We start from the raw sequence: 144,179 nt of genomic DNA, 5'->3' as shown, positions 1-144,179 counted from the left end.
CACGAGATCATGCGAGAATAGCATGATCACATCTCACATGGTAATCCATCCTATAGCACACTACATGGTCAAAAGTTTTTGGACACTCGATGGGCATTAATCTGCTGCTGTAACAGCCTCAACTCTTCTGCTTTCAGGTTTTCCAGAAGACTTTGGAAGCTGGATGCAGGAATTTCAATTTTTCAAGAACATAGTAACACATTTATGTCTTCATCAACAGTAGGACAAACCAAGCTATCATGATATTCATTACCTTGTTCACCTGTCAAATATAAAGTACAAGGTCTCTGAACATAATCACGTACAAATCTAAGAAAATAAGATGAACAAACTATGAGAAACAATTTTTGAAATGATGCGGCCAAAAACAACACCAACACAATGTAGAGGCTCAAAATGTAAGACAGAAATTTGTCAACACAGGAAGTATTAGTCTCAAAAAGAATTGGACATTTTTAAGGCCGCAACTAACGATTATTTTCATTATCGATTAATCTGTCGATTATTTTCTCAATTAATCGACTAGTTATTTGGTCTAAAAAATGCCAGAAAATAGTAAAAAAATGTCGATCAGTGTTTCCCAAAGCCCAAGATGATGTCTTCAAATGTCTTGTTTCGTCCTCAACTCAAAGATTTTCAGTTTTCTGTCATAGAAGAGTAAAGAAACCAGAAAATATTCACATCTAAGAAAGCTGGAATCAGAGAATTTTGACTTTAAAAAAAAAAAAAATACTCTAATTAATTGTTGGCCATTAATCTAATAGTTGACAACTAATCGATAAATTGTTGCAGCTCTAAACATTTTTAAAGGAACCGTTCAACATTTTGACACATATTCTCTTTCTTGCCAAGAATTAGATGAGAATGCCGATATCACTCTAATGACTGTCCATTAAACAAGAAAGCTGGAGCCAGGAGATGGTTAGTTTAGCTTAGCCTTAAGATTGACAGATGGCAGCAACAGAATATTTTCACTTTGGGTTTTTTGGGGGTATGGAATATACAAAAAGACTCATGTTATATTTAATGGATACATATAAGAGTGGGATCAAACTTGTCTTCTTAATCTCTTATTACTATTTTGAAGGGCTGGTGCCTTAAAATACATTGCCAGGGGCCAGTTGTATAAATGATATGTACCGATACATGCATATGCCATTCCCCACACAAACTGGTATCTGTGAAAGGAGAATGTGTGATGAGAATGTGCGCACCTCACACATACTTCAGTTATACACACTATGTCTTCTCGAAATAGCTGCAGGTGATATGATAAGGAGGAGATCAAATTAAAGGTGAACATTGTTTTTAGGTTGTTTGCAAATTTCATTGATTGTGTTTTATTTTTGGAGGCCACACTGCGCTCTGAAAAATGTCAATCAAAGGCGCATTTATAAACTTGATTTTGAATTATTTACGAGTGATGAATTTCATCAGTTTTATTAACATTCAAGCCATCATTTCATCTCCCTGAGTTAATGATCAATTAACTTGATCCCGACTTGTGAAGCACTTTGTAAAGTTTTAATATGAACTCTATAAATATTTTATAAATATAAAATATATATATAAGCTGTTCTGGTGCTGTTGGAGATCATGCTCTTCTAATTTGTCGTTCTTCTCAACAACATATTTAATGAGCGTTGGAGTGGGTATAAGTAACGATATGCAAACAGGTGTTCAAGAGCAGTTCTACATCTATTTCTGGCTATCAGTGGGAGTTGAAATAAGACTTGTGCATGTGACCCAGCCTTGTCCTAGAAGTTTAGTCGTAAATCCAAGTTGTGAGTTTCATGCATCTGCAACAAATGTGCTTCTATTTTTCTGGTTACTCTGTGTGTGGGTAGTGTGCCTCAAGGTTCATTTTCAAGGTTGAATTTGGCTTTAATAATTTCATTATTCATTTTATTCCTGTGGTGTCTGTTCATCTTTTTATAGTGTTTGATGGCATTTGGTTTCATTGTTAACAAGTTGCCTTTTTTTAAGATAATTTTTTTGGCATTTCTGTTTTATTTGGTAGAGAGAGAGAGACAGACAGGAAAGGCAGGAGAGAGAGAGAGAGAGACAGGAAAGGCAGAAGAGAGAGAGGGGATGATATGCAGCAGAGGACCCTGGGCCAGACTCGAACCCGGGCCGTCTTGATGGTATGTGCTCTAGCTGGTGAGCTATCAGGGCGCCCCAACAAGCTGCTTTTTAAAGTTTAACTTCACCTCAGGTCTGAGCCTAAAGGCCCCGACACACCAGGCCAACATCAAAGAACTAGCGGCGACGAAGGTCACCAGCTGCGTCGCCTCACGTCGCCTTTGTCTTGTCCAAAAAGTTGCACTCGAACACACTGCAAAGACTACAGCCAACTACCACGTACGTATACCAGCAGGCGGTGATAGTCTGTATTCGTCATTCAAAAAGATGAACCGGAAGACCGAGGACTGCGGATTTACAAGTCGTTGTTATGATACGTATATGAAACAAAGCGGCGTTTGCCGACCATTTTCACACCATGATTGCTTTCCTCACTTCGGTGCACTGATTCGTTTAAGCTGAACAGCCAATCAGATTGATTTCTCTCTCTGACGGGCACCAACGCCAATTCAATATGCTGAATCGGCTTGAGCCGACGGTGCGGGACACACTGAAAAAATTAGGCAGACGGCTGTTTGGTGTGTCAGGGCCTTAAGTACACCCACTGCATCATTTTGAAAAATGTTGAAAAAAAAAGTGGGCAAGGGGCTGAAAAATGAAACCACGCCTTCTTCCGTATGACGAAAGCTTCAGCGCAGCGTAGACAATGACACAGCTAACTACAAAAGCTTAGAAAATAGCGACTCCCTCTGCCTCTCCGCCGCTGGGAAACCACTTCGCCGGGCGGAGAATGCTCAGACTAGGCGCCAGCTCTGGATACAGAGCGTTGCGGAGCATAGCAGCAACTAGCTGACTAGCCAGCTGCTAAAAGAGTAAATGCTTCATACACACACACTCTGGTCACAGCGTAGGAAAGCACATTGTTATCGGCAGATAATCAGACATTAACACTGATTCGTAATTGATTTTGTAATGTGCTGATGGCTTCATTTCCAATCCACAGAAAGGAGAGAACAGGCTTGTGCTGTGATTAATGCTCCACAGTGGTTACGGAAAAAGTGAAAACAACAGATGCTATGGTGAGAGGCGAGAAGGGGAATCTGATGAGAGGACCGTAACATTCTTTTTTATATCGAAATTTCATGACGTAGATTAGTCCCAAACGGTCGACTCTGTCTCAGAATTGGCCTTGCAAGATTAGGGCTGATTTAAACCAGTACATTTTCAACCATGAAATGCGGATTTGTATAAATTTGGTAAGAAATGTCAATATTAACACCAGCATTGGTGTGTTTCATCACAGTTCAGTCATATCATTTAGCAATTACACTGTAATATTATTTTTGATAACCAATGACAGTCATTTCTTAACCATTTAATGTGTCTTTCACAAATTAAATTGCTGGTCACAACATATAAGTTGGGAACACACACACACACACACACACACACACACACTAAGCGTTCACTCCAAGAAGACCAAATCTTAAGTGCTTCTTCAGACAAAAATAGGCTACACACAGACAAGTACACAAACATATGGCTTCAATAATTAAGTGGTTGATCACAGAAAATTGAAAGAATAATCTCTCTGCTATTTACTGTTGACATCGTTGTGAACAGAAGAGCCAGGGCTGACGCACACACACACACACACACACACACACACACACAGAGGGAGAGAGAGAGAGAGAGAGAGAGAGAATAATGTTTTCTTGTTTTTCTTCATTTTCTTGCTGTTTTATTCTGACTCATGAAGAATTCTGTCAGAAGTTGTCTTTGAAGAGTTTGGCTCAGTACCATGCTCTCTTGTCCTGTTTTTGTTGGTATTTTTCTTTCTAAATGTTAATTTGATGCTTATGTGTGCGAGTGTACATTTGAATGTGTGTTTGTGGTTTGTGGAGTCCTCAGGCTGGTGTTTACAAATAAAGCCTGAAGCTGCCTGACAACAGTCATCACGATGTTCCAGCACTAATTAACTCATTAAAACATAAACAGGGAGAAACACGAGTGTGGTGAGTAGACGCACTGACAGAAAGACGGACAGCGGGCCGACGTCTGTAGCAAACTGAATGTACGCAGAGTAAACTCAAAGACAGACGGACTGCTTCTCTACAAGATAAAATAAAAGATAGCGTTCTCATTTTCACGATTGTGCTTCCCATCTCTCACTACTGGAAATCTTACATGATGTGTCCTTGTCCATCTGTATTTTTCTAACAAAATCTCTCTCTCGCTGTAAAATGTCAAAGTATTTGTGATGACTCATTTGAACGGTTACATAAACCTCGGCCATCATAATAAACCACACTTGACCATAGTGGGTAGCTAGCAGAACAATGTCATTGTAGGAGGTATGTGTTCATATTTAAGCTGGCAAATACTTTGTTTACATTTCCAACGAATGTGGTTGAGGTCTAATTTATTAATTCAACCCTTGTCCTCCTCCTCCTCCTTATCTAACAATGCGGGTGAGGGAGGTATGTGTTAAGATGAAGAGTTGCCTACAGCTAAGTGGCATGAAAAGAAAAGATTCAACTTCAAGTATCTCAAATGATCGTTTCATTCGTAAATACGTCACATGACTGAAGCTAAAGATGCTCCAACTTCAGTTTCACTGTAACTTTAAACTTGTAGCGTGCTCCCCAACACTGTATGCACAATATACAGTTAATCCGCCATCCGTCACCACCAGTCTCAAGGCTGCTTAGAAGGCTTTAATCAACAGGGTTGATGCCAAAGTCTTTATCAAACAAAGCAACTCCATTCTTCACTTGAGTTGTCTTTCCAGATTTTTAGGTGCTGTTTTTGATGGCACTGACTAACCGACGTCAGCCTACTTTGAACGCCCTCGTCTTCCCACATACAAAAGGAGAAACAGGACATTTTCATTCGTTCTCCATTGTCCCTTTTTGAGTATGTAATGTTTTTAATGAATAACATTTTTCCTCTGATAAAAGAAAAGTTGAATTAATCAGCAATAAAACACAATGTTGATCAGTTGCATAAATTCATGGGACTTGCTGCTACAGAGTTACTTGGTCTGGTATGTCCAGTAGCTTATGGTGACTAATAGTGATGCAGGGTTGACCTGCGTGTCGGGTGGGTTCGGGTGAGCTTTGTGGAAAATTCCAAGTAAGTTATTAATAACTTACAGAAACATTGCATGCAATAGTCCACCTTCTCTTCCCCCTCTCTCTCTCTCTGTCAAACACACACACACACACACACACACACACAGACACACACACACACACACACACACACACACCAGGCGTGGTGGCGGCACGTCATTTTAACACATTTCGTGCCACCTCCACATAATCTGCTGTCAAGAGGCCTCGGTCATTTCATGTATCTCTGTGAGGTCACGTTGCACACACACACACACAAACACACACCGCGAGCTAAGACGCTCGAGCTCGCTTGTTTCTGTCCTTGTCTCAGACCTCAGTCCTGACATTTATTGTCCACTATAATGCATAAAGTTGCGGTTTGCGGGTCGGGTCAGGTTCGGTTGGTTGATTAACGCATATTTTTGCGGGTCAAGCATTGCGGATTGGCTCTCATAACGGGTCAGGTGGGTGCGGGTAATAAAAAACCCTGACCCGTGCATCGTTAGTAGCTAATGTTAGTTGACATTATAGCTAACTTTAGATAGAAATGTCTTTTATAAGCAATATGGTGGTTCTTTATACCAGTTTTCCTAAAAACAATATATCACCTTGCTTAGAGTATCGCAATATATTGAATCGTTACCCCTGTATCGTGATACGTATTGTATCGCAAGATTCTTACCAGTACACAGCCCTAGAGGACAGTGGAAACTAAATCAGAACTTTTGTTGACTATTGTCTTTGCCATCGTTTCAGACACACAAAAACACATCAAGGTTTTAGGATGTTCAGGAGGCACAGAGATAACTGCCTCAACTTTCTGTGGTAACACAGGTGGATAACAGATAGTTTGTATAGCAAAGTAACTCTTACAGTCACGGTTTCATAGCCTCCAGTCTTTCACAATTCCAATCAGCAAACTACCAGCAGCAAGGCAATACCAATGTTATTATAAGTATTTTACCCCTTAAGGTTTGCCATTAAAAATGCATCCTGGGAGTAAATTATAATATAGTGCCTGTATACAAATACATGTGTAAATACATCCAATTTGCACGTAATATCATAGTTTGCAGCTTCAGCATGCGGAGGGGGTTAAGGAACAACAAAATGTGAATGCAATGTTTATCACTAATTTACATAAAGTAAAAAGAAAATAAAACAATTTAAGTGGGCAGTGGTCATAATAAAGAGTGCTTATAGGAACTGTATGGAACAATCAGTATAAAGAAAGTAGTTGGGTAAATTCGGCTGCATGTAGATACAATCCTACATCAGCCGTATTTGATCTATTCACAGGTAAGAACACATTATTCCTCCTGTCACACACTAGCAGACTCTGTAAATCATAACTTATGTCAAGAAAGTGACACATAATGTCAGTCAAAACCTGTTTTTGTCTCCCAGTCATTTAAATGGTAAATGGTAAATAGCGCCTTTTTAGTCTTCCGAGCACTCAAAGCGCTTTACACTACATGTCAGCATTCACCCATTCACACACACACATTCAAACACCGATGGCAGAGGCTGCCATGCAAGGTGTCAACTTTGCCCTCTAATCTAAATACTCATTCACACACCGATGGCACAGCCTTCAGGAGCAATTTGAGGTTAAGTGTCTTGCTCAAGGACACATCAACATGTGACCGGACCTTCTAATTGGTGGACGACCTGCTCTACCCTCTGAGCCACAGCCGCCCCATTTAAGTCATACTCAAGCATACATTAGCGAAACAGAACATCACACATTAAGTGATAACAGCTGTGATCATCTTATAACTTGTGAGGTCTTGCCTCGAGTCACTTTCTATTGATCTTTTAAGAATTAATTTTCTAATTCTAATTCAAAATTTCTAATTAATTTTAAGGGGTGACCTGAGTGCAAATTCTATCTGCATAATCGCAAATGTTAAACAGACTGTGAAACAACTGTATCTTAGAAGCTTTCAATTCTTCCTGTTGGCCTGTTATTAATATGTGACAATAGATTGATTTGGCCTAAACATAACACAAAAAAAAGATTTAGTATTTACTAATATGTGTTTTAAAGCAGGGGTCTCAAACTCGCGGCCCGCGGGCCAATTGCGGCCCGCAAGGCGATATTTTGTGGCCCCCACCTTGATATGAAAGTTTAATGTTAGTGCGGCCCGCAAATTTTTTTTTATTTTTTTTTTTTATAAAGTTTTTTTTTGGGGGCATTTTTTCATTTTTATTGAGGACAGTGGATAGAGTCTTGGAAAGGGGGGAGAGAGAGAGTGGATGCGGAAAGGGCCACAGGCCGGATTCGAACCCGGGCCGCCGCGGTCAGGACCAAGTCTCGTTACATGGGCGCCCGCTCTACCAACTGAGCTAACCAGGCGCCCTCGGCCCACGAGTTTTATGTGAATGGCAGTTTGCCGTGGAAGGTCCCTTTGTTGCGCGAGCCCGAGCTGAACGAACCTACCAATCACAGTGGGGTATCTGGCTCCCGGGGACGGGCAATCGGCCGGGCTTGATGCAAGCAGAGAAACATTTCACAACAACTGTGGCGGCGCCCGTGTAACATCGCATAAACTCGATTAAAGCTTGATTTATACTTCTGCGTTGAATCGACGCCGTAGCCTGACGTGCACCTCTCCAGAAATGTAACTACACGTCGCGGCGACGCAGACCGCAACAGCTGTGATTGGTCCAGTCTCTCAGCGATGCTGAGCGGCCAGGACCAAGTTCTACTTCTCTCTGCCTCCATCTTTTCAATGTTTGTTCACACAAATCCACTCAGATATATTTTCTCTTTTCGGCGTTGCAGTAATGTAAAAGTTCTGTGGTTCAACAGTTATTAGCTCCAACTCCGCTCAGTTTCTGTTTGTAGTACAAGAAGAAGGAAACTCATAGAGACGCCGCCGCCAACTAGCGGTTTGGTGGTGTAATTGCAGAGCAACACAAACACAGCAGGCACAACTTTATTGCGGAGTGACACCAAGTGGAATGAATATATATCTTGTCACACAGCCCCAATCATGTCTTTTTCAAAGCCTGCAGTGAAGAGAAAGGTTGGTGACGAGCACAGACAATTTCAGGAAAAGTGGGAGACGCAATAGAGGCCATGTTCAGAAGAACCGTTCATGTTCTTCAATGTTCCATTCATGTTCAGGACAGTTCATGTTCAGAAGAACCCATTCAAGTTAAAGAACTGTTAATAATGACGTTTGAGAAGATTGTTTTTTTTTAACAAAGCTTTTTTTGTGGAATACCTGATGCGGCCCAGCCTCACCCGGACTCTGCCTCCAGCGGCCCCCAGGTAAATTGAGTTTGAGACCACTGTTTTAAAGGTATCCTGTAAAGTTTGTGACCAATAGTAGCGCAATGGAGAGAGGTTTTTACGAGTGTTTTTTTTTCTGTATTGTGCACACGTGTGAGCATGCTGGCAATGTGATACACATTCCTGCCACCGGTTGCCAGCAGTATCACAAAAGGAAACGTATAATGTGCCGACAAAGGCAAGGAAGGAAAAGACTGCTAGCAAGCAAACATGGATGTACACAATGCATGATTTATGATATTCCAAAAAATGTCGTAAATGTTTGATGAGGAAAGAAATGTGCTCAACATGTGTGTTGGACTTCAAGGATATACGTAATGCACCTTGGTGAAAGACACTGAATGTAAGCAATTTTTTTTTTTCTTTATAAAAAAAAAACCTCCACAGGGCACCTTAAAAGTGCTATCATAGCAACGTTTTCTGCCGTGGCAGCACGCAGCTGTTTTGGGTGGAAAAGCTCTAAAAACCCCCAGCTTACTACCTGCTCAGCACCAGACAGCAGACACAGTTAGTCAATAGCTGTTGAACAGAATGAATATTGTGGCCAGAGACACGATTCAAATGAATACCGTTGCTCCACAACTGCTGGATGTGTAAATAAGCAACTGTTTGCTAAAAAGCTCACTGCATCAGCTTAAAAGGTGCTGATCACAGATTGTATATAGAAGTGGACGACATCACAGCTCCCCAAAAGTGAATCCAAAACATCTTAATCGCCCCCTGGTGGCCAGTTGCAGTACAGGTCATAAAGCCTGTCCCCCCACCCCCCCCAGGTTAGCGGATGGGACATGGACCAATCTAATAAGTTAAAGTACACTTCAAATACATTTTTCCAAAAAACAGTTTCTGTTATTTTCGGTAGTTCTTATCACGCTGATTTATGTTCAATAGTTCATGTTTCTTATTTGATGGTATGAAAAGGGGGTGAGACGTCATGATTGGCAGCTGCTCTGAGTGAAGTAGTCACAGCCGGAGGCTCGGGAATTGTATGAGAGAGATGTAACTTTAACTTTCCATAACCGTCACCAGTCTGTGTAATAGAACAAGTGTCGATTTGATCATAAATATGGTTACAGAGATATTATGGTTAGTTGTTGTTTTTTTCCTTCCTGTCGTTTTATCTCTAGCGTTTCTTGTTAGGAATAGTATTCTCTTCTTTCTTTTAGATACTTTAAAAATATTTAGTCAGTTTGGAAATTTTAACACAGCTGTTTTTAATTTCAATGTGGGTTCCTTTTACAAGCCCTCAGGGTTATTTTCAAACCACCTGTGCATTTATTTATGTTATTGTATATGTCGTTTGTTTTATTTTATTATATGCACAAAAGAAAGAACTTAAATTGTTGTGTCTTTCTCGCTAAACAGCTACCGTGGTGCTAAGGTAGCAGCTAGGTGGCTTACGCTTGCAAGCTGCCGCCGTGCTCGGCTCATGATTGGCTCAAGCGGGTGTGTGGGCGGGACCTCAATACCACGGCTCCAGCCCCCCCGATCACTACTGCGCGGACTCTGGTTCCAAATAACGTTAAAATCTCAAGATGGCAGCTCCCGTATTCTGGGTATTTTGGCTTCATTTTTGTACAGTAAGAGGAAGTAGAGACATGTCATCCATCCATCCATACAGACAATGGTGCTGATGTGTCAATGTCATTTTTACAACTTGCTTCTGCCGCTCCTGAGTTGCCTTAAAAGTGGCCATTAAAACAAAATCTGTTATTGCAGGCTTAAGTAAATTTGATGGGATATTTACATGGGTGAAGACTGGGCATACATTCCTTATAATTTATAATATACATGTAATTAACAAATGACAGTACAAGTTGAGAAAACAATCTCACAACAGGGTCTATTTAGTAACTCTTGGTCATAACACATAATCTTTAACAGGTGTAATCTGAACAAAAATGGAAATTTGAACATCTACAATTCCATGACGACTGGACATCTGCTGATGAAGATGATGTGATATGAAGAAACCTTGTTTGTTAACAACAACGCACACATTGATCTGCATGTCCCTTTGGGGAAACACTATCAGTCTTTCACACATAACATCAAGGATTCATTTCATGTGAGACAGCTGGTGTTACTCTCATAGCACAAGTTGTAAATATTCTGCTTAATAAGTACAATTTGAATTGTGGGTGGTCACGATTGGCCTGCATGCACGTCTGCAGAGTTGAGATTATCGGACAAGATAATCATTTAAGACCGGCCTGAAACTGGGTCGCTTGTGTGATTATCGGGAGGCAAATTGGGTTCAAGATCAACCTGATGATCCTAAAGCGTGTGACAGGCAATAAAGATGTGTGTAAAGAGGTTCTTTGTTTGCAGTTTTAGTCATTTTACTCCGGAACACACTGTTTCATGGTCATTTCATTTCTTGAATATAATGTATTTTACTCACAAATGAATACATTTTTGATGTTGGTTAAAAAAATGCAATACTTTCTCTCTCGGTTCTCACATGTTTGAAGTTCCCATCACTGACATCTCTGTCTTAAGTGCACATGCATGTATGCGAGTGTGTGTGTGTGTGTTTAGTCCGTTTGGCGACAGACACCAATAACAGACATGTGGGTCACGGACGGGTGTGTTTTGGTTGTCGCGGGTCACCCGGACAGCTACATTGTGTCTGTTCAGTCATGCAGGAAAGCTGAAGCCTGTGCGGAGCAGACACTGGAAAGAGGTCATACATGTGTTTATATGTGGCACACAGTTCCACACAAACATGGGCACACACATACACTGAATACCTCAACTATGCACACAATGAACACTCTTAAAAGTGTTGTTAAAGTGGAATATTGGGCTGTCAGAGAGGAAAAGTGAAAAGTGATATGTTCAGCTTTCTCAAAAATGAAAATGTCAGAGCTGTTAATGAAAACAAATACCGTCACATTGCATCCATACAAATATACTGCCACATTACAGAGTATTTAGAGAGTAACACACACACACACATCACATGCATGCAAACAGACCAGCTGTATCAGTCAGCTACATTTGTTCGTCATTGTTCTTTCTGTGCTGAGTGTGAGAGCAACTTTCATGGCTAACGGTGGGCTCCAAATTAAAATTTGCATAAATCCTGTTACTTATGCAAAATGTCATTTGGAATAACAGACTAGTAAGTATGAAAAACTAGTATACGTTGGTTTATGCTATTGGTATAATACATGTCAGGTACTGTGGTTGAGAACTGTAGAGCTTCTTATGTCTGGAAAATGCTAAAATAAACTAACTAAAATTCACTGAAACAAAAACAGATTCATGTTGTTATTATTTTGACCAGTAATAATTGATTAAAAAAAAGCATCCATAAAATGAGAAACATCTTCAGATGTTATGTTTGTCTTATTTTAGGGATGTATGATCGATTATTAATGGTGTGTTGTAACTGACTTGAATGACTGTTAGTTGGTTGCTGCAGCCTGAGGCTTTAGTATAAAGATAGCTTGAGTGCCTGATGCCTGACGGATGTCTATTACAGAAACATTTTCAATACTGCTGACAACTTCTAGGAATTCAAACTTTCTTCTGCATGAGTTCACTTTCCTACTCACCTGTCTGGGTTTGCAGTAGACAGCCCATAAAAAGGTACCCTGTGGTTTTTGACCAGTAGTAACACTACGAAGGAATCTTTTCATGACTGGTTCTCCGTTTAGTTTGTATCACACACGTGCAGAGGCAACGCTGATTTCATGTTATTTTGTTAATCGTCAGTTGGTAGCAGTAATGTGCAAAGAAGTGCAGCAATACACCAACAGAGGAAAGGAGGAGGCAGACTGCTAGCAAGTAAACATGAATGTAAACAAGGCAGGATTAAAAATATTCAATAACAAACACATTGTGTGTTTAGGTTTGTTTTCAGTTTATATTTGTATCATTTTAATTTCTTTAATTTCATAATCTTTCTGAAAATCCTTATTCCTCAAGACTAAATAGGTTGTGAATTGGTTCGATTACAAAAACAACAAGCATCTTTGGCGGCATTTAGCATTGAGGTTGCAGATTGCAACAAACTGAAACTTCTCCCATGTGCCAAGCGTGTAGGAAAACTACGGTGGCCGACGCAAAAATGGGAATGGCCCTACCTAGAGCCAGTGTTTGGTTTGTCCGTTCTGGGCTACTGTAGAACGTTGGCGATCGGCTCCGTGAAGAGGACCCGCTCCGTATGAAGATATAAACGGCTCATTCTAAGGTAACGAAACCACAAAGATTCTTATTTTCAGGTGATTATACACTAATGAAAATCGTGAATAATCACAAATTAATCACACGTTTTTTATCCATTCAAAATGTACCTTAAAGAGAAATTTGTCAAGTATTTAATACTCTTATCAACATGGGAGTGGGCAAATATGTTTGCTTTATGTAAATGTATGTATATACAGTATTTATTATTGGAAATCAATTAACAACACAAAACAATCACAAATGTCCAGAAACCAGTATCTTCACTCTAGCTTTAAAAGCAAATGTGTTAAAGAAGTTAGTGGTGTTAAAACAAATTTGCACTAATATGTTATTATCAAGTTAACTTTGACAGCCCTAGAAAACATACTTATAAATATTATATTTCATTTCTGCCAATATATCTCCCTAAATGCTTCAAACTGTCCCTTTAAAGTTTGGTCAAATTTAGGCAAGTAACAATGTATTTGATTTAAAATGTATATTGTATTGTATATTTGTATTATTTGATGTGGAAGATTAACTACTTTGTGAAAGCTAATGAGGATCCAACTAAGAAATAACGAATAAAAAGAGAGACTTGTGCACAGATCCACTCACTCGCTCATTCTAATATCAGACAAACAGCACATACAGCGTCTGATAGCCGAGTTGTAATCCAGGATTAGTCAGATTAAGATCTATACCTCTGCCTATGTGTGTTAAACGATTAAATCCAGACAGGCCTATTTACCGAGAAGAAAAGATGATCAAATCAACAGGCTCGTCCTGGAGTGACAGCTGTAAGAGATAGAGTGTGGAGAAGAGCAAATTATTTGTTCACGCGTTAAAAGTCTTTTGTTATTTGACGCAAAACCGGTGTTTGCTCTTCTCGTGAGAGGGGGGAGGAGGAGGAGGAGTGGAGACAGAAACGTAATGGAAATAAAGAAAACGACGGTAGAGAAGAGGGAAGAGTATTCTGTGTGGAGACTGATAGAACCTGGATGAATGACAAAGAGTTGTAATTAATAAACTCAAAGGATAATCAGGAGCCAGCATGCACACGTACTTGGACACTTTGCTCGCTCCGTCTCTCCCTGTCACACACACACACACACACACACACACACTGAGGCGGAGTATATCGCTCCACGCAGCTGAGGACCGGAGGCTGCCGCAGCGTGATGGAGGAGCTGAGAACAAATATAAAGTGAGGGAGCGCCTAATGAAGATTTTAAATGAGGAAATTCCTGTGAAAATATGATAACCCTCCCTCCTCACCCACTGTGTCCCTCCCCTCTCCCTCCCTTGCTCTAATGCCAATACTTCTTCATCCCCTGCTCTCCCTCCTCTTCGCTCTCTGTGTGTCCTGCACACCATAAACACTGCGTTATTTTAATTAGGATTTGTACACTCCAACACTTTAATTTTCTCTTCCTTATTTCCCCCAGAAATCTCTGTTTTATTAGTTATCACACCATTCCAGGCCAAACTCATAATTACACTCAGTCCCAGGGGGAAATGTGTGCAAATGAGCATGCGTTGGGGTTTATCTAAACTTGTGGGGACTTATGAGGAACAGCACACAATCTTTGCTGATCCTCATGGAGGAAAAAAAGCTGATTTAAGAGATAAAGACATATGACTTGAGGTTAATTTTACAAGGTAAAATTTAAGATTGTGGGAAGGGAAATGAATGAATTTGAGGCAATGCAATGTGTGTGTGTGTGTGTGTGTGTGTGTGTGTGTGTGTGTGTGTGTGTGTGTGTGTGTGTGTAAGAGGAGGATTTTCCTCTTTATAAATTCATTGTTTGGCTAAATCTCAGAGCGAAGGGTTATGTTATTTACCTGTGGTAATTGGTTTTCCCAAATGGCAGTTTCCCTCATTACACACACAGACAAAACGCACACAGACACACACGTCGATGCACATACACACATACACGCGCTCAAAGTAATGAAGGGTAAGAAAACGAAGATGCCATTTCAGATAGAGGAGGCGCAAAGTCAACACACTTACCAAACACATTTACAGAAACACACACTCACATAGACAAAGTGTGTGAGTGTGTGTGGGTGTGTAGCGAGCAGTGTTTTAGTGACACAGTGATGATCTCGGGGTAGAAGAGCATAGTGAGAACTAATCAAACACACAGGCTCACCCACAGTGTCACAAATACACCCATTAGGCAAAAAACATCCTGATCTCTTTGCTTTGTGCTCAACATGATCTCAACGGAATAACTGATGGAAAAATGGAAGAAATGTGTTTTTTGTGAGTCAGAGGAACCAGCTGTTCCATCTCTCACTCTCTGAGGTGAAAATAAAATATGTCATTTGTCCATCTCACCTTCCGTTTCTCCCTCATGTGCCTTTTCCACATCTTTATCTCCTTTTTACTCACCTCTCTGTGATCCGCGTTCTCCTCTCCTTGCGTCTCCACACCTCGCTCCATGTTAGCTCATGCTGCAGCGACCTGAAGGTTACAAAAATAATCTTCTCAATTTTCGGTTTTAGCCAAGAAATTCTGAGAGACATAGGCCGGGGCTGTACGTTAACTTGTTTTCCACATAGCACTGGTGCTACGGGGGTTGAACGTTTTGTAGCACTATTCAAATTCTGTGTTGGGGTGGCGGGGTGGCAAAAATACAGTTTAAAAAGTGAGAAAAAATGTGGAGGCTGCACTGCTGAGAGTTCAATTGTGTGTAAATTTACCAAAGTTTGTCACGTCAGCCATGGTTTTTGTTTAAGGTTGGCGTCACGCACTTTGGGGTCGGAAGTTGGAAATTTCAACTGGGAAAATTGTGACCTCGTACACCTGAGAGTGTTGACGTGAAATGTCCAAAATCTCATTTCATTGCGCCCTACAGAGTTAAGGACTGAGAATCTATTATATGAGGAGTGATTTATGACACAACTAGTATACTAGTATAATGTTAACAGGTCCTAACAGGTGCCGAAACACTACAACATATTGGGGAGATGACAATCAAGCAGAGGCAGAGGTCTCATCAGTCAAAACAACAGACACCTACCTTTTAAATAGGATTCTTTTGAGTATACTGATCTTCAGCATATCTTTAAGCAACACAGAGGCATAATGAAGTTATCCAGGAGATAGTCTCACTGATAAAATAAGAGAAAAAATCCCTTAAAAATCCCATAATGTAAGATTGAAATGTGGATGGCGTAGAATCAACAATGATTCAATCAAATATGGACATAACTCAGTTTAGCCTACTTGTTTTTCATTTCACAAATTTGTAATTAATGTAATTCTACTGTAGTTGATTGAAAATCTTACCTTTAAGACCAGTTTAAAATCAAAAAGCCCTACACACTCACGCAGATGTTCCCACTTTTTCTGGCTGATGAGACCTCTGGGAAATATTTGATGTCACCAAACTACATGTACTAACAAGACTTTTTTCACGGCGCATGTTTGACTACTCACAACAGGAATTCCCTTTCAATGTGTAGCACTGTTCTGCTGTACCAGGCTTTGTTAACAGCACCCTAAATGTGTTTACTATATACTCAATAGTAATGTTGTCTTCCTATGTACTTTTGGGGGTATTATTGAGTTGGGGATTACTTACAGGAAAAATAAAGAGCGAGTGTGTGCATGGCCTCAATTTTGTTTAGATGGATATCGGATATCAGTATGTAGTGTCCGTCGTCTGACTATCGATTGATAGCACGCCGCTGATACGCCAAAATGAACAAAATGGGTAAATTCTTTTTATTTATTACTTAAAGGCTACATGCCTCTGTTTTCTGTGATGTTCAAATGTTTTTAATAAAAAACTGAATTTATTAAAAGTTGAATTACATGGGATTTATTGTTGTTGTTTTTGTTTTTTTACCGTGGTATCGAATTGGTATCGAGAATCGTGGAAATTCACTGGTATTGGTATCGACTACTAGATTTCTGTAACCGTGACATCCCTACTCCTAACTGATCAGTACCGAAATATTGATAAGCTCCTGAGCAAACTGGGCCGCTATCGGTATTTGATCATTTTAATTCATTTTAACATGGCTGGTATGGTACGAAGCTACCAGCACCAGGCGATTACATTTGACGTTTCATAACTGCGTGTTTGCTCTCCAGTTATAACTGACAAGGCAAAACGTTCAAAAGTGTGGGCTCACATGCATCTAAATGCAAAATATGTAAAAAGGTAAAAGGTTGTGTATAAAAGGAGTAACCAGCAACCTGGATTTCATTACTCATAGAGAACTAGTAGATATTAATGAATAGTCTGAGCAAACATAATAATGTATGACTTCAAAAATGAGTTCATGTCAGCATGAGGAAAATTCATGTCATTATTAAAAACAAATAATGTTGCAACTTAATGTACAATATATACATTATAATATTTTAATGATTTCATCTCAGACTTGAAAAGGTCACAGACGATGACTTCAGGAAGGCTGAAGAGATCATCATTCTGTTCACATCCAGCCGGTGCGTGTCAAGCGACCGACCTGCTGCATGTGGCCAGATTCTGCCTCTCCTTCAAAGGCTGGAGGAGCACTTCAGGATTCAAGAGGAAGATTCACAGCTTGTGGACACCATTAAAGAAAATGTCTGGGGTGACCTATCTAAACGTTATCAGGTGCAAAACAAACAAAACAAACAAACAAAATACACTTCCTAGTCCCAATTCATATAAAGAAGTGACCCTTACTGTGAGGTTATTGTTTAATTATTGTCTTGTGTACAGGACGATGTTATGATGGCATTTCTCCAGGAGGCCACTATGAGCCTAGACTCAAAGGAAATGTGAAAAATCATGAAGTCTGGCTACGACCAGCAGTGAGTAAAGTAATAGTCATTAAAATGTGAGTTATATTAAATGGTGTATTTTCATTTTGAATGTAATAATGTACATAGCAACAATAATAAGGTACTCTCCCTCTCAGCTGTCAGAGAAGGCTGGTGAGGTGATGAGGCTCAGGATGGGGAAGAGGATGAAGAGGAAGATGTATTAGACATACTTTTATGATACCTTTGCTATGTGTTCTAACTAGGGTTGCACAGTTATGGCCAAAATGATAATCAGGATTATCTTGATATTGAGATCGCAATTATTTATCATGATTATTCATTGATTTTAGGGACAGAATATTTGTAATGCACTTTCACATTTAATAAACAGAGCACTGCTTTACTCCCATATTGTGCTACATGCCTGCTAATGTACAAATCTTTGCATCAAAATGAGACTTAAAATAATGTTCTTCTTCACCTGAATTCAGTAACAGAGAGCTCGACTCCTGTCGCTCCTCCAGGGGGCAGAGTCAGATCATGGCTGCGCTCTTCCTGCCTTTGTCGAGTGGTGATCTCAACGTTTCAAAAACGAAGGAACTTGTGATTGACTTTAGGAAAAACAAAGTTAATCCCACTCCTTGTATAATTCATGGCGAAGATGTTGAAATCGTGGACACTTATAAGTACCTGGGCACAGTGTTTGACTCTCATCGCAAGTTTGATGTAAACACTGAGTCAATTGTTAAGCGAAGTCAATAGAGAATCCATTTACTGCGGAAAATCAACTCCTTTGGTGTGTGTAGATCTATCCTGCGTACTGTCTACTTGTCCTATATTGAGAGCCTGTCAACTTTTTCATTAATTTGCTGGTTTAACGGTTTGTCTATGAAGGACAGGAATTGTCTAAATTGCCTGAAAGCCTGCTCCAAAATCATCGGAGCCCAGCAGAGCGACTTAAACTCTCTCTGGGAGAAACGTGTTCTCCAGAAGGCCAAAAATATTTTCAATCACGACCACATCCTGTCCAGTGAGTTTACACTAATGCCTTCAGGACGGCGCTACCTGCCGCCTCCCAGAAAGACAAACCGCTACTCCAAGTTGTTCATTCCTTCCGCCATTAAACTGCTGAACGCAGAGTAACTATCTTGAATGAACGAAAAAAAATGTTTTATTTACTTTGAATGTAAAGTTATCTTGCACTAACCATATAATGGTTGTCCGTGTTTGCAATTAGGTACATTCGTGGAATGTAATTTGTAATGTGCAATACTCTTGGCACGTTATTCTATTTATCCCTTTATTCTTTTATCTCGTCTTGTTTTTATTCTTGTATTTATTGTTTTTATTTCAAATATTTTCATTCCTGTACTTTTATTGATCTTGCACCTCCCCATATGCCACTTACTGTGTTTCCTCTGTCATAGATGATTGTGCAGTATGAATGTGTATATGTCTCAGTGGACTGCAGAAACTGAATTGCTCTTCGGGGATAAATAAAGCTATCTGTATCTGTATCTGCATCTAGAATATATTACTCTTCTACTCTGGACCGCAGCGGCAACATTCAGGAAAGTTTTTAACAGGCTTTTGCTCTAGGGTGGACGAGCAGCGGCATGAGGCTCCCCAATAATGAAGCCAAACATCTTGATCGCCCCCTGGTGGCTGGCTGTTGAACGCTTAATTTAATATGCAGCAAAGTTTTCTATGAGCAAAGCATTTTAAACATCAATATCGCAGTCGATCATGTTCATTTAATTGTTCGAAGCCAAAATTGTGATCGCGATTAATATTAGATTAATTGCGCGAGCCCTAGGTCAAACTACAAAGAAATAAGCCTGGATATACAATAATATGGTACATTTTATATTTTATCTTCCCGTTTCCAAGGAACCAGGAGTCTCTGCATTTGAAAAACTCTTCGCAAAAGAACACCGAGAGCTGAGGAGGAGCCTCAAGATGCTTTCACACCTGAAGTTCGGTTCATTTGGTCCGGACCAAGGGAAAAAAAATATATATTGTTGCATTTTAGTTCTCGTCCGTTTTCTGTTCACACTGACTTTTTACGAACAGACCAGAGGATTAAACATGAATCCCACACATCCCGGGTGATTTATATGTGTAAGAAGTTACAAACAGTCCCTTTAAATAGGTACTAGCTTCACATTACCACCTTTAAATGTCAAATGTCTTAAAACAATTCACATTTGTCAAATACCTTACTTATACTCAAGTGACACAAATATTCCAACAGCTGAATATATAAGGGTAAAGCTACTGTAACCCTGCATACAATGCACTTTAATCATATACCCATTCACTTATCTAAATAAATAAATATTAAGTACACTAAATAATCTGAGGGACCACATTTAATTAGCTAGTAAACAAAACCAAAAAGGAGGCAATTCAAATAATACAAGTTATAAATTGGACCAGAGATATAAAGGCTACTAACCAGTCAACAGAACTGAGAAACTTACCCACCAACAGTTCAATTTAAGATAGCGGCAACTGCAGCTCATAGTATCCACAACTATTATAACTCTTTTCCAAACTAGTTAAATTGTTAACCCTCATAGCTGTCATCTTCCTCGCACTGAAGGACGTCGGAGCGAGTAGCGCCCCGCCCCCAGAGCGCCCTCAGCCAATCAGTGACTAAAGAACTTGACATTCCATCTTGACTGACCAATCAGGAGTAATTACAAGAGAATGTAAACAAACAGCATGTCAGTATGCATGACCGTAGAGCCTGACTAAAATTAGCATGTTACTTCACACCATACAACTAAATCCACATTACATCTGGAACAATATAGAGACATATTATATAAACACACATATTTATTTACTTGGAAAACTGGTTTGTTCATGGACTGTATCTGGTTAACCAACATCTCAGTTATAGTGGTACCTTAATGTCTTACTTAAAGGTCCCATATCGTGCTCATTTTCAGGTTCATACTTGTATTTTGTGTTTCTACTAGAACATGTTTACATGCTGTAATGTTAAAAATATATATATATTTTCCTCATACTGTCAGCCTGAATATGCCTGTATTTATCCTCTGTCTGAAATGCTCCGTTTTAGCGCATTTTGACAGAATTGCAACGGAATTGCGTTGCTAGGCAACAGTTTGGGTCCATGTTTACTTCCTGTCAGCTGATGTTATTTACATACACTGCAACAGGAAATAAACTGGGACACATTTAGAATGTTTACGTTTAAAATTGTGTAATGGTCTAAATATTGTATATTTGTGACATCACAAATGGACAGAAATCCTGACAGCTTGTTTCAAACGCACAATTTCTGAATACGGGCTGTATGTATTTCTCCGTATGTTGAGCGTTCTGATAGTTTAACATTATTTATACAGCACTTAAACCTCCTTTATAATATAAAAGACATGAAAATCTCACTTTTTACAATATGGGACCTTTAAGTATGGTTTCCCTACACCACCAAGAGAATATGCTTTACTTTTTGATGCAATCCCTTCTGGTGTTGTTATGCTTTTTATTAAACTCAGTATCTGAATTGACTTTACTACCACTGGAACTTGTTGTTACTGGTGCTGGCTGGATCTGTTTCTCCTCTAAAAAGAACAATAATAATTGTGATATACAGTATGTGCTTTATTTTAAAAAGAAATGGTCTCTGTTCCAAATGCTGTTTCCAACTAGAAAAACCTTACATCAGACTTGGACTGGAAGAAAATATGGTGCCTACCTTCTAAATATCTGATTACGGAAGTGACTTTTAAGATGATTCATCACTTCTATCCCTCCAAGGTATTTTCTACACAGGACGTTGTTGTGGACTGCTCATTTTGTCAACTGGTTTCAAAAGATTTATGTCACCTATTTTGGTCTTGTCCCCACTCTTGTATTTTTGTCAACACATTTGCACTTTTGTTTCCCAATATATTGATTCAGAATTTTCCCTCTCGTATGAAAAGGTATTATTTGGCTTCTTTTCTTACCTTTCTACCAAAGCAAATCAATATTGTATTATTATTTTGATCTTGCAAAATCTCATATTCATAAATAAAAAATTTCCAATCATAAACATCTTTGAAAATTCACTCGAACAATGCATGGCTTCAATCTTATATTCTAAAAATAGAAAAGCTATCAAAACCATAAATATATGTGCCCTGTATAACATTTGTATGAATTGATTTATGTTTTCTGGCAGTGCTCTAATGGCCCGGCATTATCTGTTTTTGTATTTGTTCTATGTTCACTTTGCTATTTGTCAATAAAAGGTTTATAAAAGAAAATACAAATAAATCCACCGTTCATACAAACTATTTAATCTGCACTCAGTGCCATCAGTAAATTACAATACACCCATTGTAAACACTTGCATCCCTTCATTACAGCTCAAATAACTATAAGCATGGTAAATAAAGAAAATATCCTTTGGATATTACTGAAATAGCCCAAGGCGGTTACAAGACATTTTGACTTGTCACAGCAGGTAAAGCAAACAAATTTTATTATTGATGGCTGTATCCAGGCACCAAGTACCCCAGTAAGCAAAACCAGTATGCACACTACCAGAGGCTCACCTAAAAGGATTTTAGCTGTTTTGATTTTCATCAATTACTGGAGCTACAGCTGCGCTTTTCCTGCTATGACATGCCAAAATGTTTGCTGTGAAAAATGTCTATTCCAGGCTTTGGAATGAAGTGCAGACAACATTATTGGTACTGGTTACACCTGTGTTTGACCAGTTTTAAAGGACCAGTGTGTAACAATTAGGGGAATCTATTGGCAGAAATAGAATATGATATTAATAAATATGTTTTCTTTAGTGTATAATCACCTGATAATAAGAATCGTGTTTTCGTTACCTTAGAATGAGCCGTTTATATCTACATAGGGAGTGGGTCCCCTCTCCATGGAGTCCGCCATGTTGCACCACCATGTTTCTACAGTAGCACAGAACGGACAAACCAAACACTGTTAACTTGTCCTGCTTGGGCCGGAGTCGATAACGTTATTCGTTCCTGTCGCCGCCACTCTCTCTCTCTTGTTTCACCACTCATTTCCCATGTACACACACATACACACTCTACGCACTGGCTCTGCTCCAACTGGCTCTAGAGAGGGCCATTTGCGTTTTTGCGTCGGCCACCGACACACGTGACAGGCTTCAGTTGGTTGCAATCTCTTCACCTCACGGCTAGATACCGCCAGACCCTTGGAGCTTTAAATGTCTGAAGTGAAATAGGTCTATATATAGGCCGCAGTCTGCGTCAAACAAATTGATTGTTTGGTCGTCTAACTTTCTGAAACCCCCTTTTCATTTGTGGAATCAGGGGGCATCAGTTTTTGAAACTTTTTGAAGCAGACAATAGCCACTGTACGCAGTGATCGGTAGGTGTTCACACAACTTTTTTCTGTCGCTTTGTGTCTGTACAATTGATTGTAACACCATGAATGTCTTCGGAAAAAGAGAGGGCCTGACTGAAAAGTGTGTGCCGGTATCCCCATCTGTACATCACATGCAGACTATAAAACACATTATTCACCATCCAGTATGGCCATTCAGAACAGGTATAAACTCTTTGTATGACCTAGTTTATTTGGCCGCATACTGAGGACTTCAGAATGACGAAAGTGGACATTTTCATACCTTAACAGGTGCAACTATACTAACAAGAGAGGGATGGAGATTTCAAACATGTCTAAAGTCCTGAAAAGGACAAATTCAGTGAAAAACACCTGTGTGAGTGTACCATGCGGTGTTTTTAGGGGCTTTTTAGTATCTAGCTCTATGGGAGGCTTTGCTTTCACTTTTTGTCCCCTATCTCACACTGCTGTGTGCCATCTTAAGCAGTGAGGAAAATTAGGTTTTTCTGCTTTCCTAAGCTCCTTTTTCGAGTTCCAGCCTGTTAATCAATCCACTCCATCCAGTCTTTTCTTTCACTGACTCCCTAATAGAGGAAGAACTATCTTCTCTCACCAGTCAGATCTGCAAAGTGACTTTCTAATTCCATTAAATGCAATTTCCTAACAAACACTTGACATCACCATCTCCCCACCGAATCACATTTTCTTTGTTCTCCTCTTTCATTGACTTTCTTTAGCAAATCCCCTGTGTTTTTTTCTCTGAGCACTTTACCCTTTACACGACTGCAGTAGAGCCGCAAAGAAAATGTCATGGTAACAGTGCAAGGCTCTGACCTTGCATTCCTGATTTTAACTTGCTTATTATTTCAGTCATACAAGAACTGAAGCTCAGTCTACTGTTCCATCCAGGCCAATTCACTCTGAATAAGAGTGGCAGCTAAATGCTTCAAGTGTAAAATGGGAAGTGCTGGCCCGCAGACAGGGAAAAACTGGTGCGTGGCGAGGTGTTGAAATGCAGCGTTCACATGTATTAATGCGAGGAGCCAGCCAGAGCCTTGGATCCACTGTGGGCAATCAATGGACCCACACCTGGAAAAGTATTCATCATTTACTTTGGATGTTTGGCTCATTACATATTATATCAACTAACACACATCATCAGTGCAGTGATCAACAAAGGGCGTGAATGAGTGAGATTTTACCGTCTAAAATGAAGCCATGTATCTGCAATTTTTATTTGCAGATTCATCAATTAATAATTAAATTAAGAAAAATGACCGTCGCGTCTTCAGATTGCTTGATTTGTCCAACCAACAGTCCAAAACTCAAAGACGTTCAGTTTACAGCTAAATAAAACAGAGAAATGCAGGAAATCCTCACATTTGCAAAGCTTGAACTAATGAATGTTTAGATTTAGAAAAATTGTCAGAATTAATTCATTTTCTGTCGACTGACTAACCAATTAATGGAGTAATCATTTCAGCACTGAATCAAACCTCTACCCTCAGTCAGACATCATTTCATTACACATTACGTTTTTTTCCTAATGGGTATGGGAGACAGGATTAACTCAGTTTTATTACAATTTCGATCTTATTTTTGTAAGTTTGCTCGCTATTTTTATCAGATATGATCAAACTTGACACTCCAAACTAATCGCTGACATCTGGGAACATAGTAACATTGCACAATCAAGTCTTCCAAATTAAATGACCAAATAAGTTCTATGTCATCCCCTTTAAAAGTGAGCATTTTCTGATATGATGCTCCTAATAGCGAAACAACATCGTTTCTCGTTGCCTTCCAAAACTGATATGCTACTTTTATGCCTTTATTGATAGTGATAGAGATAGAGATATTATTGAAAGGGGGAGAGAGAGAGAGAGGGGATGACATGCAGCAAAGGGCCACAGGTTGGATTTGAAACCCAGGCCGCTGTGATAAGGATTCAGCCTTCGTGCATGGGGCGCCTGCTCTACCAGGTGACTTACAGCAGCGCCCCACTACCCGTACTTTCAATGTTATCTTAAGGCACAAAAACTACTTGGTTAAGGTGAGGAAATGATTGTGGTAATGGTTAAAAGACTTAAAGGTCACCTATTATGCAAAATGCACTTTTCCATGTCTTTTAAACATTAATATCTGTCCCCAGTGTGTCTACAGGCCACCATAGTATCATAAAAGACCATCCTCTCTCTTTTTCTCCTCCTCCGTTTGTCCGGAAATGGGTGCAGAAAAAAAAATCGCTTTTTTCCTTGTATTCTGACGTCATTAGAGAATGCAAGCCACGTGAGGGTTTCCTGGTCGAACCAGAGCAGAACCTTCAGTAGCTGACCCCGCCCCACAGCGCGTCACTGTCTCTCCTCCTCAACCTAACTTGAGCAAAGTAGCTCCTACAGTTAGTCTGCAAGAACCAGCAGAACAGGCTTCATGTACTCCCATCATCTAAATATAACATGTTCATTCACAAAGGCTTTATGTAATTACACTGTTTAAACAGATGATATTTATATATTATATATATTTGATGTCATGCATGTAGAAGAGTACAGGTAGTAAATAGTGACTTGTAAGCAACACAACACATTTCTGTTTCACAGTCAAACTTTATTTGAGTTGACAGATGACAATATTAATTATTCACAGCATTTGTAATCATCCCACCTGCAGTTATGTTAACATGGTACAGGAGAAAGTCTTCAGCTCTGGTAAACTATGGTAAGCTAAGCTCCGGTGGTCTGTAGTCATGGTAACACAGAGACAGCTACTACTGTAAATAATATACCATTACTCTGATCTTCCATACATTTATCTTTTAGCAGAAATAATGAACTGACTACTGTTTCACATCTTCTATTTTCCACCCTGATGGTCGCTGTGTTTACACACCGTGTCATAGCGGTAGCATGTAGCTAACCCGTTAGCATGTAGCTACATGCTAACGGGTTAGCTACATGCTAACGGGTTAGCTCTGTATCTCCATGTAAACAGAGCTAACCCGTTAGCATGTAGCTACATGCTAACGGGTTAGCTACATGCTAACGGGTTAGCTCTGTATCTCCCATCTGCCCACAGCTGTCTGCTTTCAGCTATCTGCTCTCCTCTGGGATGATTCTGTCGGTCATTTCTCACAGATGGATCTGTAAAGACAGACGTAAAACAGAGTGTATGTTTACGGTTTACAGAGTTGATGCATGAGGTAAACACTGAGCTAACCAACAGAGATATAAATAGTATTATTTACCTGAGAGAAACCGTCAGGAAAACCTGGAATCTGGACCGCAGATGTTGATCATGTGTCGCCGATTTCTGATCAGATTCCTCCGGTAACGTGCGCTGGGTGAAGTTTCTGGTTTATAAACTTTAAAGTGGTTTATAAGCTCTATTCTAGCTCCTCTCTCTCCCTGCTCTCAGGCCGCGAGGGGGGCGGGGAGGGTGACGCTGTGTTGTTGAGGACGTTTGATTGACAGAAAACGCTGACCAATCAGAGCAGAGTGGGAGGAGACAGAGGCTACAGACACAGAAATCAGCACTTTTGGAAATGGGCTGAAACAGAGGTTATAGAGACATGCTGGAATGCATGATCTGATTGTTTTTTTGAAAAAAAAAACTTCAGAGACATGGTTTGGAGGTGTCTGAGACCTATAATAACTAGTTTAAATGGAGTATAATATGTGACCTTTAAAAGCCACACTTCGCTGAGCCAACCCTCCATCCTGAACTCTTTCCTTTAAGATTTTGTGGCGCTATAACATCACGTTACTTCTGCCTTTGTTCCTCACAGACATGAGTCATAATTCCCACGGCTGCTAGAGGTCCATGTCAGGTCAACTTACACACTGGTTCCTTTTCTTGTGAGGACAGTCTCATCAGACAGGTTGTAAAACATGTCAGCAGTTTAGCAAGTTTTAAAGGAACAGTGTGTAACATTTCCTGAGATTCTTATTATCAGGTAAAGAAAACAATATTATATTAAATTTCTGCCAATAGATCCCCTTAATTGTTAGACAGTGGTCCTTTAAAGATGATCAATATTCTTATTAAAACAACCAATCAAATGACAATGTGAAAACAGTGAAAATGTGAAAGGAGATGCTTGTAGTCATGAACTTACAGAGAATCTGCAGCTCCTCTGTTTGCTTTAAAGCGATTTTCAGCTCATTGTTGTCTGGCCCTCAACTTCACTGTTTTGGTTCACTCACAACTCTCTCAGCAGCAGGCAGCTGTTTTGGGGAAAAATCTCTAAAGAAGCATTAAAAACCCACTGTACACTGCCTGCTCAGCACTAAACAGACAGACAGACAGCGTTTGCAACTATCTGGTGAACATAGTGGAGCGTTTAGCAGCTGAGGAGCCAGCTATTTCCATCAGGAGTTGGTAGAGACAAACAGAGCTTAAAGAGAGTGAATATTGAACTTACATTTGCCTGGTGGACAGAAAAATGACTCCAAATAAATGATAATGTTGCTCTGTAACTGCTGGATGTGTCAATAAGCATCTCAGTTTGTTTCTATCCACCATGAAAGGTAGTGTAACTAATGACAGCTAGTCTACTTCCATTGATATTGGTGTTGTATCCGATTCTGTTTTCCGCTGTTTCACTGTTTGCTCCCAGTAAAGACTTCAAAGGCCAATCCCTTCTCTTTTATTGGAAATGTGTTTCGCTGCATAGCTCTACACCTTCGTGTGTAGTGAGGGCAGAAGAGTAAGTGCACCGGAAATATTGGTAATAGTGTTTCCTCACTGCTCGGGAGTCAGTAATAGTATACAGCCGCCTGCTGCAGTCAGAAACAAGGCATTTCCACCAGATCCAGTGAAAGAGGGCATCTCAACGTTTTTCATTCACGAGTTGGAGAGGGTCTGCATTTGCATAAAGTTGAAAAATCTCAACTTTATGCTAATGAGCCCGTCTATCACGTCACGCCTGGCTCACAAAACTTGGACCAAGCCGGTATAGTTCTATAATGAAACAAGATTCAGCAGTGGCATAGCCTATTCCTCGCCTAAAATGTTTTCAGAAGTAGATTTTGGTGGATTGTTTAGACAGAATAACAGAAAATTTAAGAGCAGATGATGATGTTTCCTGTTCGAAACGGCGAGCAGAGGACTTGGGACCAATCAGGTGCATTCAACGATAGGGTGCGTCACCGCTTGAACGGCCAGTTGAGTGGAGCAGTGCGTCCCTTAGCGTCCTCATCGGATGTGGTGGACATGTAGCGTAAACCTAAACAGTTGTGGGCGGTAAAACCAAAACAATGAGCTGAAAGTCTTTAAAATGAGGGCACTACACTATGAGTGACCCATTTCACACTACACATAGTAATTTGATCTTGAACTTGATTTATTTTATTATCATAAAATGATGATTACAGCCGCTTTAACTTGGTGTGTACAGTGTTATTATTACCGATGGGAATGATGGCTACTACGACAATAAGAGCCAGGTTGTTATAAACCTGAATTGTCCTTTATCATTGCAAAAGCAGCCAAATTCACACACACAACAAAAGTTGCAAATCCTCTAAACCGACTGCCACTCAGCCCACTGGGTCTCATCTCTCTGACACAGAGCAGCGCAAGCAGCTCTGCCATTAGAGACGGAAGAAGAGAAGCATGTTGCGCTGACTGGAGTGTGGGCCTGTCAATCACCGCTAACAGCTGCATTTGGCATTTCAGTCAGGTACAAAAGGTGTGTTTGGTGCCAAAGTACCTCAAGTCAGACAGGCATCCAGACAGTGTGTGCCTGAATAACAGTATTTCATCAGAGTAAAGTGGGAATAACAGGGAAGAGGATGAGGGGGGGTAAACATAGTTCAGGATGGAGCTGCATCCATGTTGTTACGACTTTTAACAGCAAGGCAACATACGTACATCTTCAAGGTTCTCCTCCACCATCTGCCTCCTTTTTTCACACACACACACACACACACACACACACACACACACACACACACACACACACACACACACACACACACACACACACACACCGCTCAACATGCCCTTCCAGGTTCATTAGCATATAAATAACTCATACCAACACGTAAACACACACCAAGGCAACGGTGCCATCACGCAGACGCCTCTTCCAGTGGTGTTAAGAGGTGAATGTAGAATTTCTGTGGGTATAAGCATACTCTGGTGGTGTCCATTAGTGCGTGTGTGTGTGTGTGTGTGTGTGTGTGTGTACGCGTGTTGTTCCAAGCCTGATGAAAAGGCTTTTAGGCTAATTACATGAGAGGAGTGTGTTGCCATCCAGATGAATTTTAATCTTGCATCTCTCTCTTCCTCATACACATACACTGCACTGGTTCAATAGACTGATGCTGCTGCTGCTGTTTTAAATATTGGCTGGTCATTTTAATGGAATAACTTATGTGTGTATGAGTGTGTGTGTGTGTGCTGTCACTTCTTCCACAACACTGTGATGGAGTCAATGAAGTACATGATGTTCTGAGCGTGACTCACACAGCCTCCTCTTGGTTAGCTGCTGATACCTCGCATGCTGACCGTGCATTTCATTCAGCATCTCGCTTCCTTTTCGTTATAAAAAGAGATTTTATTAGGAGAGGCAGCAGCTTGTTTTTGTTTTTAAATCTGATCTAACAGCGCCCTCTGTCCAGAGAAACTTAGAACTGCAACAGAACATACATTTTGATTTGACATTAAAAAAAACTGTTCTGATCTCTGAATTCAAAGGTACAAAGTCAAATCAGGTCTATTTAATTTCATATGTCTCAGAGGGCTTTACAATTTGTATATAATAGACCCTCAAAAAAACTCACAAAAAAACCTTTAACAAGAAAAAAAAAAAGAAGCCCTAAAAATAATTGGTATTTTTGAAGATAATAAACAGAAGAGAGTTTTCTCCTCCAGGACAGACAATATAAATAGCAGGCTATAACACTAGACATTTCAAGCAAAATGTGTTTGGAGTGAAGATAGTGATGATCTCTACCACAAATACCTCAAGAACTGGCAAAACACTCAATTCTTTACTTTATGTGATCGACGGAAATTGCCTTTTGATGACACATTTTTTCTTTTCTGTGTGGATTTATTTGAGCCTGGACTCATTTGGTCACATAAAATGGGGAAACTGGTCTGTAAATTCATTCCACATTCAATTTAAAGGACCAATATGTGATATATTTACTGTAATAAATCATAAAATGACCATGATATGTCATCAGAGATTAAGGAAACATGTTAAATTGACAACAATGCTACAGCCAGTATGTTCTCCTTTGACATTTCAATTCTGGTCCGGAACGTCTGTTTTTGTTTTGTGATCACGTCCACTGCCCATTTCAACACCCCGTTGCCAACTTGGTACGCAAACACAGCCTTTTGCAGTCATGGAAGCAAGGATAACATTAACGTTAGATTCTACTCGACCTGAAAAGCCTCGTCACATCTGTCTGTGGTCCGTGTGGCGCTGGGTTATCAAGGCAGCGAGTATTTGAGACACACAGCAGACGGGCCACGGCTCCAGTGTTTTGAATTTGGACTGCTGTTACCCATTTTAAATCGCTAGCTGTCAGTATACATATTGTTCCTTTAGTAATTCTGTGCTTCAGGTTTGATGATTTTGTTTTTTTTAGCATTCAAAGGATACATGCATTCAACAAATTCTTGTTTTTTCCAGCTTCTCTTTCCTTGCAATTTACCAGTCTAAGCACACATCCTTGAGTCTTTTGTTGCTATTGAAATAATTCAGTTATTTCCAAAATGTTTTCCTCCCTGTGCTTTTAGTAAACACTCAGCATTCTTGGTGCTCCGATCAAGTGTGACCCATAGATGTTATTCTTTACAAACATGATGTCTGAATTCAATTTAGCTGCTTTAGCTGGATGAAAGGATGAAAACTGATATGTGCGCACCATTTTGTTTGACAAAAGTGTTCATTTTCTAAAGAAGAAAATGTTGTACACATTGCCTCAAAGTAGATGATATGATGAGATGATATCAGAGACAGTTTTTTGCAGAATTGTATCCTCCAATGTAATTCTGTCATCTTTAATTACAGCTGGCTTGATTAGATTGGACCTAAAATCTATTAATGTGCCCGTAGTTTGGGGAATTAAAAAAAACGTTTTCATACTTTGTCATCAATGGCTGCATTAATCATACATTTACTGGTTTAATAACCTTCAATTCATCACACTTCTTTTTGCTGTTGTGAGTGTAATAGTACAATCTCTAATCAAGAAAAGAAAGCAGTTATAAAGAAGAGAGGACCAGGTGGAATATTCAACAAATTTAGTGCAATATTACACTAAAAACCCATCTAAGTATATTTACTTTTGATAGCTGAATAATTGATATTCAGAGATTGTGTTCCCTCTAACTTCGATGACATCTGCTTTCCTGGCTTTAGCATCTTTTTGGATGTAAATTATTCCTTCACATCTCTGCAAAAATGTAAAGGATTTAATAAAATAAAATAAAATGACTGAATTGAGATGAAGTCTTCTAGAAGAAAATATCGTATGGGCCTATAGCGTTTAGATGAGACGATGCTAATTCAAATTCAAATGTCAGAAATGAAGTAAAGACTGAAAAAACAGATGTACAGATTTTCCTTTGATGTTAGAGGAGCTGAAATGCTGATTAGTTAGCATTGCTCAGCATCAACTCGTCCAAATGGATTCACTACCTCCATGTCTGCTGCTTCATCCAGCTGGCCGGTGTCTGCTGGGTCCACTTCCTTTGGCTCACATGGTAACAGCAGACAGTTGGTGGGCAGAGAGGAGTCTGCTGGAGTACTCGAGGTCTGCGGACCCAACTGGCGTTTGTGAGGCAGATTATTCTTGTAGTGAAACTGGCCCTGAGAACAGCCTGGATCCTGTGGCTGATTAGTTTCTCTGGCAGCGAGGCTGTCAGGCAGAGGGTCTCCTGTTGCTTTGGCTGAGTGGGAAGCTTAAGTTTCCCAGGGACACGGACTGGATGCTTTGGCTTGTCTGGCTGTTTGACAGAGAGAAAGTGTGGAGACATTGTAATGATGAAAAGACACACTTGTTGGAGAGAAACCCACTTTCAGTTTAAGCCGACCTTGGGACTATATATTGTATCTTTCACTGACAGTGATGTGCTCTTTTTCTGCAATGCCTTGATCAGGCACACAGATCACACATTCACAACAGTACAACACCTGTTGGCCAGTATTGAATGTCCTCTTGATTACTTGTACTGTTGTATAGTATTGTAATATATTTATATACATTGAATAGATTGTATACATCCATATCTATTAAGTGCATTCTTCTCTGAGTCATAACTGAGTGATTTAATGGACAGATGAACAGAGAGAAGTTTAACAGGACAGTTTACAGCTACCAAAGTAGCCTCCAACAAACTGCAGACCATGGCTGACGTAAAAGCTAATGAAACATTTGATCACACTTCAAGATGAGCTTCAGAGGTTCAGAGCTCAGAAATATAATGAGGTGCCACTTCAAACAAAATACTTTTAAAGATGCTCGATTTGAAATTCGGAGCATATCTATAGCCTCCACACGCAGCGACAGTGCTGACAGACCTAATAGTGTTTACCTGGAGGGGAACTGGAGGGTGGGAGCTATGCTTTTGCAGCGATGCCGTTGGTCGGGACCAAGCCTCCAGGAAGAACGCCGGGCTTTGAATCAAATTTTCGTGTCTGTCACGTGATGCCATTGGGCCACAAAAATACTTTTTCTCATAGACTTTCATTGGGAAAGAGACGTCTGTATATCAGCGGATCATTTTTTTTTTTAGGTGAATCAACTTCCCAGTATGAACACTGTAATAGCCCTTATTTAAATCATTAGGTCTTAAAAGCTGTAAAATGCACTAATAGTCAAATCCAGAGTTATTTCCCTTCCTCTGTTCATGTGAATGAGACAGTGACCAAAGCCTGACCGCCTGACTGAGGCGGGGTTAAAGGAAACGTTACTGCACCTAGAACGCCGGATGACCGGGTACTTTATCACTCTGCCGTCGAGCCATTTTGGCTCCATGCGCCACTGAGCAACTCTCATTAGAATGAACGGGAGCCCACCACCAACGCTGTATCCAGCTCTCTTTATACATCCACGGTTGGGACGGTGTTAACAGCTGTAACCGCCGTATGAGAGCAGTGCAGAGCAGCCGCTGTGAGCTAGAACAGTGGGGTACGCTCACATGCACTAAAAGGCACGCGTGGTCTTCCCGGCGATGTCAACAAAGCACAGAGAAGCTCAGATTACAACACACACACAGAGAGAAAGAGAGAGCACTTCATTCTCTGCTCAGGTAGATATTACTCCTCTATATCTTTACCAACCCGATATCACGCCAAAGCGTGTAACAGACCCGCCTGTCCACCATAGAATAGCCTGTCAGTGTCACATTTGCCTCACAGAGATGTGAATATTACACGCCTTTATAAACATGCTGCACCAACAGGGGGGAAACAAAACCAATTCAATTTATTTTTATATAGCGTCAAATCATAACGGAAGATATCTCAAGATGCTTTTCATATAGAGCAAGTCTAGACCGTACTCTGTACATTACCACTCACCTAGGATTAGGCAACAAAACCACATAGTAAGGTTAAGGAAAACGTCATGGTCGGGCTTAAAATAAGTACGTAAACTAAGTAAAACACGTACGAAAACAATGTAACATCAGTATGGAAAACAAGTGAAAAACGTCACGTGACAACAAAACACTGCACCTTCATGCAGGCGTGTAATATTCACGTCTCGGCAACACAAAATGTGACACTGACACTCTTTCTTCCGGTGAACCAAAATGTTGTTATTTGTTCTCAAAACATTATTAGCTATGTAATCAATTTCATCTGAAGAAAAAAATATAATTTTATGAAAGTTACAGTTAATTTGAATATTGTGTAAAATGAAAATAGACATAAACATTTGAACTATCCATTCTATTTTAAAGGTCCCATATCGTGCTCATTTTCAGGTTCATACTTGTATTTTGTGTTTTTACAAGAACATGTTTACATGCTGTAATGTTAAAAAAACAACTTTATTTTCCTCATACTGTCTGCCTGAATATGCCTGTATTCATGCTCTGTCTGAAACGCTCCGTGTTAGTGCATTTCAACAGAATTGCGTTGCTAGGCAACAGTTTGGGTCCATTTGGGTTTACTTCCTGTCAGTTGATGTTATTCACATACACTGCAACAGGAAATAAACTGGGACACATTTAGATTGTTTACGTTTAAAACTGTGTAATGATCTATATATTGTGTATTTGTTACATCACAAATGGGCAGAAATCCTAACGGCTTGTTTCAAATGCACAATTTCTGCATACGGGCTGTGTGCATTTCTCCATAGATTGAGTGTTTTAATAGTTTAACAGTATTTATACAGCACTTAAACCTGCTTTATAATATAAAAGACATGAAAATTTCACTTTTTACAATATGGGACCTTTAAATATTTTAACTGTATATGCTGCAATTGGAGGCCTTTGACTGGGGTCCCCTAGGACTCATCCAATCCAATCCAATCCAATCCAAATTTATTTATAAAGCACATTTAAAAACAACAAAAGTTGACCAAAGTGCTGTACAATTATACATAAAAACATAAAAACAACACAATAAAACACTAAGACCAACTTAAAACCAACGGCACATTAAAACAATAAGAGCGTTAAGACCAACAGGAAAGGAAAAAGGATTAAAATAGTCAACTCTCATGCCGAGCCAAAAGCCAAGGAATATAAGTGCGTTTTGAGGTTTGATTTAAAAACATATACATTGGTCTTTTTAAAAAGCACTAATTAAAACAGAAAACAATGATATGAAATCACTAAGAACAAATTGATGACCCCAGTTGGTACAGTAGGTGAGTGTCTCTCCCTCTAACGGTGATCCCCGGTAGAGCAGATCCTCCTCTTCCTCCTCTTCCTCCTCCTCCTCCTCCTCCTCCTCAGTCTGACCGTCCCACCGATGCCCAAGTTCACAACCCTGCTGGCTGTGATAGAGAGAGAGAGGCTGTCTCTGTGTGTGTGTGTGTGTGTCTGCTATTGTTTTGGATGAATAGACAGACTTCTGATCAACTTTTATTCTTTTCTCACACCAGGACAAACTCAAACATTTAAACTTTTTTGTGTTTTAATGTTTAGTGGTCTTTGTTTCCTCTCCATCCGGACTGATGTGAGTTGATGTCGCGGTGTAACCAAGATGGACTCGTGTTGTCTGGCTGGAGACTAGATAGATAACAATCACCCTTCAACTCTAATGTAGACTTTATTGAGTTATTATATTATTCATCAGGTGGATGTAGCCGGACTGGGTCGTTTCACATCCTATGATAATAATGAACATTTTGCCTCTGAAGTTTCGGTGAACTTGTTTGTCCATGTCGGGAGTGGTCCGCACGCTGAGCCGCTGCCTGCTGCCGGCCGAGGCGAGCCGGGACGCGGGCAGCAGCAAGGAGGGCAGCCGGGAGAGGGACCGGGAGCGGGACGCGGTGCTGAAGGAGCGGGAGGCGAGGCGCCGGAGCCGGGAGATAGACGCCATGCTCGCCCGGGAGAGGAGAGCTGTCCGCCGGCTGGTGAAGATCCTGCTGCTCGGAGCCGGAGAGAGCGGAAAGTCCACTTTCCTCAAACAGATGCGCATCATTAACGGACAGGAGTTTGATAAGAAAGCACTGCTGGACTTCCGGGACACTATCTATGAGAATATACTGAAGGTAAGAATAAAGTTTATGGGTTATAATAGATAGCCTGCATGGGGCCTTCAGGCAAACTCTACAGCCATATGAGTCCAAAGTTGAAACCACCTGATCTATAATCTGTGTTATCAACTTTTGCTTTTATTTTAAATTGATATTTTGTACTATCTTGAATGTATAAAACCTGTTAATTAGTAAAGTTAAACCCAAGGATGTGTTAGAAACTGACATTTATAGGAGACCAGAGCTGAAAGATAAGTCGATGAATTGACATAACATTAACATAACCTAAACATCACTCCTTCCATCCTCTCAAATATGGAGAATTGGTGCTTTTCTTTATCTTTAATGATGGGAAAGTGAATTTATTTGATTTTTGGACTCTAACAGATGTCAACTTTCAATTCTTTTAAATTTGAATGGACATTTCTTTTACTTTCTGACATTTTATAGACCAACCAATTGTTGATTAACCAAGAAAATAATCAGTAATAGAAAATAATCATTACTTGCAGTCTTACTATTGACATTTCCATCCCACAGTTGAGGCTCACACTCACACACACACAGAGAGGTTTGTTGACATAGTACATATTTTTATCCTGAAGTGTGTGTGTGCTGTCCCTTTGTTTGCTGTCATGGCTGGGCCTCCTTCACCAGCTAACAATACCAGACTATTCCTGAGGGATGAGCACATCCGCCCTGAGTGCCACACAGCCCAGACAAGGATGATAAGAGCCTGCACTTCTACACAATACCCTCCCTGAATACCAGCATACAGTGGCGGTGCTGTCTCGGGCCACGCCATCAACAGGCCCCCCCACACCCACACCCACATACACCTCCTGAAAAACACACAATGCATGATGTGTAAGAGGGCATAGGAGAGGCAAAAATTGCAAGAAATCACATGACTGGAAATGTTTTGGACAATAATGGGCGTCCTTTCCAGTGCAGCATGATACTACTTGACCCACCCTGTGCTATCTTATGAAAGCACATAAGACACAATATTACTATTAGGGTTGCAAGTAACAGTTACTTTCATTAAAGAGGACCTATTGTGCTCATTTTCAGGTGCATACTTGTATTTTGGTTTTCTACTAGAACATGTTTACATGATTTAATGTTAAAAAACGCTTTCTTTTTCTCATACCGGCTCTGCTGCAGCACCTCTTTTCACCCTCTGTCTGAAACGCTCTGTTTGAGCTCAAAAAGCCCAGTCTGCTCTGATTGGTCAGCTGACCCACTCTTTTGTGATTGGTCAACTGAACCAAACTCTTCAGACTCCGCTCCACTCTAATTTAACTTTGTTTGAGGGCGTGCCAAACTAGCCACTAGGCAGGTATTATGCAAATTAATAACATGGCTTTGTTGAATAGTCGATTCTGATTGGTCAATCACGGCGTTCTATGGTCTGTTATTTCTTTATAGCAAACCGTTGCTATGTATAACAGACCGTTGCTATCGGTGCAGTTCTGATGTTGAACTCTGGTGGATCGTTTTTGTGTCAAATTATTGATTTCTTAAGTAAGTAGCCAAGTAATAAGCGGGATAATGTACAGCTAGCGGGTCATTGTTGTGAAATAAACCCCTTCAGGGCGATGCAAGGGGTTCTTCTGCTTTACGTCGGGGTGTCGCATCGTTTACAGTGGTTTACAATGACCGGCTCGCTGTACATTATCCCTTACGTGTTACTTGATGACATCACCACGTTACGGAAGAAAAGGCAGGACTTCAATCATGGCGTTTAAGGTAGTTCAGGAGCAATGTTTCTGTGGGGGAGAGTAACTCCCTTTGTTGTGGAATTTGGGCTTTATAACTAAAACTGTATAACACGATAAAGGAAAGGGAAAAAGCACAAAAGTATAATAGGTCCTCTTTAACGAATAATCTCTCTATTGAATAGAGAGATTAATCATTAAACAGGAAGAGGAAGAATTAATCCAATAATCATTTAATCTTTAAAATGTCAGAAAATGGTGGTAGATGTCCAAAGTGACGTCTTCTAAGTACTTGTTTTGTCCGACCGACAGTCCAAAAGTATTCAATTCACATTCAAGTAAAACAGGGAGAGAAAAGCAGCAAACAATGATCAGATGATTATTTCCATTACTGATTGATCAATAAATTATTTTCTTGACTAATTGATACTTATTTGGACTATAAAATATCTGAAAATAGAGAAAAGCTATATCACAATTTCTCAGAGACAGCCAAGAAATACTACATTTACCATTAATGCATCATTGTAAACTAACAATTATTTTCATTATCAATTAATCTGATTATTTTCTCAATCTTTCTCAATGATTGATTGATTGATAGTTGTTTGGTCTATAAAATGTCAGAAAATGGTGAACAATGTTGATCAGTGTTTCCCAAAGCCCAAGATGATGACCTCAAATGTCTTGTTTTGTCCACAACTCAAAGATATTGTTTACTGTAGGCGATTTGTTCATTTTTAACCAGGTGGACGGATTGTTCATTTCGTTCACCACCACCGGTGAGGCTACTGATATTCAGAGCCATAGATTCTAACTGGCACAAACCTCAGTCAGATAAAGGATCAATGAGTCAGGCATCTTCCACTAAACAACCCCTCTGCCTCGGCACTCTCTCCAGGGCTGCCTCCTCTGAGTCGATAAGTCAGCTGGTCGGTCGTTTTGGTCTTAGTAGACTAAGATTTCTTTAGTCGATTAGTCGTTTTTCATGCTGAATGACTTATTTTCCAAGAAACGTATGAGCACATCTCTGGTAAACACAAGATTTAATGTGGTGCTTTTGTGTGATTCTTTGTGGAGAAACTCAGTTTGACAGATCTATAGATTAAATCAACTAATCAATTCGTCAACAAAATCGTGTGTTGGTCGAGTGTGTGTTAGTTTCTTCGGTCGAGGACAGCCCTAGAAATATCACATGCCCACTTTGTGTTTGGTGGATATTTGCTTTCAGGTTGTCATCAGTACTATCACTACGAGACAGATGAAAAAACACAATAATGGGAGTTATGATGCATTCTGTAAACTGTCTTTTTTCTTGTTAGCCTTCTGGATATGTTGCTTGACAGATAAATGGATGTTATATAGATGCTTCAACCTTTATCCTGGTGGACTTTAAACCGTTAGCTGTCTGTTTGAGGAGGACTTACTGGTGATAAACATGGAAAACTCTTAGAGCTGATAAGAACCACAGGAATGCTACATTTGTTTTGGTCTCTGTGTTTGGCCGTACAGCAGGTTTTCTCTGAAGGACACACCTACGTTTCCTTTGAAAGATGTAGCCTCTGCTTGTAAAGCGCCGGTTGTACTAGAAAAGAAGTGAATCAAGTGTATAAATAAAGTGTTTATACCTGATCTAAACAGCTGTCATTGGAGGGCCGAGCCATTCATAGTATTGCGTTGGTTGTTCACATGAAAAGTGACAGAAATAGTTGTCCCAAGAATGAAAAAAGAGAGCTAGAGGGACAAAAGACCAGCGTCACTGTGTCACTGGCCGTAAGTATTACCTCACCACATGGGGTTAGAAAAACATACAGATCTGATGTCTGACCTGAAGACTTGTATCCTCTCAGTTGTGACGTGGTCAGTGGTATTATTAGCAGTCGGAGGCAGCTGGCTGGGACTGTTTCATTTATCACTATTGTGTAATTACAAAGTAGCTCCCTTCCTGCATTCATGTTGTCCGCCCCGTCAACTGCACTGCCCTCCTCCTCTAACACGGCGCCGGTCTTTTGCTCCCCGCTGTACAGTAGACGTCATAAACTGTCAAAATACAGCTAAAGGCAGATAGCCAGTGTTTCCCCCCCCCTGCCCTGCAACAAACAACCATTAAGTAGTAATTAACCTCATCTATCTGTACAATCAGTGCTGAAACCCACAGCAAAACTTTATTTTAAATTCTAGTCTTGACCCCAAATATGCTGAGTTTAGGGGGTCTAATAGGCAAAGCTAATTTATTTAGTGAACATGAGCTACTCATTCAGTCAGTCGAGTCATTCAGCATGAAAAAAACATACAAAATGACTTATCGACTAAAGAAATCTTAGTTGAGTAAGACTAAAACAAGCGATAGACAAAGAGGAGGCGGCCCTAGAGAGAGTGCCGGGGCAGAGGGGTTGTTTAGTTGAATATGTTAGTTTTATCTGCCAGACTCATTGATCCTTTATCTGACTGGTGTTTGTGTAAGTTAGAATCTATAGCCCCGACCACGGCTCTGAAATATCAGTATCTCACTGGTTGTGGTGAACGAAACAAAAGACTAAAGAAATCTTAGTCGACTAAGAGGGGCAGCCCTAGATATTTCCCAACTATATAAGTGGACTCAGACAGTAGGACGGGACTTTTTCGCATTTATTTGACAGCAGAGAGGTAGAGACTAGAAATGAGAGAGAGGGAGAGAGAAGGGTATGACCTGCAAAAAAGGTCCCAAGACTGGAGTCGAACCCGGTATGTTGCTGTAACGTGGCATGCACTGTAACCACTCAGCTACCAAAGCGCTCTAACTTGTTTTGATTAAGGATGTAACGATACCTCGATCTGGATCGATATATCGATTCAACGATCAACGATCCAATATCAACGCTGGAATGTGAGAACTATGATACATATCATCATCTTTAAGATACGCCTTTATTTAGAAATTTCCCTTGGCACGTCTGGGTCACCAATTTCCATGCAAGCGTACCTCCTTCCTACAGAGCACAGTAATAAAATTGTCAAATCATGTTTTAGTTGCTTTTTTGAGTTGATATAAATATAACTGATTGTGTTAAATAGTCATAGGATATCGTCTCATATCGATCGCTGGCCCCTGAATTGAATCAAATCTAAATCGTATCATGGCAGACTTTTTTTGATATCGGCAAATATCGTATCGTTGTCCAAAGAATCAATATAATATCGTATCGTAATGAAACCACACTTGGCAACCTTGAGACCTCAGAAATAGGGAGGCTTTCTAAACCAAAGCGGGGCGTCTGTGGGTCCTCCCCAGAAAATGTTTAGTTTTTGTTATGTGAGACTTTGTTTCCTGCATTCTGGTGACTTTTAAAGAATGAAAATAACAAAATAATAAATACACTGCAACAACACTTTTATGTTAAAAAGGCCTACTTTTAATTTTACTTTTAATTCTCAGGAAAGAAAACTGAATAATTCGCCCTTTTGGCGTGAACTTGCATGAATCTCTGGCATAAACTAATATTCATTAATTTTGCCCTTCTTGATCATTTCTTTCTCTTAGTTCTCTCCATTTCTCTCTCCTTCTCTCACTCACTGAAGATCCTTTCAGACACAACGTGACAACGGCACCTCTGCGCTCTGAAACCCGTTATATTTCCAATGGCTTGCGCCACGCCACGACTGTGATGTGCAGCGAGCGCCACCCAAACCGAGTTGTGTCACGAGCATCTCTTTGGTTTGGTGTAGCTCTATTATCATCCGGGTGAAAACAGTAGGCCTTATATATGCTGCACAGTGCCAGAAACAGGTTGAGATAAGTAAAATGAAAAAAAAAGATGTGATAATGTGTCGTAAATTTGTAGAAATACGGGAAAAGTGTGACCCCGGCAGGAACCGGAAGAGGGCAATGAAAAACGTGAGTCTCGTTCGGCAATCTGAAGGGTTGGCAAGTAGAGATGAAACTTGTGATTGACACCTGTAGTTTTGATGTATTTGGTATAGAAATGCAGACATGATGAATTAAGACACACTTACTGACTTATTAAAGACAAAACAGACAAACATGGAGGCATACAGGAAGAGAGACAGACAAGACTGTGGAGGATTAAGCTACAAATACAGAGGAGTAACTTAATAAGGCTCAGGTTGGCTCACAGACAGAAAACGATGGAGATGATTATATAGACAGTAATCAGAGTGGATGTGACTCAAAGCTCACTCACAGTGACTCTCCGTTAGTATTTTTACTACCAACATGCTGCTGTTTGATCTGCATGTGTGTCTTTGTGTTAAACACTCATTTTGTCAGTCTTACTCATTCCTACTGCAAAAACAAAAACATCAATTCTGAAAGGAAAAGTTTTAAATGAGGAATCAGATGTAAAAAAACACACCAGTTAGTCACAAAGGAGCGACTGCACACACACAAGCTCACACACCACAAACACACACACACACACACACACACACACACACACACGTAGTAGCTGCATGAGTGATGAATCCGTTGCCTTCTTCACACCCACACCTCCTGTTGCACAGCCATCTATCTGAGGAGGGGGAATCTCTCTTTGAACCTCCTTGTCTGAGATTTATTCCAGATTTTTTTCCTTGCTTTGTTTTTTTTTCTTTTAGAGGATTTTCCTTGTCTTTGTAGAGACGAGGTTGAGCTGGGTTGGCAGCTGTTCATGTTATGGGCCTGTAAAGCCTCATTGAATGCGATATTAAGATGTGCAAATAAACCTGACCAGACTTGAGTATTGCACAAGGGTTAGGTGGTCATGACTCACTGACACACACACACTCACATCCCTTAACCTACTGTAACCTTTGAAACGCGTCGTAGTTCAACGATACTGTTTACTGCTGAGTCCTCTGTTGATTCAATCAATAAATTATGCAAACAGTTTTTAAATAATGCAGCAGAACTGAGCTTTAAGATGCTGTGAAATATGATTCACATTGGAGTCCATTATCAAGCCATAAAAATGTAAGCAAAGAAAAAGATGTTGCAGATAAGCAAGCAACAAAATTGACTAAATAAATGAAGTTAAAAATGCTAGAAGTCACAATTAAAAACTGTCCAAAACAAATTACACAACCACATTTGCTGCCAAACATCATGAGATGCCGAATTAGAACAATTAAAATGAATGGGCTCAAAAAAAAGTGTTACATAAATAGATTATGGATGCACGATTTGGACTTCTTTTCAGCAGATACTGATAATGACTTGCTTCTCGTGGCTGATACTGATAAGATAACTGATAATTTCTCATTTTTGTATTTTAAAAAGAAGTTCATAACCTGTAGTTTATGCATATCTGAGGGTAAGAAAGTCAAAGATGTAGTGAGCAAAGATGGATGATTTAATATTCCATAGCTCTGACAGAACCAAATCTAACAGACATCATTATTTTTAACACAACAAAAACAAAGAACAGTTGTCACTTTTCAAATATTCAGTTATGTTTTTCTTCTAAAGTACATAAAAAAAAAAGGCTTGTATTGCAAAGTGCAATCGTGCTCTGCCTCTGAAACTGTGAAAAACATCCACACCGGCGACGACATGTTTGGCTCTCTAGTCAGCGCTTGTTCTTCTTATTTTCTGTGTTTATTGGTGGATCGCAAACATACTTTAAGGTGCATACCACCACCTAATGTCATTATCGGAATAATACATAATAATTAGGGCTATCAATCAGTTAAAATGTTTAACCGTGATTAATTGCATAATTGTCCATAGTTAATCGCCATTAATCACAAATTAAGTATTTTATACTTTTATCAACATGGGAGTGGACAAATATGCTGCTTTATGCAAATCTAAGTATTTTTATAACTGGAAATCCTTTAACGACACAAAACAATGACAAATATTGTCCAGAAACCCTCACAGGTACTGCATTTAGCATAAAAAATATGCTCAAATCATAACATGGCAAACTGCAGCCCAACAGGCAACAACAGCTGTCATTGTGTCAGTGTGCTGACTTGACTATGACTTGCCCCAAACTGCATGTGATTATCATAAAATGGGCATGTCTGTAAAGGGGAGACTCGTGGGTACCCATAGAACCCATTTTCATTCACATATCTTCAGGTCAGAGGTCAAGGGACCCCTTTGACAAATGGCCATGACAGTTTTTCCTCACCAAAATTGAGTGCAAGTTTGGAGCGTTATTTAGCCTCCTTCACGACAAGCTAGTATGACATGTTGGTACCAATGGACTCCTTACGTTCTCTAGTTTCATATGATACCAGTATCTTCACTCTAGCTTCAAAACTGAGCCCGCTACAACCTAAAAATCACAGGTTGCGTAAATGCATAACGATAATTTATCTGGCCCGATATATATTGTGCATCCATAAAATATATATATATAGAGAGAAAAGGAGACACAGAAACCAAACACTGACTATGTGTCTGTGTTGGTTAGTTTGATCACTCAGCAGGAGACCTCCCACACAGATCAGACCACATGGTTCTCCTCAAAAAAACCACCAGCAGCCACACATGCACGTGTTTCAGTGTGTGTGTGTTGGAAACATGCGCTGCACTGTTAAAGTTACTCCATGTTTACCAGTAACACTAGACTGTGTTGACGTTTTTCCCAGGAAGCAGCACATGCAGCAGTGAGGTTTCTTTTCCTCAGTGTGGTCAGGAAATATTTGTACAATATTGCTGACGTTAGAAAAAGCAGCTGTTACACCACTTCACCACGTTCAGACTCATGTATATGCACTGATTGTGTGTGTTTCTGCAGGGCATGCGTGTGCTGGTGGACGCCCGGGACAAGCTGGGCATCAGCTGGCAGAGCTGCGAGAACGAGAAGCAGGGCATGCTGGTGATGTCGTGGGAGGGACGCGTGGGCGGCTCGGGGGTCGAGCCGAGTGAGTTTCAGCTGTACGTGATGGCGCTGAGCGCGCTTTGGGCGGACGCTGGCATACAGCAAGCCTATGCACGACGCTCTGAGTTCCAACTGGTGAGTAGATTTACAGCTTAACATACAGTTTACTCCTTTTATTCCCTCTGAAGAAGCTTCAAGGTTGTTAGTCAGTTTGTTCCAGGTCTTTGCTGAGGTTATATAGCGTTGCACCTTTCCATCAAACTGAAATATTTTGATGATATTCGCATCAATTTCACACATTTCCCCAAAATTTGGATTGACATATTTGGTGTGTTTGGAAATATCAGGATCCTCTAGTAGATTGTATAATAAAGTTCAGCGGGTTTGAACAATGTTTTGTGGCACAGAAAAAGCTTTTAATGACGGCTGCTTGTTATGAATGGATGACTGCAGCAGTTTAAAGATATACTTCCTTCAAAAATGATCTTTTTTGTCTGACACCACGAGGTTGATCAACTACCTGTTTTAACAAGAAACATTTTAACAATATCAAACCATCCTTAAAGGTAGAATCAACAGGTTGTCGGTTGCGGTTTTTAAACACAACATTCAAAGTTGGCCCCTTCTCCCCGGCTCAACGACACCAGATTCGCATGCCCCCTGACCGCCGTTAGGGATATGATTCACTGAGCTTTGTCCGCTTGGCATTTTTTCAGTGCTGTGTTTGCCATTTTCGTAGCTTCCTCCTGGATGCGTGCTTATGATCTGGCACCTGGTCACTATGTTTTTATAGAGGTTGACACCCAGAAACGTCCCGAACAGCAAAAAAAGACAATGCAGGCAGAGGGCTGCGGGGTCTCTGCAGATACAGGCACCACCACACATTTCTACTGGGCCATACGTGGTGATTGAGAGGGATTATTTTTGTATCAGCCTATACATAGTTTTTTATAAAAGAGGATACTACTCATTAGCCCAGTTACCATTCACATATTTTTATGTCGCATTAGAAAAGCTGTATGGAAACGGCAAAATTTGGTAAAACTTCCTCAATAGCAAAAAGAAGTCTTAACGCTCACCTGAGGTGGTTTTTGCCTTTATTGAAAAAGAGTTGATGCGCTAAATGGGAAATGAAAGCGCCCTTGCTAAATAAGTTCTGACATAGCGAAAATTTAACTCACATGACTGATCAGCTGTTTCTGCTGTCGGCGTCTTCTCGAATATTCCCATAATCTGCAAATGCTTGTCTTCGTCTCTGGACAACATGAAACATGGCCAATACTAGCTCACAACTCACGACTTGTTTTGTTTCCGGTTCAAAACCTCTACTTATTCTGGTGGATTACAGGCCTGCATAACCTATAGTGCCAACTTCTAACCGAACTGTAGTCGAGTTTATGCGCTCCAAACCAGTTGATGGAAACGCGCCTAATTTGCATTTCTTTTTTGACGACATTTTTAAAAGTTTCCTTAAAATTTGCTGATAATTGAATGGAAACCCGACAAGTGAGCCTTTAAAAGCATTAAGAAGTCCTTAAACTACTCATGCAGCAGTCTGAGGTCCGATCACTCTATATATAGAACGACCCAAACTCATCGAGGGAAAATATTTCAAATCTAATCTCTTACGCTAAATCCTCCCACGACTGTCTGCACTAAAAACCAGCCTCCAGTTCATTCACTGACCAGGAGTCATGATCGGTCATAGATTACTCACCGGATGATGCTTCACTTTTAATGTGTCTCAGTATCCGATGACCAATCAGGACTCCACTTATTTATCAGTGTGAAAATGTAATATTGCCTTTTCTGTGTCAGTTCTTAAAAGCACACATCAACTAACATCGTGGAGCTGAATACAGCTCAGGACCTTTGTTACCCGTCGTTTCTGTCTCACTCTACTGTGAGCTGTCACATTGAGGAATAATGACAAAAAAATGACCTTGCACTGTGTATGTTTACCATAAATATTTCTGTGACATCAGCAGTCTAGAGTCACAGCGATGTGCACAGTAGCTGATTTACAACACTGAGGAGTCACGAAGCTAATAACAAGTGACTCAAACCTTCAGATTAAGTGACTGGATAATATCAGAAATGTGTTTTACCTGTCAACTAAAGAAAGAAGTCACAGTGAAGGAGCACTGCACTGAGCGAAGCCTGGGGAACTATTTATTGTTTTCTACCTCGCTCATAGTTTTTGTGTTTGGAGACTTTCCAAAGATGTAATTATTTGTCTCTTGACTGGAAATGGAGCCGGTGAAGTGGAGCCCTGTAGAGTTTCATCTGCCACGCTACGCTGCACCCAACACAATCTGAAACGGCTCGTAGACTCCGGTGTAATTCTTTTTCCCTTTTAGCCCTAATATGTTAAACACATACTGATCAAAACCAGTGGGTTGCACACATCGCTGATCCTCTTTTTACTGTACTTGTCACATTGAATAGATGGAAAATAAGGCAGTATTTCTTGTTGAAAAGTGTCTTTAAAGCACCTTTACTTACCCAAATATCAGAGTGAGGTGCAGTACATTTTGAGTTTTGATTACTTGAAAGCCTCAAAATCATCTTCAAATACATAATAAGCTGACATGATTTTCATTTTTTATTTTTGCAGAACAAAATTTTATGCAATCTAATATAAAATACGACAGATTTATATCATGTCAGTTTGGTGGATGAGAGCCGGTCTCTGCTGTAGTGTGAATTTGACATTTAAATCTTAGCATTAAAGCTGCTCTAATCAATATTTGTATTATCCATGGATCAAATAAGTATGTGTACATCTATCAATCAATCAAACTGTATTTGTATAGCACCTTTCACACAGGTTAATGTAGTTCAAAGTGCTTCACATATGACTGACAAGTGTGAACAAGCGTGAACCATGAAAACAACAAAAAAGCCAAAATCAATAATTTGAGACCAATGCATGCGAGACAATAAAATGATAACAAATTTCATAAAATCAAATTAAAACCTATAATAACAGTAATAAAAGTAAAACAGTGAAGTAAAAACTAGAATAATAAAAATAACAATAAAATAGAATACAATAATACAAATTATATACAGTAAAATGAGTGATAAATAAATAAACAATAAAATATAAAAACTTTGCAAATTAAATACAATAAAATAGGTGATTAATAAAATAACAATAAAATGTAATACAAATTTACAACTTAAAGACAATAAAATAAGTGAATAAAATAATAAACATTCTTAATCAAAGGCCTGGCTGAATGGGTCGGTTTTAAAGTTTACGTAAAACACAGATTTTGTGACATACCCCACTTGAGCCTTAAAGTTCAGATCTGAGTCAAAGACCACACCAAGGTTTCTTGCTTGTTGACTTGCGGTATGTCGAAGGGAATATAATTTTTGCGGCCAGTTTCTCTCTCTGAGAAAGGGGTCGCTTGTAGTGACAAACCCACAGAGAACCATCACCAAATCTGCGGTTCCACTCAGCTTCGTACCATCTTTCAGCTCATTGTTTTTGGTTTACAGCTCATCATTTTTTTTTTACTGTTTTGGTTTCACTTTAACCACCAGGCTCTAAAAACTCACTGTAGGCTGCCTGCTCAGCACCAAATGGACAGAGTTAGCAACTATCTGGTGAACATAGTGGAGCATTTAGCAGATAAAGAGTCACATATTACTGTCAGGAGTTGGTGAAAATCAAAAACAGAGCTAAAAGCAGAGTAAATATTGGCCAATAACAAGACTCCACATGATAATATGTTAGTGAGGAGTTTACAGCTTGTGGCCAAGTGGCCATAAACCAAAAAGAAATATTGAAATACTTAATTGTTTCATATAAAATGTCTCTTTTTCTTCTTTCTTTCTCTGCTGCCTGAAGAGAACCAAACAAACGGAGACTTGTTTAAAGCAGCCACTTACTGTAGTTTAGAGATCAATATGTGAACAACAGAACAGCTGGAGAACCACTTGGTTTTTACAAGTAACTCCATATGTGTCTACAAATATGACGTGAAGGGCCAGACAGACGCTAATGACACTTAACGTCTCAACAGAATGTCATAAATGATCATTAATTGTCAACACAACAAATGTCTCACAGCGTCAACAGCTGCTCATGTTGTCAGTGCGGCTTGTATTGTCTGAAGCAGCTAGTTTACTTTATTGGAAGCGACAGAGCAGCTCGACTTTCTGTTCAGAGCTGTATGTTTGACCTTTTACCTCGTTACACATTTATCAGTGACAAAACTATCTGGAGTCAGACAGAAGCCACTTCCGTCTCCCTCTCACTTAACATACTGTAAGTGTGTGTGTGTGTGAGATGTCAGTGCACAGCTTTGGGTCAGACTGCCACGTCTTATCTGGAGTCTCTGTGTGATAAAGCCAGTAGCTGTACAGCTGCACAGGCTAGCAGACATCGTCCTGGCTTAAAGGATAAAGCTGGTGATACTCTGGATTTTTGTTACTGTCAACAAATTCTACGAAAAAACTAAAACCAACAAGAAACTAAACAAGTATTGTCCGTATATAAAGCCTGATATCTTATTCCTTTGTGCCATAGATCTCCATTGTTGTTCTTATACTATTAAATCAATGAGCCACACTGTTGTTGCACTGGGTGAAGTGGACCACAGTGGTTTACTTTGACTCATTCCCACAGACACCATCCTGCTGTATTAAAGGAAAATGTTTATCTTTTTCAACCTGGGTCTTATTTTCAAAACTAGAAGGGCACTCAGAGCGCGTAGGCCTCCGCCAAGGTCGTTTCCGTAAGTGAAAAATAATGTGTGTATCCGCCCCCTGTTTCAGATGTGCTTCAAAATGTAATGGTTTTTTTTCTTGACTCATGCTCATAGACTAAAGAAGTGGACGTAGTTACTGTGATGTCACCCGTTGGTTTGTGGACTGCCATTTTGAAGCCTCGAGTTCGGCATTTTGGCCGTCGCCATGTTGTTCTTTTGAAACCAGAAGTGACCCGAAAGGGTGGATCAAAGTATAATCAAATGCAATATAAGGCATTTTTAGGCAACTAAAATGTTAATATGAACTGAAAACACACCCAGACCGGACAACGCCGCGGAAGCGACCTGCCAATCACAAGGTAGCCACGCCCTAAAGCATACCCTGCTTTATGGTCTATTTGACTCTAAATGGGAACATCATTTACTAAATGAACATCATGCTGTATTGAAGAAGACTTGAAACTAGAGATTGAGACCATAAACTCATGTTTACAATGTTTACTGAGGTAATAAGTCAAGTGAGAAGTAGGATCATTTTCTCATAGACTTCTATACAATCAGACTTCTTTTTGCAACCAGAGGAGTCGCCCCCTGCTGGCTGTTAGAAAGAATGCAAGTTTAAGACACTATTGCATTGGCTTCATGTTTGGCTTAAGACCCTGCCACTGCTACACCCTTCCACCAAGTTTCATGAAAATCGTGCCAGTAGTTTTTCCGTAATCCTGCTGACAAATAGACAAACAAACCAACAAACCAAACCGAGAACATAAAATAATATATATAATATAGACTATATAATATACCTTAATCAGAGATAATTATGGCGATTAAGGTATATTATGATAAGCAGCATGAACCTGGCTTTTAACAAGCTATTGTACTTAATTATCTTAAATTTCCTCAGCAGACAATAATATAAACAAACCTTCTGTCATGATATATTACTTCTAGAGCAAGCACACGTATGCTAAATCAGCAACATGTACACACAGCGGTATGTGCAGATGAACAGGCAGCTGTTTAATTAGCTGGCAAGTTGTCCCGTAAGTACATCATTATGCAGCCGGTTACCTGGCATGATAGCTAAGCCAGGGGCTACTTTCTGTGTTTACTCCTTTGGATTCATGTCAGATCTATTTGGAAAGCATTAGGAAGCTCGCGCTGTTTGCCTTAATATAAATTGCTTTACTGGAGTCCCGTTTGCCAAACCCCTACATTGGAGGTGGAAGAGCAAAGTTTGCATGACCCATTCAGTCAGAATCGCCACTTAAACCTGCAGTAGGCAGAATAGTTTTGGCATCATTAGGCAAAAATTCCATAATAACCTTTCAGCATATTGTAATTCAAGTGATCTGAGAGACTTCTGCACCTCCCCATGGCTCTGTTTTCAGGCTTTAGAAAATCTATATTGGCTTAATTTCTACCCACTGGTGCTTTAAGACCACGGTTAAACAATATAGGAATTCCCTTGTGGCTCTGTAGCCGAAAATGGGCCCCAAAAATGAATTATTTACTCTTGTTTTCCTCCTATTTGCTGAAAACTACAATGCCCAGCTGTTTTAGGGAATTAAAAAATGAAAGTATAGCTTTATAAAGATGTATAACTTCAGTAGGAACCAATGTGCTCGGGGGCTGAGTGTCACAGGCAGGGTATGGAAACTGGAAAGTATTGAGACATTGGCTAACGCATTGTTGGTTTTGGTCTTTTCATGGGATTTGTTGACAATAAGAGAAAGATAGAATAACAGCAGCCTGATCCTCTTCAAAGACAGAAAAACCAAAATGTCTACTGTGGAGTAAATGTGCTGAGTTAGACGCCCCTCCGCCTCCCCCCTTCTCTCCGCTCTCTGAGAGGTTTTCCGGGGATACCACAGTCAGCTTTTCCCAGGCACGGCTGGAGCTGAGCCACAGGGCTGACAGGGAGAGAGGAAAGAGAGAGAGATGAGAGGAAGAAAGAACGGGAGTGGAAAGTAGAGGAAGAGCAGCGAAGGAGAAGTAGAGATAGTGAGAAAAAAACGAAAGCAAGATTTTGTTTACTTGCTCCGTGTTCCCACCACACCCAGATAACACGCAGTTTGATATAGGACATAAACACCGAAACCTCTGCTGCTTGACGAAAACAAGGCTGTATATCACGCTGTGACAGTAAACTGTTGCTGTTGTCTTCAGCAGCACAGACATCCTGAATAAAGGAGGTATGAGTAAAGACTGTATTGGGGACTTTGAAGATGTAAAGAGGCTATAAATGTTGAAACACACACACACACACACTCACTCCCCCCTCATGTGGCCGACCATATGAGATTTCAACCTGGAAGTCTGCTGCGGCTGCTGCGGCTGCTGCTGTACTTCATGAGTTAACATTGGCTCTACTGTATGTACAGTATGTAACTTTATCTACAAGTGTTTGCTGAGTGGAAAAATATGTTTCTGTGTCTCTGGGTTTGGGTGTTGCGTCTCCCTTTCTACGGGTTTTCTCTCCGAACATCTTCATGTGTGTGAGTGTGTGTTTATGTCTGTGATGGACCAAACTTCAATGGGCCTCATGCAGGGCTCGGCGATAATTCAATATGATCATTTATCGTCCTTCAAGAAGGAGCAATCTCAAACTATTTCATGTCAAGGACCTCCAAAATCGATGTGCAATAGACCAGAGTCAGCATCTTTGTTGAGATATCATGATATACAACTACATCGTCTAAATTGATAACAAAATCTGAGTTGATAAGATTTCTGCTTGTGGGAATACCCCAGTGTAGTTAAATCAAACTATTGTCTTAATCTGATTACTCCGTATTTTTGTTCATGCACGTAAACATAGTTTTTTTTTCTCTAAAATTTCACTTGAAACTGCTTTGTTAATTTTGCACTACTAAAATGAGAAAATACTCTTTACTACTTTTCAAGTATTAACTTCACAGAAAAATAGGTTTTACGTGGCTTTATGTGGTTATTTCATATAGACTATTTATTTATTGAAAACATGCTATATCATGATATATATAGTTATCGAGATTTGAAATGGCCTACCGGTATATCATGATAGATATTTGGAAGCGATAATAGAACAAATCAACACACAGCAGAAGATACCAAACATTTGCTTCTTAAACATTATAATTGGTTGAAAAATGTAATATATTTGTACGTTGGACTGTTGGACAATTTGAAGACATCACTTTGGACTCTTCTTGTTGTGATTTTCAACTTTTCAAAATGTCTTCTTTTTCACTATTTTCTGATATTTTATGGACTAAATGTTTAATCTGTTATAATCAACAGATTAATTGATAATGTAAAGAGTTGTTTAGTTATAGCTGAGATGTTTATTCTCTACATTCAGTGAGTTAATACTGTATATATAATACGTTGTAGTTTTGTGGTGACAGGACTGCAGTGGTCAAACAGTCGTGGCACACCCAGTCACACACACACACACACACACACACACACACACACACACACATATATACCTGTGGCCCCACACACAACCCCCCCGACACACACACACACACACACTGCAGAATGTGAGCTTATTCAGGTCTTTGCTGTAATAAAGCCCCTAATCTGCCCATACACGCCATGAATGGAGACATTCCTCCAGCCTTACTCAATCACACACACTCACACACACATCCACACACACACACACACACACACACACACACGCACACACACATACAGAGTTTTGCTAGTTATAGATCTGCTTTACAAGGGACTAAAACTCATCCATGGCCTGATAAAATGAATTCATTTTGATATTTAGTTTCGACGACTCCACTGCATCAGGCTGTTTCATTTCTGCTGATGGCAGTTAAATCATCTGTGGACATGATTTATGTGTTAGTGTGTGTGTGTGTGTGTGTGTGTGTGTGTGTGTGTGTGTGTGTGTGTGTGTGTGTGTGCTCACATGTGTGTGTCTCTGTCTGTGTTTGCGTATCCCTTCATCTCTGGGAATTCCCCTCTCCCTGCTTTTCCCTCCGACCAGCACCCCCCCCGCCCTCTCCTGTTCACGTCCAGCAGAACCAATCAGAGTCTCCCGGCTTTGTATTTCCTATTGCTGTGACACTGTAGGTCAGCGGCGGGGGTCACGGGGTCACATCTCACCCGCACAAGGGGGGGATTTCCCGGTTGTTACGCGACATGTCAGGGACCGACGACAGAGATGAACTAAACACTGATTCTGTTCGCTCAGTCTGACGCAAAGAGAAAAAGTTTGAGGTTTAAAGAGGAATAATGCGATACTGTAGTCAGGCCCAAGTCTGTGTGTTTGTAACTAGGTTCTGTCTGACTCGCTAATCCCTCCCTCCCCCATGTCTCTCCCCACGGTTTTCACACACACAGCTGTTTCCTGTTGAGTGTGTGTGTGTTTAAGAGAGAGAGAGAGAGATTCAGTTTTAAACTATTGTCAGAAATCACAAGTGCAAAGAAGAATTCTAAAAAACAATGTTTCAGTTTTAGCCCATTTACTACAAATCACGCATACCTAACACCACAGAAAACCATTCTGCAAATCACGCTGCTGTGCTTTAGAAAACCGAGAGCACCTTTGCTGTTCGTTTCAGGCGCTCACTGGTTTCCATTAATTTCCAAAACAGTATAAAAATCAATTAGCAGCCTATTAAAACTTTCCTTGAGCTCTGTAATCCATTACAGTGAAGATCAGACTGCAGTGAAACCACATCACCGCTCAACAACAGCTGAGCAGTGACAGAAATGAATGCAGACTTTATGTTCACTGTGATGCGATTACACAACTCAAGTTTCGAGAATCAGCTAATTGATTTTCAGCTCAATCTCTCCATTATTGTAAACATGTTTGATTTTTTTATGACTCAGGACATCACGTCCTGGAAGTGAAGTTCTAGTGAAGTTCCAGTGAAATGACTAAAGCTCTTGATCCGGAGGGATTTGAGTGGTTGACTTGTGACGCAACTTATATCATGGTCTGCCTCTCATGCACTGTGTGCTAGTTTCTGACTTTCAAGACAAATAAATCGGTGTGTGTGAGAGTGGAAATAGTTGTTATAGTGTGGGATGTCGAGTCTTTGTGGGTTTCATTAATCTTAAAGCTGCATTAATTGATTTTTGGCAGCAGGTTGGCATATTATCACCTTATAAAGTTGTTATGGCAAATGTGTTAGCAAACAGTTGCCTATTTATACATCCAGCAGACACGGAGCAAAATTAGCATTCATTTGGAGTTGTGTTTCTGGCCACTCATTATTTTTATTCTCCTTTTGCTTCTGTTTTGGTCTCCACCAACTCCTGAGGGAAACATCTGGGTCTTTAGCTGCTAAATGCTTTACTATGTTCAACAGCTAGTCTCTAACTTTGTCTGCCTGCTATTTAGTGCCGGAAATACAAGGTACAACGGGTTTATCAGAGCGCATGCGAGATTGGGAGCATTTCTATTGTCTCCGCACGGCTCTCAACATGGCGACAGCTGAGCGGGCAGCTCGCAGCTAACGATGTACACAGCACTCACGGTGAAATCAAAGGCAACAGTGCTGACAGAGCTAACGTTTTTTACCTAAAGGAGTGAGTGCTATGCTTCCGCAACGTCACCATAGGTTACGCACATGAGCTAACCAGTGGGGCAAACTCTCATGCACTAATGGTACATTTTCAGCAAGCAGTCCAGTTCAGTTCATTATATATTAGAACGGTTATTTTTGCAATTTCATTAGCAATCGTTGTGGATGGTACCAATAGAGCCACTAAATTTTTAGTACCACCTTGGTCAAGGTTCCAGGTTTCGAGTTAAAACACTGCAGACCCCTGATTGATCAGAGAGAATCGGGACTAGCGGATAATCGGACATCCTGCACAAACCAGTGATTTCTAAATAGCCATGGTGCCGTCAATAGCAACCCCATTTTTTAATTCACTCGACCCAGATTTTTAAAAATGTCAGCTCGGAAAACTACACTGTACACTGCCCCGCACAAGTGACGAGGTGCAGATGTTTCTCTGTTTGGTTGCCATTGAAATGATTCAGCAAGTGTCCCGCTGAAGTTGATGACATGGCAGTTTAATGCTTTGCCGCTACGGCGATCATTTGAGATTGACCTGATGGATGGTATTGTCTATACTGAGGGGGTAATATCTGCAATGGAAACACGGCACAGGCTTAAAAGTCACGCGCGGCCGGCCTGGCTATGTCAACAAAGCACAGAGAAGCTCTGATTACAACACACAGCGGGAGAGTGACTTCATTCTCTGCTCAGGTAGACATTACTCCTCTATATCTTTACATAGCAAATAGTTGTTTCTCGTTTGCTGCTATATTAATGCTCTGAATATCGTATAGAGAACCTTTAAAAAAACAACCACTGCTGCTGGAAACAAGCTCGATGAGAGTGGAGTTTGTGGGTCAGAAAAACAAAATAATTCACTCAAAGACACTAAAATGCTCCGTAGATCTGAGAGGAACAAAAGAGTCGGGTGTAGGTTTGTAACTACAAGAGACCCCTTTCTAATTACTCATAGCCATTTGATCTGTTGTTAATATAGAAATATTGATTATTGCAGCTTTAATGTTAGTTTATAAGACTTCATAGAGTCATGTCAGTTTCCTTTTTTGCTGCCTTGTAACATTCAAGATTAAAAAAAATCCTTTAACAAATAAGCATACTAAATGTGATTATGAGACAACACACTGATAAAATCATGGGTTAGTTGTACCAGTTATATCACTTGAGCCACTTTAGCTCACAATGCTGTGCTGTGCGTCAAGCCTGCCCATAAAAGTCGCTTCACAAGTAGCAGAGTATGTTACGCAAATTATAATGAGACTGATATGATTATGTTTGGTCACATGGTTTCTGTCCTATATAGCTGATTGGGGAGAAGACATCGGTTGATGTATTATTAAATCAATAACCACAGTATGACGAAATATTCCACGAAATGTGAATCAAATAAGGAAAAGAAATACAAGGAATTAAATTGCTCTAAATTTGATTATTTGAATCTTTTAGATTGGGTCGATAACTTGGGGCTTTTTCACATCTGATAGTCCAAACCAAGGTCCGAAACAAAGGGTCTTGTTTTTGTTACATTAGATATACATTTGTTCCTGTTAGTTTTGGTTTCAAATTGCAATTATGTGAGCACACTAAGGAGCTCTATATGACTTACCTACGTCTTGTTGTCATCACCTACGTAAACTCTGTTTCCCTATACTTGACATTGACTGTAGACGGGCTCTCCCGCAATCTAATATCCAAAGATAATTTTAGTTTTCTCCAACTGGCTCTTTATAAAGTTTTCAGACCAACTGTCAATTAAACACTTGGACTCCTCCACTCCTCATGTGCTACTGCTGAGGCTTATTTTGTTTTATTGCGTTGTTTTTCCTTTTTCCGATTTCGACTGTCAACCATTCCTGCTTCAGCTTCCAGACCGCGGTTGGGAAGTACAGGGGAGACTTTGTTTTGCATCCAGGGCCGACGTTGATGCTCACTTCGGGCTAACCACCTTCAATTTACGCAGCAGTTGAGAAGCAAGACACACTTATTTATGACACTTTACTTGCAGTGTTTATTCAGAAACAAACTGAAACCTAATCTGTACATTTACTACAACTTTACTGCTAATTTCTTCTCTGCTCCGATCGCCAACAGCTTTCTGCTCTTTACCCATCCACCGTCACTCTCTCTCTTGACCACACACACTACATACTGAGATATTCCTTAAAGGAGCTATGCTACTCTTATGACATGACACTGGCCTGCCAGAACTTCCTGTAATTGGTCCGAAAGTCTTAACCATCCAAAATAGCGTTGACACCATACACTGTATATAAGAAGTGGACGTAGTCACCGTGATGTCATCCATTGATTTGTGGACTGCCGTTTTGAAGCCTTAGAAGCAAAGAGACGAAACTATGGTGCTTTTTTGACAACAGCTGCTAGATGGTGCTGCGGTAGCGCTGCCGCCGTTTTTGGTCTGTAAACGACAATGAGTATGTGGCCATGGATGTAAATAGAGACGTCTGTAAATCAGAGGATCAATATTTTTGAGGTAAATCAACAATACTTACTACAATACAACAATCAATACTTATTTTTTTGCAACCAGAAGTAACACGAGAGGGCGGAGCTAAGTACAACTGAATGCTGAATAAGGTGTTTTGTAGACGATCAAAAAGGTTGTAACTAACTTTAATGAGCTGAAAACACACTGTGAAAGGGTTAAAGTTGTAAGACGGAAACGCAGACAACTCCCAGACCGGACAACGCCGTAGTAGCGACCTGTCAATCACAAGGTAGCCACGCCCTAAAGCATACCCTGCTTTATGGTCTATTTGACTCTAAATGGGACCATAATTTACTAAATGAACATCATGCTGTATTGAAGAAGACTTGAAACTAGTGATTGAGACCATAATTGAGGTAATTAATCAAGAGAGAAGTAGGGTCATTTTCTCATAGACTTCTATACAATCAGACTTCTTTTTGCAACCAGAGGAGTCGCCCCCTGCTGGCTGTTAGAAAGAATGCAAGTCTAAGACACTTCTGCATTGGCTTCACTTTTCAGACCCCAGAGGTAACCCACTTGTCGGACCCAAACAACGTAGATGTGAAAGGGATCTCGTTGCATTTGGTGTCTGTAATGGATTTTTTTTCCTTCCTGTTTGCAGAGTGAGTCGGTCAAGTACTTCCTGGATAACTTGGATCGTATTGGTCAAATGGTGAGTCACAGTGACTCGTTAAATCTTAAATGCACTTTGTATTTCTTCACTTCTTTCAACGTCTAAGAAAATGTTTTGTCTGCTCTTTATCAGAACTTCATCCCAAGCAAGCAGGACATTTTGTTCGCGAGGAAGGCGACCAAAGGCATCGTCGAGCACGACTTTGTCATCAAGAAGATTCCTTTCAAGATGGTGGACGTCGGAGGGCAGAGGTCCCAGAGGCAGAAGTGGTTTCAGTGTTTCGACGGGATCACATCGATACTCTTCATGGTTTCCTCGTCAGAGTACGATCAGGTAACATTCAAGCACATTTACGATCATGTAACGCTGATGTTGTTAGGAGGTCAGTGAGACAGTCTGGTCATTATTCTCTAGACTTTTAGAGTTACAAAATGGACAAGAAACATTTGAGATTTACACAAAGCGCTCTTTGTGGTTGGCTGAGGAAACTTGATTGTTCCCTCAGTTGTGGCTCCGGTTCAAATCAACAAGTCATATGATGACGACTGAATCCTTAACTGAATCAAAAAAATTATAATTGTGCGTGTGTGTGTGTGTGTGTGTGTGTACATACGGGTGATTCCAGGTCTTGATGGAGGATCGAAGGACGAACCGTTTGGTGGAGAGCATGAATATCTTTGAGACGATCGTCAACAACAAGCTCTTCCTCAACGTGTCCATCATCCTCTTCCTCAACAAAACAGACCTGCTGGTGGAGAAGATTCGCACAGTGGACATCCGCAAGAACTTCCCCGAGTTCAGAGGAGACCCGCGCCGGCTAGAGGACGTACAGGTACACACACACACACACACACAGAAAACACAGAAAACACAGAGGTTATTTATTATAAGTATTCAGATCTTTAACTTGAGTAAAAGTATCAATACTACAGTGTAAAAATACTTTGTTACAAGTAAAAGTCCTGCATTTAAAATCTTACTTATGTATAAGTACAAAAGTATTAGCATCAAAATATACGTAAAATACCAAAAGTAAAAGTAGTCATTATGCAGAATACCCCATTTCAGAAACATGTATATTATATTATTAAATTATACTTATTGATGCATTTGTGTGTTCACCACTTCAATGTTGTTGCTGGTAATGGTGGAGCTCATTTTTAATCACCCTATATACTTCTGGGTGGCTTAACTTATAATAATATATGATAATAACCTCTTAGTTTACTTATATTTTATATAAATAATCTAAATTCACAAAGTAACTAGTAACAAGTACACCAACAACAAGCACAAGTACCTCAAAACTGTACTTAAGTACAGTACTTGAGTAGATATACTTCGTTACATTGAATCACTGCTGTTTTAAAGCCAGTATGCTTTCATGCACTCATACATATACATTAAGGGAATGAATATGTACAATTTACACACACAGACTCTCAGTCAGTGTGTTAACATGCACTGAAGAAATCATGTTTGTCCAAACAAAGACAGTAAGTGTGCTCAACCGCAAAAAAATTCTAATCAGTTTGCATCTCTCTTCGGGAAAGACATGAAAAACTCACTTTTTTTTCAGTGCTTGTGCTCAAAGATCTGGGCGTCTGGAGTGCCTACCAACCCACAAACAACCCAGTCCGTTTTTTGTGGGCTGCTTAGATCAGAAAACATGTGATTCAACAAGCCGTTCAGATTTGGCTCCCCTTCATGCAGGCTCATTAGAATATATCGCCCACAACTTGAGAACTACCTTTGCAAAGGTGCACCATATTTTTCTAGCGAGCCAATCAGAGCTTTTTCAGAAGAGGGTCTTAAAGAGTGTTTCAGACAGAGGATGAATACAGGTATATTCAGACAGACTGTATGAAAAAAATAATGTGTTTTTTGAACATTAAAGCATGTAAACATGTTCTAGTAGAAACACAAAATGCAAGTATGAACCTGAAAATACCTGAAGATAGTTTAAACCTTTCTCATAATGATGTTTGAATCTTGATGCCCTCTACAGTGGTTGTATTCTTGTATTCATATTTTCTATACTAGATTTGTTAGAGTTTCTAAACCTGGCTCTCTGTTTTCTGTCCCTTTACTTGCTCCTTTTGGCTATCTGAGAGTTTACACTGTGTTACAGAGAGAGTTTACACATACCCCCGATCACTGCTTGACCCCTACTAAAGTAGGGCCAAAGGTTTTGCCCTTTTGGAACTAATGGAACTAGACTACACTGTCAACCATCATACCAAATTTGAAGTTTCTATAAGTTAAATAGTTTCTGAGTTCTGCTCCGGAAACGAAAGTGTGACACAAGGGCAGACGGACGGAAGGACAGACACGCTGAGCGCTATATACTACGTTGTCGCGGGGGTATAATTAGTTGATTGCCTTAATTGTCTTGTATGTAAGTGACTTGCCGTTAGCAATATTCATGCTCTGAGGAAGGCCTTTGGCTGAGAAGTGTCAGCAGTGATATTTGAATTAAAAGTGAAGCTCTATAGGCATTGACTGTTTTGATGGTGTGTCGCCCTTTTCTACTTTCTAACCAGGCTGCCATGCCAGAAACACATTTATATTCACTGTAGTAATCTGTCACTGTATATGCGTATACACGCAGCAGGTCAATGCATTGCTTGAGATCCACTTTTTACTTTTTTAGGAGTGATACAATACAAGGCTTGCTGACTATTTTAGGAGTGTGTTTGTGAAGGGTTGACAGTGCAGTGAGAGGAGAAAAGACAGACTCTGTAGTGAGTGTAGGGAGCGCACAGCTTTTCCCTTCAGTGCAAATGACTCAGCTCTAGAAACTTGGATATTATTACTTATTTAAATGGAAATATTTTTAACATGAGGATGCATCGCTACTTTGAATAATCTTTCCCGTCTGCTGCCCCTCAGAGATTCTTTCTCTGTCTGAAGTCTTTGTCACGCACATGCACACATGTAAAAAGCAGATTAGAAAGCTGGTTACACGGCCGAGAGATCGACTTTTCTCATCTACATGTTTAAAGCTGCAGTTGGTAGAAATGGAGCAACTATGATTAAAAAAAAATATTTTTATAAAACGGTCACTATATCCTGACAGTAGTGCATGAGACAGGTAATCTGAAAACAATCATGTGCGTCTGTGTCCTCCGGTGCTTCTAACGGTATCTGCAGGATTTCACAGACCGGAGGAAAACAACCAATCAGAGCCGAGCTGGAGTCTACCGTCTCTGAGCAGCTGTCAATCACTCGCGAACTCCGATCAAACAGTCAAACTCGGCCGCGCTGATCAAATATGAATCAGTATTCGGTTACGTTAATGCCTATTTATCGCCTCAAATGTTTTCAGAAACATCTTGTAGTGTACTGTTTAGCTGTAAAATGAGAAAGTTTGTGACCCAGCAGCCATGTTGAGATCTGTTGAGGAAATACTAAGCACCGCCCACCAGCCGGAGCACAGCCAATAGGAACGCTCTCTCTCTGAAATGACCTGTGATTGGCCTAGTCTAGATTTTTTAAAGCCTGAAAACAGAGCCACGAGGAGGTCCAGAAGTCTGGTTTTCTCTCAGAACACTTTAATTACAATATGCTGAAAGGTTATTATGGAATTTTTGCCAATTTCTGCCTACTGAAGCTTTAAGAGATCCAGTTTAGAAAGCTGACTGTAACCCAGTTACTGAAGTGTCCCTGCTCTGCTCCTTCCAGGCGTTCCTGGTGCAGTCGTTCAGCCGCAAGAGGAGAAACCGGGGAAAGCCGCTCTTCCACCACTTCACCACTGCAATAGACACAGAAAACATCCGCTTTGTTTTTCACGCCGTCAAGGACACCATCCTGCAGGAAAACCTCAAAGATATCATGCTGCAGTGACCTTCACGCTGCAGACGACTGTAAACTGTGAAACTAGCCAGGGATCCAGGCCTGGAGGACACTGCAGCCCACCCGTGCATATTAACACTGACCTGTGGAGCAGTCAGTGGATTTAACTTGACTGAACCTGTGGATCCCTGAAGTGACTCTGGACCTGTTGGCCTACCGTCGGCCCCTGTGGAAACTGTGAGGGTCGCAGAGGACAAGACCCTGCATTTAACCTGTATCAATGTGTGTAAGCTGGAAAGACAGTCACCTTCTTGTAGCTCTCGCCTTCATACACAGGTTAGAAAATGTTTTTAAATAAGAAGAAAAAAAATAGAGAAAAGCACCAACTACATGACATGAGCACTGAAAGTGTTTTTTTTCCTCAGATGTATATATATATATATGACTATTGACAGCCCTGTCACTAAACATAAAAGTCAGACTGCTGCCGGTTGAAGCTGGATCAAGCTGTGTGAGCAAGAAGCAGGAGGGAGGAAAGACAGAGAGATGAAGGGAAGTTTAGAGCGAGCTGAAGAAGAAGAAGAAGAATGCCTTGTCCTAACGTCCACGTGACGGAGGGAGAGGGGTGAGGGTTTTGGGCTCATACTAGTCATATGCTGTGTTATGTGATAAGGTTGCACAAGTGTTCCTGTCAATGAACTTTAACAGAGGAAAGAGATGAGCCTCTCTCGTGCTCCCTCCTGTGCGTCTTCTCTCTATCTTTACCTCTCCTCCCCTGCTTGTGTTTAACTGTTTATGAACAGCTGCAGATAACAAGTCTTATCCCTCGTATCCTATAACTCTCCTCTTGGCACAAAACACCGATTGTTCGTTTCCTCCCTCTCCGGCAGAAACAGTACACGCTCAAATTAGAGACTCTCCTTAGCTTGAAGAAACACAGAAACACACAGCTCCCGGTCCTGCATGAATTATGGTTCATCTCTATCCCACAATGCCTTTCTTCTATTTCCCACCAACATCCCATTAGAAGCACCACAACAGCCTAGACTTAACTTGAGGCGTATGATAAGTATCCCCTTTACAAGAAGGCTTCGGTATGCGGTTACACTACTCACTCTTTTGTCCTGTAAACGTGAAGGGAACAGCACGGTTGAACTGTAAATGACCTTATTCCCATGTTGTCGGCGGCCATTTAGGATCTCTGTAGCAGTCGGGGTGGGAAGTCTACCTAGCAGTTGGCACCAAACGAGTGAAATAAACCAGATGGAACAAAAACACTTATGCAGATGATGCACAATAGGTTTCTTTCCTCCACCGAGTCTGGTATTTTCTATATAAGGACACCTCTGAGTTACAACATCATCCATTTTTATAAAGTGTGTTTGGTTAGGTAGAGCTGAGACAGAAAACTCATCAGCAACTATTTTGATAGTCAATTATTGGTCATAAATCAATGAAACATGCTGGTTCCAGCTTCTCAAATGTGACAGTTTGCTGGTTTTTCCTGTGTTATATTATTGTGAATTGAATGTGTTTGAATTTCGGGCTGTTTGTTGGGCGAAGCAAGTCGTTTAAAGATGTCACCTTCTGGCTCTAGGAAAATGTGTTCACTATTTTCTGACATTTTAAAGCTGCACTAGTGAATATTTTTATATTAACGATGGAAAAAAAAATGTGAAAGGGGTCGTTGGTAGCGATGAACCCGAGAGTGAATTATCACACGACTCTGCAGTTCCCCTCAGCTCAAAAAGAACGTTTTATTGTCTTTCAGCTCGTTGTTTTAGCAACTTGGTTCACTCAAATAGGCAGCTGCTTTCAGTAAAAATGCTCTGATAAACCCACTTTAAACTACCGGCTACCAAACAGCAGACGGACACAGTTAGCAGTTAGCTGGTGAACATAGTGGAGCATCTAGCAGCTAACAAGCCAGATATTTCTCTCAGGAGTTGGTGGAGACCAAAACAGATTTAAAAGGGGAGTGAATCTTGGGTTTACATTCATGAGGTGACTAGAAACTCCAAATCAATGTTCCTCCGTCGTATGATGGAGTAATAAGCAACTGTTTTCTAATATCAACATTTTATGGTGGTAATACACTCAGTGGCCACTTTATTAGGTACAGCTGTTTCGTTAAAGGAAGGGTCCATCTATGTTCTGTTCTGTTTTTTCCGAATGTGAACGCCCACTCAGCCGTTGCAAAAACGCAGTGACGTAGGTTACCAAAGTAAGCTCATTGAAGCTAATCAATAAGGTTATGAATAATGTGACCTCTAGCACTAGCTGAGTCAACGTTAGCTGTGCTAAATTTGAAAATACTTGAAAGGGTTAGTTCGGATTTTTTGAAGCAGGGTTGTTTGTATACTCCCGTGTTATGCAAGGTAAAATTACTGCTTTTGTGAATGTAGTCTGGTGGCTTTGAAGAGAGCGATATAACGGATTCAGTTCCCCGTCTGTTAAGCGGCTGTGAATGGGAGCAGCAGAAAAGTGTATTTTAGTCACCTAAAAAAAATCAATATCAGTTTTAGTGAACGCTATATTTAGAATATTTTCACCGCTTTTCCTCGCCATCAGACAGCCCTTTCCGACGGGGAACTGAAGCCGTTATTTCGCTCTCTTCAAAGCAACCAGACCTGACTCCAATCACAAAACAGTCATTTTACCTGGCGGGAACACGGGAGTTGCTGGTCTACCGCTGCATCGATGAGTTAGTTTGTTTGAACTAACGTGTCGTTTACACAGCTCCAAACTGGGAGCGTGCCGACCGCCATCTAGGTTACAGTATGTAACGTTAATACACTGACTATAAGGATGTATATATACTGTACATGTAGCAGCAGCATCATGCAGAAACCTACGTCAGGTCACGCGGGAAAACGCTTTTAGAAGGGCTTGGGAAAATAGCATTTTGATGTTACATACTTTGACCAAAATTTGAATGGTCAGATTTGAATACACACGGAACACCACTGGGAAGCTACAGAATTACATAAAAATAATGGACCCACCCTTTAAGGAATGTTTCTAGTACTTTGTTGAATCCACGCCATGAAGAAAGACTGTTTTGTGGGTCTTACCCAGTATTAGAAAGGTGTACCTAATTAAGTGGTTACTGAGTGTGTTTCACTGTTGTGTGTTTGCAGCTTGTTGCGATGCCCCCAGGTGGCCAAAAACCATAACTAAATGATGAAAATAATCACTAGTTGCAGCCCTGTTTCACCAGTGACAGTCAGCTGGTAATGTAGCGTAAAGAAAAAGTACTGTTGCTATGGTTACTTGCGGTTTAATATACCCTGCGCACTGATTTATGATGGTGGTTAAACTGTTGACCAGAACTCTGTCTGAGCTGTCCTGTTATGTGATTTTAATGGAGCCAACCAGTAACATGTATCCTCTCAACCCCACATCCTTCCTCGGATTCCTCAAAATCAGTTTCTCTTTAACCTGTTTTTAAGTGGAGAATCTACGAAATGAAAATGTTGATTTGATTCCCAACATTTGCATGATTTGGTACGCAGCAGTAGGACACAGCTGGGCTGCTCCTCCCACCCTGAGTATTAAGTCCAAATGGCCTCGAGGGGAACGAGGCGAATCATGAGCACTTCCACACACGCCTTATTATAATACTGTATTAAACTGTCATTTGTATGTATTTGTGTGTTTGCATAGTGACTTCTTTTGTGCATGTTCATACATCCTGTACATAGAATACTGTAAGTATTTGACTGACACTGTGTGTAACGTGGTAACCTTACAATACAAACACCACTCTGTCTAACAGTATCACTGTAACTGTAACGTTGCTGTAACATTAACTAACCTTTTCCCCCACTCACACAAGTTTTTATTGTAAGTGTCGTCATTGCACTGGATGCGTCCGATAGATAGAAAACAACCAGAAAGGAAAAACGTCTGGGAAAAATGAAACAAATAAACACAACGGCAGACTTTTAAAAAGGCGAGCAGGATGAGAAGAGGGAGGTCTTCTGCTTTTGTTTTGTTTTTCCCAGTGCCTTGGCTCTGTGCTCTGTGGTGAAATACACTGCCGTTTGCTGACATGCTGTTTCTTTATTTTCTCAGTGTGGGCGCCTGTGTGTGTGTTTGAGTGTGTGTACGGCAAAGCAAGAGGTCAAGACTTTGTGTGTTGGGATGTGAAAAGTGGTAGGAAGATTAGAAGAGAGGGGGGAATAGAGGGAAATGGCAGAGGATTTAAAAAAAATATATGTTTTGAATTCAAGAAGGAGAGAAAAAATAAATTCAAATGTGTTTTTCTAATGTCCTGGGGCAGTTATATGAACACGAGAAGCCCTCTTGCAAAGCCGAAAAGCAGGGAGCTGATAGTCATACTGATGTATAGCCCGGAGGCTAACCGTATAGGCTTTCATTCCACATCATGTAATATGAAGCTCATCAGCTAGAGCTATCACACCGCTAGGCATAACGGTAAAGTCTGGCAATATCTCCGTCACCCAGCAGAGTCTGACCTTTGCTTTGGCTTTTAATCAGAGGAGCTCTGATACATAACAGACTGCAAGTCTCAAGAGAGAGGGAGGGAGCCCAGAAACAACTACACCAGCGTTGTTTCAGAAATCACTGGTTAACATAGATTTATTTACACAGGAAGTGAGCAGAATGTAATTCGAGGTCTACACACACACACACCGCACAAACACATGCGACAGCGTATACGGGATCTGTGCAACCAAAAAATGACCCAGTGAGTGGGAAGGCACAGACTGGGGGAGGGACAGACAAAGGGAGGAAGAGAGAATACAAGAAAAAGTAAGGGGATAGAGGGAGGGAGGAGGGAGAGAGGTCATGTTTCCTCTGTTGAGCCCACTTCCTGTCCTGATCCCAAAATGGAGAGACTGTAAGATCGACATCCCCTTCCCTCCCTCCCTCCCTCCCTCCCTCCCTCCCTCTCCCGCAAACACACAGATCAGAGAAACCCAAACCAGCCTCCCGCGGTATCCTACAAAGGAGATGAGAGGAAAAAGCAGGGAGCAGAAAAATATATCCCCAGTGGTCTCTGAAACATAAGGAAGCCTTCGTTTACAGAGGCAGAGAGGCGCAGGACATTTTGTCCTCAAGTTGCACCGACCATGTGTGTGTATGTGCGGCTCACGTATGTGTGTACGGCTGCAATTATTTTCATTGTTGATTAATCTGTCAATTATTGTCTCGATTAATTGATTAGTTGTTTGGTCTATAAAATGTCAGAAAATGGTGAAAAGCGTCGATCAGTGTTTCCCGAAGCCCAAGGTGACGTCCTCAAATGTCTTGTTTTGTCCACAACTCAAAGATATTCAGTTTACTGTCATAGAGGAGTGAAGAAACCAGAAAATATTCACATTCAAGAAGCTCCAATCAGAGAATCTAGATTTTCTTTTCTTAAAAAACACTAAACCGATTAATTGATTATCAAAATAGTTTAGCGATTAATTTAATAGTTGACAACTAATCGATCAATAGTTGCAACTCTAATTAAATAAATTAAAATTATGAGATATTAATTCAGGATTATGAGATAGCCTAAGTTGTTATTATGAGAAAGTAAGTCAAAAGTATTACATACTTAGTCGTACAATAGTCAACATTATGATTAGGGCTGTAACAAACTCATTGTCGACTATCTATTGGTTGTTTCCTTGATTAATCGATGAGTTGTTTGGTCTATAAAATGTCAGAAAATGGTGAAAAATGTCGATCAGTGTTTCCCAAAGCCCAAGATGACGTCCCTTAAATGTCTTGTTTTGTCCACAACTCAAAGATATTCAGTTTCGGTCAGAGAGGAGAAAAGAAACCAGAAAATATTCACATTTAAGAAGCTGGAATCAGAGAATTTAGACTTTTTTTTTCTTCAAAAATTACTCAAACCGATTATCAAAATAGTCGGTGATTAATTTAATAGTTGACAACTAATCGATTCATCCTTGCAGCTCTTATTGTAAATTAAAATTATGAGATAGTAAATCAGGATTTTGGGCATAGAACTTTCACGGTGTGTTTCCAGTTCATGATGGGTAATCTAAAATTGTCTTATTCAGTGTTCGGTTGTACTTAGCTCCACCCTCTCGTGTCATTTCTGGTTGCAGAAACCAAGATGGCGACAGCCAAAATGCCGTCCACAAACCAATGGGTGACGTCACGGTGACTACATTCACTTCTTATATACAGTCAGGTGACCCAGCAGCTCACCCAAATTTGAAATATACTAGCAAGACCTTTTCAGGCACATGGAAAACATCAGATTAGCAACCACCGAGTAGCCATAGGAACCACCAGTTATACCCTAGAAACCAATCAGAATGCATTCACTTAACAACTTCCTATCAACACACCTGCAACCACCCCAAAGACCATAGAAATCACCTAGCAACCACCTGTAAACACACAATGAACCACCACAGACAACATTTCTGCAACCTTGTATGTCCTGCCAACAATAACGGAACACCGGACAACCACCACGCAAACGCCTTGCTGACACCCAAATTTGAAATATCTAGCAACAACCTTTACAGCCATGTGGCAACCACCTGTCAACGACCTGCGTAAGGGATACATGTACAGCAAGCCGGTCATTGTGAAATAAACCCCGACAGGGTGATGCACGACGCAGAGCGGAGGTCTCTCATCGCCCTGAAGGGGTTTATTTCACAACAATGACCCGCTAGCTGTACATCATCCTGCTTATTTCACAACTACTTACTGAAGAAATCAATAATATGACACAAAAACGGTCCGCCAGAGTCTGACATCAGAACGGTGTCCATATCAACGGTCTGTTATAAAGAAATATCAGACCATAGAGCGCTGTATTCAACAAAGCTGTGTAATAACTATTAAGCAACACCTCACTGTCATACTAGCCAAAGCAGGTTGTTTAGTTAGCAAGCTCACGCACATTTAGAATAAGTAGCCTTTCTGTATTGTAATCTATTGATTAATAGGTAATTGATTGATACAATTACAGTATATTAGAGGAATAGCAGATATTAGAGGTATTAGAGCAATAAGAAACGCATGTTGACTAGTCTAATATACACAGACCTTAGTGCCACCACACTATACCTCATCTGTGTGTGTGTGTGTGTGTGTGTGTGTGTGTTTGTGTGAATGAGAGTGTGTATACGTCTGCATGTGTGAGTGAATTTAGTCTCATGACTCTGGTTAAGCTGATGTTTCTCTGAGGCTGTTTTGATTGGACCTACAGCTGAACTCTGATATTTAATAATGAGTAAAGTACTCCCTCGGTTTCTGACGCACACACACACACACACACACACACACACACACACACACAGGAAGCTAACCCAACGAGTGAATCATACAGTGAAACATAAACAACTAGTGGTTCATTAGCTGATGATTTGGCCGTGACACATCCCTGGACCCCAGGCCATCACATCATTAAACCACTTCTGTTTTAGTTTACACTGACTGTGGAGTCAACTCTGCGATGCCTGGCATCTTTATCTGCTCTGCAGGACACGTTTCCTCTTTTGGTGCAGAGCCTTCAGGGCAGATTGTTTGTTAATCAGGGGAGATGAGCACAACAGATAGACGACGATAAACAAAACTGCACTGCATACTTATATAATATTAAAACTTCTGCTTTATGCCTCTTGCGACAATTAAATTAAACTTATGTAAAGAATTTATTAAATAGTGTCACCCTCTGTTTGTGTCCATCTCCCCCTCCGTACTGTCACGCTTTACAAGAAAGGCACATGTCTCCCTCTGCTGGTATAAAAGGAGTAATGCAACATTTTAAACTACTCTGGTGCTGCACTGCCTGCAAATAAAATCCCCGTTTCCACCAAGAAGTTCCTGGTCATTTTGGACCCGGGACTACTTTTCAAGGAACTACAAGGTTCCTTCAGCCCAAAGACCTGTGAGGATTAGGCATATTAGTCCGCTGACATATGAAAAAGCAACATGAGGGCTGCTGGTGGTCGCAGCGGTAAACACACTCTGCTGCCTGCAGTTCAGTGTACCCAACTGGTCCATCTAAAAAACACTTTGAAAAAACATAATCTTAAGGATTTGTCTCACTGCGACGACATTTACTGCTGCATATATTTACTGATGCATGTTGACGTATGAAATGCAGAGGACGAAAATGAAACTAAGAGGGTCTGTCTCAACAGTAAATCACCTGTTGAGCGTTTGATGGTTATTTATTTGTGCTTTAGAACGTAACCGCCATGAAACAATCAGAAAATAACTCTTTTCTCACATTCACAGCACCGCCGCGCTGTCTCCCTCTTACAGCATTACCGCTCGCTTTCACAATCTCTTTTCTACTTTTCTGTCTCTTTTCTTGTTTTAAGAGTCGGGAGGCCAACAGCAAAGCCTAAAGAGAAATGCTCTCCCCTCGCCCTAAATCGATACTAGAGTACTTCCTTATTCGGGACAAGGAGGGTGAAAAGAGGAGATGTCACGCGTCATCAATGCGTCATATCTTTGGGGTACAACGCATGCGCTGTAAAATCTGATCTGCACTCGCCAAAATTGAGCCAATAGCAACGCACGACCGCTGCTCCAATACACTGCGCATGTGTTATAGCTAACAATCCTTGTCCCAGCCTCTTTCAATAGGCGTTGGTTTATGAATGAAGCGATACACAAATTGAAGCCGTTTAAGCAGCGGCGCTGTGTGTGTGTTTTACCAATCAGCGATGGTCATCCCACCCCGAAAGTTCCAGTACTTTTAGAAAGTATTACCCCCAGACCATGGCCTTTTGGGGGGGTAAAAAGGCCCTGGAAAATGTCCCCGGAACTTAATTTAGACCCTGGTCCCTGCGGTCAAAACGCAATGAGTTTCTCAAAAGGTTCCTAGTCCCTGGGGGAGTTCCTGCGGTGGAAACAGGGCATTAGCCTCTCGTCCTTTAAGTCTTGTAAAGTACTTTAGCCTGTGACATATGATGAGCTTTTAGTTAGTAATTTTTTGGCACGTTTCATTCACACATGCACACATATATCAAATCCACACAGAAAAAAACTCAGAAATTCTAATTTATAGTTTACAGTTGTAAAACCAAACAGAGGAAAGACATAGTTTTTTTGTGGGAGAAACTACGATTTTACAATTTGTGTAGTTTTGGATGAATTCTTAGAGACAAAATCTATTCCTTGACATGTTTTCTGAAAAAAATATACTATAATATACTATATACTAATATAATATATTTTATGTGAGTCATCATCATAAGCATGGCTCAGTGGGGCTGCACTCACATGAGTCTGAAACCTAAATATAACATACTTTCCTCTCTGTTCCTGTCGGTGAATGTGTGACCTGTCATCATGAGCAAGTCTGACTCTTTTCAAATAAAACTGAACAGCCTGATCCTGGTCATCAGGCTGCTATTGTTCAACATGAATTAGTGGCTTTTGAGTGAATGCATATATAATACCTGCTGTTACAGTCTTTGACTACTTGTTCATACATTTCCAGACTGTACTGTCAGGAGGGAAAGTACTCTCAGATTGTGTTAAAGCTGTTGTTTTATGTTGTGGAGAAAAAAAAAAGATCAGATTTCAAATGTCAAGTCTCACGTAGCGTAATTAATGTCTCATTACTAATGCATCATTTACTCTTTCAATTACATGCAAACACCATTATTCTTTCAGTTGTCTATCAACACTAACAGCATGAGTTTTTCCTCTCCATTTGGTTTTAGAATGAAAAGAACCAGCTGCAATTAGCTGAGACATCTATACCACACATCTCTGCAGTTAAGACTTGTATTTTTTATTTATCTCGTGTTTTTATCACATCTAGTCGAGCCTGCGGCATATCTACTGTAACACGGTCCAAGACATCTTCATTTTCTGTTCTGGGTGCAGTATTTTATGCCTCTTTCTCAGTGATATCAGCTGAAACAAACTGAGGACAGACATGTTATGCTTCAAGGAGACAGTTGGACAAAATGAACAGCCATGCCAAGATTAAACCTCCAGAATGAAAAAGTAAGTGGAAACGTTTTATCTAATGAAAGAATAAGTTAAACTGAACAGAACTGCACTTGGTAAAACTGTTAAAAAGCTATTAGTCATATAACTTACAGTTGATATAATGCCAGTTTAAACTACTAGCTGCTGCCAAATCCTACACACTGTACCTTTAAGCAAACAACCCCACAACTGTCATCATATTTGATTCAAATTTTGCTGAATCCTGTTTTCCCAACTGAGCCGAGCCCTCCTTCCAACCAGTAAGAAGACCTCAGACGAAAACACCAACTGCAGAAATCTCATATTCTGTCGGATCCCATCGCTCATAATTAGACGCTGATTGAGAAAATGTGTTTTCAGGGTCTTTAAGATAAGCATTTTAAGGTAGGTTTGACTTTCAAGTCTTATTGACTCTTATCCAATCAACGTAAACCCATTTGTATTGAAACTGGGAAAAGTATAGACCAACAATTTATCTTACCGTTTTCTTTTTTTCCCCCCTCTGTCTGTGTTTACAAAAAAGACTCACAAGACTTGATTTATTAATTCTTTGGCACACCCAAAGGATCAGTTTAATTCACTCATTCAAATAAAAGTACAAAAGTTTGATTCTTCATCATTCATTCTACTGCAAACCAATAAAAACACCTTCATCCAGTAGTTACAGGGAGATATTTCACATATCTCTGAGATCATTTTGTGTCATTTTGTGAGGCTGGAGAGGCTCAAAAGCTCAAGCAATGCCAACATTTAGGAGTGGTAAACTATATTGCATTTCTGTTAAAAAAGGGTAAACGAAAAATGTTTATAAATTGTAGCATTATTACCTTCACACATTTTCCCAGCATGTGCACATCGCCCACATTTTAACAGTGCCAATGATATGTGACTATTACGCTCCAGTACTGCCTTTAGTGAAAAACAAGACTCATTACATTCTTCAGTCAGTGTAGCTACATTCGGACACACATATCAAATACATAAAAACAAATAGTAAAGCACATGTTGTGGAGTCTTTGGCTTTTCCTCCAGAGGAGCTGAGAGAAGCACAGCAGCAACAAGGACAGAAACTGGTTAAATGGATAACAGAGTTTTTTTCTATGACATAAAGCCTTGTTACAGCAACACAAGCTTTATTATTTTATAAAAACCTGTTGTTCAGTGTCTGTACTACCTACAGTGCTGTGACAAAGTTAGTGCACCTCACATACGGTTTGTGGTGCGATTTAGTGTGAACTCCAGAGCAAATAAGAGGTGAACGTCACCTTCCACAATAACAAATCATTCATGTGACGCCCTAAATTCCAACATGGTTCCATTTAGCTCCGTTATAAGGTCAGTCATTTATTTTAAATGTATATCATCATATAATAAATTTCATTTTCCTGTTATCTTAATGTAATATGATTATAATTATTAAAGTTTCAGACAAACTTTTAAAAACTACAGGGCTTCATGTTGGAGATATTTGTTGTATGTCATACCCCTCTCTCTCCCTTGTTTCCAGTCTGTCTCCATACTATTATAATAATAATATTCATTAATTAATTATCCAGTAAAGAGAACAAAATGCTTAAAAAATCATTTAAAAAAATAATAAAGAGGTTATGTTTTTGGTCTTGTTAGGAAATCTCAAACTTGCAAAAATATTGCAATGAAATCCGGTGCATACAGTATATCATAATATATATCATGATATAGCATGTTTTCTGGTAATTCAATAAATAAATAGTCTATAGGAAATAACCACATGGTAAAGCCTATTTTTGTATACTCCTGTGTGCATTAAATACTTGGAAAAGTACTGAGTATTTTCTCTTTTTTTTGGCCATTATGGATCATTTTTGGTTTATTCCAATAAAATATTGCATTTGAGGGAAATCAGTTGCTCTGTATGCACCCTGAGTGCTTACTGTTTCAATCTTAAAATCGGTGCTGAAAAATAGAATCAATCTATAAAAACTTTTTCACAGCACTGTAACTCCCCCAAAAAAACGTACGGGCTTTACAAAAGCAATAAAGGGGCACTGTCAGCGATTTCTGTTGCTCATAAAAAAAGTATACCAGTGTATGTGTGTGTGTATAGAGTCATGTTATCTCTGTTTGGCGTTGGGGGTCAGATAGTAGGGGTGAAACAGTCTCTCATTGGAGCAGATGTGCAGAGCAGCGTGTGTGTGCATCAGTAACCGTGGAAACCGCGAGGTGAAGTAGCTGACGAAGCCTTCGGGCAGCTCGCCGAGAGTCTCCTGCACCTCCGGCGGCAACTCGTGATAGTGATGCTTCTGTAACGTGCAACATACATGTGTCAAAGTGCGTCTACTGTGATTAAAATAAATTAAAATGTATCAGTAAACGTGCTGACCTTATTCCTCATGGCTCTCAGCAGATCTCTGACTGAGTTCCCTTTATACGTCCTGAACCGCCTCAAGTCTGCAACACAGGAAGATTACAGACCGTTGGTGGCTTTGTCATCTTGCACAGGGTGTAAATAGTGCAGTTATGTGATGGTTAGTGTGTACCTGTTTGCAGAGGCACAGAGATGTGCATCCTCCAGTTGGTTCGGACCACTGCTCTTCCTGCAGTCTCCAGTTTGACCACAATCGGACTGTCTGCTGGTTCCTTCTCTATGCGGTCACTCACGTCCTACGTACGAACACAAACACACATAAATTGTTTCTAAAGTCTACAGACAAACACTACAACACCCAGGTTTATACTCAGACCCCTCCTGCACATTTCCTGCTCAGTGCTGTTCATCAGAAAATGAGAAATAAACACCTGATAAGAATTTTTAAACCAGAAAGAAAAGACTAGCAGCCATGAAAAAAGTCCTGTAGTATCTCAGGAGAGACAGCTGTTCCTTTGTGTATCTATGACCAACTGATTAAACACACCTGGAAAAAGAGCAGCTGCTTCTCGGGGCTCCAGAAGAACGGATGTTTGAGCACACAGGCGGTGGAGGGCCGGGACTCAGCCTCGGCACTGATCATCTGCTCGATCAGATCCTGTGCTATGACGTCATCTGATTTGAAGGAGAAGCAGTTTTTCATGCATCATACTGTTTGTGCCATCAGCTGATTTTTGTGATTATTACTGTCCCAAATACAGCCTGCAACATTTTTCTGTGTAATTTTGCAATCGCGGCATATTGTCTGAAAATTGCATTATTACTTTTAAGCAGCGGTATTAAGGAGAAATTGACTGAACTAGCTTTAATTCTGGCATGAACCAAACCAGGAAAGACGATATGCACAAAGGCCGCTCTCACCGTGTATATCCTCCATAAAATGCGAGAGTGAATATTCTCCCGACAGGATGTTGACCTGTCGTCTTAACGAATCACCAAAGGGGTGCTGCCCCCTGCTGACCACGTAGTAGAACACACAGCCTGCCGAGAAGACGTCCACCGCTGCTGTCTGTACAGAGAAGAGGAGAAACACTGGATCAAAATACTCATCTCTACCTCTGAGTTCCTTGGGTTTCTATGTATTTTTGTGACAGAAAAATTCATTTTTTATAAAAAAATAAAATATGAAGGAATCATTCTTTTATGGGACATTTGCTCCAGGCCCTTTAAAATAAAATACCAAAGTATGTCCCATTCAAAGTCACATGACAACTTGAAAATGTTGGGTCTTAAAAACTGGATCACAGACCCTCAAGCTACATTTGAACCCGTTTTATCGTCTATTCATTTTTTTTTCTCACAATTTTAGCTCACAAGTTGACTGAATGTTCATAGAAAGACAGTTCTGCTGTACATAATATGTGTGTGTATCCTACCGGTTTGTTGTCAGGAGTATCCCGCAGTACTTCTGGAGCTATCCAGCCTTCAGTTCCTGGTATTCCTGACCGCAAAGAGAAGCTGCACCGCCCTTCTGGGATCTTCTTACAGAGTCCAAAGTCAGAGATGAGAGCTCGGACCTCACCCAGCGCACTGGGACCAGAAAGGAGGATGTTTCTAGGCTTCAAGTCACGATGGACTAAAGGGAGAGACGATGGAGAGACAAAGAAGACATTGAGGATTTTCAGAAAAACATTTGCACTTATACATGTATATGTCTATATGTGTGTGTATCTCAGACCTATGTTGAGTGAGTGGAGGTGTGAGAGGCCACACATGGTCTGTCCCAGCAGAGTTATAGGATTCAGATCAGGAAAGCAGGATGGATCCTCCACATACTGCAGAGGAAGCAGAAAACATGTTAGTTTTGTTATTAAAGCCTCTGAACACCAACACAGGTGTTGGTTTTCAGTTATTCTGGCTGATCAGGTTGAAGGTGGGCACAAATCTCCATCTACTAATAAGATGATAAAGGTATAATTTGTCCTGCTCTGACAGGTGCAACGAAGCTAACAGGAGACTCAGGAAGATGTCGCACCCACGCAGTCATGAGAAGACGTCTAATCAGCCAGATTAAATGAACACACCTTTGTGGGTGTTCAGAGCCTTTAAGGGATGTCGTTTTAAAATACATTCAAGGATGCTAATGATACAATCTGCTTAACAACAATAACAAAAAGGCAACTGACAAGGCCAAACACAGTGCTGACCTGTTGCAGGGTGGCGGTGCACAGCTCGATGGCGATGTAAGTGAAGAGACGGTCTCTCTCGGTGCAGAAATATCTGATGACGTTCGGGTGAGTGTCAGACTCTCGGAGGAGCTGCACCTCACGCTCTGCTACCTCGAAACACTCCGGCAGTATTCGCTTCACCGCTACGTTGCGTCCATCAAAATTACCCCTGAAGTACCAAAACAGAGTGGCATTAACATGTTATGCACAGTAGTGTATGGGCCTCAGAACAATATAGTTTATCTCAGAAATTCAGTGGGTTGTTGGTAAACACACGCAGGTTGTTCATGGTTTAGCCCATTAACTCAAAGCTGTGTATATGTCTTGTTTAGTTTTCCATTTTTCAAAGCATACCATAAATATTCAGTTTGATTTTTACTACAGTATGAAAACCAATTAGGCCGTTTTCACTGGAGACACTTTGACATGTCACAGTAGGAAACACATAAATAATCAAATTAATGATGGCTGAATTTAGCTGCTTAGTTTCAGAGTGCTGGTGTTGTGCCTGCTGACGCTGTCACACTGTCACGACTTACTGGGACACTCAAATATAACAAAGCCATCATTAGTTTTATCAGTAACACGTGTGCTTTTCCTACTGTGACAAGTCAAAAGGCCTATTGCTGAGGCCACAGTGACTATTTAGTCACCTTTATATTATCTTTATATGCAGTATATACTGCGTATTATGCAAAGATTATGTAACATACTCTTTGCGGAAGTATGCAGTTTAGTAGAGCTGCAACGATTAATCAATTAGTTTCCAACTATTAAATTAATCTGCAACTATTTTCTTAATCAATTAATCGGTTTGAGTAATTTTTTAAGAAAAAATAATCAAAATTCTCTGATTCCAGCTTCTAAAATGTGAATATTTTCTGCTTTCTTTACTCCTCTATGACAGTAAACTGAATATCTTTGAGTTGTGGAGAAAACAAGACATTTGAGGACGTCATCTTGCACTTTGGGAAACACTGATCGACATTTTTCACCATTTTCTACATTTTATAGACCAAAACAACTAATCAATTAATCAAGAATATAATCGTTAAATTAATCGACAATGAAAAAAAGTTTTAAGCAGGGACTGTTTAGAAAACAGTCCATCTGATGATGCGTTCACTGATGTTCCAACATTCAAGTTTTGACATTCAGCTGCCAGCCAACAACAACCTCAACACCTTGATTTGGTCATTAACAAAAGTCTACCTGGATGGTTATAAATCATTGTTATGATATGCTTGAAAATGCGTGACAGAAATGTAAAGTACACCTGTTTTGCACTCAATTATGTAAAACATGCAAATCCACTAATATGGTCCTTTGATTAAGCCCAGTACCATTAACTGTTGAAACAGCGCTGTGTTGAATTACAAATATGGGGCTTCAGATATCTGCTTTATTTTACAGTTTCACTTTCAGCTGTATAGGAGTCGTGCTTTAAGTTGCTGCGGATCAAAACCCAACATTTCCTGATTTTGCTGCTTCATAATAAAAGCTTTTGAATAACAAAATAACAAGGGAATTTTACTGTGAAGAATTTATTGGAAATTTAATGTGTTTATCTCCGAAGAAGCGGGGCTTTGTTGGCTTCTTCAATTAAAAACAAGTTCACTGATACTGCAGGTAGGAAGAGTACAAGCAGCAAAAATGACCAGGGACTATTATTGTGAAGAATTTAGGAAATGAAATATGTTTATCACTGTTTTACAGCTGCTCCTTTGACCACTAGTCATAGCCATGATTACACACACCCTCAAGCGTATAGCCCTGTTGTAATGGAGAAGCAAATCCCCGCTGTGCTGGGCTGACGTGAGTCAAGCCGAGTCAAGCCAAGCCAGCACATGTGTATGGAAAAGGGGCTACACTGTACCTGAAGACAAAAGTTCCCGCTGTGCCGTGTCCGAGCACCTCAGATGGCGTGAAGGAGATTTTGCCCACATGCACCTCCTCACTGTTTCCTTCTGAGAGACATAGGAAGGAAGAATGAAGCAGCAATTAAGAAATCAATCTCATCTTAATGGTGAGGGACTAAAGGAAATAATACACAGTTTGGTATGTAACCTGCTGTGGGTCTGTCCCCAGTGTTGCCATCTGTATCTCCTTCTGAGGTGCCGCTGCTGCGAGTGTGAGGACTGGGTGGAGGGTCAGCAGAGGCAGGCCGAGAGTCTGGATACAGAAAAGTGAAGATATACAGTATGAATGTGTCTTTTTCCTGAACCCAGTTTAATCAAGGAATGAATAATATATTCAAGATTTCGAGGCTTTGAGAAAAGATGCTGCTTCAACACTATTTAATGCATCTTAATAAGTGCAATCCAAAGGAAAATGTTTAATCATTGAACTAGACCCCTGGGTCATTAAATGCAGGGAATAATAGAGAACTTGTTTTATAAGTTACTTACCACTGGAGAGGTTTGTATCAGTAGAAAGGTTTGTGTCTGTAGAAACCAAGGTCACTGTCTGCATGTTGGTCTGCATGTTGGTCTGCATGAGCTGGAGACGAGACTCAAAAGCCTCCTCCAGCTGCCTTTGAGCTTTCAGCTGATGAGCTGCACGCTGGAGAACCACACACACAGATACAGATCACATTAAAGGCTGTTAGAAGAGGGAGTTTGATGGAGAGATCAGTATCGAAGAGGACGAATAACTGGAGCTCTTCTCTGAGAGAGATTTATAAGATTATAAAACTCTCTTTGGCAGCACTGCCAGTAAAAACCCAGGCATTTAAAGTGCATGTCGCCCCATAATCATTATTTTAGTAACAAATTATGCTCCATTAGATAAGCTGATTAATGCATGAATTTATAAATATGTCTACGCTGTAAGCATAGTGCATTTGAACTTAGGAGCAGACCACTTGGGAGAAATTTTGCTTTACAAATATTTTTTTTTTTAAGTATTGCTCCAAATTCTAATTAGATCATTGAGCTTTGGTGTAAACATGATGACATGTATTGGCTGGATGTATTTTGCATTTCATGTTTCATTTTGTTTAGTTTTTCTTATCCCTGTTAATAATAAGTCAAAAGTATAACACAAGAGACATCACATAGAGCTATTTCAATATAGTTATGGTGAGAAAACCATTAGAAAACATATTTGTGTGGGTTTCTACTCCAAGTGCTTCACTGAGAGCAGCCTCAGCAGACCCAACAGAGATTCAGCCAATGTAGGAGGTTTAGTCAGAGTTCCAGCTACAGTTAAATGTGCCCCGTGGAGTATTCTTATAAACAAACAAAAGATGTGTTTACGTGCACTGACACTCACCAAAACACATTTTCTGTATCCTTAAGGCCTAAAAAATGTGTTGGTTGCATTTCCTTCCTCTTAAAACATTTGCAAAGCAGATTTTTTTTTTTTTATATTAAGTATTGTTTACATCCATGTTTACTAGCTATCATTCTTCTTCTTCTCTGTCTTTTCTGGTGCATTGTTACCGCAACCATTTGCAGGACTGTCTATGCGTCACCCACATCCTTGTAAGTGTGCACGAAATAAACAAAACAGGGATCTGCTCAGAGAAAACACAGCTCCATAGCGCTGCCAGAGGTCAAAACCTCCAAAGGATGCCTTTGATCTCTTACTTGTACCATCACTAATGCTTGATATCAGGGTTATTACCGTAAATTAAAACTGAAATTAAAACGAAAACAAGCAGTGAAAAATATTGTCGTGAACTGAAACTAAATAAAAACGATATCCTTTAAGAAAAACTAAACTGAAACTATATTGCCTTGTTAAAAAAACTAATAAAAATGAACGTAAATTAATTTCAGTTCTTCAGGTCTGTTTGTCTCCATCTCCATCGTTTCAGTGCCGCTGACACACTACTGTACACACACACCTCTACACACAACAAACAGCGATATCTGTCTGAGAATAACTAATAATAATGAATGTTGAATATGAATAATGAATAATGTTGTGGGATTATTCCTTAGTTTATGGGCTATCTCGGGATTTATGCTTTATTATTACATAATTATATTTTTTAAAAAACACACACAAAGCATTAGAGCACTTACCACGGCAATGGTTGCAGCTTCGACGTTTTGAAGCATTCGGGACAGCCCTAATTACTACACAGTGTTTTGTACGTATATGTAGCTACATACATCTGAGACGTTATACCTGACCCTAACAAAAACAAACTAAAACTAAACATATAAAAACTAAAACAAACCCTTTCTGAAAGACTGAAACTACACTAAAACTAGAAAACACACTCTGAAAACTAACTATTAACCTTGCTTGATATTGGCGCAGTTTTACACCATTTGTTCACATCTTTGAGAATAAAACCTGAAATACTGCATTATAAACACATTAGCATCTTAACAACAGACAGACGCAAACTCACAACGGGGTACGTGAGGGCGAAGGCCAGCCATCCTCCCAGCAGCAGCGTCAGAACAGCCAGAGTTAGACGGTCCTGAGTCATGTAGACGGGCAGCACAGCGGCCGGCCTCTGGACCTGTCCTGTTGTCCTCCCATCAACCCCTCCTCTGTCTGCATTACTGTCGCTATGGCTACCAGAAACCGTCTGGAAATGAATATACGATGAGACAACGGGGATGAGACACAATGGAAATATAATGAGGTTTAATGACTTGTTTTGATCTGTGTTTGTCGTCATTGATCTCTGTAAAACAGTTTACAATGAAAGTGGACGTTAAAGGGGCATTTAGTAGTTTATCACATCAACGCCTCGGTTTCCGGGACAGCTTCAAGTGTGCTATAATAGACAGTAATAACCTGATAGAAGAGGGTTATTCCTGTGATTTACTGACTCTCAGGTGTAGACTGCAGTAATGACTCACGTAGCGCTGATGGTAGTAGGAGGAAGGGGAGGCGGAGGAGGCAGAAGGTCGAGGGGGGATGACGGCCTCACCGGAACGCTGCAGGCCGACTGGGAAATCCCTCAGCATGGTGGTGTGAGCCACCGGAGGGAGCTCATGATGACCTGAAACACACAGATATAATGCAGTTAGAGCTGTTTGAGTGTCCGTGTTTGTGTCGGGCGTGGGGGTCACTTTCTTTACCGGTCAATAAATCAAAGAGATATTTCAGTTTCGAGGGAACTTTGTGACCTTTCTTCTTTAGTCTGAGAATAAAGCTTCAATTATTGTGATATTTGCTTGTTTTATCTCAATTCTTAGTCTACCTAACGATGGGAAAAAGAGCTTGATATTGAAATAGCTGAAGACATGTGGCTGAATGCCAGTCGTCCTCCACCAACTCCCGGACCTGGAGAGACTTCTGTTGGAAAAACTTGATTTGCTTTTTTATCTCTCCCAAACAGAAGTCTAAACAAACTCAGCTATGCTGCTGGAGGGGATGTGGAGAAATCGTGGTTGATCATGCTCATGTTTTCTGCTCTTGCCCCTCAATTCAGACTTTCTGGAAGGAAGTAGCAACAACCATCTCAAAAAACCCTGTTTTTTAGTATCAGTTCAACATTCACATCCCTCTATGTTGGACGCATCCCTGAAGTGAAGATGTTACCTACCTCCTAAAGATCTGTCTGGCAGCAAGTAAAAAGGCCATTACAAAATACTGGCTTCAGAAAAACTGTCTCACTGCGGGACTCTTATTGTTAAACACCCACATCTTCTACAACAGATGACCTACTCCATACAACTCAAAAAACCTTTGAAAGCTTCATGAGCTATCCCAACTTAAAGCTTATTTTTAAATGCCTACATGGTCATACTCCTTTCCTGCTTAATGAATTTGTTACAAGACACCAGCATACCAGTAGAGTCAACACACGCGCCTAAATAGATGGTAACTGTCACACTGCATTAAAAACCTCAATCTTCTCTGTTAAAGGAGCAAAATGATGGAACTGTCTACCAACTGAACTAAAGATGCAACACAAATGTAATGTTTTTAATAGGAGGTATTAAATCATGGCTAAAGGAAAACCAATATTGTTCTCACACCTAATACCCCTGTAGCCACACCTGTATTTTGTGTCCTGTGTATGTATTTGTGTACATAATTTTTTGTATGTATTTGATATATTTGTGTATGTATTTTCTTTTCTTTTTCTTTTTTAACTCTTTTTTTAAAAGCCTCCTGTGGACAGGTGTTGTAAATTAGCGTTTCCCTACAAACACTAAACACGGTGCATCTAGTCCTCTAGTGAATAAATGTACAATTCTAATGCTCCTGTGACATCCATATAAAAAAACTAAACTAAACTAAAAGAATTGAGGGAAAAACGTGTGTTTATTGGTAACACATGGTAATTAGGTGATAATTAGAAAGTAACCTATTTGAAATTTCTTTGTAATTACTGCCAAATTACCCCAATATTTACTTCAAATTTATCGAAAATGACTTTATTATAAACATGATTTCATAATTATATGCTAAAATAGCATATAATGGGGTCCTTAGGCTTGAGGAGCGGCTGTGTGCTGCTTTTCATCAGAGCTTGAAAACCAAAACTAATAGAAGACACTTCTGATCAGCACAAATCTCACCATTGTGTGACTTATTGTCTACACAAATGTAACCTGGTAGCTGATGTAATGATTCAGGGAGGTTTTTAAGACATTTCAAATAAGTTATTTGCTAATTATTATCTATTTATCAGCAGACATGGAAATAAAGCATATCAATTAACTTTGTATTCTTTTCCTGGAAATGTATTAAATAAATTACCAGCTATTGGGAAATAGCGGAATATAACTATTAAATAATGTTTATAATAAAGTAACTTTCGATAAATTTTGAAGTAAATATTGAGGTAATTTGGCGGTAATTCCAAAGAAATTAGGTTACAAATAGGTTACTTGCTAATTATCACCAATAACCATGAAATTTGCGGACCCGTAAAATGAAGTGTTACCTGTTTATTTAGCCAATGAGACAGATATTTTTGTTGTCATATTGTATGTATATTATTGTATGTTTTGTTTCTTATTTGCTTACTATTGTTATAATGTGAAAATGTTCATAAATAAAAAGAAACTAAGATTCCCATATAACCAGTAGCTTCATTACTCAAAGGAAGACAAAATAATGCATCGTCTGCAACAACAGGGATTAAATACCTTGTTTTCATTTTAAAGTTAGCATTTTTCTCAATTAATGCGTTTTACGAGAAAATACAGAACCTTGAAGATTACTCTGTGGATTGGAAGTACTATTTACAGAATACACATATTCATAATAGCTTGTTATGGCTATGAGAACATGTAACCAGGAAACTTAGTGTATACATATTCACTGGTGAAATACACAGTATTAGATTAGTTAGACCAGCCACTCAGCTCTCAAGAAGTTTTGAAATCCAGTAATGTGTGTGTGTGTGTGTGTGTGTGTGTGTGTGTGTGTGTGTGTGTGTGTGTGTGTGTGTGTGTGTGTGTGTGTGTGTGTGTGTGTGTGTGTGTGTGTGTGTGTGTGTGTGTGTGTGTGTGTGTGTGTGCGTGTGTTTACCGATCAGCAGCCAGTGGTTTTTCTGGCTGTTTGTGCTCCCTGCTGGATAGCGCACATCAGTGAACGGTGTGATCTCACACTCCCCTCGCTCTCTGACCGTCACTCCGGCTGTCACCGGACCCTCGATTCGAGCCAAGGTCAGTCCCCGAGGCTGCCACGGCAACAAGAAGCACAGACCAGTTACATAACAGCTATCTTGTTATCGCCTCGTTTATCAACAGTTCATCACTGTCTGACACACCTGATATCTGATGCACTGTAATAACTAATAGTGTTCTGTTAAAGCAGGAGGGAGAATCAACACAGGTGCATGACTTGGATGAATAAGGAAACTGGGTGTGTGAATGCAGTTATGTGATAAAAAACAAAACAGATTGTATATCTAAACTCACCACTAACGAGACTCCGTGGTGGACGAGGGAAATGGAGGCGTAGAGGTGAGAGTCCAATTTTCCTACATAGAGAGTGGGCCTTAAAGAAAAAAACAAAGTCAGGTTATTCTCTCTGCCAGTGAGGTTATTTTTTATTCATTAGGATGGATTGATTGGTCTCGGGACAAGAAATAACTGATTAGATGTTGGGATTTCCACAGTATATAATTAATGAAAGAAAATGAAGATACAGACTAGTTTTTTCATTATAGTATTGCCACTGAAAATATTTGTTTTCTGATTGGCTGGCAAGTGTCCCTTAAAACATATAACCAGACACCTCCAACACAGTTCCAGCCAGCAGTTTAATAACTGTTGTAAATCAGCTCAGCAGGTACTGCATATTAAACTGCAGTACTAGTAATTCATGCTGCATTACCAGTTAACTCTCTGTGGTGAAACAGACCTAACCTAGGCATAAACGGACTACAAGCAAGCTTTAACCTTTTCCACTCCATCCCTCTTTTTCATAGACCCCATTTTGTCTTTTTTAGGGGGGTACAGGGGGTCTAGCAGGTAAACAGTAGATGTCACATAGACGTGGTGTACATCATCTGAAAACTGGAATCTGAAGATTAATTTGAGATGCAGCTCAGCACTGTGTGTCAAGTTGTTCTAGTCATTAATCAAAAATAATTCAATTAATTTTCGATTTAAAATTAATTGTCAAAGTGTATAAGGGCTTATAAAATTATGATGGAAGCATATGATGGTCATCCTCATGATCTATTATGTCTCATAAGTTGTTGCAGCAATTTTTGGGTTGATACCATTTGTTACACAGATTTGGTGCTAAATTTAACCATTTTCTACCACTTGAGAATTGATAAAAAATGATCAATAATCCCTCCAAAATACCACATTAAGACACCAAGACCTTGAGGAACACCATAGAAAAAGCCATGCTGTGATTTGGTTCCAAAAACTTTTGACATTTGTAGATTTCTGCAAGAATTGCATTTTTGGGCGATGGGATGGCGAGCACTTCTGTTCTGGAAAATGCTCAGAAACCCCCTTATTGTCCATCTACCTAGGAAATCCATCCATCCTCTGAATGTCTCTAGTTTACGATTCATGAGGCTGTGATTATCCTAGAGGTCCCAACAGGTAATTTTATACAGTGACAGCAAGTTTCAAAAAATGGTCTCACTACAATGAAATGGCTACGATGGAGACTAAAATCATCACACATAAATACAGTTGGACTCATTGGATCCACAAGAGTCTCAGCTTTACAGTGATACCCAATTCATGTAATTCCAAGACTATTTAGGGACCCCAGTATGCAGAAATATTCAAACATCATTTTTAGAATAGGCGCAAATAACACATTTGAAATACATGCAAAAAAATGGCATGTTTTTGCCCCAAACTGCATTTCATTTTAGATATGAATTGATATCATATAATTGAGGTCAGAGGTCAAGGGACCCTTTGAAAATGGCCATGCCTGTTTTTCCTAGCCAAACTTTGGCCTAACTTTGAAATTGTTATTTAGCCTCCTTCCCGACAAGATAGCATGACATGGTTCTTTAGATTTTCTAGTTTTCTATGATGTCTGTACTTTCACACTGAGCCTGCTACAGCCTCTGAAAGACAGTAAAGTCGAGTGATGGCAACGGCGCCCTCATGGAGTGGAAGAGGTTAAAAAATGGGTATTGTTTTTAACACAGTTTATCTTTTTGCCTGTAGTAAGTGGACGAGCAAGTGTGATACACAATATAACCCGAGGTATCCTGATAGAGAAAATAACAGACTCAGCAGTTCTTGGTCTGCCTTGTCCATTAAATGTGCATGTTAGGACACCTCTTAGTGTATCATCACTTACTTAAATTTTAAGGAGGTTGTAGGAGTAAATTGGAAAAAGAGTTGGCTGAGCTTTGTGCAGTCTGAGAGCCTTCTAGCCATCACTTTAATAAATTATGTACTCAGACAGATGCAGCACTGCCAGGCTCTTAAAGCTCTTTCACATGTAGGTATGTATATAATTTCTCTTACACAAGTTGTGTTTGTGCGCTGGCTTGCTCCTTCACAAACTGATAGCTCCACTTCAGTGTTGAGTGTGCGTCTTTCTTGTCGTTGGCAGAGGAGAAGGTGAGGAAGCGTAGCGTTTCCATGGCGAGGGACAGGTGGGGGGCGTGTCTTAGGGAGTCGCCAGAGTACAGATAGACCCCGACGACGGGCGATCCATAGTTCTGACTCCACAAAACGTCACCTGGAAGACAAAAACACACAACACTTACAGCCTTATGAGGGGGTAGAGATGGAAATAATGAAGCACATCAACCTCTCACACATATAAAAGGTGATAAAATAGACACATAGTAAAAACCACACACCTCCCCCTACCTGTCTCTCTGTCAACTGTCACAACGAGACCATCGCCACTCGACACAAGATGAGCCATCTCTGGAGGTGAACAGGTAGGACAGGTCAGTTTGGAATGTGACATATCTCGTTCATTTCATTGTTCAATGTTGGTTAACTTGTTTTGAATATTACTAGAAAGCACTCACAGAACACATGCCTCCACCAAGGTTTCACAATTCTCTAAATCTGTCATTTAACAATCGAGAGGTGAGAACTAGAGGAGCGTAAGCAACATTTTGTGTTAAAATGAGTTATATACTGTATATATATCAAATGAAAGCTCCTGATGAGCTTTCTACGGCCAAAAGGGCACATGTGAAGTCCAAACCAATCCGTAGTTATTCATTAAAAACCAAAAGATCTACCACTGAACACACTGTACTAGTTGGGGCATGAATGCACTTACGAAAAAAGAAAAAAAAAATGTCGTCCACATGTTTATGAAGATTTAATATTAAAGATTGAATTCAATAAAGTCAGGATAAAGTATGGTATTTCTTTTCTTTTGGCTTTCCTGTAAAGTTGGTAAAATGTCACGTACACCTCTCTGGTTCTCACCCCTCACTGTATGTGTTTCATATTAATACATTTTAAATCTATATCTCAAACAGAATATGTATCAAAATACACACTGACAGACAATTATGAAATACATGTGCCAGATTTTTGTTTCATTCAAGTAAGTGCACTAGTTCATGAGCAAATAGGAATCAGGTTCAAAATGCTCTATTTCACAATGTTGAGAAATCCTTAAAAGAATTCCTGGAGAAAGATCTGTTTCCAAAATATGAATGACTTCTTTCTGGTTCTTTGGGTCATGGCTTAACGTGTTAGTTTATTTGACTGAAATCTGTCTGTTGACCGATTTTTGACATATTTTGCCAACAAACAAACAAGACTGAATTCAACACTTTAGTGGAAGTAAACATCTAAAGTTAAAGGTGCTAAATTCAATATTGAGAGCATAGGGATTGCCTCCCCACAGCACTCAACATGGTGGACCAGAGGGTGGACGCTACGCCTCCGCAACAAAGCCGTCGGTGGGGACAGCGTTATCAGTGTAGCGCAGTGTAGAGCGGCGGCTGGCACGAACATGCAATTACATGCACTAAAAGGCACACGCAGCCGGCCCGGATATGTCAACAAAGCACAGAGAAGCTCTGATTATAACACACACAGAGGGAGGTTGACTTCATTCTGTGCTCAGGTAGACATTACTCTTCTCTATCTTTACATAGCAAATAGCTGTTGCTGCTATATTAATGCTCTGGATATAGAATAGAGAACTTTTAAAGTCAAGTAGATTCTTGACCTTGAAAAAAAAGATTAAAATAAAACCTTTTCATTGACTGAAATGTTATATTTAATGAAGTGACTACAAGTGAAGAGACTACATTGCTGTATTTTTTCATTCCATACAGTACTGCTGTAATTCTCCTCACACCTGTTCCTGCATCTGCTCTAGGCATACAAGTATAAAATTACAGGTTTCGTTCAACTTGCTCTTACATATCACAAAGCAGGTTCTGCCAGGGTGTCATTGACATTGAAACTTATTAACCCTCCATAACTGAATGTGTGTGTGAGTGACGTACTGTAGTCCTGTTTGTCATCGTAAGGTGGAGCGGAGTATTCATTGTATGTAGTGTTCCATCGCAGCTCCTGTGTCTTGGTGTCAAACATGGTAACCATGTATTCTGGAGAAACAACACAGGTGCAGAGTTCATAAACAGTCATCCAAGATAAATGCATGAATACCTCAGCCACCTGTGTGTGTGTTTGTGTGTGTGTGTGCATGTTAGTGTGCACGGCATACCTGTGCGTCCAATGTAGAGCAGAGGAGTGTTGGGGCATATGGACTCAGAGGAGGAGGTGGTTAAACTGGTTTGCTTCTCGCCTGTCTCAGGATCCACAACGAACCACACGTCCTGCTTTTTACCTTTAACAGACACAGACATACATTAACCAACGGCACTAAAGTAGGTCAAATATTTATATGTCTCATCTGTCATTCTTCATTTCTGACAACTGTCTGTCTCACAGACAACGATAAAGTAGGTCATATACTGTATTTCTCTGCTTATTACACGGCTCTGTTGATTACTCAGTTCTGATTGGTCAATCACAGTGTTCTACGGTCTGTTATTTCTTTATAGCAGACCGTTGCTATGTATAACAGACCGTTGCTATGGGCACAGTTTTGATGTTGGATTCTGGCGGACCATTTTAGTGTCAAATTATTGATTTCTTAAGTAAGTTGCCGTGTAATAAGAGAGATAATGTACAGCTAGCGGGTCATTGTTGTGAAAAAAAACCTTCAGGGCGATGCGGCAAATAAATCCCTGTCAGGGTTTCTTTCACAACAATGACCGGCTCGCTGTACATTATCCTTTACATGTCATACGGCCTCAAACACACACACACAAACACACAATGTCTCACCTGTATAGAGTATACCATCAGAGCTCCTGCAGGGAGCCGACTGAACCAGCTCTGGGATGGTGAAGGGCAGTTTCTGCAGGTACATCCAAACAATGGGGGTCATAAAGTGAAAAGTGACGCACCAAATCAGACACACAAACACACACACGTATGCTGCATTGTTTACCATCAGGCCTTCCTTGTGTTTGCCGCCCAGGACATACAGACTGCCATCGTTGGGGTCTGGGAGAAAACCCGGCCTACAATAACAACATAAATACATCAGTCCATTGATTGGATTAGTCGTGTGTAGGGCTGGGTGTGTTGCCTCTTTCAGCACTGATACGTTTTTCAATAAATTACTTTAGGGCTGCAATTAACAGTTATTTTCATTTTTGATAATCGGTCGATTATTTACTTGATTAATCGATTAGTTGTTTGGTCTATAAGATGTCAGAAAATTGTGAAAAATGTCTATCAGTGTTACCTAAAGGCCAAGATGACGTCCTCAAATGTCTTGTTTTGTCCACAAATCAAATAAATTCAGTTTACTGTCATAGAGGAGTAAAGAAACCAGAAAATATTCACATTTAAGAAGCTGGAATCAGAGAACTTTGACCGATTTTGTTCTTAAAAAATTACTCGAACCGATTGATTATCAAAATAGATGGCGATTAATTTAATAATTGACAACTAATTGATTAATCGTTGCAGCTCTAAATTAATTTGCCTAATAAACATGTTTTTCAAAAAAAAAAAAAAAAAAAAACGTACAAAGGCTTTTCCTAAATAAAATAATGTAAAATTGTCAATATTTTGATTGAAACCAGGAACTATCTGATCCAAGCATGAGTAAAATAGGCTACAAATCTGCCAACTTTTGGTACTTGACAGTAGGGATGCACCGATCTGACTTTTTCAGTCCTAATACCGATAGCGATACCTGGGCTTTAGGTATCGGTCAATACCGAGTACTGATCCGATACCAGTGTTTAATTAATAAGCGGTATGCCTCACTGTGTGGAAGTGACTGGGATCATTATTTTATGTGTAAGGCAACATCAAGCTTGACTTAAACATGGCTTTCATAACTTTGTAAAACAAAACTTAACAAATAAATAGATAGATATATAATTAGTGAATTGTTATTTATTATTAAAATAATAAATCATACACCAGCACCTTGGCAAAAAATCTTCAAAATAACAGGAATTACAATTCTGATGTAAACCTTTTTATTGTAGCAACAAATTGGTCAAAATTTAAACAGGAATTAAAATTCCAGTATTCCAGACAGTTCTTGATACTGTGCATGTGCTATGAGCACATTATGTGCATGTTTATATGTGTTTATATTGTGTAAGTGTACTTGCTTGTGTATGTGTGTTACTCACTCTGAGAGGTAGACAGGTACTTGAATAATGGGGTCTGAAAGAAATCAAAGAACACTTTCATGAGACCTATTTAAAAATAGAAATTTAGGAAATAGTATTGACGTTTATGTGTGTATGATGAACCTTCTCTTAGGGTCCACTTGATGTCTCCTGACTGTTTGGAGACAGCGTGCAGACTACCGTCCATTGTGGAAACAAACAGGAGGGATTCTGGCAGGGTGACTGATCTGACCCCTCCAACCTGATGGGTCGCCAGGAACATAGAGAGAGAGAGATAGAGAGAGATAGAGAGAGAGAGAGAGAAACTTTAAGCCAGCTGTCTGAGGGTTACCGTGTCATGTATCTGAGATTTCAGCATAGCTTGACTACAGCGTTAGTGTGTGTGTGTGGGTGGTCCGTGGGTGTCAGTGGGTGTGTCAGTAAGTTTTTTTCTGCTCTAATAACTACACTGAGTTCCTCATTTAGCAGGATATCCTGATCCCCCCTCCTCCTCTCCCTCCCAACACCACCATACCCTGCAGCAGTGCTGAGAACCTGTGTGTGTTCACCACTCCCATATTTACCCACCAATGGGTGGCAACCTGACAACACACAGAACCTGAACAGCACTCATTGGTATGAGAACACACCAGTGCAAACACTGAAGCACTGACGTTAGAGGAACTTTAAGATATGCTGTTCTCATATATTGTTTCTTATTTTTGGGCTTTTATTGCTATAATCCTATTTATGTGGTTCTTATTGTAACTTGTCCCTCCAACTGCCCCATGCCTTTAATATGTTTCCTTTGACTTAATTATTGGTTTTCTGTTGTATGTATGATACGATACGACACAACTTTATTGTCAGTTTGCACTGAAATTCATTTTGCATCCATAGGCAGCTCAGTTTGAGAAAAAGTACACATACAATAGACATACTGTTAAAATAGACAGACAGACAAGTAAGACCCATCAGACAAAAAAAAAAAAACACATCACAATTATTCATACATAACCCATTACAAAATTACCATAATGTATGGATGTATGGACTCACTGGGAATGCTACAAATGAATTGCCCCATTGGGGATAAATAAAGTTATCTGAACTGAACTGAACTGAACCAGTGCAAAACACTGAAGCACACACACACACACACACACACACACACACACACACACACACACACACACACACACACACACAGAGTATTAACTTTCTTCAGTGCAATCTGGACTACACACATGTCCTATCATCATATCATCATGGCAACTCTGCTGGAGCCTGAAATAGACACAGTGGCAGCAGCAGGGTTGCCAGTTCTGGTCTCTGCCGCGCATAAATAGCAGTCTTAACAACAACAAACACAACACACACACACACACAAACACAGTTTAATGTAACTAATGTTTACCTGAAATAGCTTTCCTTCCCAGGACAGCAGGAGGAGGGCCAGTAGCAGGCGACCCAGAGCCCCCATGACCCCCAACACACTTTGTTTCATGACTAGTGTGAACAAAAAGCTATTGAACTAACAACAGAGGTCGAACTCTCTCTTCATTTCCACCGTCCATCTGTCACAATGGTAACTTAACACCGGCTGTTAAACATCACTAAAAGTTGCAGTGGAAAGCCAACAAACACGGGTAAAGCTCAGCTAGCAGCAGCGCCATAATAAAGCCATAATAACACATGAACGCAGCAGCCGTGTGTCACTATAACATAGTTCCGTGTTTGGGACGGAACCGGTGACGTCAGGAGAGTCAGCTGTCATGTGTAGAGAGGAAAGGGGGCGGGGTCCCCAGGGTGAGTGACAGGAGGCTCGTCCAATGGGAGACATAAAGGGGGCGGGGCTTGTAGACGTAGAAAAGACTGGAACACGTGGAAAGGGACAGCAGGACAAGTTGTGAACGCAACAAGAGAGGCGTTTTGTGCAATAGAAAGTAGTGGAGGGCGTGTTATTGTCTGCTGTTCACTCTCTCTATTAAAATTATAAATCATACACCAGCACCTGGGGAAAATAACAGAAATTCTGTCAAATTCTGATGTAAACCTTTTTATTGTAGCAACAAATTTGGTCAAACTTAAACAGGAATTAAAATTGAAACCAGGAACTATCTGATCCAAGCATGAGTAAAATAGGCCTCAAATCTGCCAACTTTTGGTACTTCACAGTAGGGATGCACCGATCTGACTTTTTCAGTCCTGATACCGATAGCGATACCTGGGCTTTAGGTATCGATCGATACCGAGTACCGATCCGATACCAGTGTTTAATTAATAAGCGGTATGCCTCACTGTGTGGAAGTGACTTGGATCATTCTTTATGTGTAAGGCAACATCAGGCTTGACTTAAACATTGCTTTACTAACTTTCCAAAACAAAACTTAACAAATAAATTGATAGATAGATATAAATTAGTGAATTGTTATTTATTATTAAAATAATAAATCATACACCGGCACCGTGGCAACAAATCTTCAAAATAACAGAAAATTACAATTCTGATGTAAACCTTTTTATTGTAGCAACAAATTGGTCGAAACTTAAACAGGAATTCAAATTCCAGTATTCCAGACAGTTCTTGATACTGTGCATGTGCTATGAGCACATTATGTGCGTGTTCATATGTGTTTTATATTGTGTAAGTGTACTTGCTTGTGTATGTGTGTTACTCACTCTGTGACGTAGACAGGTACTTGAATAATGGGGTCTAAAAGAAATCAAAGAACACTTTCATGAGACATATTTAAAAATAGAAATTTAGGAAATAGTATTGACGTTTATGTGTGTATGATGAACCTTTTCTTAGGGTCCACTTGATGTCTCCTGACTGTTTGGAGACAGCGTGCAGACCGGAACACGTGGAAAGGGACAGCAGGACAAGTTGTGTGAAGGCAACGAGAGGCCTTTTGTGCAATAGAAAGTAGTGGAGGGCGTGTCATTGTTTGCTGTTCACACTCTCTAATTTTTCTCTCCATTTGTGGAACAAGCTCCCAGAAAACTGCAGGACTGCTCCAACTATAAAAATATATCTTATACTGTATATACTGTATATGTTCTTAATGTATATGTTCTTAATATGCCCTTGTACAAAGTATTTCCTTTTATAATTGTAATGTAAATGTAATATAACTTATTATTTTAATGGAGCATCCCAGCAAAAGGAATTTCACTAGATTGTACCTGTATGACAATAAGCATCTTGAATCTTGAATCTTGAATCTTGAACTCTTAGTTCTTTTTAAATCAAAGCTTAAAACGTTCCTGTTTTGCAGCTTGCCTTTTATTAAACCAAATATAATGATCTTGTTTTATTTTTTAAATTTTTATTTAACCTTTATTTAACCAGGTAGTACTCATTGAGATAAAGAATCTCTTTTGCAAGAGAGGCTTTTTGTGCAATAGAAAGTAGTGGAGGGCGTGTCATTGTTTGCTGTTCACTCTCTCTAATTTCTCTCTATTTGTGGAACAAGCTCCCAGAAAACTGCAGGACCTGCTCCAACTCTTAGTTCTTTTAAAGGGACTATTTGTAACTTTCAGAAATGCTTCTTAACAGCGACACCTGTGGCCGTGAAATCAACGAAAGTCAGCGTCGGGCTCGCGCTTGCTCGCTCTAAATATACCTGAACGAGCATCGCTCAAAACAGTGAGGCGACACACGTCAGCTAAAACAACAATATCACTCTATATTTCAGCTGCTTGGCAGTAATGTTAGCTGACCAGACGAAGGTCTCTCCATGAACATGATTTAGATCTGATCCTAGTGTTGGCTTTTCCTGCCTAAGTGCAGGCTGATGCAGCGGAGCTCTGCAGCGAGTCTCCTCTGCTCTCTCCGCCCGCAGCAGGAGAGAGCAGAGGAGACACCGGCACCCGGTCGGTAACGAGAAGCCTACGTAAATCTCTGTAGAGCTCTGTCACTTCACAAGACACGGAAAACCTCTGCTGGTCTGGAGGAGCTGCAGCAGTTATTTCTGCACAAACGTCCCCTGTGCATTCACTAGATATTCTCAGAGCTAAAGTAACTCTTCTGCAGTGTGTAGTGAACGCGCGTTCACGTCTAGAGGTGGAGCGAGCTGAGCTGTCTGAGTGAAGGCGAGCAGGCAGAGGAGGAGTGTACAGCGGCTACACGCGAACGCGCATATGGGAGCGCGCATGTGTGACGACCCGCTACATTTATGCGCGTACAAAATTACAAATAGTCCCTTTAAATCAGTGGTCTCAAACTCAATTTACCTGGGGGCCGCTGGAGGCAGAGTCTGGGTGAGGCTGGGCCGCATCAGGTATTCCACAAAAAAAGCTTTGTTAAAAAAAAAAAAAATCTTCTCAAACGTCATTATTAACAGTTCTTTAACTTGAATGGGTTCTTCTGAACATGAACTGTCCTGAACATTAATGGAACATTGAAGAACATGAACGGTTCTTCTGAACATGGCCTCTATTGCGTCTCCCACTTTTCCTGAAATTGTCTGTGCTCGTCACCAACCTTTCTCGTCACTGCAGGCTTTGAAAAAGACAAGATATATATTCATTCCACTTGGTGTCATTCCGCAATAAAGTTGTGCCTGCTGTGTTTGTGTTGCTCTGCAATTACACCACCAAACCGCTAGTTGGCGGCGGCGTCTCTATGAGTTTCCTTCTTCTTCTTGTACTACAAACAGAAACTGAGCGGAGTTGGAGCTCATAACTGTTGAACCACAGAACTTTTACTGACATTACTGCAACGCCGAAAAGAGAAAATATATCTGAGTGGATTTGTGTGAACAAACATTGAAAAGATGGAGGCAGAGAGAAGTAGAACTTGGTCCTGGCCGCTCAGCATCGCTGAGAGACTGGACCAATCACAGCTGTTGCGGTCTGCGTCGCCGCGACGTGTAGTTACATTTCTGGAGAGGTGCACGTCAGGCTACGGCGTCGATTCAACGCAGAAGTATAAATCAAGCTTTAATCAAGCTTATGCGATGTTACACGGGCGCCGCCACAGTTGTTGTGAAATGTTTCTCTGCTTGCATCAAGCCCGGCCGATTGCCCGTCCCCGGGAGCCATATACCCCGCTGTGATTGGTAGGTTCGTTCAGCTCGGGCTCGCGCAACAAAGGGACCTTCAACGGCAAACTGCCATTCACATAAAACTCGCGGGCCGAGGGCGCCTGGTTAGCTCAGTTGGTAGAGCGGGCGCCCATGTAACAAGACTTGGTCCTGACCGCGGCGGCCCGGGTTCGAATCCGGCCTGTGGCCCTTTCCGCATCCACTCTCTCTCTCCCCCCTTTCCAAGACTCTATCCACTGTCCTGTCAATAAAAATGAAAAAATGCCCCCAAAAAAAACTTTATAAAAAACTTTATAAAAAAAAAAAAAATTTGCGGGCCGCACTAACATTAAACTTTCATATCAAGGTGGGGGCCACAAAATATCGTCTTGCGGGCCGCAATTGGCCCGCGGGCCGCGAGTTTGAGACCCCTGCTTTAAATCAAAGCTTAAAACGTTCCTGTTTTGCTGCTGCCTTTTATTAAACCAAATAATGATCACAAAAAAATGTTTAATCAGTGCTGCCTAGTTTGACCGTTTGATCGGATTTTGCAAGTGATTGACGGCTGCTCAGAGACAACGAGGCTCTGATTGGTTGTTTTCCTCTGGTCTGTAAAATTTTGCAGATGAAGATAAGTCAAGATAAAGTGACTGACTTTTTTTAAATCATATTTGCTCCAATTCTACCTACTGCAGCTTTAAAGGAAGAATGGTAAAAAACAAAGCAGTAGAGGCCAAGATATCGAGATATCCTGCCTCTATTATGGGTCAAGCTCCAAAAATGCTGGACCCTACATAATGTAGCAGTAGCATCTTTTCATTAGACCCTCACTGTGTGGTAATCCCCCACATCTTTCAGACTATATGTCCCCAGTTAGTTAACCTTTACTTACAATGAGTAAGTCTCTTGAGACTTTTGTTAAAAGCCTACATTGAGAATCTCAAAATTTAAGTGGTACTCCCCGGACTATTAAACTGACCATGTGTAAAATCTGTGGAGTAGCCCTTTAAGTAAAAAATCGAATGGAGAACTTTTATCTGCAATGGATTGTTTTTACATTGTACAATTGCTGTTTGTACTTAAGTAAAATATCAAAATACGTCTCCTACATACACAGTAAAATTAGTAAAAGTCATTACATAAACATTTACAAAACCACTTTATTTCTCTACAACATAATTCCCTTCAGAGAGATGTCAGCCAACAGTTAGCCCCAGTCCTTTCCCAATGACTTACCAAAATAGTATTCACAAAATACTTTTCAAAGTGCCTATACATGGGTAAAACAGACTGGGATAACGCAGCTTGTAAGCAGGTGTGCTTCAGATATGAAATGATGACAAAAATAAAATAATACTGGCAGGCACTTCTGTCATTTGAGGTATGCACATAGCCAATGAAACAAACAGCATCATAGACTGGATCTTTAAAGGCATTAGGTAGTTGAGGTGTGGGCTCTACACACAGTGCAGCGCCCGGGCCTTTGGCTCGGTGTGGTCTACTGGTGGAGCGTGCTGTCAGGTTTGGGATAGCCAAACAGCTCAAAGTCTGGTTCGTACAGCCTGTAAAGTTCTCTCCTCATTTCTATGGGAATCTGTGCGAACCAGTCTCTCTCCCAGCTGGCTGCAGTTCGGTTTCGAGCCCCTGAAGGGAAGCGTAGCAGGTGATCCACCTCCAGAAGCTTCAGCAGGTGCTCCGCGTCTGTTTCCAGGGTTTCTAGTCGGCCAACGAAGTCATACTTCACCTGGCATGGATGGCACAGACGGTACACCTGAAACACACAAAAAGCCGGCGTCCAATTTTTAAACTGCACCAGTTTGTGACTTTGTTTGAAATACCTGCCTCTGTCCCATGGGTGTTTCTACTGCATGTGTGTGTACATTGACATACATGAAAAACAGGTCACACAACTCAGCTCCTGTTCTGTGTTTATTGCCCCAAATGTTTTTGGCTACACTGCCCTCCTCAGGGATCAAATAAACAGCAGAAAATAAAGAGCACATGAGAGAATAAAACATGAAATAAGCAAAAAGTAGTAGCTGAGCTGAGACATGTCAAGACAATTAAAGGTACAGTGTGTGTGATTTGGTGACATCTAGTGGTGTGATTGCAGATTGCAATCAACTGAGCAACCCTCCGCTCTCTCCTCCCTTTCAAAGACTGCGGTAACGTGAGCTGCAGAGTGCAAAATCATGGTAACGCCTTTCGGTTCGCTCAGAAGCCATCCCTAATAATCATAATAAAGCTTGGTTTATGGTTGCTGAAGTGAAGTCAGCATGAGGTGCGAAATGACATCATTGCGGCGAAGGCTCCGCAAGTTGTCGCAGCCGTTGGTCGTGCACCTCTGAATTTTTGTAACTACGTGCCCACTGCCCCTTTCATTTCAGCGTGGATGCCTTCGAGGGAAGACTGGCCGAGCAGATTCACCTATACAGACATCTCTACAACTGTTCATTGAGAGACCACAGGGACAGTCACATGTCATTAAATACTTGGAAAGAAATAGGCAACACACTGGAGAAAGAAAAGGCTTTTAGCTGCAGGCTGTGAAAGAATATGAGAGATCGTTTTGTAAAAGCTGAAAAAAAAGGTCTCATAGAAAGAGTGGCGACCCGAGGGGAAGCAGCGAGAGACAGAAAGTCATTTTGATTTGGAGGTAAGCGACAGTAATAACTACAGTACACAAATGCAATGTTTGGCTGCCCGTCGGTGTTTACTACTGTTGCCAGGCAGCCTACTTTCCTTTCCGGTACCACTCGTTGACTTCTTGAGTATCCACAGAATATTTTGTTTGTACACCCCTTGGTGTTGCAGAGCATACCGGAATGAACAACGCTCTGTGCATGCTCATAGTGCGCGCGCCATCTACGGAGGCTCGTGTATAAATAAAACTTAACACTACTTTAGGAGCAACAGAAGTCAGACGGCAGCTGGCTGTACCACGGTTTTGCACTCTGCAGCTCACGTAACCGCAGTTTCACAAGCATGTCGGAGAACTACGGTGGCCTTCAGGTAATGTAAAAACGTGAAAAGCTCTCTCTAGAGTCAGTGTTTGGTTTATCCGTTCTGGGCTGCTGTAGAAACATGGCGGAGCAACATGGCGGACTCCGTGAAGAGGACCCGCTCCCTGTGTAGATATGAAGGGCTCATTCTAAGCTAACGAAAACACTGAAGACAATGATTGTTAGTTTCAGGTGATTATACACTAATGAAAACATAATTATGAATATTATATTCCATTTCTGATAATAGATCCCCTGAAATGTTACACACTGTTCCTTTAAGTGGTCCACATGCAAAAATGTGTACGCTGAAAAATCTGGAAGAACTGTTGGCTCCAACAACAGCTGACAAAACAAATTAGGAAAAAGATCAGTAGAAATAAAATGTTATTGTCTCTTTGTTAGATATTCAAATTGGAATTGGCAGTCATGTTCCAGAGGTGCAGTCGTCCTTGAATCTTTTCTCATTAGTAGAAAATTATACATTAACTTCTTGTATATTAACTGCAAAAATAGTGTGATGTCTGTCAACATTAATACACCGTGTATATGTCATCAAATTACTGTAGTATATAGTTTAGTATAAAATTGGAACACACAAAGTGCGAATGACAGGGACGCTCTTTGGTAATGGCAAGAAGTCCATGTTATACTGATATGGTCTTTTAAATGTGGAAGTGGAATATGAATAACAGAAGGGGTTAAGTATGCATACAGTGATCTCACAAAATCCAATCATTTAAAAAATAATCCCAAAGCCTTACAGTGCTGTGTGAGACAAATACCTGCCGCCAGTGTTCGTTGAAGATACTCTCCCTCTCGGTCTCTGGATCCAGCAGGTATGTGATAAACTGCTGAAACGTGGGTTTGATTCCTGCTGCAAACGCCTCCGCCGCCGTCTCTGGCAAACTGCCCGACACATTACCGAAACGCCGCAGCATGACGGAACCAAACTGCTTGTAGAAGTCCTCGTTGGGCCTAAAAACACACACAAACACACACAATTCAAGAATGATGGGACTGCTGTTTAATCACAAGTGAAACCTATTAATCAGTCAAATAAAATAAACAAATAAAAAGCTCCAATGTTCACTAATTTATTGCACAGATACGTTTCAAGCTTGACTGTCTTCATCAGACTCATCAGTCTTTTTTTTTGTTTCTTTTGGATGTGAGTGTATATATATGCCTTTCCATTCCTCAGCCTCACCCTCAACACAAACACAGTCACAGTCCCACCCTCTGTCTAGCAATCCACTATTAGACACACACCTTCCAAACTTGTTCCTGAAAGCCGAGATAAGCCGAACAAAAGGGTCTCGTACAAACAGAAACTTGGTGTAGTGCTGGAGCTTGAGTGCCATCAGGTGGCGGGACAGAGAACCATAATGGCGCCAAAACCTGGTGAAAGACACAAACACATGATACACCATGAGAGCAGATCTTTACTGTCGTTATTGTAATGCTTCTGATTTGTAGCTGTTTGGTCTCATGCAACACTGAAAACATTTGGCCTTTAACAGACTTGAAAACAACAGCAGATTAGATAGATAGATAGATAGTAACTTTATTGATCCCGAGGGAAATTCAAGTTTCCAGCATCACAGTTCCATAGTGCAAAAATATGTTAGTAAAAAGGCAGTAAAAAAGTTAGTAGTACAAACTACAAAAAAAATATATATATACCAGATATAAAGATACAAGATGAAGAAGAAAACTGTTAAAACTGAATATAGTGCAGAGTAACAGCTGTGATACACGACTATTAAAAAAGTGAATATAGTGCAGAAGAGACTGTTAAAAGTGAGTATAGTGCATTATTATCTGTCCTGCAGACCGTCCTCCTTTGTCCCCCCCCCCCCTCTCTAGAGAGGTGTTGTACAGTTTGATGGCTCGGGGGACAAAGGATTTCCTGAGTCTGTCTGTGGAGCACTTGGGGAGCAGCAGCCTGCCACTGAACCAGCTCGGTCATTAAAGCGAGGGTAGGTAGAATATTTTTGGCATCATTGGGCAAAAATATCCATAATAACCTTTCAGCATATTGTAATTCAAGTGTTCTGAGAGAAAACTAGACTTCTGCACCTCATCATGGCTCTGTTTCCAGGCTTTAAAAAATCTTTGGCCAATCACAGGTCATTTCAGAGAGAGGAGCGTTCATATTGGCTGTTCATTCAACGGAGGCAGCAAATGTGAATCAACATTCTGTTCCTGTAATGCCTATTTCTTGCCTCAAATGTTTTCAGAAACATCTTGGAGTGTACTGTTTAGTTGTAAAATGAGAAAGTTTGCTCCAGCTGGTGGATGGTGCTTGGTATTTCCTCAACTTATCTCAAACTTTCACAAACTTTCTCCTTTTAAAGCTAAACAGTACACTACAAGATGTTTCTGAAAACATTTGAGGTGAGAAATATTCATTACAGTAACAGAATGTTGATTCATATTTGATCAGCGCTGCCTAGTTCGACCGTTTGATCGGAGTCAGCGAGTGATTGACAGCTGCTCAGAGACGGCAGACTCCAGCTCGGCTCTGATTTTCCTCCTAAAAAGAACTTTTTTTAATTGTAATTGCTCCAATCTTACCCACTGCTGCTTTAAGATGTGTCTTGTACATCAGTGGAAGTAGAACATATGTTCAGACATCCAAACACAGACAGCTCCTGAGAGGTAGAGAACGGTCCGTCTGTGCTGCAGCACCAACCCCCCCGCCTGTCGTTTCCACTCTCCTCTTCCAAGTGTAAACCCAGTAAATACCTCCTTTAGCTCACGGATAGGTTCTCAAACACTGTTTCAGTGTAACTGAATATCTAAGTGTTGTTGTAGAACTGTCCCTTTGAAAAGGATGGAGACAGAATTGCTAAAGAGAGAAATCATACAGTAACTGAGTTTCCCTTATTTTCTTCTGACTTGACACCCTGATTTATTGGTTGATTTTCCTTTGTCGTCATTGTGGGATCGAGGTGTGTGGTTTTTCTGGCATTCCAGTCTTGTTTAGACACATTCTTTAGTGTTTCTGTTTTCCACGTCAACTTGTCGGAGAGATTTTTTACCGAGTTGTTAAAGAAATTATAGTCTGGGCTTGGTTTCTCTGTGCAGGAATGTGGTTTGTGCAAATAAAAACACGTAGCCTACATAAACCAAATCCATAAAACACGTTTTTTGGTTCTAAATTCATTGTTTTATCCTGCAATAATATTCAATATGTTGCTGTGGAGACATATTCCTTGTGTGGTATAGCCAAAAATGTTGCCCAAATATACTAAATACAAATAAAATCTAATATCATTATATTTTTGATCACATACCTCGATATTAATATTGCAACAATACTGTAGGGTTGACTATTGGTGCTTTCACAAAATATTTACACAATGAGATTTTTGATAACAGTCTGGTAAATTCTGAAAATCACATCACTTTACTGTAATGCAGCCTTTAAAACCAGGAAAAGACAACACTTATGCCATATTTCGATATCCAAAATCTAAGACGATATCTAGTCTCATATCATGATATCGATATAATTTTGATATATTATGTCCAGCCCTGATGAATGGTGCACAGAATACTTTGAGATTTGTCTCTTGATGCCTCTCTATTACTGATGTTCATCACCTGCGTATTTAAGCAGCACTCCTCATCTTGTGCCTGAGTTCAGATGAAGGCAAAGAGATGTAACACATCTGTTTTCCCAGTCTGCTGCCCATTAATTAAAATAGATAAATGTTTATGGTATCTTTCTTAATTGTTCTTCATTAATTGACGCCTGCCTGGAGGAAGCATTAAGGATGAGATCATTATGGTGCGAAGATGATTAGAAGTGCAACAATTACACATAGATCGCACATGGCAGGTTTTTATGGCTGAATTTTTTAGGCTCAATAACGTCTAATGTGAATGTTTTTTAAGATAAAAAAAAGTATTCAATAAAAGTAAGTCAATTATAAAAACATTTAGCAATTCTCCACCCAGAGTTATGTCTGTGCGGTGTGGTGGAGACTTTTAAACATCATTTAGAGAGAGATTTAAAAATACAACTCCACTCTGTTTTTCTCCTTCAATAAACTTGCACATGTTGAATTTGGTAAACTACCTCATTTAATTTTTATTTAAAAACAACAAAACAGCAACAAATTTGCACACTTTGCTAATGTATATAATATGTTATTCTATGTTTATATTTTATGTTAGTTGTAGTAGTTTGGTATATTCATAGTGTATTCTAATTAGGGCTGTCAAAGTTAACGCGATAATAACATGTTAATACAAATTAGTTTTAACGTCACTCATTTCTTTAACACATTAACGCCACTTACGTTTTTTGGGTTATAGCGGGCTCAGTTTTAAAGCTAGAGTGAAGATACTGATATCATATGAAACTATAAAACCTAAGGAGTCCATTGGTACCATGTCATGCTAAACTAACTAAATAATGCTTAAAACTTATGCTAAATTTTGGTGAGGAGAAACTGGCATGGCCATTTTCAAAAGGGTCCCTTGACCTCCGACCTCAAGATATGTGAATGAAAATGGGTTCTATGGGTACCCACGAGTCTCCCCTTTACAGACATGCCCACTTTATGATAATCACATGCAGTTTGGGGCAAGTCATAGTCAAGTCAGCACACTGACACACTGACAGCTGTTGTTGCCTGTTGGGCTGCAGTTTGCCATGTTATGATGTGAGCATATTTTTTATGCTAAATGCAGTACCTGTGAGGGTTTCTGGACAATATTTGTCATTGTTTTGTGTTGTTAATTGATTTACAATATAAATATATACATACATTTGCATAAAGCAAGCATGGTTTGCTCACTCCCATATTGATAAGAGTATTAAATACTTGACAAATCTCCCTTTAAGGCACATTCTGAAAAGATACAAATAGTTCTAATACATTCTTTATATTGTGTATTCTATAGATATGCTATAGATATATAACTCTAGTATTGATATGTATATTTACTGTGTATTTACTGTTCCTGTGCAATGCCTGGATAACCTGCTGCTGTAACACAAGAATTTCCCAATTTGGGATCAATAAAGTACATCTATCTAAATTGATCTGTCTAAAAACAAAAATTAGAAAATATTACAAAGATTTTTAAGGTGGCAAGTAGGGATGCACTGATAACGATACTGATATCGGATACTGACTCAAATAGGCCGATCTGGATATCGGATACCATTATTTTTATAAATTACAATTCAGTACGTTTATATCTGTGTATTTATTTTGTACGTTTTGTTTTAAAAAGTTAGGAAAGCAATGTTTAAGTCAAGCCTGATATGCCGGATGGGTGAATCCCTAGTGGCAAGTCAAACATTTCTTAAGGGGAGAGGTGGCACTGGAAAAATGTGAATTTATGACCGTATTCCTGGCGGTAAAACATTAATTTAATGAAAAACTCCTCATCAATTCGTCTGCGAGTATGTACATGTCTTTGTGTGTGTGAGTGTGTCGTACTTGGCAAAAGTGTTGTGGAGAGAGGAGTTGTGTACGATGTCAGGAGGTACAGCCTCTGGGTCAGTGTAGGGTTTTCCTGAGGAGGGCGAGATCAGAGACTGAGACAAGACCACCATCACTCTCTTCCAGTTGGTGCACGCCACCTGAACCGAGAACAACGATGGAGGGAAAGAAAAAGGAAACACCAGAGGGATTATAAACGTGTGTGTGAATGTGAGTTTTGAACAGATGCAAAATGCTAGAGGAAAAATGTGATTTAAAGATGTTTTTGTCTTTCTTGCTATTCTTCTCTCGTTACATCCACACACAGTGAACTAACTCACCACCCACATGCAAACCACCACCCACATGTTCACACACACACACACACACACACACAGAAGGCAGCTTTACCTTGGGAACATAGCAGTAGATAATCTGGTGAGTGTCGTCCACTATCAGGTGATCCAGTTCCCTGTTTGGGATCTGCTCAAACGCCCGAGTCCTTCCGGGGAATTCAACAGCGTCTTTTCCTGAACACACATCCAGGATCCTCTGCCTCCTCGCCTCCTGCTCCCTATCATCCTTCTCCTCATCCTCCCTTGTTTCATCCTTCCTCTCCTCCTCTGTGTGCTCCTCAGCTGCTCCTCCTGTCTCCTCAGGCGCCCGTGTTGTACTGGGAGCAGTAGTGGGGACGGTGGAGGGAGAACTGGTCTGGGCTCTGCTGGTGGACGTAGTAGAGCGCGAGGGCCCAGCAGTCGTTCGAGAGTGTAGTGACTCGTGTTTGGGCTCCTGCAGCGGGTAGAGGTTGAAGCCCCCCACGTCGTCCCAGTAGACGATGATCAGCAGGATCATAAACAAAGACCCCAGGACGAACGCCATTCGCAGACCACGCCATGTTCCCATGGTTATACTCGATCCAGAGCCGGGATTGGTGAAGAAAAGAGGAAGATGTTATCTCAGCTCCATGGTGGCCATCTATTGCGGAAGGACACACTTCCTGCTTGCCAGCTGCAACTGAAAGAAACAGGAAATGTAATTGTTCCTCTTTTACAGACTAAATGAAGGAAGCAACTACGAAGTGATTTTAAAATACAAGAACTAAATATTACGGACAGTGTAAAACCAGATTTATTCTTAGAAAATAAAACTCTTTACCTCAGAAAACACATACTGGGGGTTCACCAATGGTGGAAGTACATTTACTCAAGTACTGTTGTACTATGCTACTTTGTACTTCTACTACATTTCAGAGAGAAATAGTCCTTGATTAAGATTTGGCAAAAAAAAAATATATGATGACTTTATAAATCCTGATGCATTGTTGCAGATTAAACAATACAGTCATAAATCCCCCCAAAAAATCATAAAGATCGACAGAAAATGTTGATAGGAACAAAAAAGGGTAAAATAAATAATAACGACCATAAGCAAAAATCCTCTGCAAGGCTGTTCCAGCGTCTTGGAACGTAATGGCTGAAAGCAGCGTCGCGAAATGATTTTGTTCTGCTTCGTGGAACAGCTTAAAGAGACGAACCTTCCGGGTTCATAAACCAAAATCATTTCTGAGAGGTAGTCCGGTGCACTGCCATGTAGTGCCTTATAAACTAATAAAAGAATTGTAAAATCAATACCAAAACTATAACAGGCAGCCAGTGTAAAGACTTTAAAATAGGAGTAATGTGTGCTCTCCTTTGGTCTTAGTCAGCACTCAAGGAGGATAAACACTGGCAACAGTGATTTTTTCATGACTTGTTCTCATCAATGACATGTAACTGATCTATAAAGCATTATAAATAATAATTTATTGACAATTAATAAAGCAACTATTCACAGTCATAAACCCCTTCATAAAGAGCGTCCGGTCCCACAGTGAGATGTTCTTTGTGTTCACACGGACGATGATGCACAATGTGACATTGTATGAGCTGCCTGGTTACCGTGGCAACAGCATGCAGTGGCTCTAATTGTCTTACATTCAACGGTTAGGTTAAACCGATGAAATGACACACACTGTGAACTGAAATGAAATGAAATACCGTCATTACATCCAGCACACACACACACGCTCTTCAGCTGACTGCCTCCAACAACATGTATTGTCAGGTGAATTTTACAAAAACAACCATCCAGGTATCATCTGTGGTTTATGATTTGTAACAGGCGGAGCAGAACGCTAACAAGAGCATATATAACAGCCTAGAGTGATGTTTTTACACACCAGAAACAAACATAATAAGCCGGCTGATGTTTAATGTCTTGGGGAGTTAAACACAGTGCTCATAGTTTATGTGACAGGTGCTCTTTTCACTCAGAATTGAAATGCTAAATTAATTGGTGAGGGGTGGTGTTTATAAATGCCAACACAGTGAATAAACACACTGAGGAGTGTGAGTATTGGAGCTCACTGTATGTAGAAAGGCCCATGATGTAGGTCTGAGTAATAATTTAATATATAGGCTATCATATATAGACTTTCTGCAGAATGTCATCATGATGATATGATCCTATTGTTCCATAATTCTTCAAATTTGAAAAAAAAATTTTTACAAATTTAAAGGTCTTATTGATAACATGTTTATTTTTCTTATTTATTTATTTTTTTTATTTAAATTATTTTTTAGACAAAACAGAGCTCCACAGAGCTTTTAGAAAGGTGCCGAATAAATGCATGTATTTTCCTGAAAAAAAATTAGGATTGTGAATTAATCATTTAAAAAATGTTGGCGGGTCCAAAATGAATGTTTTGTTTGTCTCTGTGGAAGATATCTGAGGTTTGGTTCCCATTTCAAACAACAGTAAAACGTCATTGGTATCTCTGGGTCGTCAGTTAATGTGGAAAAAAACAAAAAACAGAAAATTGGCTGAGATTGATGGTAAGAGTCTGGCAATGCCTTGTTGTGAAGTGAATGCAATGGAACGGGGGAGGGAGAATGTGACATCTAGTGGCTGAATGTTATCAATAGCACCTTTAAAGCACAATAATTAAAGGTGAGTAGAGTAGCTTAAAAAACTCTACTCATATATAGTACTGTTACTTTATAATAACAATTTCTCAAGTAGAAGTAAAAGTTGGCATTAAAATACCTAATGTCATCACTTTTTTTTAAATTTTGATACTTAAAGGTCCCATATTCTAAAAAGTGAGATTTTTATGTCTTTTATATCATAAAGTAGGTTTAAGTGATATATAAATACTGTTAATCTATCAAAACGCTTAATCCACAGAGAAATACCCATAGCCTGTATTCAGAAACTGTGCTTTTAAAACAAGCTGTCAGGATTTTTGTTCATTTGTGATGTCACGAATACACAATATTTAGACCATTTCACAGTTTTAAAAGTAAACATTCTAAATGTGTCTCAGTTTATTTCCTGCTGCAGTGTATGTGAACGACATCAGCTGACGGGAAGCAAACATGGACCCAAGCTGTTGCCTAGCAACGCAATTCCGTTGAAATGCACTAAAACGGAGCGTTTTAGACAGAGGGGAAATACAGGCATATTCAGGCAGTGAGTATAAGAAACATAAAGTAGGTTTTTTTAACATTACAGCACATACACATGTTCTAGTAGAAACATAAAATACAAGTATGAGCCTGAAAATGAGCACGATATGGGACCTTTAAACTATATTTTGATAATATGCAGGACTTTCACTTGTACTGGAGTAATTGTATATTGTGGTAGATCTCACTAATTCTTCCTGGGATGTAGCCAAAAATATAAGAAATGAATTAATCCAACTTGTGAGGGACACTAGCCATAATATTTTTAAATGTTAAAGTCCAAATATTTAACAGAATAGTCTGTGTTTTATTTTTTTTATTTTATTTTATTTTATTTTATTTTATTTTATTTTGTTTTGTTTGTTTGTTTGTTTGTTTGTTTTTTCCTTTAACTACTTATGTTCTTTGTATTTGCTTGTCTCCATTTTTGTTTGCCTTTAGTTCCTAGTATTGTCTGTTTTTGTTGATACATATCAGAAATGAGGCATGATACACACCCCACAGAAGTCTGTATCACTGACGTGTACATGCTTCCTAATAAAAATATCTGAAACAAATATGTAACAGAATATATTTAGTAAAGCATGTGTGCTATAAATGTTTTTGCCTAGGGGCCGTGGGAACCTCAGGCTCCTCCTGGGACGCTCAGCTGTCACAGAGATGTGAACAAACTGTGTGGCTGTGCTGTGGGGGAGGAAGCAGCTCCTGCTGCTGGAGGGTCTACTCCCCTTATTGTCTGTCCCATAAAAACATCTGCTGTCGGGGGGAACAGTGGAAAAAAAAAATGATAGTCCTAATAAAACCATAAAAAAAGAGTCCAGACAGTGGGGAGAGCAAAACAGAAAGTCCTATACAGCACTTTTTTCTTTTTTTTTGTTAGAAAATGATTGTTTTTACTCTGTGGTGTTTCTTTCCACTGAACTCAACGTGGACTGGAGGAGGAGGGCCTATTTGGAGAAATCAACAGCCACAAACTCTCTGGTGTCTTAGCACGCTCTGTACTTTACACACAAAAGCTCCAAAGGAAAACAATAAATAATATATTCCTATGTGAACTTTAAATGTGAGAAAGTAAGAAAAAAAATATTAGATAATCAGTCATACAATAGTCAACATGAGGCCTATGAGATACTAAATCAAAAATATGATATACTAAGTCAACATTTTTACATTTGACACAAGTATTTTCTTTTCCATCACGTTTTAAGTATTTCTCTTTTCTTTTCTTGGCAACAAATGGGCTTCCATATACAGTATATCACTGAGGACGTTTTTATTTAGTAATTTATTTGGGAATTTATGGATTTTATCAACGACACAAAAACTTTCACATAGATAGTATACTACTTTAAATGTGTCTGTGGAGCTTAGTGACAAGTTTTACTTTGTTTGTTTTTTTGTTTTTTTGTTTGTAAATGTGGACTATTCATGAAGGGAGGTTCAGGCAGTTTTAATTAATATGAGTTAATATTTGTCTTTTTCTCTCCACCACCACCACCACCACCACCTTCCTCCTTCCTCCTTCCTCCCAATGCTGGGTCAGAAAACAACCTTCATTTATACAGTACACAGTCACAATGTGCTCTTTCACCCTCTCTCTCTCTCTCTCACATGGCTAACTCTAACACTTTTCCTTTGACTCCACATGCAGACAGAAACCCTCTCTCCTCCACAGTCTCCTCTCTGCTGGTTCTCCACATGAACCCTCTGATCATCATCATCATCATCATCATCATGCTCCCTCTGAGGAGCAGAATTAAGCCGGTTTCTGTTCCTCTTTATGTCCTTCACACTGAACCGGGAGCAGTCTGAACATGAATCTGTGTGTCTGAGAGAGAAAACGCAACCAAAAGAGCTGAAGCTTGAGTGTTTTCTTACCGGGCAGAGGAGCTCCATGGAGCCGCTCGCTGGTCGGTCAGCTCTTATTGTGTCGCCTGTCTGTCTGTCTGTCTGTCTGTCCTCCTCTCTGTGTGTCTCTCTGTGTGTCCGGTAGCCCGTGATGGATGAGATGAGACCGGGTCGACAGCAGGACCGTGGCGCTCTACGCTCTGCACAGAATGAAGCGAAGTCTCGCGATATTTGTGTAGAGAACAGCGACCCACTCTTCTACACGCACACATGTTTTTACACTACGCACAAACACGCTGCATGCATTCAGGCTATGAAACCATAAACCCGCCTACGCTTACAGTATGGTTCCCAAAGTAAGGCCTCCGGACCCCCAGGCGGCCTCAGAGTGGGGCCACAAACACATCAAGAAGATGAAAAATAATAAGTAAAACTACTCATAATCAAAATTAATCAAGACAAGGCAAGGCAGCTTTATTTGTAGAGCACATTTCAGCAACAGAGCAATTCAAAGTGCTTTCCATAAACATTTAAGAACATTGTGACAAAGTGCAAAAGAACATAAAGACATAATTAAAACCTAGCCTTGTGATTAAAACCTAGATTAATAGTCGACATTATGAGATAGTCAGCACAAAATTATGATACTAAATCAAAATGATGATATAGGCCTACTAAATCAAGATTTTGAGATACTATGTTGTTATTATGTGAAAGTAAGTCAAAATGATTAGATAATTAGTTACTTAGTCATATAATAGCCCAGTCCACATTAGATATTAGAATATCATGAGGCATTAAGCTTTTATTATGAGAAAGTAAATCTAAATTACTTACTAAAATTATGATATAGGCATACTAAATCAAGATTATGAGATTATTATGAGAGAGTAAATCTAAATTACTTACTAAAATTATGATATAGGCATACTAAATCAAGATTATGAGATTATTATGAGAGAGTAAATCAAAAAATATTAGATACTTAGTCATATAAGAGTCAGAATTATTAGATACTTAATCATGTAGAATAATAGTCAACATTATGAGATAGTCAGCACAAAATTATGAGATACTAAATCAAAATGATGATATAGGCCTAGTAAAACAAGATTATGAGATACTACGTTGTTTATTATGTGAAAGTAAAAATTATTAGATAATTAGTTAATTAGTTACTTAGTCATACACTTTGTGCAATAATCTGGCAAAACTATCATCTCATCGATATACATATTGTATTTTTATATTTTATATTGTATTATCTTTTATATTTGTTTTTTATATTTATATTGCACTATATCTTTTTTATTGTATTATCTTTTTTAGCACCTATGGGATTGTCACAATCTAATTTTGTTGTACTACACAATGACAATAAAGGGCTTGAATCTTGAATCTTGAGAAAGTAAATCTAAAATTACTTACTAAAATTGTGATATAGGCCAACTAAATCTATAAATATTATGAGAGAGTAAATAAAAATATTAGATACTTAGTCATATAATAGTCGACATTATGAGATACCATTTTGTTATTATGTGAAAGTAAGTCAAAATTATTAGATAATTAGTTACTTAGTCATATAATAGCCTAGTCCACATTAGATCAAAATTATGAGATAGTAAATCTATCTCTAAGACACTAAATTGCTATTACGAGAAAGTAAGTAAAAAAATCCCATACTAAGTCAATATTATGAGACATTAAGTTTTTATTATGAGAAATTAAATCTAAATTACTTACTAAAATTGTGATATAGGCCGACTAAATCAAGATTATGAGATTATTATGAGAGAGTAAATAAAATATATTAGATACTTAGTCATATAAGAGTCAACATTATAAGATAGTAAATGAAAATGATGATACACTGAATCAAAATTATGATATAGGCCTACTAAATCAAGATTATCAGATTATTATGAGAAAGTAAATCAAAATTATTAGATTCTTAGTCATATAATAGCTAACATTAGAATACAAATTATGAGATAGTAAATCAGGTTTATGAGATACTAAGTCAATAATATAAGACATTAAGTTGTTATTATGAGAAATTAAGTAAAAATTATTAGATAATCAGTCATACAATAGTCAACATTAGGCCTATGAGATACTAAATCAAAAATATGATATACTAAGTCAATATTTTTACATTTGACACAAGTATTTTCTTTTCCATCATGTTTTAAGTATTTCTCTTTTCTTTTCTTGGCAAAGAATGGGCTTTCATATACAGTATATCACTGAGGACATTTTTATTTAGCAATTTATTTGTGAATTTGTGGATTTTATCAACGACACAAAAACTTATACATATATAGTATTTTATATATTTTGACTCAGTATGTTTACATTTGACAACTTTTGGGCCAACAAAATAATAAATAAGAGATGCTTCAGCCCTACTCCCCCTAAATTGTATTTCTGATCAAATATAAGTTAACTGAATAAAGATGAGAACTTCTCTTTGGTTTCTGGTCGAAACCTTCTGAGGGACTCATGACTTCAGTCTTACTAAAATCCTGGCTACGGTGCTAGTAAACAGTAAATGATATAACACTTGAACATATACGTACCTCACCAATCCCCACAAAAACGTGCAGCCAAATATTAAATGTATTATTTATAGCCTTACTGAAAGTTACCATGCTATAAAGTGTCAGGGAGTTAGTTGATTAAACGTGTTGGTTATTTTTAGTTTTGTGATGTTGCAAATGATTTTAAGGTGTTTCTCTTATTTTGCTCCTCAACTCCTCCATACATGTAGTAAACCAGCTGTACAAAATATCAGAAACACTTTCAATATCATACAGCACACAACCATAAAGTACAGCCTAAATAAAGTTGAATAAGGACATATTTATTGCAAGTTTGTTGTACTGAAATGAATGAATGAATGAATGACTTTATTTCGAACATAAAATAAATAAAAACAGATACAAAATAATAACAAACAAAACAAGAGTTATAGTGTCCGAAAAGGAGTAGGTAGAAGAAAAACGTATATTTCCCTACCCCTTTCTCATTTCTCCTCTATTAACTCATATATCATAGAATGATAATATAATATAATATAAAAACTATCCCAGATTTATTTACATCCCAAGTTGAATATATGAACAGCATCCCAAGTTTATTTACAACCCACAAATCCATCCGGAGTTAAAAAGTATATAACCAACCTTTAACACAACTCAACCATATACCTCCCAAAAATATCTTTCTTGCATAGCTTTTTAAATTGATTTATATTTGTGCTCCCCTTCAACCCATCACCTAACCCATTCCACAAATCCACCCCACAGACTGAAATACACATACTCTTCTTTTTGTACAAACACAATGCTTTTTAAAATTAAATTTTCCTCTTAAATTATAACCCCCCTCCCTGTCACAAAACATTTTTTGAATATTGCCCGGAAGTGAATTATGTCTTGCTTTAAACATAATTATTGCGGTTTTAAATTTGACCAAATCCATAAATTTCAATGCATGTGACTTTAAAAACAGTGTGTTTGTGTGTTCCCTATATCCCACATTATTTACTATCCTGATTGCTCTTTTTTTGTAGTATGCATAATGGTTGTAAGTTGCTTTTATAAGTGTTACCCCAAACTTCTACACAGTAATTCAGATATGGTGATACAGGTGAAGAATACAGAATGTGCACTGATTTATGGTCCAGTATTTAGTGCATTACACTACAGGTGTTTTCCATTTCTCTGGTAACTCGGCGTATATGCTTCTTTTCTGAACTTCTTTTCTCAGTCATAAAAGTGTAAGCGAGGCGTCCCCCATGTTTAAATGAAGCGCTTCTCTTAATGAGTATTTATAACATCTGAGAGCTGATGGTTAAAATGACGGGGTGGCCTCTGTCTCCACATCAGAAGGAGCAGGCGGCTCAGCAGCAGTCTGCAGAGAGTTAAGACCACACGCATCCTGTTATTATAAAAACAGTCAAACATTTCAGTGAAGACTTTTAGCCCAGAAGGAAGAAAGTCTCAGACGATGCCTCAACAAATTGATCAGATTTACAGTAAGTTTGACCCCCTCACTGAGGACCAGGTGGATCAATATTTATATAAATCACTGCCACTTCAGTCTGATCAAGCTGTGTTTAACACACAACGATGATATACTGCATGTGTCAACTGTAATTAAATATCATTTTGACATACAGTACTTTACTTGAGTATCTATTCTTAAACTTATAGTTTTACATAAAACCTGACATGCTTATATGATATTACAACGGAGTATTTGGGCCACATTGAGGGGAAAAAATCGGAGTTTTAAAAAATAAAATCATATATCACGAGAAAAAGTTGTAATTTATTGAGAAAAAAAGTCTCAAACTATTTCAAGAAAAAAAAGTTGTGGTATTACGAGAATAAAATCTTAATATTTTGAGAATAAAGTAATAACTTTATTCATTTATAATATGAGAATAAAGACATATTTATTATAAAATAGTCATTTTACTTGGCTTATTTTAGAGGGGAAATAATATGTGGTATGATATGATGCAGTACTATAATACTAATCTACCCAGCAGTATACTAAGTATCTAAAATTGGCACACTACAACATTAAAATGCTCATACATGTATTTGTTAGTGATAAAAACAGAATAATATAATAATATAACACTCTGAAAGGAGCCATTCTGCATAATGAGTACTTTTACTTTTAATACTTTATTTTGCTGATAATACTTCTGTACTTTTACTCAAGTAATATTTTAAATTAAGGACTTTCATTTGTAGAAGAGTATTTTTTATTTTTTTTACTTAAGTTAAGGATCTGAGTACTTCTTCCACGTGACTGAAATGACTGATTTATAACTTCTCTTAATCCAGATAAAAGGCCCGTTGTAGATTTTAGATGAAGTCAAATGTTGCAGCATCTTAGATTAGAGTCATGGCTCAGTTGGTTAATATGAAGGTACATTTGGGGACATTAGTTTTAGACAAAGTTCCTACCTGCTAGATAATGTCTTCTATAAATAAGATGTTAGTTGACTCTTCTGTTCACCTTGTCACACATCACAGGGAACATCTGTACATACATCAGGTCATCAGGTTAATGAGGTAAAAGATCTCTGCAGCCTAGAGAGTCAACATATAGAGTGGAACAACACGGTCTGACCTCACATCTCCATTAGGGATTAACTAATGAACCTAAACGCTTGCTGCGCACATCAAGATCTAACTGTTCCCTGTGTGCTGCATCATTGGTTTGACTTGATAACTGTGACGCAAATGTTGAATATGAAACGCACACCTGTACTTTAATTATGGACATTTGGTCAAGCTGCTAACCTGCTAGAAAACATCCTAACCAAAGTCTTCGGAACAGTCAATTTTTTCCTCACAAAAGAAATTATACTGTATTTTACTTTCCACAAGCAGATTAAATGACTTGTGAGTCATCATGGTAGGGATGGCTTGAAGACTTGTATAAAGGCTTTCACCTTAATGACAGACCAGTTACCCAGAAGAGTAGACAGAAACCCATGATGTTGGCTGCATAAAATCTTTCAGGACCACAAAATACACAGTAGATATGAAACGGTGAGACATAAACTTATAAATATTTTGAACTATGGTGAAAGATAGAAATATTAAAATCATCTGAGCAGAAAGAAATGTCCCCTTGAGCACATTTTAGCTAGTTATTAAAATAAAATCCCTGTGCAATACACAACCTCTTTTTTTCTTGAAATGGATATTTGTATTGCTTCTTACATTTTATTATATTTTATATATCCTGGTATATTTACTATATATATTCTTTCTTTTATGGAGCCTCCCAGCAAAAGCATTTCACAAGATTGTACTTGTTTAACCAGAGTGACAACAAACATGTTGAATCTTGAACTTAAGGCCTCAGTTAAATATAAAACTCAGCTGCAGTGACCTCTAGTGGCAGCTGGGTGATGTGTCAGAAAAGCTCAGTTTAAGGCTGAAACACAGCTCTGCTTTTAACTGCAGCTTCTCTGAAGACAGTTATGTTTATGAAATGTGGTTTATTTCTAACAATAAAGATTTATACTCATTTGATTCTAAACTACTGACAGAATAAAAGCGTCAAAGTCTCGAGACAAACTGACCGAGGGAGGAGGCTGGTGAGCACACACACACACACACAGTATACTCCATCAGCTTGATGTATGCAAACAGGAGAGTTAAAGGCTACAGCAGCAATTTATCTGCTATAAAAATGAACTGGTTTGCAGTAGGCATTGAATATCTACATGCACATCACCTCTTAAATGCTTGTGTATAGACTTCTACACAGCAAACTTGTTTTCTCAAGACGTTACAGCACTAGTGCCCAACCTTTTTCCTTAAGGGGAACTCTTTTCTATCACTGAGTAAAATGACGACCCCTGACTAAAGTGGCATTTTATGGATATTTCAATTCATAATAACAGTACAGAACAGCTGATAAACTGTACAATTAACCCAAATAGTGAACACAATAACTGCAGGAAGTTTGTGTAAAATGAATGGATAAAATTTTAGATTATTTCCTGTGAATATTGCAACAGAGATGTTTTCCTATTATTTTTGGGAAATTTTAATACAAATCTGTATTATGTATACATTTTTTTTTTAATTTCTAACAATTATTCATACTTAATAGGCTTCTTTTTTGACAAATTCAGTGTTTTCTTCTCCCTGATGCTTGGCCATTGTTCTTTAAGCTCTTTGGTTGTTTGAACTGCGTGATTTTCAAATTTTTTAAAGTTTATATCTTAAATAATAATCCAAACTTTTCTTCACAGACATGAATGAAATATAGGCCAACTGTATATTTATTTTAAAAGTTGTCTTACACCCTTTAAAAATCAAGCAGGTCTAGCGACCCCCAGGTTGGGAACCAGCGCGTTAAAGTGTAATTTCATGAAGCCGTTATGTGAATTTTTTTCTTATACACATAGGAGCAAGTCTTCCATTGTTGTACAGTGATGGTGCTTTTGATTGTTATCTGAGCATAAATGTGAACATCTCACTGCTTATATATATATATATATATATATATATATATATATATATATATATATATATATATATATATATATGACAAATGTGGTCAAGAGATGCATTAATTTATCCAAGACATGCATATCTGATTTCCTGAGTTATTGGATGCTCAACAGATCGTGGGTGTGTTCAGAACTGCATACAGGACTGCAACTGACAAATACCTTCGTGAGAATGAATTTCTTGATTATGTTTTGATTAATCAGGCAATAAAATGCATGAAATTTGTGAAATATGACCATCAGTTTGCAAGAGCCGTCTTAAAATTGCTTATTTTGTCTGAGCAACAGTCCAAAGCCCAAAGATATTTCATTAAAAGATGATTTAAAACGGCAAAAAGCAGCAATGTCACCTGACATTTGAGTGTATGTAAGGATTTTTTGGTTTATAAATGACTGCAACTTATTCATTTATTATCAAAATGAATGGTCATGTCACTCAAGCTGAAATCAGGACAAGAGAACAGATGATTCCCTCCACAATAAAGAACCGAACACTAAGACACAGTCAGGTAGTATTGTGTTTGGATGTTTATTTAAAGTTAATCCCACTGCGCACCCCCTCCCTGTGTGAAAGCCTAGTCTGAAAGGAGGAGGATACAGGCCACTATAGCGCCACATCAGCACATTTACAACAAAGGCTACTTGTATAGTCACACCACCTTCCCTCCCCACTGGTATGGCACTCTGTGCTGCCCTGTGATGACACACTAGCATGGTGAGGCTAGCTCATAAAACAACCCCTGGAAAAAGGAAGGTCCAATAAGAGACGGGGCTGAGATTACAGAGCGAGTGACTCCAATTAATGAATAGAAAAAAGGAGGCAGTTTTACTAAATATCAAGTTCCACAGAGAGGAAAGAAATGGGGCGGATGATGGTGAGAGACAAAGGAAATACTAAATATCCTCTCTTGTCTACCGATGTGGCTGCTGATCCACAAGTCGTGCTTTGATGATGTCACTAAAGTTGAATGTTGAGGCTCGTGAACCCCAAAATTCACAGCGTGGTTGTCGTCCTCCAATCAATGACGCAGCTCCTCTCTCCTCCTTCCACACAAAAACGGATGTACTGAGAGAGAAAACAAGATAGATACAGATTGAGAATAAATCAGTGTGTATTTGTTATTAACATAAACAGGGAAAGAGGGAATAACACACTAACAGTGGTCGTCAATCTTTAAGCCTAAATTCAATATACGAGGCAGATGTAGGAATGTGACTAATTTTTCCCTGATGTTGTAGAAGAATTGTGTTTTGTTCCAAGTTTTTCTTACAGAGTACAAAGAACGAGAACTCGCATTCATCAAGATCAATAGCTTTACAAAGAATGAATGAGTTGGTACACAACAGTTAGAAAATGCAGCCACTGTCCATTGAATAAACAGACATTTCCACTGAAAGACATGGTTGTTGAGATTTGCATCAGCAGAGTCAGTGCTTTGAGCAGCACATCCTAAAATACATCCACCTCCATTGTATTGAGAAGGCGGCAGAATTCTCATCTCAAAACTTTGAGCACATAAAAACGTAACTATCTACGTGGTCCGACACAACTAGGGATAAATGAGAAAATATTGTTTTTTGTAATTTGGGTGATATGTAAGGGATAATGTACAGCGAGCCGGTCATTGTTGTGAAAGAATCCCAGACAGGGCGATGCTGGCGGAGGGGTCTCTCATCTTCCTGAAGAGGATTCCGTCACAACAATGACCCGCTAGCTGTACTTTATCCCGCTTATTACACGGCTACTTACAGAAGAAATCAATATTTTGACACAAAAACGGTCCACCAGAGTCCGACATCAACGCTGCGCCCATGGCAACGGTCTGTTATACATAGCAACGGTCTGTTATAGTGAAATTACAGACCACAGAACGCCACGATTGACCCATCAGAATTGAGTATTCAACACAGCCGTGTAATAAGACTCTTTAACAGCACCAAAATATGCAGTTAAGACAGGACCAACCACCAACTGCGAACTACACAATGACACAAATGATAACGTTTTTTCCAATAGAGTGCTACAGGAATGAGTCCTAAAACCTGGAAATGAGTTAGCATTTTAGCACTGACGATTCCCTCGCCTGGAAGTCAATGGGTTTTTTGGTTAGATGCCTGAAATAAGGTCTGTGGTTAACACAAGCTTAAGAATTTTTAATATTTTGTCCTTCGACATAAAATACGTTAGTAAATACCCAACTCGTGAATTTTGAAACCTTTAGGCGCTCATGTGACCGTAGTGTAGTTTGTCTATCGCCTGTCGTTAGCTTTTACTTCTGGCGATTGCATTCATTTACGTTCATTTGTGAAGATTACCTTGCTGAACAGAACATTTAACTATCAGAAACGGTTTGGCCACAGAGCTTATTTTCTGCAATAATCCAAAACCCAATGCAAAAATAAATCCCATTGGCTCTTTGTCGAGGGAACCAAGGTGATGCTAACTTCCTGGTTGGCCTACAAAAATACATCATCCCTGGAGCGCTCTATAAATCTGAATTGTGTGTTGGACATATCTAACTGCCTGTCTGTGTGTGAGTGTTACCTGCGTAGGGGACTACAGATCTCCAAGGGGAATGATTTCTTCGTTGATAAAAAACTCAATGGTCTCCTCCTCCCAGTCCTCCACATTGCTGTCCAGCTCATCCCTGTCCACTCCTGGAGGGCAGACAAACAAACAGGGATTTTATTAATTAAAGATAAAACACTGATGAAGGAGGTACAAGTTAAAGGTTCAGGGAGTAAAAAACATGAGGTCCCACCTCCTCTGAGCTCGAGGCGGATGCTCTTCTGTTCCAGATGGACCTGCTGTGCTGTCTCCCGGTAGCGACGGTAGTCGTCCATCATAGTTCTGCGCTTGTCCACCAGCTCCTACTCACAAACACACAAAACAGAATAATGTTCAGGATTGTAAACATGCAGCTTGTATCACTTCTCTGAAATGATTAGTTTGTCTCTAATATAGAAACTACAATTATGCTACAAAGAGATTTAGAGAGCCTTTTAATCTCTTCACAAGAGACAAAGATTATTGAATCATAACTTAAAATGTGCTTAAACACAAACTTTAATTATACTGTATGTTAATACCATATTAACTGTTAATGAGGGAACAGAAAATACAGAAAGGGCCCAAATAGTTGTGCAATTCCCAACAAACTCTGCTGAATAAAATGGTTAAGATGTAGATGTGAACCGCCGGGATCAGTTAAAGGCATGAACAGGACAAACCTTAGAGGCCTTGGACTGGCTCAGACGATCCTTCTGCTCAAAGATCTTGGAGTATTTCTTAAGATCCTTCTTGATCGTCTGCAAGAGAAAAAGGGATATTTACTGTAAAGGAAGGTTCCACAGCCACAAATCAAAACATATGACATACACAATATAAAGTATGCGTTGCACCAGTACACAGGATGTTGTAGTTGTGAGCCTCAGATCAAAGTTAGAATCAGGAGCCGCAGTGCAGCTCTCATACGAGGTGTCAGAAAAGTAATTTAGTTTGTCATCACCGGCTCTTCGCTCACACACAGATACAGTATAAAATGGTACCTTGGTCTGCTCTATGCCGAGCAGGGTAAGAGGTCTGGGTCTCCAGAGCAGCTGACAGAAGCGGTCCTTGTTGTTCTTCTGAAGAAGACGGCCTTGGAAAGTCCATAGCCAGTATGCATTGTCCACCTAGACACGCATAGAAAAAAAGGTGGAGGAAAAGGATGTGAGTGCAAGTTCAGTATGAATTTCCACCCATCAACGGTGAATTGGTCTGGCAGGAAGGGGAAAGACAAGTATTTCTGGCGTGATGCAGCAGCACGAACCTTGTGGCTCCACCAGGAGACGGAGGTGACGAGAAAGCGACCGGTCGGGTCCCACTCTACGTCAGAGGCCATGTAGTGCTCTGCTATGTTCATCATGGTGCAGTCCGACGTGTCAACAAAGGCAAGAGCTCCGTTCATACTGCACAAACACAGAAAAAGATAAGATTATACACACGCAAGACAAGTCATAAAAACTGACACACACAATGCAAATATATAACACTGTGAGCCTCAGAAAAGAGTTAGAATCAGGAGCTTAGCTCTCATACGAGGTGTCAGAAAAGTTATTTAGTTTGTCATCAGTGGCTTCGTGTTTCTCTCTCACACAAACACACACACAGATTTAACTAACCTCCTGAGTCCAGCCAGCACCAGGAACTGTCCCTGGGGGCTCCAGAAGATGCTGTTGGCCTGCTGCTTGTCGAACGTCTCTGCAGAAAAAAGGACAAAGTGTCACATTCAGTGGAGGTTTATGGTGCATCCTAGACTTTGGCTACATCCACACTGATAAATGTTTGTTTTAAAATGGTCAACTTTCGCTTAGTTTATGCCTAGTGTCCACACTACTCCGGCGTTTTCGAGACCCTAAAACAGAGACGTTTGAAAACGCTGCTGACTCCGTTTTAGTTTTAAAACTCTGGGGAAATGTTGTAGTCTGGACGGACAGAAACAGAGACCTTTTAAAAACGATGACGCAGACACCCACTTGATTGGGTCTTATAAGTCATGTGTCCTTCCCTGATTCGTCACGCCCCTATCACGTGACACTTTTCCGGAAGAAAACAAATGACAACGACTAACCGATTACCAGTGTTTGATTCAACACGGACAACAAATTACAGGCGTGACATTGTTGTCTATGCATTTCATTAATTTTATAATAATACTACTGCCTGCAGGAGGCAAGCTATTATTCGAGCGATTTGCTAACAGTGTGTCCAGCGTAGTTATAGGCACGATTTGCGGCATTGAGGAGGGCGATGGACGTAACACAGAGGACTTTCCTTTTGTTACATATGCTTATTTTGTTCTGCACAACTATTGTGAAGTTCACAAAGAAGCTGTAAACAAACAAAGCATAAATGCTGCTCTCCAACACGAAATGGACTTCCAACCACCCGTAAAGAGCTACGAGTGTGAGAACAGACAACGAAACCGATGGAAACGAGTGACACTTGTGTTAAATTTGTCTCTGTTTGAGTAGGAAAGATAGAGGAAGACCTTAAGTATCAAACAAGTTTTATTATAGGAAGTACAATAGGCTACTCCGATGTATTTTCTGTAACTAAGCAACCAACCGCAGAATGGTCATGTGATATGTGTTTTCAGGCGTGTTAGTGTGGACGGAGATTATTTCTAAAACAAAAACGTATTAGTGTGGATGTAGCCTGGGCAACATAGTGTCAATATGGCAGTTAGCACGTCTGTCCGATCTACTCACTTAGGAGCTCGATCTTGCCGTTGTTTTTGACATGATAGAAGGAGACGTTGATTCTGGGAGACTCTCCGTGGAGAACAGAGAACTTGCTGCCGTTGGGCTCCCATGCAAACGCTATGATGCTTTCTGGAAAGACAGAAACACAAAAAAAAAGAAATCAGGATTTTTCCCCGCATTGGAAACAATCAGCATCACTTTGTGTGTTTAATATGTTCTTACCCTTCATCTCCTGCACATCAACAGGAACCTGCTTCTCTCTCATGCGGAAGATTTCAAAGTTGGTGACGACACCCTGAAAAAGATTGGAAAATAAATTTAGCATTTGATTCTTCTTTTTTTAACCAGTGAGGTCTCAGCTGTTTCTCCTCTTTGTCTCCACCTGTGTTCCTTTAGGAGTCCTGTCCACTTTCACACACAGGTAATCTCCGTTCCTCTGCCAGTGCAGTTTGCAGTCGACAACGTTGAAGAGGTTGCGAACACGGATCTCCTGACGGGAAGGCAGCTGCATCAGAGTCACTCTGGCTGGGATATCTTTGTCCTCAGGTACCCAGAATGCTATGATGTTGTCACCGGGAGACCAGGAGAAGTCCCTGAAGATACAAAAACACACAGATTATTGTCAATATCTCACAATTTAAAAGAATGTAATTACAAGAAACAAATCATAAATAAACATCAAGCCTCTTACTTGATCCCGGTAATCTTGAGACTCTTCTTGTCGAGCAAGCCCATAGACTGAAAGGAGCAGAAACATGGCGTTAATGTCACTTTCACACTACAAATACAACTAAATGTTTTTGTTTTTGTGTGTACTTACAGGAGTCTCATAGATGCTCAGCGTGTCTGCGGTCATCCTGGCAAAGAACTTCCCATCGTGGCTCCATCTGAGAACAAATATTCTCCATTATAATACATTCAAATCACTGCGGGAGCAACAGATGTGAAAGCAGCATTGAAGTAAATGAGTGTTTGACAATGAGAGAGAGAAACTGACTTGAATATGGGCCAGTGTGCAGAGCTCTCGCAGTGGAAACCTCTCTTCTTCTGTCCGGTCAGAATGTCCCAGATGATGATGGCCTGTGGGTCCTCCTTGGTGTCCATCAGTGGACTGAAGGTCACCACGTACCTGGAAGGCATCACAACCACACATGGAGCTTCAGAAACAGCGCTATTGAATAATCCATCATTCATTATTAATAACTTAAGCTTTTCAACTTAATACATTTGAACCAGGACCTTCTGTATTTGGATCAAGAAGCGTATGAAAAACAAGGTGTGTCAGATTATATTCCATTGGTTTTCTTTCTCAATAAAGATTATTTTCACACTGATGTAGCTGCATGCTACATAAAGGCATAGAGGGCTGCCCCCTCTTAGTCAACTAATCAGTTGTTTCGGGCTAAGATTTCTTTAGTCGATTGGTCGTTTTTTTCCATGCTGAATGACTTATTTCCAAGAAACTTATGAGCAGATCTCATGTTAGATTTAAAGTTGTGCATTTGTGTGATTCTTTGTGGAGAAACTCAGTTTTACAGTTCTGTCGATTAAATCAATTAATAGATTGGTCAACAAAAATCATATGAGTGTTAGACAACTAAGAATTGTTTTGGTCAAGGACAGCCCTAAAACCCATTTGTACATGTCTCTGCTGCATTAAAATCAAAATCAAAAAGTAAAATCAGACTTATGTGAATTTCTCTTTTCAGTGTGAACCATTTTTATCTAATTTTACGGAGAAAAAAATCACCATAGTCATCAAATATTAAAATATTGTCTAAAATGATATAGTGTGCGAACTGAACAGCTGAGGGAAGTGAGAGGGGGACTATTTTTCTGTGCATTTCTTCTTTAAATACCACAGAAGAAGAATTTCATCCTTATTAAAGATTTAAAGATTCAACCAGCTGCATTAGAATGATGTCATCTCTTACATTTCAAACAGAGCATGAGTTCACATCCTATATAAACACACACACACACAAAGTAAAAGCACTTCATCAGGTAATGACTAATACTACTAATGCTGTTAATAAGTAGTAGTAAACAGTAACATTGATTACCTCTCACACGGTGAGAAGTCGATGAGGGACACACCCTGATGGCTGAACCTCTGAATCTGTTTGAACTTCTCGCCACCCCACAATGCAATGCCACGTTGGTGGAAGGTGGCCAGGTAGGTGCCCTTAGGAGACCAGCGCACGTACGTCTCCGTCCATCGCTGCATCAAGACACAAAAACATTATCAGTCTGCAAGTCAAACACTATGACCCCCATTAACCCTGCATTTCAAAGTGTGATCAACTACTTACTGCTCTCTCTTCAGATGTGATTGGCTCCTTAGCGTCGTTATTGAAAATGACGGTCCTCTCTCCGGCTTCATAGATCACACTGTACTGGTCACGGCAGTCTGCTTCCTCGGTCCAGTGGCGCATATTACCCTGAAAAGACAGATATTTTGGAATATTTATTCATTCTGTTGATATTCGGTGGCCAACTTCAAAGGATTACATAGGGGCAAAACATCATATTTTCGCTAGTACAAAAAAAGCCTACATAGTAAACTTCTTATGATTAGTAAGAAGAAGTATTTAAGAAAAGAAACACTCACAAAATCTTTGAAAGGCTGCTTCTCTGGAGTTTCCCACTCATCACTGATGTTCATGTACCTGGAGAAATAAGCAAACAGAATGAATCTACTTGTCTCACACATATCTGCCGTCACATTTGCTGCGTCTCTTATCAGACACTGCACACTTACTTATCAAAGTCAGTGAAGAGGTTGACTCTGAATGTATGTTGTTTGTCGAGTTTGTAACCATCTGCGTTCTTTACTGCCTCGAGGGCCTGGGTAGGACCGCCATACTCCAAGAAGATGTACCTGTGTGAAATATGGACCTGTTTTACAACTTGAATTCAACATTAAAGTAAGTATACAGCCATAACAGAGTAGACAGCAATTCACATACCCTTTGGTCAAGCCATCAGCCTCTGGATAGAACTCAGTGGTGATCTTCCCAAACTTGGAGAAAATCTTGTGTATGACGTTCTTGAGTTTCTCCAAACGCTCCGGGCCCACCTGAGGGACGTTGTCCACCACCACCACCGAGTCTATGCCATCAGCCTCCAGAGGCTTCTCCCTCAGGATGTCCTCCAGGAGCTCTGAGGAGAAAAGGAAGAAGGGTGGGGAGATCAGTGAGGGAAATAGACATGTTAGTAGGGCTGACCTGAATGCTTCAAAACTTCAACCATTGCCATGGTAATCCATCTACAAATAAGTATTCAAATGCTTCGTTTTTTATTGTGGTTTTTTTTAAATAAGTATTTAATAATAAAGTTTAAGTATGAATCCCAAAATAGCCCATGAAATAAGGAATAATCCCAGCTGGAATCGAATCAGGGATGTAGCAGGTAAATGGTATGATATACCACCAGGATACCTCACTAGTCAGATTATTCTATAGCCCCAGTTGGCAGGTAAAAGGTGGTACACAGAGGTATTTATTTGTTTTGCCTTATCTTCATTTTATTTGTTTTCTTTGTTAGATATGTGAAATACAAGAAATGTCATGTCTTTCTTTGAAAACTGGAAATTCTGACTAAACATTTCATTGTATAATTTAATTATTAATATTGTTAGTCTGTATGTGTATATATATGTATATATGTAAAATTCAATAAAAAATATTGTAAAACAAAAAAAAAAGGTGGTACACTATGAAAATAGTAAATAACCTGAATTATCTAACTTTTGCAAAGTGCACTACACTCTGATGTCAGTTTACTAGGTACACCAAGCTTAAACTAGTGCAATCTAATGTTTTAGACACATGTTATCCAACTTTATGGTGATTTTGGAAGCTGTAGTTTGCTGTTGAATAGTATTATTTTTCACAGACAGATATTTCTAATGTTTAGCCTACCTTAATTGATATAAATGGGGTGGATAAAATATTAACAAACTGCTCTCGGTAATGTTATTCAAAAGCACCACGACCTCCAAAATGCTCATTCTTATTGTTTTTACTGGGTTTTGGGGGGGGGGGGGGGGGGTTTAACTATTCTTTCTTTGTTATTGTTATTTCTTTTCTTGGTTTTGAATGTTGAGGTTGTTTTCTCTAGTGTACTTGATGGGTTTGTCTGTAAGCTCATCTACTTAAAAGTTGGTTTATAGACTGTTGTAATTGCGAACAGTGAATTGCATATATGAAAACAGCCTTGAAAAAATAAAGTATAAAAAAAAAATCATCATTCATTTGAACACCTCTAAAAAAACTGAACATTATACATTTCACATAGGGGGATTTTTAGTACAGATGTATTAGTCTTCATTGATTTAAGCTAGATCACCTAATAAACTTATCAGCTCAGTGTATAAGAATTACTCATTAACTGATGTCTCATTTGTACACGTTTTATTTGCAGACATGAGGAGGCATTATGGCCCAATCTCCCCTCCTGCAGCAGGATTACACTAATGTGAGAGATAGATCCTAATACCTGCAGCTTCATGCAAACCACCACACAAAGCAGGTTTACAGTAGTGGTCTTAATGATCCAATAGCACAGCTGTTACAAAACGTTTTAATCATTAATCATCTTCGCCTCTGTACGCAAATTGATCTGCATTTCCCCTAAATGCCCAGAGAGACACCAGGCCTCAGCGAGCAGCCTGGTGGTCTGGATGAGGCTACAATGGGCGTGAAGTGAACTGTTAGCAGATAATGTTAAATTAAAGGACTATATATCTGTACTATTATTGGTAATTAAACCCTCAAAGTTTAGCTACACATGAAAGGTCTGGAAGGCAGCTTTGTAGCTATCTGTGTAGCATCTGTAGCAGCGCTATAGTGCAGCACTCAGCTAACTGATTAGCTAACTAGGCCGTAAAGCCTGAGTGTTTCCTGCTCCGCTCACCCTCCTCCTCGACGTCGTCCTCGTAGTCCTCCGGGTCGCTGAAGGACGGCTCCTCCTCGTCGTACTCGGGGTCGTCCACCATGTCTACCGTGTCTTGCATTTATTAAAGCGAACTAACGAGACAGATTTCTCGCCACTACAGGAGCAGAATCACAGATAGAGGATGTTAAAGAGGCGGACGGTCCTCGGCCGGTGCGGCACCATGTGCGGGTCGGAGCGAAAATGGACGATGAGACGGAAATACGTCACAGGAACTGGTTCAGAGTAGTGATGTGTCGGTCGCGAACGAGTCGGTTCAAAGAGCCGACTCTTTTAAGTGAATGATAAGTAGTGATGTTACGTGCTGTGCCGAGGCTTCGGAGCGTGTGTCGAGTAATCCAGGAAGTTTCCTGCGATGCGTGTATCGAGGCTTGTATCGTTTTAGACCAATGACGTCATTGATGACGTCCGAAGCCTCGCTGCCCGGCCGTACCGCCCACTGGTTCATGAAGTGTTTCAGATCTTCACTGGTTCAACCAATGCCGCTTTCCAGAAGTGACACAGAACACTAATATTAACCCTCCTGCAATTATTATATTATATTACACTACACTACAATTCAATTATTGACCAAAGGATTGGTTTATACACTTAAGATAAATTAAACAATTACAATTTATTATACATGTATGTTATATACACATAATATACTTACTAGAAAATATACATTATATTATATATTATATAGATATAAATTGATTAAATGGTAATATATATATTTTTCATTGTTTATAGTCATTCCCAACAGCCTTTACTGGCGCAAAATACAGTATATCACAGATCTGTGGTCCCAGTAGACCACAACCAGCACTTCTCCCAGTAGAGCTCTTACACTTACACACCAAAAACTGACAAAACCTGATATTTTCAGGTGGAATTACATTCATTCAGTCATTCATTCATTCATTCATTCTCACTGTGCAATATCATTTTCCACTTGTGCAATTTTCTAGTCTTGTTTATTGTCAATACTGTATATACTGCTCCTATTTTTTATACTTCCTTCTATTTAAATGGTTCATGTTTTGTTACGCCATCACTAATGATAAGAGCCGGCTCCCGTCCGACAAACACTCCATAGAATAGGCAAGCACCCGACTGGACTATGCACGCACTGTAATAAACCGGAAACTGTCAAACATGTTCTTATAGAGTGCAACAAATATGACGAAGAAAGAAGGGAATTGCTATCAGGAGTAGATGATGTAAATATTACAATGGGGAGTCTTCTAGGAAAGACATCTAAGAAAGTACACAATATTCGAATTAATTACTTAAGGGCAACAGGAATAATGGAGAGAATTTAATTAATATTATTATTATTATTGTTATTATTATTAATAATTATTAATTTTTGTTTTATTGTGTTTTTTTTAAATTTATTTAAATTTAAAAAAAAAAATTCCTGCCAATCTCCTGCTCCACACTCCAGTCCAATAGGTGGCGGTAATGCACCTATAAACTGGTTTGCCAACCGCCAATAAACACCAAAGAAGAAGAAAAAGGCTCCCGTCCAAGAGCCGTTTTTTTTTTTTATTTCTATTTTTTAATTAATTCAAGGCAGAATGATAGGATGATCTTCTCCGCGCCACGGGCACTCCATGCACTGACTGTGATTTATGGTACGTGTCCACAGCCTCCGTGCTTTCCACGCTCCCCATTCATTGTCTATGTAAGCAGCCGCGCAATGCCTTACGGTAGCTGGGCGTCGCGATTCGAGAAATGGAGCGTCACAACGCCCGCTCCTCATTTGCATAAAGTTGAGGGCTAGTCTACTTTATGCAAATCAGGGGCTTCCGACGCGACTCGCCGCCTCTCGAAACTCCTGAGAATCTTTTAAAATAAAAGTTGTCGATCCAAAATAAAGACAGATTCAGCAACTGCATGGATATTTCTCGCCTCAAATGTTTTCAGAAACACATTTTGGTGAACTATTTTCCAAACAAAGAAAGTTTCCAAACAAGCCTCCGTACTGTTTCCAGTTTGAAAGCTGGGAGCAGCAGCCCATGGCGGGAAAGCATTCGTCAAATCAGGTGGGGACAGCCATGAGTCTAGATACAGCCCACCAAGCGTCCAATGTTGGGAAGCGTCGCGTCCCCTCGCGATAAAAAACGCCACTGTGGACAAGTACCATGTTGTGTTAATGACGCGCTGACGGTCTACAGGTACAGAGCAGGAGGGACAGGAGGAGAGAAAGAGAGAGAGGAGTGCGTCGCGCGGAAACGAAGCAGCATGTAAAATTATGGTATTCTGGAAATTATAAGGTTTAGTATAATTATATTGAATAATTTGAAAGCGATATATGTGCACACATACCAATCATAGGTCAAAACAGCGCTAAAATTTGGCTGAATTATAAAAAGACAGAAGTGGTAAAAACGAAGAGCCGTTTGGGAGCTGAAAGAGCCGGCTCTTCTTGGTGAGCTGAGCCAAATGATCTGGCTCACTAAAAAGAGACGGAATTCCCATCACTGGTTCGGAGGGGAAGCCACGCGCACCGGTAGATCCGAAACAGTTTCCCGCGAGATGGACGTTTAGCAAAACTACAAGGAAAAACTACATGTTGTTATGTTAGCTAGCCAGCTGTATTTACAGATAGGTGAGTCAGTGTTAGCCTAGTTATGTGTGCTTCAACGCAACGTTAACTATAGTAGCTGTAAAGTTATCATCCACACAGACAGACAGACACACAGACAGACACACAGGTGAGTATCAGGATGGACAGAGAGTGTGTGTCTCTGCTGCCCGCTGTGTGTGAGGTGCTGGCGAACTCAGGGAGGTCTCTGCCTGATGACACCAGCCTGGAGAAGCTGCTGGACTGGTTCACAGGGCTCACAGAGACTGGTCAGTACACTGGGATAGTTTGCCATTATTCATGTCTTCTTCTCTTCCTGGTTTCCTCTCCTCTCTGACCTCCCAAGGTTTCAGGTGCTTTACTTTTAGCTATAACTGTAGCTAGATGTGAAATGAATTGGAAACAGTTTAGTTACTACTTTACATACAGGTTAACTGGGTTGGTGCAAAGTGACCCCAGACCCTGTGAGGGCCCCCAAAGTCTCCAGCTTCACAGTGTGGCAATTCATTTGTGGTGATTTGATTATTTGCCACTTTGTTTGGGAATATATACACCACTATCACCACTTTGATACCTTTATTATTTCTCTTGATATGATACTTACATGGTGCATATTCCTAAAAGAAGCTGTCATGTGAAGTCTGGCCAAAGTAAAATGCACAAAGCGTGATGGGTACAGGGGGATCGGCCTTGAATGGATAGATGGATATTGGATCTGTACCACTGTCTCATGTCCACCTTTTGTCCTGCTGAAGGAGCATCTCTGCTGGAGGCCTGCCCATGTCTGCTGGAGTTCATATCCACTGTGGTTCACAACACCGCTGCAGACCCCGGTGTCCTCTCCTTCACGCTCAGACTCACCGGCTTATTGGCTGCCGCCGAGGACGGCTTCAAAATGTTTCAGGTAGAGTTAATGACACCTTGTACTTTTACTAAAGTGTTACAAACAGTTTGTGACTTTTGTGATGTTTCCCCCTGCAGGAACGCTCTGTCCTGAACCAGGTCTTCAACCTTCAGCACTGGCAAGAAGCAGGACTCTGGGAGGATCCCTGTTTACGGATCGGCTGGATCCAGGGCTTAAAGAGCATGCTGCAGCACCCAAAGGCTCTCAGTTTCTTTGTACAATCAGGTGACTCTTCATGCAGGAAATGAGACCATCTCTCCTTATATCTTTTATATTACAAAAGACAGTTTGATGAGAGGGAGAGAGGCAATATTTAGGATTTATTTAATCATTTTACCACTTGATAACTGAAATCTGTTTACGTCTCTTTCCAGATTTCATCGTCCCACTCCTACAACTCCAGACAGACACAAGTCTATTCGTTGCCTCAGCCGCAAATCAAATGCTCGCACACGTCCTGCTCTCCTGTCAGCCAGTCTCGTCTGCAGGATGTAACGGCGTAGATAAGAAAGAAGACGGGAGGACGCATACCGGCGCAGAGTACACTGCTGTTGTCACGGCGATCTCAGAGTACCTCAAGGAGTCGCTGGTTCCCAAAGAAAACACAAAGCTCTGTCAGAGTCTGCCGATGCTCAAACTGCTGGCCCTGCTCCTGGCCCAGGCCGGGCCTCGTCTCCAGAACGACCTGCTGCAGACAGTCGCAGACTCTCTGGAGGAACTGGTGACGGCAGGCTGCAGTCAGCTCACGCTGCCGCTGATGGACATCATCCTGGCTGCATGCAGGTAGACTGGCTCTCTCATATGAACACAAACACCTGCTGTATAAATATAATGTACAAATGCACTGAATTGATTGCAAAAGAAAATTATTCTATACAACAAATAGGGCTGTCCTCGACCAAATTAATTCTTAGTCAGCTAACACTCATACGATTTTGTCGACTAATTGATTAGTTGATTTATCAACAGATCTGTAAAACTGAGTTTCTCCACAAAGAATCACACAAAAGCCCCTTTTTAGATCGTGTGTTTACCAGAGATGTGCTCATACATTTCTTGGAAGAAAAGTAATTCAACATGAAAAATAAAGAAATCTTAGTCGACTAAGACCAAAATGACTGATTAGTCGACTAAGAGGGGGGTAGCTCTAACAACAGTTGGCACCCTATACACGTATAATGACTGGCTTCAGTGTTAAACAATGTGCATGTGTGTCTGCAGCAGCTCCGGCGATGATGAACTCGCCTCAGACCAACTCGTCACCCGTCTTCTATCGTCCATGTTGAACATTAACAAACCCGCTGACCTCATTCATGCTGCAGCTGCTTTTCTTCGCAGAGGTCGACAGTAAGCATCTGTTCACTCTCACACAGAATGTGGCATCACCATCACCACAAGCTCAGTTTGTTTTCAGACATCAAGTAGTTCAAGTAGTATAACTCCACCTGTATTATTAATTTATTCTTTATAATACTCTTATACAACATTTTTTTATACAATATTTCATCAGTATGCAGCTTATACTAAACTTCTTATTCATCAGAATATAACATATGTTTATCCTTTGCAACTTAACTGCAATCTGTATATATGTATATACACCACATATATCCTCATTTGTATATATTGTCTTAATCAGCACTTTACTAGTTCGCACTCTGGTAAGATGCAAAACTGCATTTCTTCGTACTTGTACAGTACTTGTACTATGTGCAATGACAATAAAGTTGAATCTAATCTAATCTAATCTAGAAAACTAGTATTAATTTACCCATGGGTGCTGTTTTCTTCTTCTTCTGTGTTTCTGTCCAGTGATAATGTCCACACAGCCCGGGCCGTGAGAATACTACTGCTACCCCTCCACATTATGACTGGTCAGACTCTACTGGACACAAACACCACTGGTAAACCACACAGATAAAAAAACAATGAAAACAAAACGGTCTATTTAAGCATCTTTATAACGAAATATCTTTTTGTTCCTGCAGCAGACGAGCATCGGTTACAAGTGGTTGAGCAGCTGAAGAGTAAAACCTCCTGCATCTCTATGATCTGTGTCTGTCTGACAAACACACCAAACATCACGCTCATGGTGAGGATGGAAAGACAGAAAACAGAGGAGGCTGTATTCTTTATGTGAAGCAGACTAAGATCACTGACTCTCTCTCTCTCTCTCTGTTTCCCTCTCAGCCTCCTGACGTCCTCCCCTGTCCTCCAGTTTTGATTATCACTGCAGTTCTGTCATTATTAAGGATCTGCAGAGGTGTCTCCTCCTCCTCCTCCTCCTCCTCCTCCTCCTCCTCTTCATCCACTGGTTGCAGTGATGTTTGCAGGAACTTAATCGGCAGTGGCAAAGTTCAGAAAAGTGCCCTCGAGGCTCTGACGGCTCTCAACAGCAGCCCAGGTAACACGGAGTGTTTTAGTGTGACGATCCAAATACAAATAATGTTTTCTTTCCTTTTACTAACCAGCTTTACTTCGGCTTGAGGGAAAACTTTATTGGAAAGACATAATCTACTTTATGTTAATCAAGCACCTCAAGTAAACACTGGAAACATGCAGCAGAACAATACAGAAGATCATAAGTCATATACTGAGTAGCCTAATCTCCCCAAATATAATATAAAAGTAACAACAAAATAGAAGAAAGTCAGATAAAATGTCTTTATATACTGACACAAAAACAAATGCAACAGTATAATTAACATGATGATACATGTGTTCTCACACACAAGAGAAGTGTTTTTCAGGATGAAATATTTAGCACGTATCCTTCATCTTGTGTGTTTCAGGAGCCAAGGAGAAGATCAGCGAGGTGTTCACAGTTCTGATACAATATCTGGACAATCCTGATTCTGACCCCACGGTGAGTTTTGTGTTTCCTGTCTATGCATACTGGAATATAACTTATCTCACTACTATTACTGGGGAGCAGCGACTTAGAAGAAGACATCATCCCTCACTGTCTTAACCCACCTATTTAAAGAGATTATTTGGGGGGAAAATGTTGTAATATTTAAATTTCTTTTTAGAAAAAGTTGTAAATTCAAGAAAAATTTATAATATTACGAGAACAAGTCGTAATAATTCAGTTAAATGATTTTGTTTATTGCCGTTTTAGAGCTTTTCAAAACTTCTACTATTACAATGTAACTAGATGTTTCTTTTCCATACTGAGGTACACATTCTGTATAGAGGATATATATTGTTGTAGTGGTGTTGTGTAGTTGGGTGTTGCAAAATAGCTTTCACTATAAACACTATGATGCATAGCATCGGATAGCTGATTTCAGTTTCTCTATATATTTTGTATCTGTCCCTACCAAATAAACCATGAATAAATGTCTATATATATATATATATATATACTGTAAAAGCTGAAATGGTTAGTAATCGTTTGAAAGAAAATTAGTCGGCAAATATTTTGATAAAAAAACGTATTGTTTCAGTCTTTTTTCTAGGAATATTATTATTATTATTATTATTATTAACAACATTCACTGGTTTCCAGCATCTTAAATATATGAATGGGCATTTTTTTCCTCTGTTTTACATCGTTGAGAATTGAATATCTTTTGGTTTTGGAGTGTTGGTCGGATAAAACAAGCATCTCTAGACATCACGTTGGGTTCTGAGAGATTATGATGGGTCGACATAAATGATTAATCAAGTAATTAATCAGCCGATGAATCGAAAATATAAAATAAAATAATCGTTAGCTGTGGCCTTATAGTAGTATATACACATGCATGCCTGTGCTGTGTGTGTTTCACCACATGGATTTGAGCATTTTCCAGGGATGGGAAGTAAAAAGACGGGCAGACAGGCATGTATGTTTTGGCTTTTTGGCTGTCTTTCTGGTTACATGAGCGTCTTTAGCCACTGAACAAAGGTTATAAACTTTTAGCTAAAAAGATCTGTACATCATTATCTGCCTCACATTGTTCTCTTTCATTGAAATGACCGTCTGTATTTCTTAGGTTCTCCACAAGTGCTACCAGGCCTTAGTAAAGTGGATGAGTGTGTGCACAGACCTGCACTTTATAACAGAGCAGCTGAGAGAAGGTAACGTTCACCAGAAGCCTCTTGAATACTTGTGGCTATAATCAGGAATGTGTCACTGAAATTAAATGTATGTGTATCCATATGTTTTAGATCTCGTGGCGGTAGTGAAGAAGCGTGTGTGTGACATGCATTGGGAGGTGAGAGACTCGACGGTGGAGTTTCTGGGACACCTGGCAGGCGTGCGTGTCTCCATGAAATCCGCCGAGGAGGTGTGTGACACGTCTGAGGCTCTGCTGGGCGGCGGCTGTACCACTCCCCTCCTGAAGGAAGCGCTCCAGGACACAGAGAGTTATGTGAGAGCCAGCGCCGTCTCTGCACTGGCAAAGACACTGACACACAGCTGGCAACAGGGGGCAGCGCTCACCCAGGAGGAGGTAAGTGTTTTACATTTGTCTCTGATGGGGAAGAACTGTGGTGCTGTGTCAGATTTTGGATGTTTTAACAGAAGCTGCTACTTTCTTTGAACCAAGAGAAGTTAGGATCAACATTTAGGCCCACATTACAGTATTTTGTACGTTTTGGTTGTGTCCAACTCTCCACACATACTGGGTTCTCATATTTTCAATTTTTCTGTACATACAAAGCAGCTTTCTTCCACCTCCACCGCATCACCCGAGTTCATCCATTTCTAACGTATTCAAATGCAGAAATTGTCATTCTCAGGCCTCCCTCTTTGTAACATTAAAAAACTACCAAGTAGTCCAAAATGCAGCCGCTAGAATTCTTACTAAACCAAAATATTTGAACACATAACACAGATTCTGTCCTAGGGATGGGAAGGGATGCACCAATTAGACTTTTTCTGTCCCAATAGCGATACCTGGGTTTTGTGTCGGTACTGAGTACCGATCTGATACCAGCATTTAATTAATAAGCTGTATGCCTCACTGTGTGGAAGTGACTGGGATTATTCTGCAACATCAGGCTTGACTTAAACATTGTAAACTTAACAACTTTTTAAAACAAAATGTAACAAATACTCAATTCAAAACCTTTATTTAGTCTCGAAAATCATTGAGGTTTCCCTCATTTCCAATGATGACGAGAAATACACAGAGTTAAACAAATCGAAACAAAACAAAGAAGGAAAATACTCAGTAAAAACAATTGCACACTGGGGTGAATTGGTTTGAGATCATCGTCTTGAATTGTCCAGGCGTATGGGGAGTTTAGATTTTGAGAATGTGTTGCAGATAATTCCATGTGTTTAATAAATACATAGATATACTGTTATTAACAGGAATTAAAGGTACAGTTTATAAAGTATATAATATATAAACATAGAATTGAATTGAATAGATCGGCCCCATTGTCACCAATACCCGATCCAGTAATTTGAGTTAATATCGGCCCGATATCCAATCTAGTATCGGTGCATCCCTAGGGATGGGAATCAAGACTTGACTGTTATTGATAAACTTCTGCATCTTTCCAGACTGAAATCGTGAGCCGACTGCTTGAGATCCTCTCAAAGGACACAGAGGGATTCCCCAGGAGGGCCGTTGTACAATACTTCATCTCCTGGTTCTCTTCACGCTCGTCATCCTCCTCCTCCTCCTCCTCCTCGCTCATGATGCAGTCCGTACGCTCCGTCCTCTCACAAGGCAGCGCAGATCTGGACTGGGAGGTCAAAGTTCACACTCTGGAGCTGGCTGAGCTGCTGCTGGACGAAACCTTTTCAGGTCACCGGGGTTACAGGAAGTGCTCCGACGCACATCGTGCCCTGCCGCACCCTTATGGTGTGGTTTCTGATCAAGCTTACACACTTCACACTCACTCTGGCACACGCACGGAGGGCGCGGCGTCGGACTTGGCCGGCGCGGTCGAGCAGGGAGTCATCTCAGCGCTGTTGAGTGGTCTGGTTGACTGCGATAGACCTGTGGGTCTGAAGGCCTGTCGACTGCTGATAACACTCAGAGACACGGTCTGTCCTCTGTCGCTAGGGGCGCTGGATGCAACTGCTGCCATGGCAACAGTGTCCTGTGAGCTGCCTGGCCAGGGATGGGGGCAGGAGATCAGGAAGATACTGGGGATGAAGATGAGCGACATCGCAGCTCAGAGAAGTACGAACGGAGCAGCCGAGGGAGGCGACGGCGTGACTGTGAGTGTGTGTGAGGCGTTGAGGTCTCTGGGTTTAGACGAGAGGCTGGACGTCCTGACTCAAAGCAGCGACCACGTCCACAACTCGCACCTCTCTCTGCTGCAGGACATACTGACTGCGAGCGCCGCTCACACTCATCCAGACACACAACCAGGGCAAGAGGTCATCGTGGACTGCTACTGACACTCACAAACACAGACACACTGCCTTGCGTTGGTTTGTTATCAGTGATGAACAACACACTCTTAACTCAGGGTACATTTGCCTTCATGATGTTGTGATATTTTGGTTACTTTAGTAAAAGAGGAAGTTGATTTTACAGATTTATACATGTATACTGTTTCTATAGAGACCTGAGATCAATTTCAATGTTTCAATATTTTCACATTGTGATTTTTGACTTCACAAAAAATATGTGATGAACAGTATATTCACCTTTTATTTGCTATCAATGAATAAGACTACTGGTAACAGTTTTGAGAATAAGATGTAATATTACTATTTCATTAAATAACAAGCAGGAAGTTGTTGATCTTAGTTGTCTTTTTCATGACGTAATGTCTCTATTGATGGTCAATTTTGAGATTGTTGTGCTGTTTTGCTTCCATAACATGACTTCTTTCAGACTAGTGGAAAGAAAACATCCAAAATACTCATTTAGGTGTTTATTTTACTACCTTGTCTATTCGTTTGTAGATTTCTCCTAAATTCAACAAAAGTTAGCATTAGATAAAGCCTCATTTTAATTTTTAAACATACAATTGTAGAAAACTTGAAATATATAAAAAAGAATTGCCTTAATGTAAGTAATCAACTGGTGAAGTTTCATGGTGATATCTATTAGTTAAAATGTCATTCATATCCTGATTTATAGAATATTTTATTCCTAAAAAGTGATAAAGAGAGATATCTAAAATCCCCTCAGTCAAAACCTTCGACTCTAATATGTCAACAAAATGAAACAATAATTTTGAACCTGGCTTTATCCAACGTTTACATTTCTGTTCTGGAAATTTCTGCAAATTAGCACATATTTGATAGAATAATGCATCATTTGCATATTTAAACATACATTTTTAGAAAACTTTTAATACAAAAAATTGTTGTCTTGGTGTAAGTAATGAACTGAGAAAGTTTCATAGTGACATCTATGAGTGAATTTTTTTACCCTATTCACTTGTAGTGTCTCGTTATTATACATTGATTCAATGCAGTTGTACTCGTCTTTACTTCCAGCAGGGGTCAGTCACAACTCACCAATAAGAGTTCTGCACAGGCCTAAAACTGAGACCAGACCTGAACCTGTGTCTTTACAACCTGACCTGACTCATACTGCTAAAATTGAGAGCTTCATTTCATCCATTACTCATCAGTAGTGCGCCTAGTTGATCGTGCATCTAAGCGGGCATTCACACATGGGTGTCGATGACTGGCACAGTCACACCTTGTCTCCACGTTAGACAGCTGTATTGATTCAAATTGTCATATTTGTTTTGACAGATGTGCGTGAGAAGGATGACTAAAAAAACACAGTTGAAACATGTCCTGTGCAGACGGACTGTCAAGAAGAAGAAAGAAAAACATATCTTTATCTTTTGCTTTTAAAAAATAACCAGACTCTTTGTTGCGTTTGGGTCTCACCAAACTCTTTCTCATATCATATTACCATTTCCTCAGTGGTGGAATGTAACATGCACATTTACTGAAGTGCTGTACTAATGTACAATTTTGAGATACTTATATATTTTCTGCAACTTTATACTTCTACTCAGAGCTGGCCCTGACCTATTTGGTGCCCTAGGCCAGATTTATGCTGGTGCCCCTTGCGACGCAGCCAATTCTACCACCAATCATTGGGGTGATGCTGCGGGCAACTCAAAAAATAGGGCCTATTTAATGGGCTATGTAGTTATGTTGTTGTAGGCTTTTATGTAACATTTCAAAATAATAGTATTAAATAGTAATTTTATTAAAAAGAATTTAGATTTTTTTCTCCCCTCATCTGGGGAGGGCGCCTCTATGGATGGATGGCGCCCCTAGCATTGGCCTATACCGCCTAGGCCTAGGGCCTGCTCTGCTTTTACTTCACTACATTTCAGAGGTAAATATTGTACTTTTTACTGCTTCATTTATTTGATAACTTTAATTACTAGTTACTTTGCAGATTCAGATTATTAATGCAAAATATAATTAACAAATAAATGATGATGTATTATTTTAGGTTAAGCAATCCAGCAGTATATAGATATGTTAAAATTAGCTCCACCTTTAGCAGCTGCAACATTAAAGTGATGCTTACAATAACTATAATCCAATAATATACTATTTCTATTTAGTTGCTCTTAAGACACAATCCATTACTCTTATGAAGAACCTTTTCTTGAGCAATTTCAATCTCAGGATTCCAGTTATTTGAATGGCTGTAGTTGGTGAGAAACCTGGAATTGATAAATACACTAGGTGACACCTTTTCACTTAGTGGTGTAGCCTCTTTGTTTTTGTTTTTCCCGTTGCTTTTACCATGTCAGCTGATAATTTAAACGATGTGTGAATCAGCTGGAAGCACTCGGTTGACCTTTGCAAAGACTTGTCATAATCATAAACACTCGAGGTCATCACACTCTATTTTAGGTTATTTCCGTTCTCTCTTGTCTTCCATCCACTGTCACTGATTTCCCTCGTGGAAATGCTTCATTAAAGCCCCCGAGGTTAAAGTGTGTAGACATCAGAGATGGAGATGGAGATGGAGATGGAGAGGGCAGTCGCCACCTCCACGTGTTCACACGCTCTCTATAACTCAGTCACATGGAGGAACAGAGGGACACACGCGCAGAGAAAAGTCTCCTCATTAACTAATGAGCAGGATGTTACACACACACACACACACTGATTATCTCATCCTGTCATCGCCCTGCTACGCTCTAATCACGCAGCTGTTTTCTCTCTCTTCATTCATGAAGTGAAACTATTTTCGTGGCCGACTGTTCAGGATGGAGGCGGTGGCTCTCTTCTCTTTCGCAGCATCAGAAGCAGACGAGATCAGTTTCCGGAAGGGGGACGTTATCAAGGTAAGTGTGTGTAAATGTTTGGGTTAATGCACTTAGAGGTTTTGAAAGTTAACAAAAGAGATTGCATGTTTACACACAGTGAGAATAATTGTGCATGTGTGTTGTAGGTGACAGAAATGGAGGATGATTCTTGCTGGGTCACAGCAGAGATCCAGGGGAAGCGTGGCTTCGTACCAGAGAACTACATTTCCCTTCTTCCTTATCCGTAAAAAATAATAATTTGTCCACATATTTAGGATAGAAAAACTGCCATTCTTTCCTGGAAACATAATATTATACATGTGGATTGTGGATCTACTCAAGATCTTCCTCAGTGCCAGTGGTTTGGTTCATTTTGTAAAAAGGAACAAACAAGTTCAATGCATTCTTAAAGAGTAAAAAAAAGTAATGAAATGAAAGTATGGTTTACATTTTGTGCAACCTTGTGCCTTCATCATTTCAAGTGTTAATTGTAAAAATACATGTTTTTTACATCGGTGATTTCCAAACTTTGTGTCCACTTTTGACCCTTAAAATTAAGAAATGCCCACTTGTGACCCTTTAAAATGAGGCTGTCCACTTGTGACCCCTCATTTTGGGTTATGATCTCAGTTTTCAATCAAAAAAGGGATTTTTCTTGCTCGAATTGTGTAATTTGAAGGACTTTTTGAGGCCTAAAAATGTGAAAATATTCAGTATTTCATAAGACAGAAAGCAGAATTTAAAAAAAAAAAATTTAACATAATCTTGTGACCCTGAGATTATCGGTGACTTGTGGGGCGGCTGTGGCTCAGAGGGTAGAGCAGGTTGTTCACTGATCGGAAGGTCGGTGGTTCCATCCCCGGCTGCTCCGGTCACATGTCGATGTGTCCTTGAGAAAGACATGTAGTGTGAAGTGCTTTGAGTGGTCGGAAGAGTAGAAAAGCACTATATAAATACAAGTCTATATACCGTTTAGACTCTGCCGAGCTATTCTGAGACCCCTTTTTGGGGTCTTGACCCCCAGTGTGGGAACCACTCATATGAGTTCATTTTGCATTCAAAATGTAGTCAGACTTATGGCCGATTAAAGGGTTTAAACATGAATATACTGTATTAGCTCAAGAGGAGAGTATATGTGACATGCTTGTGTGTGTCTGTAGGTGGTTTGCAGGACGGGTGTCAAGACTTGAGGCCGAGAAGCGTCTTCGCTGGCAGGACACTGGAGTGTTCCTGCTGAGGGAGAGTGAATCAGCTCCTGGAGAGTTTTCTGTCTCCGTTAGGTCAGTAAACGCACCACACAAGCAAACACACACACACAGAAACACAGAAACACACGAGACCAGTGTGACAGATCTCATGCTGCAGGCTGACGTAACGCTCCTCTGATGTCTATTTCCACATTGTGATGTTCCATCATGTTTGTGTGCTGTGGTGCAGCAGTTATATGTTGTCTCTGCTGTAATTTCCCATTCAACCACCCTTGTTTAATGACCAGAGAGCTGAGCATCTGCCCCAGTGGGTCTGATCTCAATAAGACAGTTTAACACTTTGCTGACAGAATATATGTTGTACAACCAGAAGTGTTGCATGAAGCATGCAGGCAGCAGCAATCATCTCCTTGTTACATTATTTGTGCAGTTGGATGCTTGTTTTCCGTCACATTGAGCACATTAGCAAGTTGCAGCATCCACGTGTCTCTGAGTGTGTGTCGGGGCTGGTGGAGGGGAGAGTCAGACCATTTAAATATGTTGTACGAGAAAACGTTGCACTAAAAATAGAGCGGCCACACAGACAGTGAGAGTGTGTGTGTGTGTGTGTGTGTGAGGAGATGTAATTTGGGTCACCTACCAAAGTGACGTGGGACACATTTAATCATTGAGGGTAAATTAAATGTGTTCAATAATCGGGGCATTGCATAACACCACTCAGTCTTTAATTAAACACAGGTACGTTATGCAATTGACACTTGCCACAGACATGCATGTACACATACTGTGCACATATTAATATTTTAATGCCTAACATCTGTCTGCCTGCGAGGGCTGAGAGATAAGAGGTTTGCTTCATTTATGCACACAAACTCATCCACAGAGTGTAATGGTCAGAATGATCAACAGAGGGCGATGATGTTCAGGAAGAGTTCATAAGAGTCCTATCATGTTTCTTTTTTTTTTTTTTAAATAAACTTTATTTTAAATCTGTTAACAATACAATAAACAATTGAACCAATACATAGGTAAATACATATAAATGAAAGAAATAAAGGGATAAAAAAACAACAATCATATTTAAAATAAAATGAAATAAAGATGACACAATAAATAAAGAACACAAAATATGCCAGGGGTCAATATAAATAAATAAATAAATAAATAAATAAATAAATAAATAAATAAAAACATTAAATTGGGAGCACAGTTTTTTTTGCTGAATTATTGTCTTAAACTATAGTTCCATTTCTCTCTTGAATACATTTAAGTGAGGTTTTACTTTTGCAAATTTACATTTATGAATGTAAAACTTTGCAACAATGATAATGAGATTGATTAGAAAATACTCTCTCATATATTGTGTTGACCTTTAAAAAATAAAATAAAAATACATTATCCAGCACAATTTAAAATTCACGGATAACATTTTCCAAACAAATCTAAAAATACTTGCCACAGTTTATGGGTACGTATACATTTCCAGAACAGATGGACAATAGTTTCTGTATGGGAATCATATAAGGCACAGCTTACATCAATTTCATATTTGAATTTAACAGAAAAGGACCTAACCGGGTAATATCCATAAATTATTTTAATTTACACTTCTTTCACCTTATTTACCAAATGTTTGTGGGAGAATCCAAACTTTTTTCCAACATAAATTGTTCACACGGCTCCAAAATGATATTCCAGGTGAAACAGAAACATTGAAATAGAGCACAGATCTTATGGTTGTTCTTATAACCAGATGGGTTAAAAGCCAATAGGTGAGTCAGCTACATCAGTAGAAGGAACATCAAGAGAGTCCTAACAGACCAGATGTGTTTTTATAGCTGTAAACTGCAGCGACTCATTAAAGGAGATTATTTCAATCCTCATCACAGTTCATTTAGATGACATCATGACAAACACTTTGTGAGATACAAGACATGTGAGGTTCCTCTGAACTATCCATCCTTTATCTAGACCTGCTTTTCTTTTGTCCCAGGGCTAATACAAATTACTTGTGTCCTATTTCCACACTACCTACTCAAAAAACATGTTTATATATAGTATAGTGTATTAAGACACACATTACCACGGCCCCTGACCTACCTAAATGGAACAGGGCCTTAATTAATGTTATTAATTATACCGGTGTTTACCCTGCAATGACATGTCAAAATAGCTGCTGTGAAAAATCAAAGTCACATTCATTTTTTTTAGAGCACATTTAAAAACAACAAATGTTGACCAAACTGCTTTATAAAGAGATTAAATAAAACATATGAATGATCAAATAAAAACACAACCATGAATAAGTTAGAATATAGGTAAATTAATAACATAAAAGCAAGTATCTTGATAAAATCCGTATTGCACAAACGACAAAATAAAACAAAAACAGCATGTTTTAATGGTCAGCATGTTTTAATGACAATGATTGACAGGTTTTAAATGTGTCAGTGGAGGGGGAAGATGTAGTTGTTAGTGGCAAACTATTCCACAGTTTAAAGGGCATATTGTCCCACAATAGTATGCACAATGGAAACGGTGGAGCTGCTTTAGAAAATGCTTTAAAAATATTTTATATAATAAATTGTTGGTAGTGGTGAAACAGCGCCAGGACAGGAGCACCTCAGACAACAAAAAAATATATATTTTTAAAAAACATTTTTCTGTCTCTTTTCTAAGTTTACCAGCAGTTAGATGTTCCTTTTTAACAGAAGACATTTTAACATGTCACAGTAGGAAACGCACCATTTAGCTGCTTTGATTTCAGGTTGCTGGTGTTGTGCATGTAGCATATCACTGGAACACTTAAATAGCACGGAGCATCGTAAGTGTTATTAGTTACACCTGTACTTTTCCTATGATGACAAGTCAAAATGTCTGCTGTGAGAAAGGCCTGTTGATCTGTCAGTGTCATTTCCTGTTAGTATTTAACAGAAAAGTATGTTCATTTCTTGTATACTTTGCAAAAAAATCAGTAATCTATAAACATATGGCAAACAATATGGCATTGGGACGCAGCAGTAGACAGACAAACATTAAAATTCACACGCCTATGAGCTCTAACTAACCTAACTGCATGTCTTTGGACTGTGGGAGGAATCTGATACAGCAGGGAGATGGGAACAAAGAAACCACTGTGCTGCTGACTCAATATATTCACCACCACACTACAAGATCCTCAGTCGTCTTCGGCTGACACGTCTCATCAAACAAAGCCCTGGCAGTGGTGTCGCCCTTCTTTTAAAGTCATTAAGTAATTATCTTCAGGTGTGTAAGGGAGAGACAAGCTGCAGTAAAACATTAGGACATTGTGCACATTTGTTTTGAGATGTTCATATATTTTAATAATCACACAGACAAACACAATTACTCCCAACAAAACAGCACAACATAAAGGATTATGTACAAACTGCAGAAGGTGTTGGCTGAAGCTCATTATGTCTCCTCCTCTTACAATACATAGGAAGGGTTTTCATGTTGGGAAGTACTATTATGTTCTTTTCTTTCAATATGTAATACCAATATGATGAAATATGTATCACAGCTGATATGCAGTATTTTGTCACATATATTACATCCCCAGAAATGTCTATATTAGGGATGAAACGAACGATTATTTTCATTATTAGTTAATCTGGAGATAATTTTTTCAATAAATGTATTAATTTGTTTGATAAGAGAAACTTTATTGTCATCCATCTATATACAGTGCAGTACAGTACATAGAGGAACGAACTTCCCTGTTCTCCGGAGCAAAACAAAATAATGAAACAACAAGATACAAAAACAGGTACAGAACAAGATACAAGACAAGGAACAAACGTGTAGTGCAATTATAGAAAAATATAAATACAAGTATGTACATATAAATGCAGGTAGTGTAAATAAATGTGAACAAATGTAAAGTGATATAAGAGAGCTGAAAAAAATGAATCAATTAGTTGATCGACAAGAAATTAATGGGCAACTATTTTGATGTTTGTTTAATCATTGAAGTCAAACGTTCTCTGGTTTCAGCTTCTTTCAACTGTGAGGATTTGCTGCTTATATCATTATAAAATTAATATCTTTGTGTTTTGGACATCTGAAGACATTAATTTGGGCACTAGAGAATTTCTTTTCACAGTTAAAGAAGACCTATTAAGCTTTTGTGCTATTTCCCCTTTCCTTTGGTGTGTTATAGTTTTTTGTGCATGTAAAAGGTCTGCAAAGTTACAAGGAGCTCACACAGAGCGTTTCAGAGAGAGGGTGAAAAGAGGTGCTGCAGCACAGCTTGTATGAGAAAAATAAATCATTTTTTGAACATTAAAGCATGTAAACATGTTCTAGAAGAACCCCAAAATACAACTATGCACATAAAAATGAGCATAATATGTCCTCTTTAAAAGATCAAATGATAAATTGGTTAATCGAGAAAA

The 144,179-nt window shown here is 39.7% G+C and overlaps 6 protein-coding genes and 2 non-coding genes across 11 annotated transcripts in view; 3 read left to right on the top strand and 5 right to left on the bottom strand.

Annotated features, from left to right (window-relative positions):
• The first annotated feature begins 34,765 nt into the window (after nt 1-34,765).
• On the top strand, nt 34,766-65,254 carry gna12a (guanine nucleotide binding protein (G protein) alpha 12a). Its single transcript, XM_074629642.1, has 6 exons — nt 34,766-35,508; nt 43,940-44,158; nt 57,395-57,445; nt 57,539-57,739; nt 58,032-58,238; nt 61,091-65,254. Exons 1-6 carry the CDS (start codon nt 35,176-35,178, stop codon nt 61,250-61,252), a joined length of 1,173 nt encoding a protein of 390 aa, XP_074485743.1. The 5' UTR covers nt 34,766-35,175; the 3' UTR covers nt 61,253-65,254.
• Nucleotides 65,255-71,699: 6,445 nt separating this feature from the next.
• Nucleotides 71,700-91,542, bottom strand: ern2 (endoplasmic reticulum to nucleus signaling 2). Of its 2 annotated transcripts, none has more exons than XM_074629652.1 (24): nt 91,204-91,542; nt 89,931-90,048; nt 89,808-89,841; nt 88,601-88,673; nt 88,435-88,507; nt 87,809-87,931; nt 87,588-87,689; nt 85,972-86,031; nt 85,621-85,837; nt 83,584-83,662; nt 83,192-83,342; nt 80,563-80,705; nt 80,103-80,285; nt 78,145-78,298; nt 77,804-77,908; nt 77,613-77,703; nt 75,716-75,905; nt 75,247-75,343; nt 74,945-75,144; nt 74,430-74,577; nt 74,056-74,183; nt 73,681-73,804; nt 73,524-73,591; nt 71,700-73,443 (listed from the first exon to the last, which is right to left on the bottom strand). In XM_074629652.1, the coding sequence occupies exons 1-24, from the start codon at nt 91,291-91,293 to the stop codon at nt 73,255-73,257; spliced, it is 2,940 nt and encodes a 979-aa protein (XP_074485753.1). In that variant the 5' UTR covers nt 91,294-91,542; the 3' UTR covers nt 71,700-73,254. The 2 variants fall into 2 exon arrangements, with proteins under 2 accessions (XP_074485753.1, XP_074485755.1); XM_074629654.1 differs by having other exon boundaries at nt 77,613-77,700.
• Nucleotides 91,543-95,959: 4,417 nt separating this feature from the next.
• LOC141764409 (carbohydrate sulfotransferase 12-like) lies at nt 95,960-108,832 on the bottom strand. Of its 2 annotated transcripts, none has more exons than XM_074629640.1 (6): nt 108,650-108,832; nt 103,677-104,279; nt 103,284-103,426; nt 99,091-99,219; nt 98,583-98,796; nt 95,960-96,587 (listed from the first exon to the last, which is right to left on the bottom strand). In XM_074629640.1, exons 2-6 carry the CDS (start codon nt 104,166-104,168, stop codon nt 96,315-96,317), a joined length of 1,251 nt encoding a protein of 416 aa, XP_074485741.1. In that variant the 5' UTR covers nt 104,169-104,279; nt 108,650-108,832; the 3' UTR covers nt 95,960-96,314. The 2 variants fall into 2 exon arrangements, with proteins under 2 accessions (XP_074485741.1, XP_074485742.1); XM_074629641.1 differs by having other exon boundaries at nt 98,604-98,796; nt 108,650-108,830.
• A 7,349-nt stretch (nt 108,833-116,181) lies between these two features.
• On the bottom strand, nt 116,182-126,091 carry eif3ba (eukaryotic translation initiation factor 3, subunit Ba). Its single transcript, XM_074629646.1, has 19 exons — nt 125,841-126,091; nt 123,893-124,085; nt 123,685-123,804; nt 123,535-123,592; nt 123,236-123,364; nt 122,987-123,144; nt 121,921-122,052; nt 121,744-121,810; nt 121,615-121,661; nt 121,306-121,516; nt 121,146-121,218; nt 120,930-121,052; nt 119,841-119,919; nt 119,489-119,627; nt 119,226-119,351; nt 118,908-118,985; nt 118,439-118,547; nt 118,222-118,334; nt 116,182-116,742 (listed from the first exon to the last, which is right to left on the bottom strand). The coding sequence occupies exons 1-18, from the start codon at nt 125,938-125,940 to the stop codon at nt 118,234-118,236; spliced, it is 2,043 nt and encodes a 680-aa protein (XP_074485747.1). The 5' UTR covers nt 125,941-126,091; the 3' UTR covers nt 116,182-116,742; nt 118,222-118,233.
• On the bottom strand, nt 119,103-119,190 carry LOC141765458 (small nucleolar RNA SNORD60). The gene has a single exon (XR_012593507.1). It is a non-coding gene; the product is annotated as a small nucleolar RNA SNORD60 (small nucleolar RNA).
• Nucleotides 119,715-119,796, bottom strand: LOC141765462 (small nucleolar RNA SNORD60). The gene has a single exon (XR_012593511.1). It is a non-coding gene; the product is annotated as a small nucleolar RNA SNORD60 (small nucleolar RNA).
• A 2,082-nt stretch (nt 126,092-128,173) lies between the features above and the next one.
• Nucleotides 128,174-136,050, top strand: brat1 (BRCA1-associated ATM activator 1). Of its 2 annotated transcripts, none has more exons than XM_074629645.1 (12): nt 128,174-128,723; nt 129,210-129,358; nt 129,436-129,583; nt 129,733-130,141; nt 130,580-130,705; nt 131,171-131,262; nt 131,350-131,450; nt 131,549-131,762; nt 132,151-132,224; nt 133,339-133,423; nt 133,514-133,797; nt 134,859-136,050. In XM_074629645.1, exons 1-12 carry the CDS (start codon nt 128,597-128,599, stop codon nt 135,705-135,707), a joined length of 2,658 nt encoding a protein of 885 aa, XP_074485746.1. In that variant the 5' UTR covers nt 128,174-128,596; the 3' UTR covers nt 135,708-136,050. The 2 variants fall into 2 exon arrangements, with proteins under 2 accessions (XP_074485746.1, XP_074485745.1); XM_074629644.1 differs by having other exon boundaries at nt 128,181-128,723; nt 131,347-131,450.
• A 2,223-nt stretch (nt 136,051-138,273) lies between these two features.
• LOC141764408 (GRB2-related adapter protein-like) overlaps nt 138,274-144,179 on the top strand; it is a 7,729-nt gene continuing 1,823 nt past the window's right edge. The window contains exons 1-3 of the mRNA XM_074629639.1: nt 138,274-138,592; nt 138,700-138,797; nt 139,714-139,833. Of these exons, the coding sequence (XP_074485740.1) occupies nt 138,515-138,592; nt 138,700-138,797; nt 139,714-139,833 (296 nt within the window). The 5' untranslated portion in view covers nt 138,274-138,514. The remainder of the gene's footprint in view (nt 138,593-138,699; nt 138,798-139,713; nt 139,834-144,179) is intronic.

The sequence above is a fragment of the Sebastes fasciatus genome, chromosome 3 (genome assembly GCF_043250625.1).
Source record: "Sebastes fasciatus isolate fSebFas1 chromosome 3, fSebFas1.pri, whole genome shotgun sequence".
Classification (NCBI taxonomy): domain Eukaryota; kingdom Metazoa; phylum Chordata; class Actinopteri; order Perciformes; family Sebastidae; genus Sebastes; species Sebastes fasciatus.
This window is presented reverse-complemented; position numbering and strand designations above follow the sequence as displayed.

Coding starts and splice junctions, on each gene's coding strand:
- gna12a (XM_074629642.1), top strand. CDS start 35,176: ATGTCGGGAGTGGTCCGCACGCTGAGCCGCTGCCTGCTGCCGGCCGAG. Junction 35,509..43,939: donor TCTATGAGAATATACTGAAG/GTAAGAATAAAG, acceptor GTGTTTCTGCAG/GGCATGCGTGTGCTGGTGGA. Junction 58,239..61,090: donor GCCGGCTAGAGGACGTACAG/GTACACACACAC, acceptor TGCTCCTTCCAG/GCGTTCCTGGTGCAGTCGTT.
- ern2 (XM_074629652.1), bottom strand. CDS start 91,293: ATGAAACAAAGTGTGTTGGGGGTCATGGGGGCTCTGGGTCGCCTGCTA. Junction 77,704..77,803: donor TGGGGACAGACCCACAGCAG/GTTACATACCAA, acceptor TATGTCTCTCAG/AAGGAAACAGTGAGGAGGTG. Junction 75,145..75,246: donor CCTCCACTCACTCAACATAG/GTCTGAGATACA, acceptor CTCTCCCTTTAG/TCCATCGTGACTTGAAGCCT.
- LOC141764409 (XM_074629640.1), bottom strand. CDS start 104,168: ATGGGAACATGGCGTGGTCTGCGAATGGCGTTCGTCCTGGGGTCTTTG. Junction 98,797..99,090: donor TTCAGGAACAAGTTTGGAAG/GTGTGTGTCTAA, acceptor GTGTGTTTTTAG/GCCCAACGAGGACTTCTACA. Junction 96,588..98,582: donor TATTTGTCTCACACAGCACT/GTAAGGCTTTGG, acceptor TGTGTGTTTCAG/GTGTACCGTCTGTGCCATCC.
- eif3ba (XM_074629646.1), bottom strand. CDS start 125,940: ATGCAAGACACGGTAGACATGGTGGACGACCCCGAGTACGACGAGGAG. Junction 118,986..119,225: donor TCGGCATAGAGCAGACCAAG/GTACCATTTTAT, acceptor TTTCTCTTGCAG/ACGATCAAGAAGGATCTTAA. Junction 118,335..118,438: donor CCGCCTCGAGCTCAGAGGAG/GTGGGACCTCAT, acceptor TCTGCCCTCCAG/GAGTGGACAGGGATGAGCTG.
- brat1 (XM_074629644.1), top strand. CDS start 128,597: ATGGACAGAGAGTGTGTGTCTCTGCTGCCCGCTGTGTGTGAGGTGCTG. Junction 130,706..131,170: donor TTTCTTCGCAGAGGTCGACA/GTAAGCATCTGT, acceptor GTTTCTGTCCAG/TGATAATGTCCACACAGCCC. Junction 132,225..133,338: donor ATCCTGATTCTGACCCCACG/GTGAGTTTTGTG, acceptor TGTATTTCTTAG/GTTCTCCACAAGTGCTACCA.